The sequence below is a fragment of the Dipodomys spectabilis genome, unplaced genomic scaffold (assembly GCF_019054845.1).
Source record: "Dipodomys spectabilis isolate Male_0828 unplaced genomic scaffold, ASM1905484v1 ptg000815l, whole genome shotgun sequence".
Taxonomy (NCBI): Eukaryota; Metazoa; Chordata; class Mammalia; order Rodentia; family Heteromyidae; genus Dipodomys; species Dipodomys spectabilis.
This window is the reverse complement of record NW_024871492.1, coordinates 5369-145050: the sequence shown is the minus strand read 5'-3', so window position 1 is coordinate 145050 and position 139682 is coordinate 5369. Positions and strand designations below refer to the sequence as shown.

At 51.6% G+C, this 139682-nt stretch overlaps 6 protein-coding genes across 10 annotated transcripts; 3 read left to right on the top strand and 3 right to left on the bottom strand.

Moving 5' to 3' along the window:
- Window positions 1–14717: 14717 nt before the first annotated feature.
- On the top strand, window positions 14718–30229 carry Ldhb (lactate dehydrogenase B). 3 transcript variants are annotated; one of them, XM_042673381.1, is made up of 8 exons: window positions 14718–14723; window positions 20071–20205; window positions 22967–23084; window positions 23993–24166; window positions 25493–25666; window positions 27055–27172; window positions 28319–28442; window positions 29842–30229. In XM_042673381.1, the coding sequence occupies exons 2-8, from the start codon at window positions 20077–20079 to the stop codon at window positions 30007–30009; spliced, it is 1005 nt and encodes a 334-aa protein (XP_042529315.1). In that variant the 5' UTR covers window positions 14718–14723; window positions 20071–20076; the 3' UTR covers window positions 30010–30229. The 3 variants fall into 3 exon arrangements, with proteins under 3 accessions (XP_042529315.1, XP_042529312.1, XP_042529313.1); XM_042673378.1 differs by lacking the exon at window positions 14718–14723 and adding an exon at window positions 17724–17836; XM_042673379.1 differs by lacking the exon at window positions 14718–14723 and adding an exon at window positions 19056–19128.
- Window positions 30230–32764: 2535 nt separating this feature from the next.
- Gys2 (glycogen synthase 2) lies at window positions 32765–54509 on the top strand. The gene is made up of 16 exons (XM_042673385.1): window positions 32765–32885; window positions 36387–36568; window positions 40897–41088; window positions 41541–41720; window positions 42344–42488; window positions 42810–42927; window positions 43576–43696; window positions 44002–44108; window positions 44958–45017; window positions 45632–45710; window positions 46835–46948; window positions 49123–49249; window positions 50464–50559; window positions 52044–52207; window positions 53756–53836; window positions 54281–54509. The coding sequence occupies exons 1-16, from the start codon at window positions 32765–32767 to the stop codon at window positions 54479–54481; spliced, it is 2088 nt and encodes a 695-aa protein (XP_042529319.1). The 3' UTR covers window positions 54482–54509.
- A 12097-nt stretch (window positions 54510–66606) lies between these two features.
- Golt1b (golgi transport 1B) lies at window positions 66607–78851 on the bottom strand. The gene is made up of 5 exons (XM_042673386.1): window positions 78728–78851; window positions 74979–75070; window positions 72840–73018; window positions 71172–71253; window positions 66607–69055 (listed from the first exon to the last, which is right to left on the bottom strand). The coding sequence occupies exons 1-5, from the start codon at window positions 78750–78752 to the stop codon at window positions 69017–69019; spliced, it is 417 nt and encodes a 138-aa protein (XP_042529320.1). The 5' UTR covers window positions 78753–78851; the 3' UTR covers window positions 66607–69016.
- A 291-nt stretch (window positions 78852–79142) lies between these two features.
- On the top strand, window positions 79143–92954 carry Recql (RecQ like helicase). 3 transcript variants are annotated; one of them, XM_042673374.1, is made up of 15 exons: window positions 79143–79191; window positions 81631–81677; window positions 82117–82314; window positions 82942–83121; window positions 83436–83542; window positions 85313–85511; window positions 86186–86352; window positions 86590–86671; window positions 87423–87571; window positions 87656–87773; window positions 88167–88305; window positions 88583–88674; window positions 89496–89715; window positions 90837–90969; window positions 91893–92954. In XM_042673374.1, exons 2-15 carry the CDS (start codon window positions 81662–81664, stop codon window positions 92028–92030), a joined length of 1938 nt encoding a protein of 645 aa, XP_042529308.1. In that variant the 5' UTR covers window positions 79143–79191; window positions 81631–81661; the 3' UTR covers window positions 92031–92954. The 3 variants fall into 3 exon arrangements, with proteins under 3 accessions (XP_042529308.1, XP_042529310.1, XP_042529309.1); XM_042673375.1 differs by lacking the exon at window positions 79143–79191 and adding an exon at window positions 80418–80422; XM_042673376.1 differs by lacking the exon at window positions 82117–82314.
- Window positions 92955–93046: 92 nt separating this feature from the next.
- On the bottom strand, window positions 93047–110506 carry Pyroxd1 (pyridine nucleotide-disulphide oxidoreductase domain 1). The gene is made up of 12 exons (XM_042673377.1): window positions 110380–110506; window positions 108173–108253; window positions 104388–104507; window positions 103546–103674; window positions 102568–102641; window positions 99177–99337; window positions 98337–98437; window positions 96931–97069; window positions 95889–96001; window positions 94870–94992; window positions 94307–94444; window positions 93047–93500 (listed from the first exon to the last, which is right to left on the bottom strand). The coding sequence occupies exons 1-12, from the start codon at window positions 110464–110466 to the stop codon at window positions 93252–93254; spliced, it is 1515 nt and encodes a 504-aa protein (XP_042529311.1). The 5' UTR covers window positions 110467–110506; the 3' UTR covers window positions 93047–93251.
- An 18972-nt stretch (window positions 110507–129478) lies between these two features.
- LOC122102622 (islet amyloid polypeptide) lies at window positions 129479–133960 on the bottom strand. The gene is made up of 3 exons (XM_042673373.1): window positions 133881–133960; window positions 133467–133474; window positions 129479–129675 (listed from the first exon to the last, which is right to left on the bottom strand). Exons 1-3 carry the CDS (start codon window positions 133958–133960, stop codon window positions 129479–129481), a joined length of 285 nt encoding a protein of 94 aa, XP_042529307.1.
- Window positions 133961–139682: the final 5722 nt, after the last annotated feature.

Here is a 139682-nt window from a genome sequence, read left to right as displayed (position 1 = left end):
GCCCCAGGCCCCTCCGCGCAGGCTTCAGCCAGGCTTTTCCCCTGGTTGGAGGCTCGGTGTGGGCGATGTCTTCTCTTCTTCTTGTCTTTGTGGCGGGACTCTGCTGGGTGGATGGACTGACAGCGCGGCTGTGGTTCCGGGCTGTGTGTGCTCCGCACGTGGCCGCGCTGGCCTGGGCGCAGGCTTGCTGCAGAGCAGGGTGGGCCCGGAGCCCTGCCAGGCCCCTCGGGGCTGTCCTGGGGGAGGGAGGACCGCAAGGAAGGTGCTGGAACCTCTCCCAGGGAGGTGGGTCTTGTGGGCACACCCAGCCCTGATCCCCAGAAACAGGTCTGGCTTTGCTTTTGCATGTTGTGGCTCTTGTGCTGGTTGCTGTCGGTCGTGGGGCTTGAACTCAGGGCCTGGGCGCTGCCCCTGAGCTATTATTATTCATTATTATTATAATGGCTCAAGGCTGGTGCTCTACCACTTGAGCCACAGCGCCACTTCTGGCTTTTTCTGTGTACGTGGTGCTGAGGAATCGAACCCAGGACTTCATGCATGCTGGGCGGGCACTCTACCACGGAGCCACCTGCCCAGCCCAAGAGTAGAGTACTTTTTAGGGAGATCAAAGTACTTGTACTTGGGGCTCCAAAGAAAATAACCACCAGATGCTGTCATCCCAGATACTCAGGAGGCTGAGATCTGAGGACCGTGGTTCAAAGCCAGCCTGGGCAGGAAAGTCCCTGAGACTCTGATCTCCAATGAACCACCAGAAAACTGGAAGTGGAGCTGTGGTTCAAAGTGGTAGAGTGCTAGCTTTGAGCTGAAGAGCTCAGGGACAGCGTCCAGGCCCTGAGTTCAAGACCCAGGACTGACACAAAGAACAGCAACAAAAATAGGACACAAAATTAATTAACAAATTAAACTTGAGACACAGCATGAAATGACTTTAACCCGCATAACACGCTCTCATTACAACCCAGGAGTTAGGGCTTACTAATTACCCCCTCCCCAGCCTTGGTGGTCCTTCAGTATAAAATTTATGAATCTTATAAAGCGGCTGGAATAAGTTTGCATTCGTGGAGCCAACTAAGCATTTTTTTTTTTTTTTCCTGGCAGGAAAAAAGAAACGTGGAAGAAAATCAGCAAAGCAAACGGGTCCAAATGCAACAGCCCCTGACTGACCCACATTTATTCCAACGCAGGTAGACATAAAGCTCGTGGAAGTTGCCAGAGTATACCATGGACCAAAATGTCTTTTTTAAAAAGAAAAAAAACAAAACAAACACAAAATTCTACATCTTAGATATGGAATTAGCTATCTTGGATTAGATTAGCTATCCTGGAATTAGACTCCACTCTTAGATAATTATAGTAATTGTACTTTAAGTTCCAGCAACTTAGAAAAGCAGAAAACTTGAAACTAGTCTATAGAGATTTCAGTGATTTAATGAGAGTTATTTTCACCTACAGATATTGATTGAACTCCACAGGGAAATGAAGTCATTTATCCAGGCTTCCTGTCCCCGGCTGCCCTGTGCGGGCTGTTTATCTCTTGCTTTGCTCAAGTTCAGATCAAATGTCTCGTGTGAAAATAGGAGGAATACTTTCCAAGTGAATGAAAGCAGGCATCGGTGGCTCCCGCCTGTCATCCCAGCTGCTCGGGAGGCTGAGATCTGAGGATCGTGGTTCAAAGCCAGCCCTGGGCAGGGAAGTCCGTGAGACTCTCATCTCCCATAAACCACTCAGAAAACGGAAAGTGGCGCTGTGGCTCAAGTGGTAGAGCGCCAGCCTTGAGCTGAAGAGCTCAGGGACAGCGCCCAGGCCCTGGGTTCAAGACCCAGGACCAACACCAACCACAAAAAGTTCTTAAAAGTCCAAACTAATTAGGCTATTTCCAAAACGGTGTTCTGCTTTAAAACATGACTGCCAGCTAGACGTCCACACACAGCCAGACCCAAGGGGGACGCTGGGAGGGGGGATACAAAGGTCCAGGCCTGTGATCAGAGCAAAGAGCAGCGATCCGATGGACTCGGGAAACGGACGCAAGAGGCCTGATTCTTCCATGTGGTTCCTGTTCCTTTCTGTCTCCTGGGTGGGTTTCTCTGTCTCTGGGAGGGTGAGGGGGCACAGAAATGGGGGGGCAGAGGGGAAACCGAGGCAGCCGGGGTCCTCACGGGACACCAGGTGGAGAATGAACTCCACTACTCGTGGGTGGGGACGGGAGGGAAAAATGGGGGGAGAGGGAGGGAAGGGGGACATGGTCCACAGAGACATGCGCTCGTGACCTGACTGATGTCACTGTCACCTCTATCTGCCTTTACCATCACAATAAAAAGAATTAAAAATTAAAATGTGGTTTTCCGCATGGTTCTTGCTGGGCTACTTTGGAGAAGCTGGATTTCTTTCTTTTTCCCGTACACGCACACTTCAGATTTCATCCTCCCGTTGTCGATGGGTGACGTGTGGGAATGAAAGCAGCCCGTCCCCCAGGAAGGGCACTTCGGACGCCGATGCTCAACCGCCGTGACTCTAACGATGAAGGTTTGCCAAGGCCCAGCAAGGCGCTCAGCATGAGGAGAACCAGCCCCAGAAGCCGCTCAACGCCCATCTGAGCCAGACCCCCGCGCAAACAAACCGTAAATCACAACGGCTGGGAAAACAGGGTGGATTTCACAGGCCGCAGTTGTGGTGTTGATTTACTTGGCTCAGCCAGTACAAAGAAAAGAAATGAAGATATTCCAGAAATCGCAAAGATCATTGATGCATGTTGCTGATCTCAAACCAGCATGAGCAGCCTGACCTGTGTGTGTGTGTGTGTGTATGTGTGTGTGTGTGTGGTTCATTGGAGACAAAAATCTCACAGACTTCCCTGCCCAGGCTGGCTTCAAAGTGTGATCCTCAAATCTCAGCCTCCTAAGGGGCCGGGATGGCAGGCGTGAGCATCAGCACCCGGCCTGCATAGAGTCTTTGGCAAACTAGTAGATCTGAATCTCTTCTACGTCTATTCCATAAATTAAAGTTCTTTTTCCGTTGGCTCTGACAGACGTTCAAGTCTGCAGAAATGTAGCAGCATGTGCAGTGCCAAAGCTAAACGTAGAGTGGAAAGAATTTGCTAGAATATACACAGCTAGCCGCTCGCTCCGGCCACTTGTTACGGCTCAATCGGGATCCATTCCCGCAAGCTATCCTGTAGACACTCATTCGTCTCTTTCCTGGAGACAGATACCAGAGACTCAGTTTCTCATTCATTCAGTGCCTGCGGCTAGGGACTCACCCCTGAAGGGAAAGTTTCCAAAGTAGTTGCTCACTTAAAACCACCTGTACCCTGGAGGAGGAAGCGGCGTCTGTATTTCTGTTTTGTAGTGAAGAGAATGCAAGTTTGCACACGTTGGGTCCTGTGTTCGAATCCCGCAGCGTGGGGGAGAGCCAAATGGGGACTGAACTTGAGGGGTACTTGAAGCTGAGGCTGAAGACTTTACCGTATTCTCCACATACCCCCAAAACGGCAAAATGGGACCGGAAGTGGTGATGTGGTTCAAGCGTTAGAGCACCAGCCTGTGAGTGGGGTGGGGGAGGGGGGGAGAGAAAGGTAAGCAAGAATTCAAGGTCCTGAGTTCAAACCTTGGTACCGGCATGCACACGCACACACACACGCACACACACGCACACACACACACGAGCAAAGAGAAATTAGTGAACGCGAGTCCTGTGGGTGAGGCTGGTTATGGGGTACAGGTTCGCCTGGATCCAAAACTTATCCGAGATTTAAGCCACGCGCCCGTAGCTCCCGCCTGCCATCCCGGCTACTGGGGAGGCTGAGATCTGAGGATCGTGGTTTGCTCAGGCAGGACAGGCTTCAAGACCCTTATCACCAATGAATCACCAAAACGTCAGAAGTGGAGCTGTGGCTCAAGTGGTAGAGCGCCAGCCTTGAGCACAAAAGCTCAGGGACAGCGCCCAGGCCCCGAGTTCAAGCGCCATCACCATCCAGCAAAAATCAACAACCACCACTCACAGAACTTACAAAAATATACGACAGATATGATCGTCGCAACTGCAAGAAATGTATGCAATTGAGGGGCTTTGTGTGTGTGTGCACGTGTGTGTGTGTGTGTGTGTGTGTGTGTAGAAAATGGTTATAGGCAGCCAAGCACCGGTGGTTACCAGCTACTAAGGATGTGAGTTCAAAGCCAGCCTGGGCAGGAAAGTCCATGAGACTCTGATCTCCAATGGAACCACCAGAAAAGCTGGACATGGAGCTGTGGTCAAGTGGTAGAGCAGCAGCTTTGAGCAAAAGAGGTCAGGGATGGCATCCAGGCCCTGAGTTCAAACGCCAGGACTGGCACAAGAAAGGAAAGAAAAAAAAAGACAAAGAGAGAGAGAAAGAGAGGAAGGGAGAGAGGGAAAAGAGAGGAGAGGGGAGGGGAGGGAGGGAGGGAGGGAGGGGAGGGAAGGCTTGGGGGTTGAGTATTGGGGTGAAGTTGGCCAGGAAAAGGTGATCACAGACTAAGAGCAGGAATCAGAAAGTCCTTACAGGTGTCTGACTTTCAAAATCATCTGACCCTTTCCCAGTGTCTTGTAAACACACCAGTCCCTCTGCACCCCCCATTCCTGCCCTGCGGACTGCCCCGTCCGTCCTGCGGCCCATGAGCCTCCATGGAGACGGACAGACAGACGGACAGGAAGCCCAGCTCAGGCCCTACTTGGACGCTGGCCAGCCTCCCTCCCGCATCCTGAGCGTCGAGTCTCTGGAGCAGATGCGACCATCCTCCTGCAAGTGGATTTCCTGTTATTTTTAAAGAGATGTTCACAGGGAAATGCATTTTTTAAGATGTATTTAGAAAAAGCAGAACCAAACCAAAGCCAAACACAGCTGCTACGATTCGCCCATTGGGTTAACAGGTGGAACCTTCCAGCTGAGGTGTGGAAAATTCCATTTCTGCCACCAACATCCATTGCTCTTAGACCTACCTTCCCCATCAACCATTATTATTTGCTGATGACCCAAGCAACCCCCCAGGTCAGGCGCTGGTGGCTCCCGCCTGTCATCCCAGCTACTCGGGAGGCTGAGATCTGAGGATCGAGGTTCAAGGCCAGGCTGGGCAGGAAAGTCCGTGAGACTCTGATCTCCCATGAACCACCAGAAAACCAGACGTGGCGCTGTGGCTCAAGGGGTAGAGCACCAGCCTTGAGCTGAAGAGCTCAGGGACAGCGCCCAGGCCCAGAGTTCAAGCCCCACCACCGACCAAAATACATAAATAACTTCCCAAGAGTACAACAACCCTAGATATGAAGTCATGTGAAGGAAGGCCTTCACGTTATCTGCCCTGCTTCCCCACACCGGGCCAGCATAGCACTACTGAACCTTCACCAGCCAAAGAACTGCACTCAGAAGAAGCTATTTAAACGGCTGCGAAAGGCCGTTCCATTTACAGCCCTGAGGACCATGCAAAGTGCTTAGAACAGCCTGCCAAGAAACCATTTTCCTGGGTTATTGTAAACAGACTGGAAGTATTTGGGCCTTTAACAAGACTTAAAGCTTTGAAGTTGTGCGTGTGTGTGCGCGTGTGTGTGTGTGTGTGTGTGTGTTATACAAGAGCTGGAAAACTCTAAGTGAACGGAATCAGAGCGATTGGAGGAAGAACTTAAGCATTTCATGACATTAGATAATTCGAGGGGAGTCCTGTCCCCCTTTCTCCCCCCCCCTACGAAGCAGTGATTTTTTTTGGCACTATGGTAATCTCTGTTTCTTGGCTCTTTGCCACTAGAAAAGCTACTTTTTGAAATCCTGTTGCAATTAGCTGGCCGTGAGAAGAGACAGAAAGCCAGTGTCTCAAGAAAGAAAGGAGGAAGGAAAGAAGGAAGGAAAGAAAGAAAGAAAGAAGGAAGGAAGGAAGGAAAGAAGGAAGGAAAGAAAGAAAGAAAGAAAGAAAGAAAGAAAGAAAGAAAGAAAGAAAGAAAGAAAGAAAGAAAGAAAGAAAGAAAGAGAAACTGTTTCCATGCAGAGGTCTTGGTCCGGGCTATGTTCATATCATAAATAATATTTTTGTCTTGTCTCATTTTTTTTGCTTCCTGCTGGGCTTTTTCTCAGAGGAAATGAAAATGTAGGTCCTTGGCCAACTTTGTGTCCAGAATAAACAAAGTATTTTCAGGAAAACTGTGCGAAATCACGCAGAGCAAGTTTGTTTTGTCCCCTGTGAGGGTTAGTTACCTCTTCCACACATTATTCCTCCTCCTCCTCCTCCTCCTCCTCCTCCTCCTCCTCCTCCTCCTCCTCCTCCTCCTCCTCCTCCTCCTCCTCCTCCTCCTCCTCCTCCTCTTCTTCTTCTTCTTCTTCTCTCTCTTTGTTCTTCTGGATTGGAGAGTGAACTTGGGGCCTTGAACTTACTGAAAAAGCACTCTACCACTTAAGCCATGGTCTTTTGGGTTTTTTTGGTCCTGGGTCTTGAACTCAGGGCCTGGGCGCTGTCCCTCAGCTCTTCAGCTCAAGGTGAGCGCTCTACCACTTGAGCCACAGCTCCACTTCTGGCTTTTTCTGCTTAAGGGGTGCTGAGGAATCAAACCCAGGGCCTCCTGCATGCGAGGCAAGCACTCTACCACTGAGCCACCTTCCCGGCCTGGGACTTGGTCTTGAGATGATCTCACCTAGGGAAACTGAGGCACGGACATGCTGCCAGGAATTCCAGCTGAAGGCTTCCCTTAAAGGGAAAGGGACAAAAAGTCATTTTAGGGGCAATGAAGCCGGCTAGACTCGGGGGGAAAAAATGAGGGATGGTCAGCTTACAGCAAACACAGGAGCTATTCCTTCATCGACTTTCCTTGGGGTTCAGGAACCAGAGCCATTTAGGGGAACAGGAGACAGGATAACTTAGGGAAACTGAGGCCCGGGGAAGGCAAACTCCCAAGTAGGGTATGCAGACACGTTAGAAGCGCCATCTTGGCTTCAAAGGGAGGGAGCAGGGTGCATCCCGCACCCCGAGAATGAACACTTGTCAGACTTGCTGTCTGCCTTCCTGAGAAACACGCTTCCCCCAAAAAACGTAAGCCACCTCCTGTCCCCAAAAGCAGACAGCAGAGCCTTTCTAGTGTCGAGTTACGCAGCCGTCTCCTGGAAAGATGTTTTCTCGCCTGGACATTCAGAGAGTCACACCAGGTGTGCGAAGACAAAGCACCGATCTTCACCCAACTGAGTGTGTGTGTGTGTGTGTGTGTGTGTGAGACACTCTGTTAGCGTGTGCCCCTGGCCTTCTGTTCGTCTCCTTTTCCTGCATCCAGGGACACCCTCAACGCTCTTTTTTTCTTCCTTTTCCGTTCATCTCTCAGCTCGCTTCTCCCGCTCACTCAGCTGGACAGACCTCAAATGCGGATTGTTCCCGGGTGTTCACACCCGGCTTTCCAATGACGCTGGTGGCTTTACTGACTTGAACCACGGCTGGTGAACCCTTCCACGGTGGCCTCTGCTGGGAAGCATTAATTGAGCACCTACTTACCACGGGTCCCTGGGAGCGCTTGACTCAGAGCTGCAAATCTCAAGCCTAACAGGAGAGGCAGAAAGGCCTGTGGCTCAAATGTCTTCTCTCCATTCTGCAGGAAATGGCTTGCCTGGGTTGTCTTAGCGCCAAGAAAGAATAAAGCACTGAAGGCAATCATGCTGAACCCTACATCAAGCCTAGTGAATCTTCTATATGCCATACTGCTTGCTGTCTGTGACTATGCACGCAGGTTTTGAATATAATACAGTATTCTCTGGCCACGGTTGGACAGTCCCAGCTTCCAATCGACTATTGGCTGGATCATCTGTCACTCTTCACCGGACTGGGCTTTGTGAGGCAGCTTCCAATCGACCATTGGTTGGCTCCTCTGTCACTCTTCAGTGGGCGGGGCTCCGGGAGCTGTTCGAGTTAGTAAGCCTGGTGTATTAACTGTGTGTTGGGTGTATGTGATATTTTCACCTTCCTGGGCTTATCCGGATGAGAGTTGAGGAACATGTCTGCCTGTCTGTAGATGTATAAATAATACCCAATTGTGTGTAGCATGTAAGTGGTGTATGCATTCATGAAAATGTGTAACAAAAGTGTGTTATATAGGAATTTAGGGGGCAAACTCAAGTATGCTTCCAACAAGAGAATATTCATATTCTCCTCATAACCTAAAGGCACGGGGTTTGGTTGCATTTTTATAGAAAGGTTAAAGGCCACGTTGAAGATCCAGCCTTTTAGGCCTGATACTGGTGGCTCCCGCCTGTCATCCCAGCCACTCAGGAGGCTGAGATCGGAGGATCACCATTGGAAGCCAGCCCAGGCAGGAAAGTCCCTGAGACTCTGATCTCCAATGAACCACTCCCCCCAAAAAGCCAGAAGTGGCGCTGTGGCTCAAGTGGTAGAGCGCCAGCCTTGAGCAACAAAAGCTCAGGGACAGCGGCCCAGGCCTTGGGTTCAAGACCCGGGACTGGTACCAAAAAAAAAGAAAAGCATCTAGCCTTTCGTCCAGAGTCCCTCTGACCTCCTCTGATTGTGAGTCTGAATCATCATCAACTCTGCCATTTCCAGCTCATGTCTGTTACCGTCCAAGATGTTATTTTCATTTCCTGTTCCCCACTTCACACAGAGATGGTTCTAGAAATCTGCCTCCCAGCCAAGATCAACTTGTCTGGGGTTGACTTCTCACCAGACCCCAAGGCTGACGTGGAAATCAGCGACTCGTGCTGCGATTCTCAGATGCTCTGGCATAGGTGGTGAATCGAGATACGTGGAGATTCTTCTGGTAATTATCATGTGCATGTACCAGGCGCCCGTGGCTCCCGCCTGTCATCCCAGCGACTCAGGAGGCTGAGATCCTGAGGATCACAGTTCAAAGCCAGCCCGGGCAGGAAAATCCGTGAGACTCCTATCTCCAATGAACCACCAAAAATAAAAAACAAAAAACTTGTTTATGAATGGTTTACACTCTCTCTCTCTCTCTCTCTCTCTCTCTCTCTTTTATTTCTGGTGCAAGTTCTAGGGCTTGAACTCAGGGCCTGGGCGCTGTCCCTGAGTTCTTTTCACTCAAGGCTGGTGCTCTACCACTTGAGCCACAGCGCCACTCCTGGCTTTTCTGGTGGTTCACTGGAGATCAGAGTCTCACTCACTTTCCTGCCCAGGCTGGCTTTGAACTGTGATCCTCAGATCTCAGCCTCCTGAGGAGCTGGGATGACAGGCGGGAGCCTCTGTATGTGAACTCAGATTTGAACTCCAACCCGATGCTTTTGCTCACTGACTAGTGCTCTTCCAACTGGGGTCAAGCCTCCAAGTCTGTCTCCGTCTCCTTCTCTGTCAGTCTGTCTGTCTGTCTCTCTCCTTCCCTCTTCCTCTTCCCCTCCCCTCTGTCATTCACACTAGCATACAAAAATACCGACATATTTCTTACTTAAGAATGAAAACTCTAGCTGGGCGCCAGTGGCTCACGCCTGTAATCCAAGCCACTCGGGAGGCTGAGATCTGAGGATCGCGAATGGAAGCCAGGCCGGGGAAGGAAAATATGCGAAACTCTTCTTTCCAAAGAACCCAGCCAAAAAGCTGGTGTTGGAGGCGTGGCTCAAGTGGCAGAGCACCCGCCTGGAGTGAAAAACTTCAGAGAGAAGATGAGATCTTGAGTTCAAGTCCCTGTTCTTGGCACATGCGCGCACACACACACACACACACACACACACACACACAGGCAACACTCAAAGAGTCCGGGGAGGCTGTTTCTACGCCTGAGCATTCTAAAACCCTTTGCACAATTCCAGACACGTTGTTATTCGATCTGTAGGCCTCACGTCCACACTCCGCAGAAACCAGAGAAGTTTCTCATGACCCAGAGACTCACATATTGACCTCCAGATGGTGTGGACCGAGAAAACTGGAAAAAACTTCTATGAAGCCCTGTGGGGAGGGAAACAGTAAATGGAAACAAATAAAATCAGAGGTCAACAGGAAGGCCCGAGTGCACGGGACACAGTCCCAGCGCCCGCGCTGAGATCTTTCACATATGGAGTTTGTAAAATCATGAAGGCAAAAAAAAAGACCACAGAAGTGAATTCCAGACCCCGGAGTTATCCATCTCCTGTCTTTCTGCGCAATAGAACTTCATGAAGCCTCATTCCCATAATATTTTGGTGTGCCAATCCTGGGGCTTGAACTCAGGGCCTGGGCACTGTCCCTGAGCTCTTCAGCTCAAGGCTGGCGCTCTACCGCTTGGACCACAGCACCACTTCCAGTTTTCTGGTAGTTTATTGAAGATCAGAGTCTCACAGACTTTCCTGCCTGGGCTGGCTTTGAACCAAGATCCTCAGATCTCAGCCTCCTGAGTAGCTAGAGTGACAGGCGTGAGCCACCAGCTCTATGCTTGCTGAGAAGACTCCACTGGGTAGAACACTCCAGAATACTCCAAAAGACAACATTCCAGCTGACTTTATAGAAATTCTAGATTGTACTGGGAGCACGGGGGGGGGGGGGGGGGGGGGGAGGCCTGCAGCTCACGCCTGTCATCCTTGCTGAAATATGAGAATCACAGTTCAAAGCCAGCCTGGGCAGGAAAGTCTGTGAGACTCTGATCTCCAATGAACCACCAGAAAACCAGAAGTGGCACTGTGGCTCAAGTGGTAGAGCACCAGCCTTGAGATGAAGAGCTGAGGGACAGCGCCCAGGCCCTGAGTTCAAGCCCCATGAGAGACAAAAAATAATTTCTAAGATCTAGATTGTCTGGGTTCCCTATTAATGAATGAATGAAATGCAATGAATGATAGTTGCTCCTGGGGGAAGACTTGGGGAGGTACTTAGCCCCAGGCACCAGCACCTGAGAACCAGGCTGGGTTCCATCCTGGCCCCGAGAGCCACAAACTGTGTGTTTGGCTTCTGGAATCCAGGCCTTTCTGAGCAGTGAAGAGCCTGACATGTTAGCCGCGGGTCAGCAGCGTGCACTGCATTTCTAGCTCTTCATTCATTCTTCCAGGCAGTAGGACCTCATTCTGTCTCTCTCTGTCTCTCTCTCTGTCTCTCTGTCTCTGTCTGTGTCTGTCTATCTGTCTGTGTCTCTCGGCACAGGGCAACCACAGCTTGTCCTGAGAACCAGTGACAGGTTGCAGCCATCACCGCTCACCTTACCGCCCTGGATTCACCTGCAGAAAGCAACACGAAGCCAGGAAAGAAACGATCGCTGCTGTGGAAAAAATAGAGGATGGAACTGCGTGTGTGGGTCGCGCCTGCCATCTGGTGGTGGAGGTGCAGAACGGCAGGCATTCGGGTCGGAGAGATCAGCATCATAATAAATGTGGCCTGAGAAAAATACAGACAGACAGACAGACAGGATAGATAGATAAATAGATAGGATAGATAGATAGATAGATAGATAGATAGATAGATAGATAGATAGATAGATAGATAGATAGATAGATAGATAGATAGATAGATAGATAGATAGATAGATAGATAGATAGATAGATAGATAGATAGATAGATAGATAGATCGATAGATAGATAGATAGATCGATAGATAGATCGATAGATAGATAGATAGATAGATAGACACACAGACAGATAGAGAGAGAGAGAGATGATAGATAGAGAGACAGACAGACAGACAGACAGACAGATAGATGTCAAGAAAATCTTCAGGTGTTTGAGGATGATCATCAAGTGAGTTTTCATGACTAATTTTCACCCAGGCGAGCTGGAGCTTGGGCGTGGGAGCGTGTGTCCGCGTCTCCCTCTGAGGATTCCCAGTTTTCAAGTCCTAAGAGCGGATTTAACGAATCCTGGTCTCCACGTCCTCTCCCCGAGGGGCTTTGCCTCTTGAAAGTCTCCTTCCGGAACGACAAGGCGGAAGTCACGTTGTTTCCGGGAGGGTTGGCTTTCAAGGGGACGCTTGTGCCCCTGTTCCTCTCTGTGGCTTGTTAATGGGGCTGGCGTAGTTCTCCAAGGTGAACTTCAGGGTGAGATGTGGTGGTGTGGGAGGGGGGGGTCCCCCAGCCCTTGCACCCCATTTAAACCTTTCCCATTATACCCAATCCCTGGCCCATTGTTGTTGATCATAAATAAATGCATCTAGGCAGCAGTTAAATATTTAGAGTCAGGAGAATGTTTGCAAGCCATAATAATTCCCTGCGAACCAACTTCAAATAGGAGGCGGAGGGAAGAGATGGGAAGAGGAGACAGGAGACGGATTTGTTCAAAGTACATGGACACGCCTCACCCAACCATTGTGCATTGCAAATACAGATGTGTTCCAGAATTTAAAAAGAACCTTCTGAGCACTGGGGGCTCACGCCGGCCACCCCAGCTGAGACCAGGAGGCTGAGATCTGGGGATCACAGTTCAAAGCCAGCCCGGGCAGGAAAGTCTGTGAGACTCTGATCTCCCATGAACCACTCAGAAAGCCAGAAGTGGCGCTGTGGCTCAAGTGGTAGAGCACCAGCCTTGAGTGAAAGAGCTCAGGGACAGCGCCCAGGCCCTGAGTTCAAGACCCAAGACCAATAACACACACACACACACACACACACACACACACCAATTCAAGTTAGCTTTAGACAATCTGCATCTGTAATTGGTTTCTTATAGTCATGTTAACACTTATTACAGGCAATACTTCGCTCACACAATCTGCCAAATAAATATTACTCGAATGAATAAATGCTTCTTAAAGGGGGTCTTGCAATAAACTTCATTAAGCTAACAACACTTCAATGGTGTCACTAGGTTCCTATTTGTGCTAAGTGAAGAGAAGTAGGAAAGGCGATGTAAGAGAAAAGCATCCATTCATTTCTCAAACGAATGCTGCCTTTCGTTGGATGAAAACCGTCACATCTTCATTCGACAACTTTATATAGAAGAAATTTTCATCAATCTTTCTTTCTTTCTTTTGCCAGTCCTGGGACTTGAACTCAAGGCCTGGGCGCTGTCCCTGAGCTTCTTTCGCTCAAAGCTAGTGCTCTACCACTTGAGCCACAGCGCCACTTCCGGCTTTTTCTGTGTCTGTGGTGCTGAGGAATCGAACCCAGGGCTTCATGCATGCTAGGCGAGCGCTCTGCCACTGAGCCACCTGCCCAGCCCTCCTTCTCTTCTTTCTTTTGGTACAGGGAGAGACATCTCTACACCCTGTGTATCACAGACTAATCCTACACCACCACGCTACCCCAATGGTTGGTCCTTCTACCTGTGTTCTAGAATACACCTCTTCTACCAGAAGTCCATGAGCCACGCCTGTCATCCCAGCTACTCAGGAGGCTGTGGTCTGAGGATCACGGTTCAAAGCCAGCCTGGGAACATCTGTTGAGTCTCTTATCTCTAATTCACTACCAAACGGCTGGAAGTGGAGGTGTGGCTCAAGCGGCAGAGCTCCAACTTTGAACTAAAGGCCAAGCGAGATCATAAGGCTTTGTGTTCAAGTTCTAGCACTGTCACCTGCCCACAAAAGGAACAAAACAATACGATTTGATTAACAATATGCACCTGAGGACCGCAGTTCAAGGCCAGCCCGGGCAGGAAAGTCCGTGAGACTCTAATCTCCCATGAACCACCAGAAAACCAGAAGTGGTGCTGTGGCTCAAGTGGTAGAGCACCAGCCTTGAGTGAAAGAGCTCAGGGACAGCGCCCAGGCCCCGAGTTCAAGCCCTGGGACACTCTCTCTCTCTGTCTCTCTGTCTGTCTGTCTGTCTCTCTCTCTCTCTCTCTCTCACACACACACACACAAATTTATCTCCCTAAGGGTCAGAAAGGAATGCCTGCATTTAAAAATAAATCTTAAGCCAGGCACCAGGCTCTGAGTTCAAGACCCAGGAGCAGCAGTAATAATAATGGTAACAACAATAACAATAATAATAAATCTTAAATCGTGTTTTCCTATTTCGCAGCCTGCCCTGGCATTATAGCCGCTGTCCGTTATGTAACGGGTCAGCTGCACTAAACAAGCAGGGAGACATCTTTCCCAGCGTGTCCCTGCTGCACCCCAGGACGGGACAGTTAGGAGGGATTTGGGGTCCACGGTGATGAGCAGGCCCAGCACCCCGGCTCTGATGGCTAGAACTGTGCAGAAGAATGCAGAGGTAAAGAACAATTAAGGGGAGGGGAGGGGAGGAAAAAGGGAGAAAGTAAGCAGGAAAAGGGAAAGACAAGAAATAAGGGAAGGGAAGGAAAGGAAGGAAGGAAGGAAGGGGAGAGAGGGAAGGAAGGAAGGGGGAAAGAGAGAAGGAAAGAAGGAAGGAAGGAAGGAGGAGAGAGGGAAGGAAGGAAGGAAGGGAGAAAGGAAGGAAGGAAGGAAGGGGGAGAGAGGGAAGGAAGGAAGGGGGAAGGAAGGAAGGAAGGAAGGAAGGAGAGAGGGAAGGAAGGAAGGAAGGAAGGAAGGAAGGAAGGAAGGAAGGAAGGAAGGAAGGAAGGAAGGAAGGAAGGAAGGAAGGGTGTTCACGCCGTGTGCACTTCCATAGAATGTCCAGCAGGTGGCAGTGTGTACGAGTGTCACCAGAACCCCCAGCTCCACTTTACATATTAGCAATGCAAACTTGGGGATCCTTTCCCTATGCACCCCGCCCCCCCATCCCCTGTCCCCCAAACCTGAGCCTCTCAACTTCAGCTACAACGTGCGTGCAATTCCAGCTTTCCTTTTTAACTTGTTGTTGTGTTTTGGTCGGTCCTGGGACTTGAACTCAGGGCCTGGGCGCTGTCCCTGAGCTCTTTCACTCAAGGCTGGCGCTCTACCACTTGAGCCACAGCGCCACTTCTGGTTTTCTGGTGGTTCATGGGAGATCAGAGTCTCACGGACTTTCCTGCCCAGGCTGGCTTTGAACCGCGATCCTCAGATCTCAGCCTCCTGAGTGGCTGGGATGGCAGGCCTGAGCGCTGGGGCCCGGCTCCGTAGTTCAGCTTAGGACGCAGCAAGGTTAGAAAACCCCTGAACTGGGGTTCAGGAGAACGTGAAACGCTACCCCAGCTCTCGGACAGGCTTGCTTCACACAAGCCAGGGTCCATGAATAAATCATGTCTTTTCTCGCTTTCCACATCCTATACCATCAGAGGGGAAAAACAACCAAGCAAACCCCCGAAAGCCCAGCGCCTGCCGGCCCAGCTCTCCAGGGGGTGGAAAAAGTGAATTTTCGTTTCCTTTTTAGCACAGGAGAAAATAAACCCAAAGCACCTCTTGCGTCCATTTCCTGAGTCCGTGGGATCGCTGCTCTTTCCTCTGATCAGAGGCCTGGCCCTCGGGGCTGCTCCCTCCCAGCGTCCCCCTCGGGTCTGGCTCTGTGTGACGTCCAGCCCCCTGTCCCCCGTCCTGTCCCCATGGACTGTCCATCCAGCCTCTGCCCAGGGGAGCAAACCTGCGCCCTTCGTCTCTGAGCCTGGCTGACCTCACTCAGCACGATTTGTTCTAGGCCCCTTCTTTTTTGTTTGTTGGTCGTGGGACTTGAACTCAGGGCCTGGGCGCTGTCCCTCAGCTCTTCAGCTCCAGGCTGGCGCTCTACCCCTTGAGCCACAGCGCCACTTCTGGCTTTTTCTGCTTATGGGGTGCTGAGGAATCGAACCCAGGGCCTCATGCATGCAAGGCAAGCACTCTACCACTAAGCCACCTGCCCAGCCCCTCTAGATCCTTCTGAAGAAGTGAATTTTCACCTGCTTTTTATTTCTGTTTTTAATTGTTGTTATACTTTTCATTGATGCTTCAATAGATACACAACAGCTGTGGGCACAATTTAAAAGCTACCCCAAGATACTCGATGAAAAGCCACCCCATCTCCGCTGGCTCCGGACCCAGGCCGGAAGCAACTGCCTTCAGTAATGCCCAGGGGCCCTCCGTAAAAGCATCTAGACATGAAATCCCGTGTCGTAATATTTTAATACATGCTTTCAAGCCGGGCACCGTGGCTCCCGCCTGCCATCCCAGCTCCTCAGGAGGCTGAGATCTGAGGATCACAGTTCAAAGCCAGCCTGGACAGGAAAGTCCGTGAGACTCTGATCTCCCGTGAACCACCAGCAAACCAGAAATGGAGCTGTGGCTCAAGTGGTAGAGCACCAGCCCTGAGTGGAAGAGCTCAGGGACAGCGCCCAGGCCCTGAGTTCAAGTCCCAACACACACACACACACATACTCCGTGGTCCAGTGCTTGCTTAGCACTGTGAAAAATAAGCTACATAAACAAAACTAGGCCTTCGAATACTTAAATTTAGCTAAGGAAAGCGTTTGCGCGTTGCTTTCTCTTTTTAAGCAGCAGCAACAACAGAAAGGCAAGGCGCTGGCAGAAAGATGGCTTCCAGAACCTTCTCCCTGTGGCTGGCTCCGGAGATGCCAGCCGGGCCCTTGTGGGTCTCGAGAACCCTGTGTTCAGGTGCGTTCAGTGATGAGCCACGGCCAGTCACTCACGCCACCCCCCCCCCAGCCTGCCGGCCAACGCCCGCAGCAACCTTCTGTAGTCTCAGAGCCCAGTCCATTCCACCAGTGCATTGGCATTGCTCCAAACAAGGGAGGCCAACCAGCGGTGGGAACAGTGCTAGCGTGTGCGCAGGGCAGGTGTGGGGCCTGGGTGCAACCCCAGAACAGCACGGAGGGAGGGAGGGAGGGAGCGAGGGAGGGAGGAGGGAAGGAGGGAGGGAGGAAGAGAGGGAAGAAAGGGGGGAGGGAAGGAAGGAAGGAAGGAAGGAAGGAAGGAAGGAAGGAAGGAAGGAAGGAGCTATAAAGTAAATACAAGCTTAAGTGAATAACTAGGCAGTAAGCCTAGCTGGCCCTGGCTGGCTTTTTTCTCCTTTTTTTTTCTCTGTCTATCCTGGGTCTTGAACTCAGGGCCTGGGCGCTGTCCCTGAGCTCTTTCACGCCAGGCTGGTGCTCTACCCCTTGAGCCACACAGCGCCACTTCCGGGTTCCTGGCGGTTCATTGATGATGAGACTCTCATGGACTTTCCTGCCGGGGCTGGCCTCCAACCTCGATCCTCAGGATCTCAGCCTCCTGCGCAGCTGGGATGACAGGCGGGAGCCACGGGTGCCCCGGCCAGGCTGTCTGCTGTGAAACCAGGTGTTTCTTCTTGAGATCCAGATTGCCTTCTGCCGTCTGTCCTTGAGAAACGCAGTTTCTTTGTCACGCCAGGGCTTGCGTCTGGAGAAGTCTTCCAGCTCCTGGCTCTGCCAGGGTCCACGTCACCTTTTCTGTTTCCCTCTCTGCCATCCGGGGGTTCAGGGCACCCGGATGACGTGGGCCCAGGAGGAGAAATCTGGCTTTGCTCCCATCTTTCCTTCCCCTGCAGTGTGTGTGCAGGAGTGCAAGGGTTAAACCCAGCAGAGCCCGGGGGGGGGGGGGGGGCTGGGCTATTCCCCCCCCATGCACGCTACTGCTGCCTCAGTTTCCCCTCATCTCCGGCCTCAGCCCTGCAGGAGCTCAGTGTAGGGTGCAATCAAGACTCCACACTGCCCAGGGTTGGTTTGTGGGGTTCTGGTTGTTCAACGCCCCCCTATTCTGCAAAAATAGCAAGGATCGGAACTGTGTGTGTGTGTGTGTGTGTGCGCACACGCGAGTGCCCTTCCACCCAAGGAGACGCACAAGGGCAAAGCCATCAGATGCATGCACGCACCACGTGGGTCAGGAGAGCCCGAAGGTGACCTTCAAGGTGGGGGGGGCACATTCCTGAGCCGGGTCCTTGGCCGGGATTGAGCGGAGGTGCAGGGAGGGGTGTCCGGCTGGCTCTGGGCTTTCCAATCACAATGAAGCCAGCGCGGGGCCCGGGAGGGGTGGGGCCTGGCTGGCCGCGGGCCGAGCCTGCGCAGGAGAGAGAAGAGGAGGAGGAGGAGGAGGAGGAAGAGAAGCCGAAACCTTCTGCAGACTTGGCTTTCTTCTCCGCATCCCTGGTCCTGAGGGTTTTCTGGTGAGGCTCAAACCCCGGGGTTTGTGTGTGCGTGTGCATGCGTGTGTGCATGCGTGTGTATGTGTGTGTGTGTGTGCGTGTGTAAAAGCTGCTGCAGGACTCACAAGATTTCTGTCCTTGGGAGCATCTGACCAGGCCCCACCGAGACAGACCAACCTCCCCCGCTTTCCAGACAGAAACTTGTTGCACTTGGTGCTAAAATTGGGGTGCTCGATGCGTTTTATTGAGGGGTGCAGCCTGGGGGGGGTGAGGAGCTGGAAGAAGATTGGGGGGGAGGAGGAACTCCAGGTAGCCAAGAAGGAGACAGGATGACCTTGAAATACCCCCCCCCACCTTCCCCCACCTTCCTCCTGACCCTGGTGGCTGCATTATTATTATCATTGTTGTTGTTATTGTTAGCAGGTTTAACCAGTTCAGCCGTGAGCTCCCGTGAGGCGAACTGGATTGTTTACTTTGCTCGGAGAAGAAAGGACCTGACCGGTCCCCCTGGAGAGCTAGCTTCCCCCGGGAGGGCTAGGCCTGCGGTCTCTCCCCGGGGGATCTCTGCTTCCCCTGGGCTTGGGGGAAGGAGAAGGAAGAGGTTTGGGGGCGAGGAGAGCCGAGAGTTAGGCCTGCGTGGTGGTGGGGGGGAAGGAGCTAGGGAGGGCTCTTACTTAGTACCGGAATTTCAGTGGCCATTAACCAACAAACAGGCCAAACCCACCGGGGTGTAGGAAAGGTTCTCTGTTGTGTCCAGAGATTCTGCCTGGAGGTCATTTGTTCTGGAATTTACCACCCAGGGCGTCCTGGCTGCTGATTTCTAGCCCTAGGCCGGGTGGATTTTTTTTTCCTTTGTTTGTCCTTTCTGTTTTTATTTGTATGTATTGGCTTTGTTGCTGTTTGCTGCCAGGATTTCCTCTGCCCCTTAGCTTTTTGCCACTCAAGGCTGGTGCTCTACCCCTTCAGCCACAGCTCTACTTGAAACTTTTTTTTTTTTTTTTGCTGGTTCACCGGAGATAAAGAATCTCACGGACTTTTTCTTCCCCGGGCTGGCCTTGAACCGGGATCCTCACCTCTCAGCCTCCTGAGAGGCTAGGATGATGGGCGTGAGCCACCGGCCTCCACTTCTAACACAAACCCTTTCTTCTCCTTATGTATAGTTCCTATTCGGGAAAAAGTAAAAGAAATTGGGGGAAAAAATGACCACGAAGGGAAAAAAAAATTGTATTTTTCTTTCCAGAAAAATCTAGAAGCATCTCCACAGGGCTGGCGACCTCTAAAAACGGTAGTTCACTGACTGAAGCCAAAGTTGGGTGAGAACAGTTGCATCTGTATTTAGAGCCACTTTCTAGGTCTTTCTCTGGACGTAAACTGTCTTAAGCCCGTGGGAGGGGAAATCACGCTTTTGTTCAGCCATAAGCTGACTGAGAGTCTGGGTGCATGCGTGAAGGTCACCTCTAGGAAAGGGGAAATTTCTCCTTGTGTTTTTCCCTTCCCCCTTAAATTTTGAGCAAAAGCAGCTCAGGGACAGCGTCCAGGTCCTGAGTTCAAATCTCAGGACTGATTCAAAAAGAAAAGAAAAAGCTCACCCAGGGCGTGTGTGAGGCCTGAGTTCAAGCTCCAGACAGAAGGACAGACACACACAGACCCAGAGGCTGATTTCACTGAAGGTGACCCCCCGCCCCCCCCCCCCCCCCATGCACACGGAGGGAAAACAAACACTACCTCTCTGCTGGACCAGAGAGGTTCAGTCATTTGCTTCCAACAGCAGCAGCCATGTTGGTACCACCAGACCATTGATCAGCTCAGCTCGCTGATAGGTTTTAGGTGGGATTTAAAGCCAGAGATCCCCTTGGTCAAGTCTGCCCTAGGGCAGGAAATCTACGCAGAACCGCAGACCAGAACCGGCCAACAACTTTAAAGATGAGTTTGTGCACTCTTCCATAATCTTTATTGTATTTAAATTCTATTAGATTCTAGTTTCTTTTAATTCTTTCTTGCTCGAGGCTGGTGCTCGACTGCTCGTGCCTCAATTTGCACTTTGGGGATTTTTGCCAGCAAAGTCTCAGCCTCCTCGAAGCCGGCCTCCAACCACGATCCTCGGGTCTCGGCCTCCGCGTAGCTCCGGATGACAGGCCCCCTGACTCATCCCCAGTTCTTTTCCTTCCAAGTGGCAGCCACCACGCCTGCGGGTGACAGTGCTCCCCAGGGGCCCCGGTGGGTTTGGCTGTCAGACTCGATGTTCTGTCTTCCAGAGGAAAATGGCGACCCTGAAAGAGAAACTCATCGCCCCGGTGGCCGACGAGGAGCCGCCCGTGCCCAACAACAAGATCACCGTGGTGGGGGTCGGACAAGTGGGCATGGCCTGTGCCATCAGCATCCTGGGAAAGGTATGTGCTGTTTCATTCACCCTGGTCTTTTGGGCCGGTCCTGGGTCTTGAACTCAGGGCCTGGGCGCTGTCCCTGAGCTCTTTCACTCCAGGCTGGTGCTCTACCCACCGAGCCACAGCGCCACTTCCGGTTTTCTGGTGGTTCATGGGAGATAAGGGTCTCACGGACTTTCCTGCCCTGGGCTGGCCTTGAACCATGATCCTCAGATCTCAGCCTCCTGAGTAGCTGGGATGACAGGCGGGAGCCACGGCGCCCGGCTCGCTGGTCTTAGTTTGGTGTCATTTGAAGCTCACAGAATCTGAGATCACTTTGATGATGGCAAGAATGGCGGAAAACCGTGTAACTCATTCACCACCCGAGAAGGCGCTTCTAATTTGTTCTTACCTGCTTCTACTTTTTGCTTGCTTTCTGCTTCTTTTCCTTCCTTCCTCCCTTCTTTCCTTCCTTCCTTCCTGCTCTTCTTCCTTTTCCTCCCTCCCTTCCTCTTTCCTTCTTTCCTTCCTTCCCTTTCCTCCCTCCCTCCTTCCCTTCCTTTCCTTCCTTCCCTCCTTCCTTTTCTCCCTCCCTCTTTCCCTCCTTCCTTCCTTCTTTCTTTCCCTCCCTCCCTCCTTCCCCCCTTCTTTCCCTCCTTCCTTCCCTCCTTCTTTCCCTCCTTCCTTCCTCCCTCCTTCCTTCTTTCCCCCTCCCTTCCTTCCCTCTTTCCTTCCTTCCCTCCTTTCTTCTTTCTTTCCCTCCTGCCTTATTTTCTTCCTTTTGTGTTTATTTTATTCTCTGTCTGTCTGTCTGCCTGCCTGCCTGTCTGTCTGTCTGTCTGTCTCTGTCTGTCTCTGTCTGCCTGTGTCTGTCTCTGTCTGCCTGTGTCTGTCTGCCTGCCTGCCTGTCTGTCTGTCTGTCTCTGTCTGTCTGCCTATGTCTGTCTCTGTCTGTCTGCCTGTGTCTGTCTGTCTGCCTGTCTGTCTGTGTCTGTCTGTGTCTGTCTGTCTGTGTCTGTCTGGCTTTCTTCCTCTCTGTATATGGGAGCCATTTGAGAGTTCGTTGAACGTCTTCCCGCTCTCTCTCTGCTGAGTTGTCCGTGGTCTCTTTGTAGAACAGACCAGGCTGCGTGACACGCTCAACCCGCTCTCCATGGTGTGTAACAGCCTCCTCCCTTCTTAACACTCAGCTTCCCGGCCCACCCGCAGCTCCGCGGAGGCTGAGAAGGGAGGATCAACCTTCAAAGCCCGCCGCCCGGACAGACAGACCCCACACACTCTTAGTTTCTCCAAAGCCAGAGCCGTGGCCCAAGTGGTAGAGCACCAGCCTCGAGCAGCACCAAGCAAACACCAGAGCTCAGGGACGGCAGCGCCCAGGCCCTGAGTTCAAGTCCCAGGACTGACCCACAAAAGACAGAGAGAAACACAGAAAACAAAGAACAATGGAGACAGTTTGCTCCTGGACGGCCTTGAAAACACCCCGATGGCTCTGAGGGCTTGCTGCCATTCCAAGGGCTTTGGTGAGAACAGAAAAGCAATGTTCTTGCCTCGGTTTCCCCGCTGAGTGGGCTTCTGTCTTGCTTTGCTGGGAGACAGACGTGCAGGCCGGAGCCAGGGACGCCGGCCCTGTCTGCTCACCAGCACAGGGGCCTCTTTGTCCCCCAGTGGAGGCTGCTTGAATAATTTCCTAGGCAAGCAGATCAATTCCTTCTTTTGAGCCAGTCCTGGGATTTGAACTCAGGGCCCGGGCGCTGCCCCTGAGCTCTTTCACTCCAGGCTGGCGCTCTACCACGTGAGCCACGGCTCCACGTCTGGTTTTCTGGTGGTTCCTGGGAGATCAGAGTCTCACAGACTTTCCTGCCCAGGACTGGCCTTGAACCTCGATCCTCTAGATCTCAGCCTCCTGAGCAGCCGGGATGACAGGCGGGAGCCACCTGCTTTTGCCCTAAAACGATGCAGCTGGAAACAACTGTCTGTATACCTAATTTCCTTCAGGGAAACAGGCGTCCGCTAACTGCACGGTCTGCGGAGCTATAAAACCCAGACGCAGGTGTATGTCGCCCACGCTCTCTATTTGAGGATGCCGGAACTAAATACAGCCTGTGCGGTTGTGGTTACTCATTCAATATTGGGTCTCTCCCCCCCTTCCCCTTGTTAATCCAGTGTATGCTTTTCTTTTTCTGTCTCTGCCAACCGTCCGCCCACTGAACCCAGGGGACGGAAGCTCACGTCCTGTACCAGCCTCTTCTGCTTTAGCACCGAATGGGGTCGGGGACAGTTGGGCTTTGCACTGCAGCGACACGGTGTCCTGTTACTAAATTAAGATTGGTATTCCAGCTACCCAGCACACAATGCCAGGGTTATTGTTAAGTTCTCGAGGCTATATTTAGGACTTGGGGGGAAAAAGTAACCAGAGGAGGATTTCTGTGTGACCTTGTCAGGGCCTGGAAAAGAACTAAACTAGCTGTTAGCATCTCAAGCACAAGTCCCACACCAGTAGCTCCCGCCTGTCATCCCAGCTCCTCGGGGAGGCTGAGATCGGAGGATCACGGTGCAAAGCCAGACCCAGGGAAGTCGGTGAGACTCTGATGTGCAATAAACCACTCAGAAAATGGGAAGGGGCGCTGCGTGGCTCACGTGGTAGAGCGCCAGCCTGGAGTGACAGAGCTCAGGGACAGCGCCCCGGCCCTGAGTTCAAATCCCAGGACACACACACACAAAACCAACACGAGGAGTCTCTCTGGGTTGTGGTGAAGGCCCTGGCACTAACGCCCGCTTCCCTCGTCAGTCTCTGGCCGACGAGCTCGCCCTGGTGGACGTCCTTGAAGACAAGCTCAAAGGGGAGATGATGGACCTGCAGCATGGCAGTCTCTTTCTCCAGACGTCCAAAATCGTGGCTGACAAAGGTACATCCATGGCAACGCCCCAGGTCGGCTGCAAAGACTATAATGAGCCCGCCTGGCATCCCAGCCATTCGGGAGGCCGAGATCTGAGGATCGCGGTTCAAGGCCAGCCCGGGCGGGAAAGTCCGTGAGACTCTGATCTCCCATGAACCACCCGAAAACCAGAAGTGGCACTGTGGCTCAAGGGGTAGAGCACCAGCCTGGAGTGAAAGAGCTCAGGGACAGCGCCCAGGCCCTGAGTTCAAGTCCCACGACCGACCAAAACCATAAAAGCTCTTTCAGAGTACATGGGCTTTATGAGCATGCATCTGATAGCACGATGTAACTTCCATCTCTTGTTTCGTCTTTGAGGATCAAGCGCATGATTTTGCATCTACTGAGGCCAGGGCTCTACTAGCAGGAACTTAACTTTGTGCGTGTGCCCGTGCGTTTACTAGGTCAATGCCCAGCTCTTGCTTTTGCCCAGCATTTTGCTCCTGGTTGGGGGAATGGCCCTCTACCGCTCGAACCACGCCTCCAGTTCGGCATTTTGCTGGGTCATTGGAAATGAGGTCCACTTCTGGCTTTTGTTTTTGCTGGTTCATTCTGGGTTGGTCTGCCTGGGTGACTTCAAAGGTCGATCCTCACAAATCGGCCTCCGGAATGGCTGACAGGCATGAGCCACCAACCCCAGACTTGGGAGTCTCTGGGAGTGAGATTGATGGTTTGGATCACCTCAGTATCTCTACGGGATGAGGGAGGGAAAAACAATGGCTGTAAGAGCACCGACCTGGGAAAACGTGTGGAGAACTTTGTTCTAGAAGTTTCTAGACGTTTCTAGAAGTTTCTAGGGCTGGTCCTCCGTGGCGTAGGCTGACGAAAATGGGTGTTTAAGGTGCTGTTTTGTTTTTAAATTTCCTTTCTTTCTCCAGATTATTCCGTGACGGCCAACTCGAAGATCGTGGTGGTGACAGCGGGTGTTCGGCAGCAGGAGGGAGAGAGCCGGCTGAACCTGGTGCAGAGAAACGTCAACGTCTTCAAATTCATCATCCCTCAGATCGTCAAGTACAGCCCGGAATGTACCATCATCGTGGTCTCGAACCCAGGTACACCCCTCCAGCCCCGGACCCCGGTTCGAGTCCCGCCCGGACCTCTGAGGGAGTCTGGACCTGCAGAGATCATCATCAGGCACCTGTAGCTCACGCCTGTCATCCCAGCTACTCGGGAGGCTGAGATCTAGAGGATCACGGTTCAAAGCCAGCCCGGGCAGGAAGGTCCGTGACACTCTGATCTCTGATGAACCACCACAACAAAAAAGGCTGGAAGCGGAGCTGTGGCTCAAGGGGTAGAGCACCAGACTTGAGAAAACAAAACAAAAACCTCAGTGCCCGAGTCCTGAGTTCAAGCCTCAGGGCAGACAGCAATTAAAAAGAGAGAGAGAAATGTGACGGGTCTGAAGTATTTGAAGGTAGCTTCACTTGAAAGAAAAATATATACTATGTATTGATAATAGATTGGTTGTTTTTGTGTGCTGATCCTGGGTCTTGAACTCAGGGCTTGGGCGCTGAGCTCTTTCGCTCAAGGCTGGCGCTCTACCACCTGAGCCACGGCGCCACTTCTGGTTTTCTGGTAGTTCCTTGGAGATCAGAGTCTCACGGACTTTCCCGCCCCAGGCTGGCTTTGAACCACGATCCTCTAGATCTCAGCCTCCTGAGCAGCTGGGATGACAGGCGGGAGCTACTTAAAATACTCATGTCTGAATATGGAGAGTTGGGTTGAAGGCCTTGGGGGCGTGGCTCAGGCGGCAGAGCACCAGGCAAATGAGGGAAAACATCCAATCATGAGTTCGAATCCTGGTCTCGGACCAATTTAAAAAAAGAAGCTTGGGATTCCAGCAAAGACCTGGCAGTGTCTCAGTACTATTCTTGCTGTAAACGTAGGTTGTGATGTTGTACGTAAATAAACACACACAGGGTCAACAGGGAAGAAGAAGGCTTGTATCTCCGGCAGGTGTCCGCTGACAGATTCTGTCACTTTCTAGATTTAGCTTTGAAGTCTAGCTGTCCAGGAACCCACTTGTTAAGGAGGAGGAATTATCTGGTCCAACATAGTCTTAAAATATCTCAGCCACGGTCCACAGAGGACTGTGACTTTTGTTTTTTCCCCGTGGTGGGACTTGAACTCAGGGCCTGGGCGCTGTCCCTGAGCTCTTTCACTCAAGGCTGGCGCTCTACCACGTGAGCCACAGCGCCACGTCTGGTTTTCTGGTGGTTCATGGGAGATGAGAGTCTCACGGATTTTCCTGCCCTGCTGGCCTCCAACCGCGATCCTCCGACCTCAGCCTCCCGGGTCGCTGGGATGGCCGGCGGGAGCCGCCACGCCTGACTTCACCTGTGTTGTCTTTTTCTTCCTCTCCTCCTCGCCACATCTAGTGGACATTCTCACCTACGTGACCTGGAAGCTAAGCGGTCTGCCCAAGCACCGCGTCATCGGCAGCGGCTGTAATCTGGACTCAGCTCGGTTCCGTTACCTCATGGCTGAAAAGCTTGGCATCCACCCCAGCAGCTGCCACGGGTGGATCCTCGGGGAGCACGGGGACTCCAGCGGTGAGAACTCCCCCAAATCCCAACCACCACCAATGATGATGATGATGATGGTGATGGTGATGATGATGGTGATGATGATGATGGTGATGATGATGATGATGGTGATGATGGTGATGGTGATGATGATGATGATGATGATGATGATGGTGATGATGATGATGATGGTGATGATGATGATGATGGTGATGATGGTGATGATGATGATGGTGATGATGATGATGGTGATGGTGATGATGATGGTGATGGTGATGATGATGATGATGGTGATGATGGTGATGGTGATGATGATGATGGTGATGGTGATGATGATGGTGATGATGATGATGATGGTGATGATGATGATGGTGATGATGGTGATGATGGTGATGATGATGGTGATGATGGTGATGATGATGATGGTGATGGTGATGATGATGGTGATGATGATGATGATGATGGTGATGATGGTCATGATGATGGTGATGATGATGGTGATGATGATGACGATGGTGATGATGGTCGTGATGATGATGATGATGGTGGTGATGATGATGATGATGGTGATGATGATGATGGTGATGATGATGATGACGATGGTGATGATGATGATGACGATGGTGATGATGGTCATGATGATGATGATGATGGTGGTGATGATGATGATGGTGATGATGATGACGATGATGACTGGATGATTATAGTACAGTCATGTCACTCTCAAATGGTTTTGAATTAAAATTTAAATTTTCAGCCCGGTACTGGTAGCTCCCGCCTGTCATCCAAGCCACTCTGAAGGCTGAGATCTGAGGATCACAGTTCAAAGGCAGCCCGGGCAAAAAAGTCCATGAGACTCTTTTATCTGTAGTGAACCAGCAAATCAACTGGACGTGGAGCTGTGGTTCAAGTGGTGGAGCACCAGCCTGGAGCATAAAAGCTCAGGGACAGCGCCCGGGTCCTGAGTTCCAATCCCAGGGCCAAAACAAAACGAAAAAACTTCACAGACTCTGAGCTCTTTCCCTCAAGGCTGGCGCTCTACCGCTTGAGCCACAGCTCCACTTCTGGTTTTCTGGTGACCATTGGAGATAAGTCTCACGGATTTTCCTGCTGGGCTGGCCTTGAACTGCCATCCTCAGATCTCAGCCTCCTGAGTGGCTGGGATGACAGGCGGGAGCCACCAGGGCCTGGTTAAAACCCCTATTCTGACTTCACCTGTCATTGGAGCAGCTGAACCTGCAAAGGGTGGAGGTTCAAAGCCAGCCCGGGAGGACAAATGGAAGAGACGTTCAGCTCCAATCATGCAGCAAAATGCCAGACTGGAGGCCTGGCACAGGTGGTAGAGCGCCAACCGAGTAAGCAAGCTAAGTGAGAGGTGGAAGCATCTAGAATGCTGGTCCTTTCTCTGCCTGCAGTGGCGGTGTGGAGTGGGGTGAACGTGGCAGGCGTGTCGCTCCAGGAGCTGAACCCGGAAATGGGCTCGGACAACGACAGCGAGAACTGGAAGGAAGTGCACAAGATGGTGGTGGAGAGGTGAGCGGAAGGAAGTTTGGTTTGCACTCACTAATCTCCTCTTCCTCTTGTGTTTGCTTCTAGCTGCCTGCTCAGGCCAACTGGAGCTTGAACCCAGGTGCTGGGCGCTGTCCCTGAGCTGCTTTTGCTCAAGGCTGGCGCTCTACCACTTGAGCCACAGCTCCACGTCCGGTTTTCTGGTGGTTCATGGGAGATCAGAGTCTCACGGACTTTCCTGCCCTGGGCTGGCTTTGAACCGTGATCCTCAGATCTCAGCCTCCTGAGTAGCTGGGATGACAGGCGGGAGCCACGGGTGCCCGGATGAATTGTGTCTCCTGGCTTCCTTTACCTATTTGGAAATACAATTATGAATAAATCACCTTGGTTGGGAAAAGGTACTTTTCCCCCATGGTGACTTCACAAATGCTTATAGAGCGAGATACTAGGTCATGGTTGCTGGCTTAGCTCATGGCTGCCGCTTCATTCATTCTACTCCCGCGTCCAGTATCTGGCTCCTAAGACATTTAGGAACTAGGTCTTGATTTTACTTTATTATATTTATTTATTATTTTTTTGTCGAGCGTGGGGCCTGAACTCTGGGCCTGGGCGCTGTCCCTCAGCTCTTCAGCTCCAGGCTGGCGCTCTACCACTTGAACCAACAGTGCCACTTCTGGCTTTTTCTGCTTATGTGGTGCTGAGGACTTGAACCCAGGGCCTCATGCGTGCAAGGCAAGCACTTTACCACTGAGCCACCTTCCCAGCCGTGAGTCTCCATTTTAAAGAGAAGACAGAAGCAGGAAAGAGGAAATAATTTTTTCGCCGGGCACCGGTGGCTCCCGCCTGCCATCCCAGCTCCTCAGGAGGCTGAGATCCGAGGATCGAGATTCAAAGCCAGCCAGGGCAGGAAAGTCCATGAGACTCTTTATCACCAACGAACCACCAGAAAACCGGAAGTGGCGCTGTGGCTCAAGTGGTAGAGCGCCAGCCTGGAGCAAAAGAAGCTCAGGGACAGCGCCCAGGGCCCTGAGTTCAAGCCCCAGGACCGGCACTCAGACTATTCTAAAAGAAAAAAAAAAAATTAGGGTGACAGAGATAGAAAGGGGGGGTCCGACTCAGGGAGTGTGGTTTCAGAGCTGGGATCTGTGCTGTTTTGTCCATTTTCTCCAGCGCCTATGAAGTGATCAAACTGAAAGGCTACACGAACTGGGCCATCGGCCTGAGCGTGGCCGACCTCATTGAATCCATGCTGAAAAACCTCTCCAGGATCCACCCGGTGTCCACCATGGTAAAGGTGAGGCCCGAGCATGCGCCGTGATACTGTGTTCTACACCTAGATCTCAGGCTCTCTGAGCAGATTCCCCTGACCTGGCACTGAGGGGCGGGGCTTGGTCTCATTTGGTTTGGTGACTTTGTTAACAGAAAGCTACAAAGTACATGCACCGGGTAGGAGCAAAGCCATCAGATAATGTTTGGGGGCTTTTCTGGGGGTGTCATGATCATGGATTGACCTGGCTTTTAGGTGTATATATACTAAGATATTTTCAATCCAGAGAGCCTAAGCGTTCATTGAAAGACATTGTTCTTACATTGCTTGTGGTCATAAAAGTCTGAGCTTAAAAGGTTTTCATCAATCCAGAATCCAGACCACTGTCTGCGAGCTTGACTTAAAGGCCAGCCATTTATGAAAATGCACCTGCTTTTCAGAAGTATTAAACTGGCAGCCTTTGCTGTTCATAGCTATAAATGAACGGAATTCAGAATCTATAGTTTTCACTTATGGAATGCAGACTTTTATTCATGGTAACTATTACAACGTGTCTGGAAAATATGGAACAGGGGCGCGCATCTGATATGCTTTGAAAATTCTTCCTCTGAGTCTCATTCCCCGTCTTTTTACACCTTACAATCATTTGCATCACAATAGAAAAACGTGTAACCGTCTGATCGATTCAGATTAGGTTGGTATGTCATCCTTAAAACGTCATAAATGTAGTTCGATTCAAATGTTCTAGAGCAAACATACAAACAAGAAATGGTATTGAAGGAGGCTGAGATCTGAGGATCCTAATTCAAAGCCAGCCCCGGTAGGAAAAAGTCCACGAGACTCTGATCTCCAAGGAACCACCAGAAAACCAGAAGTGGAGCTGTGGTTCAAGTGGTAGAGCACTAGCCTTGAATGCAAAAGCTCGGGGACAGCGCCCAGGCCCTGAGTTCAAGTCCCAGGACCGACAATATAGACAGATTAAGTGTATGCAAGCAGACATCAATATCCAATCAAAACATTTTCAATGAAGTCCAATGGAGCACTTACTAGTTTCTTATAGGTACTTTGAGCAGAGATTTGGTGGGTTTCAAATCTCTCTCTCAACATGGAGTCCAGAGGCTAGATAGACCTTTCTCTTCAAACACACGAGTCATTCTTTTTGGTTGGTAGTGGTGGTCGTGGGATTTGAACTCAGGGCCTGGGGCGCTGTCCCTGAGCTCTTTCACTCAAGGCTGGCGCTCTACCCCTTGAGCCACGGCGCCACCTCCAGCTTTGTGGTGGTTCATGGGAGATCAGAGACTCACAGACTTTCCTGCCCCAGGCTGGCTTTGAACCGCGATCCTCAGATCTCAGCCGAGATGAAAGGCGTGCGCACCAGCGCCCGGCCCAGTCACCCTTCCTCACGGGTTTCCTCGTGTTTTTGCAGGGTATGTACGGCATCGAGAACGAAGTCTTCCTGAGTCTCCCGTGTATCCTCAATGCCCGGGGCCTGACCAGCGTGATCAACCAGAAGCTGAAGGACGAGGAGGTAGCGCAGCTGAAGAACAGCGCAGACACGCTGTGGGCCATCCAGAAAGATCTCAAAGACCTGTGACCCGCCGCGAGCCGCCCGCAGACACTCACAGACTCCGGGGCGCTGAGATCCTCAGCCTCCATCTTTAGCCTCGCCCCCCCCCCCCCCCCCCCCGTCCCCCGAATCGAGTCTGCCTCCTGCTCTCTCCCTGGGCCACGCTCACAAAGCCCACGTACGCGCGTGGGTCCGTGCTTGTATTAGGAGCTCGTGAACAAATAAAATCAGCCGTTCGGGTGTGTGACTTATGGCTGGGGTGTGTTCACCGGCGGTGTCGGAGATTCGCACAATGTCCACGCACGTGTGCTCTGGGAGCCGGGCCCAGTGGCTCCCGCCTGTCATCCCAGCTACTCAGGAGGCTGAGATCGGAGGATCGGGGTTCAAAGCCAGCCCAGGCAGGAAAAGTCTATGACATCTCCAAGGGACCACCAAAAAGCCGGGAGTGGCGCTGTGGTTCAAGTGGTAGAGCGCCAGCCTTGAGCAAAAGAAGCTCAGGGACAGCTCCCAGGCCCCGAGTTCAAGACCCAGAACTGGCAAGGAAAAAAAAGCCATTTGCACCAAAGATGTATATTCCCATTTGCAGATGGGGAAACTGAGGCAAAAGGTACCCTGAGGCTAGAACTTGGGCCTTCCTCCCGGCTTCTAAATTCCTGCTTTCAACCACCGTGTTCTTTTCCGGAATAAGTACATTATTGTCACGTGTGTGTGTGTGTGTGTGTGTGTGTGTGTGTGTGTGTGTGCGCGCGTGCCTGTACTGAGACTTGAACTCAGGGCCCCAAAGGGTTGCTTAGCTTTTTCCCCACAAGGCTGGCACTCTACCACAGCGCCACTTCTGGTTTTCTGGTAGTTCCTTGGAGATCAGAGTCTCACGGACTTTCTTGCCCAGGCTGGCTTTGAACCGTGATCCTCAGATCTCAGCCTCCTGAGTCGCTGGGATGACAGGCGGGAGCCACCAGTGCCAACCTCAATCAATCTTAACGGTCTGTGTTGGCAACGTGAGCCGGCTCTCGTGTGGCGCGTGGAGGGCTGGCAGAGCGAATCTCAAGCTTGTAGATCAGGAATGCTGTCCTCTCTGTCCCTCTGTCCTTGTGTCCTCGGCCACGTGACCAGCTGTGTGCTTCTCTGGGAATGTGTGTTTACAGAGCCTGCCAAGGTCAAGTCAAAACAGATAAAGCATTTCCTTAAAGAGACAGCCATCTGAACAATATGGTCTCCCCTTGCTGTACTTCATGACCAGCCAGATGCCTTGGTGCTCGAAATTCAAATGCATGGAGCCGGGCGCCGGTGGCTCCTGCCTGTCATCCCAGCGACTCTGGAGGCTGAGATCTGAGGATCGAGGTTCAAGGCCAGCCCGGGCAGGAAAGTCCCTGAGACTCTGATCTCCAATGAACCACCAGAAAACCAGAAGTGGCGCTGTGGCTCAAGTGGTAGAGCACCAGCCTTGAGCTGAAGAGCTGAGGGACAGCGCCCAGGCCCCGAGTTCAAGTCCCATGCCCGACAAAAAACAAAATTCAAATGCATGGTAGCTAGTTACGGCATTGGACTTATTATATTTATAGATAAAGATAAGAGTAAAAATGTTAAGGGACTGAAGCAAGCATACTAACTCGTGTGGATTCACATTTTTTAAGGTCTTTCTTCCTTTCCTACCTTCCTCTTTTTTTCCTTCTTCCTTCCATCCCTCCTTCCTTCCTTCTTTTCCTTTTTTTTGTGCTCATCCTAGAGCTTGAACTCAGGGCCTGGGCGCTGTCCCTCAGCTTTTATGCTCAAGGCTGGCGCTTTACCACTTGAGCCACAACAGCACCACTTCCAGTTTTCTGGTGGTTCATGGGAGATCAGAGTCTCACGGAAGCCTTGATCCTCAGATCTCAGCCTCCTGAGTAGCTGGGATTACAGGCGTGAGCCACTGGTGCCTGGCCTCATATAAATTTCTTTTTCTTCTTTCTTTTCTTTTTTCCTTTTCTTTTTTCCAATCCTGGGGCTGGAACTCAGGGTCTGGCGCTTTCTCTTAGCTGGCACGCCACGACTTGAGCCACACACAGTTCTACATCTGGCTTTTTGCTGGTTGATTGGAAATAAGAATCTCATAGACTTTCCTGCCTGGGCTGGTTTTGAACCGTGATCTTCAGGGCTCAGCTTTCTGAGTGGCTGGGATTACAGGCGTGAGCGACTAGTACCTAACTCATACATTTTCAATTTCGGGGGGGGGGGGGGGAGAGGCGGGGGAAAGCAAAGACCTAAATGGGAGACCGTACACCTACCGTCAGGGGAAGATAGAAACCGCCCCCCCCCCCCCAGCCTGTAGAATCGATCTAAAATCCTTGGCGAACTTCCTGGGGTGAATCGAGCGCCCCGTGGCCGTGGGAATGTTGAAATAAGTCCACAGCGTGATCCGGTAGGTGTTTGTTCAAAAGGACAAGGGTATCACGTTCTGACTAGTTCCAGGACGGGCTGTGAATCGCCGGATCTCACTTCGGGACTCTCCCCGGGAGGGATTGGTTGTGATGGATGATAAGTAGACAGCATTTTCTCTACTTCTCCACCCCAGAGAGACACCCACAGAAGGCTGTGAAGTCTTCCTTCCGGGGGGAGATTTTTTGGGGGGAGGAGGGGGAAGTTGAGGGGGGCAGGAGGGGAAGCACATGAGTTTTTATTGTGCTGTTCAGTCCTCCAGAGAAGAGACTAAAGGCAGGCACAGAGCGGCCCGCACTCTCTTGTGTCTGAGTTGGGACAGACAGCGGCGGTTGGAAAGAGCATTCTCAGAAGGGACTACAGGAAGATGCACCGTGGCCGGTCCCTCTCTGTGACATCCCTGGGGGGGCTTCCTCAGTGGGAGCTACCCCAGCTGCCCGTGGAGGAGTTACTGCTGTTTGAAGTCTCCTGGGAAGTAACGAATAAAGGTAGGTGCGGGTGTCAGGCCGCAGCCCTGGGCAGATTCGGAGTCCACAGGCGACTGATTTCCCGCCGGTGGGTGAGGGTAGGGTTCAAACAGCTTACAGGGGTGTAAGTTGGCTGCTGGGGCTGACCTGTGTGTTATGGAGAAGAAAGTAATCCCGGCTACTCAGGAGGCTGAGATCTGAGGATGGTGGTTCAAAGCCAGCCTTGGGCAGGAAAGTCCATGAGACTCTGATCTCCCATGAACCCCCAGAAAACCACAAGTGGTGCTGTGGCTCAAGTGGTAGAGCACCAGCCTTGAATGAAAGAGCTCAGGGACAGCGCCCAGGCCTGGAGTTCAAGACCCAAGACCAGCTTTTTAGGAGCAAATTAAAATAGTAACTCATCTCAGGGAATATGAATTTAAGGTTTAAAAACATTGAAATCTCTCTGATGAAAATATAGAATAAAAATGACACTTTTATGTGTGTCATCATTTTTCTCAGCCGGAAGAACATCATTAAGCACTTTATTTACTTATTTTGGTCGGTCATGGGGCTTGAACTCAGGGCCTGGGCGCTGTCCCTGAGCTCTTCAGCTCAAGGCTGGTGCTCTACCACTTGAGCCACAGTGCCACTTCTGGTTTTCTGGTTGTTCATTGGAGATAAGAGTCTCATGGACTTTCCTGCCCAGGCTGGCTTTGAGCCGGGATCCTTAGATCTCAGCCTTCTGAATAGCTGGGATGACAGGCGGGAGCCACTGGTGCCAGGCTTAAGCATGTTATTGTGGGAGATCTCGGCCAATTAGGAGGTGTACCAGCCATGTACCAGCCGTTGGTGGTTGCTTGAAATATGTGGGCATGCGTCTACATTTTAATTAATTTTGTAATGTTTCTCTGCTTTGCAAATCAGCTTGTGAATGTGATGCCTGTTATTTTATTTATCTAGTTTTGCTGGTTCTGTGGCTTGAACTCAGGGCCTGGGCGCTGTCCCTGAGCTTCTTTGTGCTCAAGGCTAGCGCTTTACCACTTGAGCCACAGAGCCACTTTTTCTGAGTAGTTTATCAGAGATAGGAGTCTCACAGATGTTCCTGTCCAGGTTAGCATAGATCCTTAGATCTCAGCCTCCTGAGTAGCTGGGATTACAGGAGTGAGCTACAGGAGCCCAGCTATATATGTGTGTGTGTATATATATGTATATATACCTATATATGTGTATGTGTATATATATACATGTATACACACACATGCACACACATATATACATATACTAGAATATATCCTATTATATATATCCTGTATATATTTAGGATCTATTCCTACATATGTATTATGTATATATAATATAGATAATATATGTAATTATATGTACACAATATATAGATATATGTACCATACTTATATGTGTATATATAAATGTAACTCTATGTGCATGGGATATATTCTTACATAATATATATGTTATAAAACATATTAATGATACATAATAATAGTATAATAGTATATATTTCTACATATAGATTAGGTACATAATGTATGTAATATATGTCATGTAATACAACAATGTGGGCATATTATTACATTGCATATGTAATATATATTGATAATGCGTAATAATATAACCATTCTACATAGTCCTACATATATATTATATATGTATAATATAATATAATATATATTACATATATGTAATAAATTATGGAATGTATATAATTATATATTGTGCAACACATGGAAAAATATGTGTACATAATATCAAATATATTGTGTATTCATAATATATAAATAATATATATTATATGCAATATATATCAGCTACCTTATAGATATATACCTAATATATATCCCTAACATATGTGTGTGTTTCCTATTGTGTATGTAGGGATAGTGACATGCAACTCTATGCATGTAATCTATAATACATGTAAGGTATATGTAACATATATAGTGTATAAAATGAGAGAGAGGAGAGGGTGATAGAGAGATGGAAGGAAATGGAAGGAGTTGGAGGGAGAGAAAGATACAGAGAGAGAGAATCCTTCTCTTGGTTCATTGTCCATGCTGTACTGCTTAGCGAACGTGAGTTACTGTCCGTAAGTGGACACTGCGGCTTTGAACGCTTGTTGCTCTGGGGGCCTGCTTGCCTGTCTTTTCTTGCTTATGAAAGGCCGTAGACGTCAGCCTCGTGTTGTATCAGGAAAACGTGACTCAGTAAATACAAAGTCCGTGTTTGAAAGCGGAGGTGAAGTGGGAATTCCGGGGCCCACCCTGCGGGAAAACAGGAACTCACTCCTAATATTGACTGAGCGTTTCTCACGCACGTGAGACTAGACTTGCATTAGTGGTTATCTTTGTCCATGTGTTTATTTCTCTGTGCTGGGACTTGAACTCAGGGCCATGTGCACTCACTTGGCTTTTTCTTCTCAGGGGGAGGGCATTCCCTGAGAACCACAGCTCTACCTCTGGCTTTTGCTGGTTGTTGTTGTTGTCGGTGGTGGGTCTTGAACTCAGGGCCTGGGCACTGTCCCTGAGCTCTTTCACTCCAGGCTGGTGCTCTACCACTTGAGCCACAGCGTCACTTCTGGTTTTCTGGTGGTTCATTGGAGATGAGTGTCTCACAGACTTTCCTGCCCGGGCTGGCCTTGAACTGTGATCCTCAGATCTCAGCCTCCAGAGTAGCTGGGATGACAGGTGTGAGCCACTGGGCACTGGACTAGAATTGCATTTATATATAGATTTAAAATACAGGTGTTGGTGGACTTTTCTGGTTTATACACCAAATCTGAAGGTGGGAATGGTGCCATACTGTGCCAAGAGAGAAGTTTGGTGAGCCTTCCTGGCACTAGTGTTTCCTATACCCAGTTAAAGCACAGTTAAAGAGTTAAATAAACTGGGCTGGGCAGGTGGCTCAGTGGTAGAGCGCTCACCTAGCATGCATGAGGCCCTGGGTTCGATTCCTCAGCGCCACATACACAGAAAAAGTCGGAAGTGGCGCTGTGGCTCAAGTGGTAGAGCGCTAGCCTTGAGCAACAAAAGTTCAGGGACAGTGCCCAGGCCCTGAGTTCAAGGCCCACAACTGACAAAAAACAAATCATTTACAAGAAGTTAGTAAGCCGGGCGCCGGTGGCTCCCGCCTGTCATCCCAGCGACTCAGGAGGCTGAGTCTGAGGCTCACGGTTCAAAGCCAGCCTGGGCAGGAAAGTCCGTAAGACTCTTCTCTCCAATGAACCACCAGCAAGCCAGAAGTGGCGCTGTGGCTCAAGTGGTAGAGCGCCAGCCTTGAGGGAAAGAGCTCAGGGACAGTGCCCAGGCCCTGAGTTCAAATTCTAGTACTACCAAACCCACAAAAACCCCCAAACCCTAAATATCTCAGAGGGGAAATTAAAAAGAACAACCCCCAAACCATAGGTATAAAGACATCTATCGTAGCATTATGACGGCCAGAGCTGGATGGATAAGAATGTTCCTGGGGGGGGGGGAGGGGATTTAATAAGCCACAGGATCCCTGACTCTCCCCTCCTGGTTGCAGTGGGTGGCATCTACACGGTGATCCAGACCAAGGCCAAGACCACGGCGGATGAGTGGGGAGAGAATTACTTCCTGATCGGCCCGTACTTTGAGCACAACATGAAGACCCAGGTCGAGGCCTGTGAACCCCTCAACGAGGCGGTCCGGGGAGCCGTGGAGACCATGAACAAGCATGGCTGCCAGGTACCGGGTTCAAGGATCCCCCCCCATACCCACCTGGGGAGAGCTGGGGAGAGCTGTCCAGGAGGAGTTAGACAGTAGCTGGGCGTGGTGGCTCCCGCCTGTAATCCCAGCTGACTCCGGAGATGGACACGAGAGACTTCATAGCTCCGTACCCACTGGGGCAAAAGAAAAGCAGTTGGTGAGACCCCATGGCTCTGATGAGACTAGAAAGCCCCCCCAAAACGACAGGCCGGGTATGATGATACACACCTACCACCCCGGCTCCTTGGGGGAAAGGGACACAAGGAGGATCGCAGTCCAGGGCCAATCTAGGCCTGAAAGACCTGCTCTGCTTGGGCTTCTCTGCTCCCACACCTTGAGCCACAGGGTCACTGGAGATCCAGGCTGGCTTTGAACTGTGATCCTCAGAGCTCAGCCTCCTGACCAACCCTTGAGAAACCATTGGCAAAGGAGGACTGGCTGACTTGGGGCGGGGGAGCTTAGTCTGCCACAGGGAGATCTCCATGGCTTTTAGGGTCGGGCGGGGTAGGATAGCCTGGTGGCAGGCAGTGTGGGGACAGAAAGGGCCTAGGCTGCTGAGATAGCCCCTTGAAAGTGAGGCTGCAGGCCCACGGCCAGGCCCTGCTGTGAGGCCTCACTTCCGGGAAGCCCGACCCTCTGGGAAAGGATTCACCCAGGACGTCAGCGCCCGCTGGATCCAATCACCGCTCAGAGCTGTGCGCACACTAGCTGGTGTGTGTCTGTGTGTGTGTGACTCTCCCAGCTGGGTGTGTGTGTGACTCTCCCAGCTGGGGGTGTGTGAATCTCCTAGCTGGGGGTGTGTGAATCTCCCAGCTGGGTGTGTGTGTAGGTGTGTGGGTGTGGGTCTGTGTGTGTAGGTGTGTGTGTGAATCTCCCAGCTGGGTGTGTGTGTGAATCTCCCAGCTGGGTGTGTATGTGTGTGTAAATCTCCTAGCTGAGTGTGTGTGAATCTCCCAGCTGGGTGTGTGTGAATCTCCCAGCTGGGTGTGTGTGTAGGCGTGTGGGTGTGAATCTCGTAGCTGTGTGTGTGTGAATCTCCCAGCTGGGTGTGTGTGTAGGCGTGTGGGTGTGAATCTCGTAGCTGTGTGTGTGCGAATCTCCCAGCTGGGTGTGTCTTTGTGACTCTCTCAGCTGTGTGTGCATCTCATAGGTGTGTGTGTGGGTATGTGTGACTCCTAGCTGTGTGGGTGTGTGACTCCTGTGTGTGTAGGTGTGTGTGTGTGTGTGAGTCTCCCAGCTGGGTGTGTGTGTGTGAACCTCCCAGCTGGGTGTGTGTGTGTGAACCTCCCAGCTGGGGGTGTGTAGGTGTGTGTGAATGTGCACAGGTGTGTATAGGGGTGTGTAGGTGTGTGTGTGTGTGTGAATCTCCCAGCTGGGTGTGTGTGTGTGAATCACCCAGCTGGGTGTGTGTGTGTGTGAATCGCCCAGCTGGGTGTGTGTGTGTGAACCTCCCAGCTGGGTGTGTGTGTGTGAACCTCCCAGCTGGGTGTGTGTGTGTGAATCTCCCAGCTGGGGGTGTGTAGGTGTGTGTGAATGTGCACAGGTGTGTATAGGGGTGTGTAGGTGTGTGTGTGTGTGTGTGTGTGAATCGCCCAGCTGGGTGTGTGTGTGTGTGAGAATCGCCCAGCTGGGTGTGTGTGTGTAGGTGTGTGTGTGTGTGCAGGTGTGTATAGGGGTGTGTATGTGTGTGTGTGTGAATCTCCCAGCTGGGTGTGTGTGTGTGTGAATCTCCCAGCTGGGTGTGTGTGTAGGTGTGTGTGTGTGTGCAGGTGTGTATAGGGGTGTGTAGGTGTGTGTGTGTGTGTGTGAATCGCCCAGCTGGGTGTGTGTGTGTGTGAATCTCCCAGCTGGGTGTGTGTGTAGGGTGTGTGTGTGTGTGCAGGTGTGTATAGGGGTGTGTAGGTGTGTGTGTGTGTGAATCTCCCAGCTGGGTGTGTGTAGGTGTGTGTGTGTGTGCAGGTGTGTATAGGGGTGTGTAGGCGTGTGTGTGTGTGTGAATCGCCCAGCTGGGTGTGTGTGTATAGGTGTGTGTGTGCAGGTGTGTACAGGGGTGTGTAGGTGTGTGCAGCTGTGTGTGTGTGTGTGTGTGTGAATCTCCCGGCCCACCAGACTCTTCCTGGGTAGCGGGTTCCTGTGCGTCCGCCCTGCTGGCTCAGTCGGTGCTTGTATTTTATTATTATTGTTGTTGTTGTTGACCTGAGCTCGGTGTCAGCGGAGGTGGGGGAGGGGTGGGAGGGGGGATGTGGGGGAGGGTGGGGGGTGGGAGGGAGGGGGGATGTGGGGGAGGGTGGGGGGTGGGAGGGAGGGGGGATGTGGGGGAGGTGAGGGGTGGGAGGGGGTGTGGGGGAGGGTGGGGGGTGGGAGGGAGGGGGGATGTGGGGGAGGGTGGGGGGTGGGAGGGAGGGGGGATGTGGGGGAGGGTGGGGGGTGGGAGGGAGGGGGGATGTGGGGGAGGTGAGGGGTGGGAGGGGGGATGTGGGGGAGGGTGGGGGGTGGGAGGGAGGGGGGATGTGGGGGAGGGTGGGGGGTGGGAGGGAGGGGGATGTGGGGGAGGGTGGGGGGTGGGAGGGAGGGGGGATGTGGGGGAGGGTGGGGGGTGGGTGGGAGGGTGATGTGGGGGAGGTGAGGGGTGGGAGGGGGTGTGGGGGAGGGTGGGGGGTGGGTGGGAGGGTGATGTGGGGGAGGTGAGGGGTGGGAGGGGGGATGTGGGGGAGGGTGGGGGTGGAGGGAGGGGGGATGTGGGGGAGGGTGGGGGTGGAGGGAGGGGGGATGTGGGGGAGGTGGGGGAGGGGGGGAGGGGGGATGTGGGGGAGGGTGGGGGTGGAGGGAGGGGGGAGGTGGGGGTGGAGGGAGGGGGGATGTGGGGGAGGTGGGGGAGGGAGGGAGGGGGGATGTGGGGGAGGGTGGGGGTGGAGGGAGGGGGGATGTGGGGGAGGGTGGGGGTGGAGGGAGGGGGGGTGTGGGGGAGGTGGGGGAGGGGGGGAGGGGGGATGTGGGGGAGGGTGGGGGTGGGAGGGAGGGGGGACGTGGGGGAGGGTGGGGGTGGAGGGAGGGGGGAGGGTGGGGGAGGGGGGGAGGGGGATGTGGGGGAGGGTGGGGGTGGAGGGAGGGGGATGTGGGGGGAGGGTGGGGTAGGGGGGTAGGGGGGATGTGGGGGAGGTGGGGGTGGAGGGAGGGGGATGTGGGGGAGGGTGGGGGTGGAGGGAGGGGGGATGTGGGGGAGGTGGGGGAGGGGGGTAGGGGGGATGTGGGGGAGGTGGGGGTGGAGGGAGGGGGGATGTGGGGGAGGGTGGGAGGGAGGGGGGATGTGGGGGAGGGTGGGAGGGAGGGGGATGTGGGGGAGGGGGGGAGGGGGGGAGGGGGGATGTGGGGGAGGGTGGGGGTGGGAGGGAGGGGGGACGTGGGGGAGGGTGGGGGTGGAGGGAGGGGGGACGTGGGGGAGGGTGGGGGTGGAGGGAGGGGGGATGTGGGGGAGGTGGGGGTGGAGGGAGGGGGGATGTGGGGGAGGTGGGGGTGGAGGGAGGGGGGATGTGGGGGAGGGTGGGGGTGGAGGGAGGGGGGATGTGGGGGAGGGTGGGGGTGGGAGGGAGGGGGGATGTGGGGGAGGGTGGGGTGGGAGGGGGATGTGGGGGAGGGTGGGGGTGGGGGGAGGGGGATGTGGGGGAGGGGGGGAGGGGGGGAGGGGGGATGTGGGGGAGGGTGGGGGTGGAGGGAGGGGGGATGTGGGGGAGGGTGGGGTGGGAGGGGGATGTGGGGGAGGGTGGGGGTGGGGGGAGGGGGATGTGGGGGAGGGGGGGAGGGGGGGAGGGGGGATGTGGGGGAGGGTGGGTGTGGAGGGAGGGGGGATGTGGGGGAGGGTGGGGGTGGGAGGGAGGGGGGATGTGGGGGAGGGTGGGAGGGAGGGGGGATGTGGGGGAGGGTGGGAGGGAGGGGGATGTGGGGGAGGGGGGGGTGGGAGGGAGGGGGGACGTGGGGGAGGGTGGGGGTGGAGGGAGGGGGGATGTGGGGGAGGTGGGGGTGGAGGAGGGGGGATGTGGGGGAGGTGGGGGTGGAGGGAGGGGGGATGTGGGGGAGGGTGGGGGTGGAGGGAGGGGGGATGTGGGGGAGGGTGGGGGTGGGAGGGAGGGGGGATGTGGGGGAGGGTGGGGTGGGAGGGGGATGTGGGGGAGGGTGGGGGTGGGGGGAGGGGGATGTGGGGGAGGGGGGGAGGGGGGGAGGGGGGACGTGGGGGAGGGTGGGGGTGGAGGGAGGTGGGAGCCGGGGGAGCTGGAGCGGCTTCGGCCCCCTCACCCCCGCGCGGCCCGCAGGTGCGCTTCGGCCGCTGGCTGGTGGAGGGCAGCCCGTGCGTGGTGCTCTTCGACCTGGGCTCGTCCGCCTGGAACCTGGACCGCTGGCGCGGCGACCTGTGGGAGGCGTGCGGCGTGGGGCTCCCGCAGCACGACGCCGAGGCGGGCGACGTGCTCATCTTCGGCTCGCTCACCGCCTGGTTCCTGCAGGAGGTCGGCTGCGCGCGCACAGGGGGCGGGGCGGGGGCGGGGCCGGGGGCGGGGCCGGGGGCGGGGCCGGGGCGGGGGCGGGGCCGGGGCGGGGCGGGGGCGGGGCCGGGGCGGGCGACGTGCTCATCTTCGGCTCGCTCACCGCCTGGTTCCTGCAGGAGGTCGGCTGCGCGCGCACAGGGGGCGGGGCGGGGGCGGGGCCGGGGCGGGGCGGGGGCGGGGCCGGGGCGGGCGACGTGCTCATCTTCGGCTCGCTCACCGCCTGGTTCCTGCAGGAGGTCGGCTGCGCGCAGGGGGGCGGGGCCGAGGCGGGGGAGCGGAGGCGGGGCCTGGGGCGGGGCCGGAGAGCCGGGGGCGTGGCCGTGGCGGAGGGGAGCAGACAGCAGCCCCTTCCACTTCCTCCCTCCTTCCCTCCCTTCATCCTCTCCTCTCTCCACCCGCCCCCCCCCCCGCAGGTGACGGAGCGCGCGGCCCGCCCCGTCGTGGCGCACTTCCACGAGTGGCAGGCGGGCGCGGGGCTGGTGCTCTGCCGCGCGCGGCGGCTGCGGCTGGGCTCGGTGTTCACCACGCACGCCACGCTGCTGGGCCGGCACCTGTGCGCCGCCAGCGCCGACTTCTACAACCGCCTGCGCCAGGTGCGGCTGGGGCCGGGGCCCGGGAGGGGCGGGGCCCGGGAGGGGCGGGGCCCGGGAGGGGCGGGGCCCGGGAGGGGCGGGGCCCGGGCGGGGCGGGGCCTGGGCGGGGCGGGGCCTGGGCAGGGCTGGGCTCTGGATGGGGCTGGCCGGGGCGGGGCTGGGGCCTGGATGGGGATGACCGGGGGCGGGGCCTGTGTGGGGCGGGGCTTGTGAGGGGCGGGGCCTGGGGGAGGGTGGGCGGAGGGGGGCCAGGGCCTGTGAGGGGCGGGGCCTTGGCGGGGGGCGGGGCTGGGGCCTGGATGGGGCTGGCCGGGGGCGGGGCCTGGAAGGGGCGGGGCCTGGATGGGGTTGGTCGGGGCGGGGCCTGGGAGGGGCGGGGCTTGGATTGGGCTGGGCGGGGCCTGTGAGGGGCGGGGCTTGGGCGGGGCCAGGGACGCGCTGGCGTTTGCTGTCCTGGGTGAAGGGCCGGCCACCAGGGTTCAGCTGGGCTCTGGAACCTTCTGAGGGCCGGTGCGGGGAGGGGGGATGGGGGGGGGTGGGGAGGGGTTGTCCCCGGGCGGAGCCTGGCGGGGCCCAGGGCCCGGGAATGACGCACGCACGCACGCGCGCGCGTGTTCCCGCAGTTCGACGTGGACAAGGAGGCCGGGGAGAGGCAGATCTACCACCGGTACTGCATCGAGCGGGCCTCCGTCCACTGCGCCCACGTCTTCACCACCGTGTCCGACATCACCGCCACCGAGGCCGAGCACATCCTGAAGCGGAAGCCGGGTACGGCTCGCCCCTCGTTTTGTGCCGCCCGTCTCTGCGATCTGCGTGACCATCCAACATCCACTGTCACTTTCCTTGTGTGTCTGTGGTGGGACTTGAACTCGGGGCCTGGGCGCCGTCCCTGAGCTCCTTCACTCCAGGCTGGTGCTCTACCATCTGAGCCACGGCGCCACGTCCGGTTTGCTGGTGGTTCATGGGAGATCACAGTCTCACGGACTTTCCTGCCCGGCTGGCTTTGAACCCTGATCCCCAGATCTCACCCCCTCCCCCCCCCCACACACACACAGGAGAATGTTCCTGGTTTGGCTCTGCTCTTTACAGACGTAGTGACGCCCAATGGCTTGAGTGTGAAGAGGTTTTCAGCCGTGCACGAGTTTCAAAACCTACACGCCATGTACAAGGCCCGGATCCAAGACTTCGTGCGAGGTCATTTCTATGGGTAGGTTCTCCTCTACTTAAAAACATAATCACGAGGGCTGGGCAGGTGGCTCAGTGGTAGAGCACCCGCCTTGCATGCACGAGGCCCTGGGTTCGATGCCTCAGCACCCCATAAGCAGAAAAAGCCAGAAGTGGTGCTGTGGCTCAAGTGGTAGAGCGCCTGCCTTGAGCTGAAGAGCTCGGGGACAGCGCCCAGGCCCAGAGTTCAAGCCCCACGACCGACCAAAAAAACAAAAGGTCATGAAGAAAAAGAAAGTATAACCAGGCACCAGTAGCTCCCACCTGTCATCCCAGCTGCTCAGGAGGCTGAGATCTGAGGATCACAGTTCAAAGCCAGCCCGGGCAGGAAAGTCCGTGAGACTCTGATCTCCAATGAACCACCAACAAGCCAGAAGTGGTGCTGTGATTCAAGGGGTAGAGCACCAGCCATGAATGAAAGAGCTCAGGGACAGCGCCCAGGCCCTGAGTTCAAGACCCAGGACGGACCCACATCTAGAAAACAAGAATCATCAGGTGATAGTTTTCCAGATCTTTCAAGAAAGGAAGGAACACCAGGACTTGCTAGGATCCCTGCTCACGTTGAACTGTCCCGGGAAATGCACCGGGTTTGGTTCCTTGCATTGGAAATGATCGCCCTGCTTGGTTTCAGTCATCTGGACTTCGATCTCGAGAAGACTTTATTCCTCTTCATTGCCGGGCGGTACGAGTTCTCCAACAAAGGGGCCGACATCTTGCTAGAATCTTTATCCAGGCTCAATTTTCTCCTCAAGGTAAGAAAAACTCCAGGCACCCACGCTTACACCTGTCATCCCAGCTACCCTGGAGGCTGAGACCTGAGGATCGTGGTTGGAGCCAGCATGGGCAGGAAAGTCTGTGAGACTCTGATCTCCAATGATCCACCAAAAGAAAGCCAGAAGTGGTGCTGTGGCTCAGGTGGTAGAGCACCAGCCTTGAGCTGAAGAGCTCAGGAACAGCGCCCAAGCCCTGAGTTCAAGCCCCACAACCAACAAATAAAAGTCCTGGGGTGACGCGTGCATTTATCTTCGTCTCTGTTGAGTTTCTGGTCTCTCTTCAGCTGCATAAAAGCAACGTCACAGTCGTGGTGTTCTTCATCATGCCCGCCAAGACCAACAACTTCAACGTGGAGACACTAAGAGGACAAGCCGTGAGGAAGCAGCTATGGTAATCTCAACACATCTAGAACATTCTACTGGGAGAAATGCAAAGGGAAAGGGGCTGGGCAGGTGGCTCAGTGGTAGAGCGCTCACCTTGCATGCCTGAGGCCCTGGGTTTGAGTGCTCAGTACCACATTCACAGAAAAAGCCAGGAGTGGTGCTGTGGATCAGGTGGTAGAGCGCCAGCCTTGAGCAAAAAGCAGCTCAGGAACAGCGCCCAGGCTCTGAGTTCAAGCCCCAGGACTGGCAAACACAAATGCAAAGGGGTTTTCTGGTTGGCTTGTTTTCTTGCAGGGCGGGGGATTGAACTCAGGGCCTTGGCTCGCGCTGCGTTCTCAACACGAGGCTGTTCGTCTTGAAGTTGCACCATCTGTGATCTCTCTCCTTGACCGTTGTTGTTTGTCTCAGGATTGTTTCTACCATAAATCCTTTGAACTCAGGGCCTGGGCGCCGTCCCTGAGCTCTTTCACTCAAGGCTGGCGCTCTACCACTTGAGCCACAGCTCTACTTCCGGTTTTCTGGTGGTTCATGGGAGATCAGAGTCTCACGGACTTTCCTGCCCAGGCTGGCTTTGAACCACGATCCTCAGATCTCAGCCTCCTGAGTAGCTGGGATGACAGGCAGGAGCCACCAGCGCCTGGCATCTTTCCATCTTTTTTGTGTGTGTGTTTTTTTTTTAAACTCTTGGTGGGAATTGAACTCAGGACCTTCGCCCTGCCCACCTCCCATTCTGTCGCTCTTTAATGTGTTCTTCGGGTAGGGTCTCTCCCCAGAACTCCGGGGTGGCCGGGACTACAGGCGTATGCAACCGGGCGCAGCCCTAGGATTTTTTATGATTGTTGTAAATTTGCCACAGGGACACGGCGCACACCATGAAGGAGAAGTTTGGAAAGAAGCTGTACGACGCGCTGCTGAGGTGAGTGCTCGGGGCATGCCGGGCTTGGTCCTCCGCTCCCTCTGGGGCGGGTTCAAGGTCAGCGGCCGCCGGCTCACCACCGGTGCATGCATGAATCTGCAGCCAGGGGAGATGCTGGAGGCCAAATGCATGGTTATTGGCAGTGCTGTGCTGCTCGGGCAGCGTGCATTCAATCTACATCCACATCGTCACCAGTACCTTAAATAATATCGCCTTACTTTCAACAGTTATTATCATTACTATTGTTATGATTCGGCTGGTCCTGGGGCTTGAACTCAGGGCCTGGGCGCTGTCCCTGAGCTTCTTTGGCTCAAGGCCGGCACTCTACCACTTGAGCCACAGCGCCACTTTTTGGCTCTTTCTGTGATTCACTGGAGACGGGAATCTTAGGGACTTGGCTGCCGGGGTTGGCCTTGAACCCGCGATCGTCAGGTCTCAGCCTCCTGAGTGTCTGGGATGACAGGCGTGAACCCCCCCACCCCCCACAGTGTAGTAATGATTTTACATTCTAGCACGGTTTATCTTTGAAGATGTGAACTCTAGAACACATGTGCAGCACCAGGCAAGCATGGCCTTAGTACCAGCCGCTCGGGGGCGTTTTTGTTTAATTGTAGAGGAGAGATTCCTGATATGGAGACCATTTTGGATCGAGATGACCTGACCATCATGAAAAGGGCCATCTTTTCAACTCAGGTGAGAGACAGACACAGAGAGACAGACAGACAGACAGACAGACAGAGACAGACAGACAGAGACAGAGACAGAGACATAAACCAAAGCACTTTTAGGTTGGAGAGAAAACAATAAGATCTCACAGAGTCACCCCAGCAGCTTGGTTCTTTCTGGAAAGGGAAGTTTTTCTGGGCTGCTTTTATTTATTTATTACTTATTTATTTTGCCAGTCCTGGGCCTTGAACTCTGGGCCTGGGCGCTGTCCCTCAGCTCTTTAGCTCAAGGCTGGTGAGCTACCACTTGAGCCACAGCGCCACTTCTGGCTTTTTCTGTGTGTGTGGGGCTGAGGACTCGAACCCAGGGCCTCATGCCTGCGAGGCGAGCGCTCTACCACGGAGCCACCTGCCCAGCCCCCATCGGGCTGCGTTTAACTGTGTCTTCACACCTGTCTTTGCGTCTCTCGACAGAGTGTGTGTTGAGCTCATATATCTTGTTGGAAAACAACAATAACAAAACCGTGTACATTGTAATCAAGCAAATCTTCTAGATTGTTCCAAAGACATAGAATGTGTATGAAATGGGTGTGGGCCTAAATAATAATGATAAATATTACTATAATCTATATATTATTATTTTATCTATCAAACAATATACATTTATATTATACATCTTTATATGTTATTATACACTGTATTATATATGTTTATAATGATATAATTATATATAATGTATTTTGTGCGTTTATAATTATATATATAATCATATATTGTAATTGCATAATTCTATGGTAATGATTCTTCTGCGGCTGGTGCTGGACTTGAACTCGGGCCTCGCGCTCTTGCTCAGCCGTTTTGCTTAGTAGCTGGCGTTTGCCCTGGGGGAGGAAAGGCCCGCGGGAGGCTCTGCGCCTGCGCCCTGCACTCCCCGCGCCTGCGTCCTGCGCTCAGTGCTTGGGCCTTGTGCTTCCCCGCGCCTGCGCACTGCACTCCCCGCGCCTGCGCCCTGCACACCACGTGCCTGCGCCGTGCGCTCCGCCTGCGCCCTGCACTCCCCGCGCCTGCGCATTGTGCTCCCCTGCGCCTGCGCCGTGCGCTCCCCGCGCCTGCGCCGTGGCCCCAGCCCCTCCTGCCCCCCCCCCCCCCCAGCGCCAGTCCCTGCCGCCGGTGACCACGCACAACATGATGGACGACGCCTCGGACCCCATCCTCAGCACCATCCGCAGGCTCGGCCTCTTCAACCACCGCGCCGACCGCGTGAAGGTGAGCGCGGCCCCCGCCAGCACGCGCCGTGCGACCGTGCCACGCAGTGCGACCGCGCACCTGCAAGCAGTGTGCACGCGCGCCGTGCAACGTGCCGTGCACACGCAGTGCAACCACACACACGCACCCTGCAGCAGTGTGCACACGCACCGTGCAACCGTGCAACGCAGTGTGCAACCGCACACACGCACCGTGCAACCATGGGCACACGCACCGTGCAACCGCACACGCACAGGGCAACCGTGTGCACACGCACCGTGCAACCGTGCAACGCAGTGTGCAACCACACACACGCACCCTGCAGCAGTGTGCACACGCACCGTGCAACCGTGCAACGCAGTGTGCAACCGCACACACGCACCGTGCAACCATGGGCACACGCACCGTGCAAACCGCACACGCACAGGGCAACCATGTGCACACGCACCATGCAATCGCACACGCACCGTGAAACTGCACACGCACCATGCAACTGTGCACAAGCACCGTGCAACGCATCGTGCAACCGCACACGCACAGGGCAACCGTGTGCACACGCAGTGCAACCGCACACCTGCACCGTGCTACCACGCACACGCGCAGTGCACACAGCGAATGCACGCACAGCACAACCCCATGTGCACACTAGCGCCGCTCACGCCGCAGCTGCCCGGCCTGAGTCCCGGGCACGCACAGGAGACGTGGCGCGTCCATTCGCACGCCTGGAAGCGGGGCTCCCCGCACGCCTTGCACGTCCTGCTCACACTGGCCACGGCCCTTTCCCAGCCCTGCGCGGGCTCGAGCGGCACTGACTGCGAATCCATTGCGGAAGCCTCGGGGCCTGGCCTGGGTTACAACGCCTTCCACCCGTGTCCGTCTGTCTGCCAGCCAACCGTCCGTCCATCCATCTATCTGCTGGTCATTGTTCGCCTCACTCTCTCCCCATTCCATCGTATTTGTTCGCCTTCTCCTCCAGCTTGTTTGTCTCCCGTTCAATCATCTCTGTTCTGTGTGTCATCTACCGTCTGCCATCTGTCCACACAGCCTAAAACGAATCTACCTGTCAGTCTGTCTGTCAGTCTGTGTGTCAATCTGTCTGTCTGCCCATCTGTTTATCTATCTACCTGTCTGTGGATCTACCTGCCTGACTGTCTGTCTGTGTGGATCTATCTACCTGTCTGTCTATCTAGCTATCTATCTGTCTATCTGTCTGTCTGTCTGCCTGCCTGCTTGCCTCCCTATCTACCTGTCAATCTATCTGTCTGTCTGTCTGTCTGTGTGCCAATCTGTCTATCTGTCTGTTTGTCTGCCCATCTGTTTTTCTATCTACCTGTCTGTGGATCTATCTGCCTGTCTGTCTGTCTACTATCTGTCTGTCTGTCTGTCTGCCTCCCTGTCCATCTGTCTATCTACCTGTCTGTTGATCTATCTATCTACCTCCCTATCTGTCTATCTATCTATTATCTATCTATCTACCTACCTACCTGTCTGAGGATCTATCTATCTACCTCTCTCTCTCTGTGTGTGTTGATCTACCTGTCTGTCTGTCTATCTATCTATCTATCTATATCTGTCTGCCTGTCCATCTGTCTGTCTATCCGTCTACCTATTTATCTATCTACTTGTCTATCTATCCATCTATCTCTGTCTGTCTACCTGTCTATCTATTGATCAATCGATCGATCTAATCTATCGTTATTTATCTCCCTATTCTACCAGTATATTTTTTATATCTACCCATTCCATCTAATCTAATTACCTCTCTGTCTACTCTATCTATGGATCATCTATCTATCATCTATCCACACCTGCCTGGAACGAATCTACCTAGTCTATCCATCCATCCATGGTCTACCTGTCCATCTGTCTGTCCTTCCATCTGTCTGTCCATGTACCTACTTCCCTGCGTCCGTGTTAGTTTGAAGCCAGGGCCTTACTCTTTCTGCTTTAGCTTTGTCGGGCCCTGCCACTCGAGCCTCGGCTTCCCTGCCTGCTTTTTGCTGAGAGTTGTTCGCCCGGGGTCGGCTTTGAACCGGGGAACTCAGATCTCCAAGGGAGGGGCGGGGGAGGGGAGGGTTTGTCCCTCTGTCTGTCCCTCCCTCTTCCCACACTGCTGTGGGATGTCAGGCAGCAAATCCTGGGGGGGGGGCGCGTTCCCGCCCTCCCAGCCCCCCCTCACCGGGCCATTCCTCTAGGTGATTCTGCACCCCGAGTTCCTGTCTTCCACCAGCCCCTTGCTGCCCATGGACTACGAGGAGTTTGTGCGGGGCTGCCATCTGGGGGTGTTCCCCTCCTACTACGAGCCCTGGGGGTACACTCCCGGTACGTGCCTGCCTGGAACGTTCTAGACCTGTGTGTGCTCCTGGGCGCAGGAGCATCAAGCGAAGGTGGCCGGGGCTTTGATTTGTTAGTTTGATTTCTCTTGCTCCCTCCCTCCCTCCCTCCCTTCCTCCCTCTCTCCCTCCCTCCCTCCCTCCCCTCTTCCTTCCTTCCTTCTCTCCTTCCCTCCTCTCTTCCCTCCCTTCCCCCTTCCTTCCTTCCTTCCTTCCTTCCTTCCTTCCTTCCTTCCTTCCTTCCTTCCTTCCTTCTTTCCTTCCTTCCTTCCTTCCTTCCCTCCTCTCTTCCCTCCCTCCCTCCCTCCCTCCCTCCCCCTCCCTTCCTTTCTTCCTTCCTTCCTTCCCTCCTTCCTTCCTTCCTCCCTCCCCCTTCCTTCCCTCCTTCCTTCCTTCCTTCCTTCCTTCCTTCCTTCCTTCCTTCCTCCCTCCCTCCTTTCCTTCCTTCCTTCCTTCCTTTCTTCCTTCCTTCCTTCCTTCCTTCCTTCCCTCTCCCTCCTCCCTCTCTTCCTTCCTTCTGTCTCTTCATCTATCTATTCATCTATCTACTCACCTACTTCTCTGTCTATCTGTCTGTCTGTCTGTCTGTCAGTACTAAGCTTTGAGCTCAGGGCCTCGCGCACGCGCGCTCGGTGTGTTATCGCTAGAGCCATGCCTCGTTGTGCGGTCATTTCTCCCATGAGAGATCTCGTGTGCTCTCGCCTGGACTGACCCAGACTGTGAACCTCCTCTTCCGGCGTCTCTCCCGGTGAGGGTGACAGGCTGGTGGCCTCCAGGCCGGCTTGACACTGGCGGAGATGGGGGTGGGGAGGGATGTCTCTCCAACGTTCGTTTTCTGTAGGCTGGCCTTGAACCAGGATCCTCCTCATCTTGGCCTCCTGAGTGGCTCGATGACAGGCATGCGCTACTGTGCCTGGCTGAAAGCATTCTAGGTAAAAATTAACACAATAGCCGGGTGCCGTGGCTCCCGCCTGTCATCCCAGCGACTCAGGAGGCTGAGATCTGAGGATCCCAGTTCAAAGCCAGCCTGGGCAGGAAAGTCCGTGAGACTCTGATCTCCAAGGAACCACCAGAAAACCGGACGTGGCGCTGTGGCTCAAGTGGTAGAGCGCCCGCCTTGAGCACGAATGCTTGGGGGGGCGTCTGGGGCTGCACGGGGGTTTGGGGTGCTGCTCTGACGCTGAGCCTCTCTGTTTGCTGCAGCCGAGTGCACGGTGATGGGCATTCCCAGCGTGACCACCAACCTCTCCGGCTTCGGCTGCTTCATTCAGGAGCACGTGGCCGACCCGGCTGCCTACGGTGAGATCTGTCACCCGTCAGTGTTGTCGGGGACACCGGGCCTCACACCACACGGAAGCCTGCCACCCAGAGCCTGTCCCCAGAGCTCAGCGGAGGCGTGCAGCCCAGCAGACCCAACCGAGCCCTGCGCCGGGGGCTCCTGCCTGCCATCCCAGCTGCTCAGGAGGCTGAGTGCTGAGGATCGCAGTCGGAGGCCAGCCCGGGCAGGAAAGTCTGTGAGACTCTGATCTCCAACGCACCAGCAAAAAGCCGGACGTGGCGCTGTGGCTCAAGCGGTCTTGAGTGGAAAAACAAATCTCAGGGAGAGTGCTAGAAAACACAATGGTACTCAGGGCCTACCAGGAGAATCTGGTTAGTGAACATCCCATGGAGGGGGGTCTGTCTGTCTGTCTGTCCGTCTCTCCATGCTGATCCTCAGGCTTGGACTCCAGGTCCCGGGAGAGCTGACCCCCAGCTTCTGGGCTCAGGCCTGGCTGGCGCTCTGCCCCTTGAGCCACAGCTCCACTCCAGATTTCGCTGGTTCCTGGTAAAGAAAGCGTCCCGGGGGCTTTTCCCCCGCCTCAGGCTGGCTTTGAACCACCTCGTCCCGTCCCAGCCTCCGGCCTGAGAAGCTGAGACTGCAGGCGTGCGCTGCAGTACCCGGCCAGGCTGAGCGTTGCCCGAGATGATGCGGTCTGCGGCCAGGGACCAGCTCTCGGCTGGCTTTGCTGGGGGGGAGGAGGGGAGAGGAGGGGGGAGGGAGGGTGATGGGTTTCAACAAGGCGAGAGCAGCAGTGGGGGGAGCCGGTGGGGACCGACCGCGGAGACGCAGCGCGGGATGCTGCATGCGGGTGTGTGCGGGTGTGCGCAGGTGCGTGCGGCTGTGTGCAGGTGTGTGCGGGTGTGCACAGGTGCGTGCAGGTGGGTGCGGCTGTGTGCAGGTGTGTGCAGATGCACGCGGGTGCGTGAAGGTGCGTGCGGGTGCGTGCGGGTGTGTGCAGCTGTGTGCAGGTGCGTGCGGGTATGTGCAGCAATGTGCGGGTATGTGCAGCTATGTGCAGGTGTGTGCAAGTGCACGCAGGTGCGTGCAGCTGTGTGCAGGTGTGTGTGAGGCTGTGTGCAGGTGTGTGCAAGTGCACGCAGGTGCGTTCAGCTGTGTGCAGGTGCACACGGGTGTGTGCAGGTGTGCGCAGGTGTGTGCAGGTGCGTGCAGGTGCATGCAGGTGTGCACAGGTGTATGCAGCTGTGTGCAGGTGTGTGCAGGTGTGTGTGAGGCTGTGTGCAGGTGTGTGCAGGGTGCAGGTGCATGCAGGTGCGTGCAGGTGCGTGCAGGTGTGCACAGGTGTATGCAGCTGTGTGCAGCTGTGTGCAGGTGTGTGTGAGGCTGTGTGCAGGTGCGTGCAGGTGTGCACAGGTGTATGCAGCTGTGTGCAGGTGTGCACAGGTGTGTGCGCAGGTGTGCACAGGTGTGCGCAGGTGCGGCCTGACGGCCTCCGCCCCTCCAGGCATCTACATCGTGGACCGGCGCTTCCGCTCCCCGGACGAGTCCTGCAACCAGCTCACCCAGTTTCTCTACGGGTTCTGCAAACAGTCCAAGCGGCAGCGCATCATGCAGAGAAACCGCACGGAGAGGCTGAGCGACCTGCTGCACTGGAGACACCTGGGCAGGGTGAGCCGGCCCGGGGCAGGACAGACAGACACAGACACACAGACACACAGACACAGACACACAGACATATACACATATATGCACATATATACACACAGACACACAGACACATATATACATATATATGTATATGTTTATATATAATTATATATATATATACACATACAGGTATAAATTACATATGTGTATTCATATATAAATCTGGGTGTATATACACATATATGTTTAAAATATATGTGTATCTTTATATATGTATACAAATATACATGTGAATTTCCATATATATATATATATACATATATATGTATAAAAAGATGTGTGTATTTATGTATAATAATATATATGTAGCCGGGCGACGATGGCTCCCGCCTGTCATCCCAGCTACTCAGGAGGCTGAGATCTGAGGATTGAGGTTCAAAGCCAGCCCGGGCGGGAAAGTCCATGAGACTCTGATCTCCAGTGAACCACTAGAAAACTGGAAGTGGTGCTGTGGGTCAAGTGGTAGAGCACCAGCCTTGAGCTGAAGAGCACAAGGACAGCGCCCAGGCCCAGAGTTCAAGACCCATGACTGACAAAAAAAATGTACATATACATACACGTATAAATATATATGTGTATTTATATATAAATATATGTATATATACATATATGTATAGAATATGTGTACATTTATATGTATAAATATATATGATATGTATATATATATATATATATATATATATATATATATATATATATATATATATATATCTCACTGGGCTCAAGCGCGGCTTCTGTTCCTTCATCTGTCAAGTTGAAAATCTCAGTGGTATCTTCAGATGCTGTCCTTCCTTCCTTCCTTCCTTCCTCCCTTTCCGGGGTCTTGAACTCAGGGCCTGGGCGCTGTCCCTGAGCTCTTTCGCTCAAGACTGGCGCTCTACCACTTGGGCCACAGTTCCATGTCTGATTTTCTGGTGGTTCATTGGAGATCAGAGTCTCATGGAGACTGTCCTGGGCTGGCTGTGAACCGTGATCCTCAGATCTCAGCCTCCTGAGTAGCTGGGATGACAGGCAGGAGCCACGGGTGCCTGGCTATCAGGAGTAAAACTCTTGCTTGTTTTATCCTAAAATGTGACATGGATTCCACTCGCGCCCGTGAGTTTTATTTGTATGCCTCAGTTCAAAACAAATTTTTTTATTGATGTATCTTAACCGGGCGCTGGTGGCTCCTGTCTGTCATCCCAGCTACTCAGGAGGCTGAGATCTGAGGATTGTGGTTGGAGGCCAGCCGGGGCAGGAAAGTCCCTGAGACTCTCATCTCTAAGGAACCACCAGAAAACCGGAAGTGGTGCTGTGGCCCAAGTGGTAGAGCACCAGCCTTGAGCTGAAGAACTCAGGGACAGCACCCAGGCCCTGAGTTCAAGCCCCATGACTGACCCTCCTCCCCCAAAAAATAGATGTATTTCTTTGAGACTGGGGAGAGTAAATCCTCACATACGGAAGGAAGGAACTCAGCTATGGAAATACCCGGATGGCCTTTTAACCCCTGGCTTTCCTTTCTCTCCACAGTATTACCAGCACGCACGGTACCTGGCCTTAAGCAGGGCATTTCCTGAGCAGTTCCAAATGGAACCCACGTCACCGCCAGCGGTAACCGTCCACTGCGTTCTCCGTGTGCTTGCAAAAGGAGATTTCTCATTGGGGGCAAGTTCCAGTCAGGCCTTGCAACCCAGAAGCAGCAAAAGGCGTTCAGACCATTGTGCATTGTCGAAGAAGCAAAAGGCACTAGAGAAAGCAGACAGCCTTTGGTTCAGCCAGCCCCCGGCTGTGGTGCTCTGCCACTTGAGCCACAGCTCCATTTCGACTTATGTTTCTGGAGGTTCCTTGGAGATTAAAAAAAAAAAAAAAAAGTCAGCCTCCAAGTGCGATCCTCTGATCTCAGCCTCCTGAGCCGCCGGGATGACAGGCCGCAGCCACCACGCCCAGTTACTTTTCTTTTCAAACCCAGTGTGCATACCTTGCTGTGTGTGTGTGTGTGTGTGTGTGTGTGTGTTGAATCATTGCAACATAGTGTGTTGTTTTTGTCTTGGACAGATGGAAGGATTTAAATTCCCCAGACCTCCCTCGGTACCACCTTCCCCATCCGCTTCCCAGGCCTCGAGCCCGGTCAGCAGTGAGGCCGAAGAGGAAGACGAGGAGGATGAGAGGTACAACGAGGAGGAGGAAGCAGAGAGAGACCGCGTCAATATTAGGTCACCGTTCCCGCCCAGCAATGGGCCTCGAAGGAAGAAATAATAATGCGATGCACAACAGTAGCTCCCGCCTGCCATCCCAGCTACTCGAGAGGCTGAGATCGGAGGATCCCCGTCCAAAGCCAGCCTGAGCAAGAAAGTCTGCGAGACTCTCTCTCTCCAGTGAACCAGCCAAAAAAGCTAAAAAGCAGCGCTGTGGCTCACACGGTAGAGCGCCAGCCTTGAGCGTAAAAGCCCAGGGACAGCGCCCCAGGCCCTGAGTTCAAGCCCCAGGACCGGCAGCCAAAATAAAGAGATCACTAAAAAGAAGGAAAAGGACACGTCGTTCCTTCTTCTCGTAAATTACTGCACTGGGATTTATTCTCTGTCTAAAAAAAAAAAAAAATGGAGGACGTTTGTTGAATGGCCATTTTGTGATTGAAAATAAGCTTCAGTTTATTATCTGTAACTCTGGTCTGTCCAGGGCGTTTTGGCATCAGGAAGAGAGATTACGAGCAAGATTGGAGGTTGTTGTAAAATGGTGATTTTAAGCAGAATGAACTTTTCCTGTGGCTACTTATTTTTTCCGTCATGATTAATATACCAGGTGTCGGTGGCTCACGCCTGTAATCCCTGCTACCCAGGAGGCCGAGATCGGAGGATCTTAGTTTGAAATCAGCTGGGGTGGGAATGTCTGTGTGGCTCTCATCTCCAATGAACCACCGACACAAACCAAAAGCGGAGCCGTGGCTCAAGCAGTAGAGCACCAGCCTTGAGCAAGAAAAGCTCAAGAATAGCACCGAGGCCCTGAGTTCAAACCCAAGATCTGGCACTAAACAAACAACCAAACAAGAAAAGAACATACAATGTCTGTTTCCTTTGTATGCTAAATGCATGAAAGAGGGTCACCAGTAACTTACATGTATGCTTCGTTTTAGTCCATTGTGGGGCTTGAACTCAGGGCCTGGGCGCTGTCCCTGAGCTCTTTCACTCAAGGCTGGCGCTCTACCACTTGAGCCACGGCTCCATTTCTGGTTCTCTGGTGGTACATTGGAGACCAAAGTCTCACTGACTTCGCTGCCTGGGCTGGCTTCGAACTGGGATCCTCAGATCTCAGCCTTCTGAGTCGCTGGGATTACAGGCGTGCGCCACCAGTGCAGTACCCAGCTCCCTGGTACTTGTAGACCCGAGATTCTAACTGAACTCGAAAGGGCCCTCGGAATTACCTGGGGAGCCCCGGTTGCAACCCCAGTAAACCTTTCTAGGTCTACAGCCTCAGTCTTCCTGTCTGCTCTCCTATGGATCCCTGCTTTGAAGGCAGAGACCCATGGTGGAGAAACTTCTGGAATGAACAAGTCCTTAACAAACAGCAGGACAGACATTACTGTCATCCAGGAGATTTTTATCCTCCCCATCTTTCCCCCATTCTTAGAAACCCCCTCAAGTAGCCAAGAGACACCGGAAGTTGATTGAGCTATGTATTTATTCATGTATGATGGATTATTTTTCCGTGTGTGCAGACCCGAGGCTCGGAGTCAGGGCTTGCTTTGTTCGAGGCTGGTGCTCTTCCACTTGAATCGCGCCTCCATCTCCAGCTTTTTGGTGGCTCATTGGAGACAAGAGTCTCGCAGGTCCTCCTGCCCAGGCTGGCCTTGAACTGTGATCCTCCGGATCTCAGCCTCCTGAGTAGCTAGGATTAACAGGCGGGAGCCACCACTGGCAGCCACCCCAAGTGATGGAAACAGACCCCCAAACAGTCCTAGAATGCCAGGCCAGGGCCAAGACCCCTGTGTTTCTCTTGGTTCTACAAGAATAAAAGTAGTCGAGTGCTCTCCGAGCTGACTGTAAATGGCGTACAAAGCGCGGGGAAATGACGGGCGTGTTTTCTGTTCTTATCGGGAATAGAACTACGATTTAAACATAGGCGGGTATAATTTCACCAGGTTGACAAGCTGTCTTCCAGAAACCTCCTTTGAGTAACACGTTCTTCCCCATCTGCAAAAAAAAAAAAAAGAGAAAATGTTGGGTTTTTTTCCCCCCTACATTGAAAACACACATCTTAGCAAAACCCCAGCTACTCAGGAGGCTGAGGTCTGAGGATCGTGGTTTGAGGCCAACCCGGGCAGGAAAGTCCCTGAGACTCTGATCTCCAAGGAACCACCAGAAAACCAGAAGTGGCGCTGTGGCTCAAGTGGTAGAGCGCCAGCCTTGAGCTGAAGAGCTCAGGGACAGCACCCAGGCCCTGAGTTCAAGCTCCAGGACCGGCAAACGCAATCAGGAAAGCATCTCAGTGTAAAATGTCCTCAAGTGACAATTTAGACTATGATAAGAACCTTCTAGAAAATACTGAGGTGTTTGGGAGTCAAAATTGTACAGAAGGTCAGTGATCCTCACATCCTATGGGAACTCAAAAAACTTCCATTGATTGATCAATCGATTGATCGATTGCTTGATTTCCAGTCGTGGGACTTGAACTCAGGGTCTTGGGACTCTCCCTGGGTCTCTTTGCACTTGAGGCTCTACCACTTCCGTGACAGCGCCACTTCCAGCTTTTTCTGAGAAGTTAGAGATACAAGTTTCACAGACTTTCCTGCCCAGGCTGACTTCGAACTGCGATCCTCTGATCTCAGCCTCCCGAGTCGCTGGGATGACAGGCGGGAGCCTCTGGCACCCAGTTACTCCCATCAGTAGAGATGAACAAAAATTGTATTTCCTTTTTCTGAGACGTGCTACTTAGAACGCCTCCACAATTAGAATATGATTAAAAGTAATATTTGCATAATTGTATTAGCTAATTAATTTAAAATCACTGAATGATATAATTAAACTATATTTCTTAATAATAATCCTCGTCCAAACTAACTTCTACCACGCACGGTAGTGCACGCCTGTAATCCCAAACCTCTGGAGGCCTAGGAAAGAGAATCCTGAGTTTGAGCTGAGGCCAGCCTGGGGTATAGAATGGGACCTTGTCACGCAAAACAAAACAACACAACACAACACAAAAACCACCCGAATTTAGCTTTTCTTCCTCCATTCTGGCTGGCTCAACACCTTTTTGCAATAATAAAATTGAAAACTACGATGTCAGCCCATCACCATGAAAGCTGTGTGTGTGTGTGTGTGTGTGTGTGTGTGTGTGTGTACATGGGGCTTGAACTCAGAACTTTAATCTTTTGCTTAGCTTCTTTTGCTCGAGACAAACGCTCTACCGCTGGAGCCACAGCTCCACTAAGTCATTTGGAGATCAGAGTCTCACGGACTTTCCTGCCTGGGCTGGCCTTGAACCACGATCCTCCAAATCTCAGCCTCCCGAGTAGCTGGGATGACAGGCGGGAGCCACCGGTGCCTGGCTGTGTTTTAATCTCTTGAAAACTCACTTGAATGAGGAAAACCTCAGGCCTCACACAATACACATCTCGGTGAATTTGGGGAAAGAGAGGATGAGTTCAGCACCCCCCCCACCCCATCACCTCAGTTCTCTGTGGTTCAGGGGTGAGACTCCCTTACCGGTAGCTTCTTGAAGCTTCTTCAACAAAGCCAGGAGCAGGGCTTTGGCCTCCGGACCAAGTGGCTGAGGACCGGAGCTTCTCCTTTCTGCAGAAAACAAAAACGGATCCAGATTCTACTTGCACTGAACTATTCATGGGAAGAAATCCTATTCTAGCCAGGGGCCGGTGGCTCCCGCCTGTCATCCCAGCAACTCAGGAGGCTGAGATCGGAGGATCGCGGTTCAAGGCCAGCCTGGGCAGGAAAGTCCAGGAGGCTCTCCCATATCTACTCGTGAAGTGGATTATCTGTTTATTTGCTGTTTAACCCTTTAGAGCTCCTTGTATCTCCTGGTCACTGTTGACTGAGTTCCTGGTGGAGGTGTTCTCTCTGAGGTCTGTCTTTTGTTCTGCTGAAATTTTTTTTGTTTAATGTGGAGGCATTTTCATGCAAAAAAAATAAAAGAGAAAAGCAAGTGTGCTCTCGATTCGTAGTGTTCCCATCATTAACGCTTTATCAAAATGAACTGAGCTGTTACTTTCTGGGGGCAGGCGGGAGAGTGTCAGTCCTGGGTCTTGAACTCAGGGCCTGGGCGCTGTCCCTCAGCTCTTCAGCTCAAGGCTGGTGCTCTACCACTTGAGCCACAGCGCCACTTCTGGTTTTCTGGTGGTTCATTGGAGATAGTCTCATGGACTTTCCTGCCCAGGCTGGCTTTGAACCACGATCCTCAGATCTCAGCCTCCTGAGCAGCTGGGATGCCAGGCGTGAGCCACCGGCGCCTGGTGTGCATTGGTACTTTTCAATCCAATGCCACAGAGAGCGTGCACTCGCTCCCTCTCTCCCTCTTTCTCTTACACACACACACACACACACACACACACACACACACACATGGCCACATGACCCCTCTGACCTCCTTGCTGAGCTCTTTCTGGTCATGCAATAGAAGCACGCATCTCAGGATGCAATAGAAGCATGCACCTCGGGATGCAATAGAAGCATGCATCTCAGGATGCAACAGAAGCATGCATCTCAGGATGCAATAGAAGCATGCACCTCGGGATGCAATAGAAGCATGCGTCTCAGGATGCAACAGAAGCATGCATCTCAAGCGTGCATCTCAAGCCACGACGGAAGATGACCCAGGCAAAGGTGGGTGGGGACGGGGAGGAGGACGGCAGGGCGACCGTGATGGAGACGCTGCGCGGGCGCAGTGTCGGTTCTAGGTCTCTGGAGAGTGGGTTCCAGGCCCTGCAGTGGCTGCGCATGCGCAGTCTGCCTCGTTCTCGGCCCCTCAGCGCTGGGCTCCAGGCCTTGCCGTGGCTGCGCATGCGCAGTCTGCTTGGTTCTCGGCCCCTCAGAGCTGGGCTCCAGGCCCAGCCGTGGCTGCGCATGCGCAGTTCAGGGTTCCCGGCCCCCCGAGCGCGGGGCTCCAGGCCGGGCCGTGGCTGCGCATGCTCAGTTCAGGGCTCCAGGCCCGGCCGTGGCTGCGCACGCGCAGTTCAGGGCTCCAGGCCTGGCCGTGGCTGCGCACGCGCAGTTCAGGGTTCCCGGCCCCCCCAGCGCCGGACTCCGTGGCTGCGCATTCAGGGCTCCAGGCCCGGCCGTGGCTGCGCACGCGCAGTTCAGGGTTCCCGGCCCCGCCAGCGCTGGGCTCCAGGCCGGGCCGTGGCTGCGCACGCGCAGTTCAGGGCTCCAGGCCCGGCCGTGGCTGCGCACGCGCAGTTCAGGGCTCCAGGCCCGGCCGTGGCTGCGCACGCGCAGTTCAGGGCTCCAGGCCCGGCCGTGGCTGCGCACGCGCAGTTCAGGGCTCCAGGCCGGGCCGTGGCTGCGCACGCGCAGTTCAGGGCTCCAGGCCCGGCGTGGCTGCGCACGCGCAGCTCCGGGCGCCGGCTGGGCCGCTCACCTGGAGGCGGCTGCTCGGGGACCCCCTTCCTCCGGCTGTGGTCCGAGATGAAGCGGCGTCCCTCTGCCAAGCGAGACGCGGCGCAGCGCCAAGGGCAAAGGTCAGCACCGAAGGTCAAGGCCAGGCCGGGGTCACGCGGGGCTGCCAGGGTCCTGGCGCCCGCGGGGGGGGGGGGGGCCCGGGTGCAGAGTCCAACATGGACTCAGGTCAAGGCCAAAGGTCACGGTCAAAGGTCAGGGTCACAGTCAAGGTCATGATCGAAGGTCACGGTCACGCGGGCTGCAAGGGTCATAGCAACCACCCGGGGAGCCAAGGCCAAAGGTCACGGTCAAGGTCACGGTCAAGGTCGCACGCGGCTGCAAGGGTGCAAAGTCTAATATGGGCCAAGGCCAAAGGTCACAGTCAAGGTCATACTGGGCTGCAAGGATCCTCGCACGCACCCGGGGCCAGGTGCAAAGGTCAAGGTCACGGTCAGGGTCTCGCGGGGCTGCAAGGGTCCTGGCACCCACGGGGGGGGGGGTGCAAAGTCTTAACAGGGGCCCAGGTCAGGGTCCAGGTGAAGATCTGCAGCAGCAGGCGCTCCTCCAGGGCGGCCCGAGAGCCCGGATGGAGCCGCTTCCGGAAGGGACCGCAGGGCCTGCTCCTCCCCCTCCTCCCCCCCACCCCCTCCCCCTCCCCTCCTCCCCCTCCTCCTCCCCCTCCTCCCCTCCTCCCCTCCTCCCCCTCCCCTTACTCCTCCTCTTCCTCCTCCTCTTCCTCCTCTTCCTCTTATCTGCTCGTGGATTCACCCATCCGGGAGCAGGAGGGGACAGTGTGCGTGTGCGTGTGTGTGATTGTTCTAGAAACAGGAAGAAGAAACAGTGGCACTTACGGGCGCCCTTCAGGTAGAGCATGGCCTGGGCCGTCCAGTTCCTGGTCTCCCGAAGTCTCTGTCAGCCAGAGCAAGAGGAGAGGAGTCAGCGGCACAGGGCAGCCTGAGCTTCATCACGAGCAGAGGAGGAGGAGGAGGAGGAGGAGGAGGACAGACAGACGTTGGATGAAGAGGAGGACAGACAGACGTCAGATGAAGAAGAACAGGACAGATGTCAGATGAAGAACAGGACAGGTGTCAGATGAAGAAGAGGACAGGTGTCGGATGGCGATGCAGACAGATGTCGGATGAGCAGGACAGACGTTGGATGGCGACGCCGACAGGTGTGGGATGGATGGCCGGGGGACCGGCGCTGGCTGCTGGGCGTGTCGGGGCGTCGTGTTCACCTTCGCAGCCGGGCTGGCGTCCCCCAGGGCGGAGCTGAGCAGCATCAGGGCCACCATGGCTGCCGCCAGGCTCCGGGGTCCCTGTGCAAAGTCACCGGGGCGAGCGTCAGGCCCCATCTCCGGCCTCCCGGCTGCACTGCGCCCGCCCACCCCCACAGCTGCCCACATCGCGCCACGCCTGAGGATCCGAAGCCACTCTCCAAATCAGCTCTGCAGCCATCCACTGAACAGATCTAGATTCTCTTTCTGACCAAGCACTTCGTTGCTTACTTTATCTTCCCTCCATCCAAGCAAACCATTCTATTATTATTATTGTTATTGTTATTGTTAGGGAAACCGTGCTAGGGTCCCTCCATTCAATACCCTCAGAAGCAGCTGAAGGATCCCAAGCAATTCTTTTTTGAAAGGAATAAAAGGCTGCGCTCACCGCCATGGCCGCCTCCTCCTCCTCGCAATCCTGGCCGTCACCCCCAGCCTTGGTGGGCTGCTGAACTTGGGCCTTATGAAGCCTCAGTGTCAGGGGGTGGAGCTCCAGCCGTCCCCAGGGAGGACCTGTCAATCTTCCAGAGTGACAGGCTCTGATGACTCCTACCTCCCCCCCCCCAGAGACTCAGTGATCCGGAAGCCCTGGGCTGTGACGGATGGATGAGTATCGCTTGCTGACGGCCTGCCCGGCCTTTCCCACTTCCTGCCTGGAACATCACCACCATCATTATTCAAGGACAACGATCAATAGTCCAAGACCGTCCAAAGTGCATGAATAATTCTCCATCCCAGCCTGGTGGAGGCTGGAGGATCCATCACAAGGCGGGGGACTGGCTGAAAAGGTTAGGGGAGGTGTTACCCGTTGTTCCCTCGTTTCGCAAACATCTCTGCACTGATCGCACACGTGTTTTATCGCATGCTCTGTTCAAGAAACACAGCGAGGGATTCAGACAACCAGGGCTGTGCTTAGAAATGCTCAACGGGGAAAAAGAAGAGGTCCAAAAGACACAGCACACGTTTTCTTTACGATGCTATTAAACACTGATCGCGATTGTGTGTTATGCAGTTCCTGATCCTTACAATCCGAAGCCTGGGAATAACTAACTTTGTGTCCGACATCCAGCCTCTGAGTTAGTAGTTTTATTACTATTTCATTCAATACTAATTCATTTTTTTTTTCTTTTTGTTGGTTGTGGGGCTTGAACTCAGGGCCTGGGCGCTGTCCCTGAGCTTCTTTGACTCAAGTTGAGTGCTCTACCACGTAGAGCCACAGTACCACTTCTGGTTTCCTGGTGGTTCATTGGAGATCAGAGTCTCCCAGACTTTCTTGCCCAGGCTGGCTTTGAACCATGATCCTCAGATCTCAGCCTCCTGAGTAGCTGGGATGCCAGGCCTGAGCACCAGCGCCCAGCCAGCCAGTGTTTACTTAAATTAACGAATGAAAGTATTTAAACTTAGTAGTAGCTTATTTAAACGAAACTAATTTGGGTTAAATCGTTTCAATTAAATAAACCTGGCATGGGCCACGTTCAGGGAGAGTCAAAGTCAGAGGGATGCTTCAAGAACGGGTCTCACGTAGGAGTTTAGTCTTTCAGGTTTCTTCTTGGCTGGAAAAAAAACCCCAAAAAGGCCAAACGTAGAAAGAGCTAGAAGCTCTTTGAAGATGAGGAGTCAGGCTCTGGGAACCCACAGGAGACAGAGTTCTGAATAAGAATGGACAAGAAAAGGGTTAGTATCTATAACATAAGCCCCCAAAATGATGACTTACAGCCAGCTGGTGAGAAACGAAGGGCTGGATGTGGATGTGAGGTAGAAATGAGCACCGTTACTCATGGGATCGACCCCAAATGAAGGAAAGGAAGGGGGGCCGTGAAGGGGCACACTGGTCTAGATGCATTGTATTGACACACCTCCTTTGCACAAGTAAAGATAATAAAGCTTATTCAACACACACAGGTATATATATATATATATATATACTGGTCTATATACACATACTTATATATACATTTATTATATATATTTATAGATAAAGGTGTATATATACACACACAAATACAGCCCATCATCCACAATTACTGGCGTATATATGTATGCATATGTATATATGTATGTATATGTATATCTGTATGTATATGTGTATATATATATATATACACACTGATATAAATATATACTGGCAACACATATATGTATATACATATACATATATATGTATATAAACATATATACACATACATATATACATATATATGTTACACATATGTATATATAACATATATGTGTGTGTGTATATATATATATATATATATTACCAGTACCTGTGGATGAATGGGGGATATTTGTATGAGAAAAATAATCTCAAGAATCTCTCTTCGGTGACTGGATTTGATGTGTGGCGAGGAAGCACTAACGGTTAGAACGTGGGTTCTCCAGAGTCGAACGTGACAGTTGGGGCGCTGGCAGTAAATGAAAATGGAATATGGAACGTAGTTTATAGTGCCAGGGGCACGCCTTACATCCCAGCGACTCAGGAGGCTGAGATCTGAGGATCGCAGTTCAAGGCCAGCCTGGGCAGGCAAGTCCCTGAGACTCTGATCTCCCATGAACCACTGAGAAAAAGCTGGACGTGGCACTGTGGCTCAAGTGCTAGCCTTGAGCCAAAGCAGCTCAGGGACAGCGCCCAGGCCCTGAGTTCAAGCCCCAGGATCAGCACATAAAAAATCTAAAATAAAAGGACTCATGTTGAAAACGCAGTAACGTGGGAGACTCAAGGTCTAGATCATCTAAGTGAAGTACTTTAGCCTCTTTTCCAAAACCTCGTATTGATTTCAGCGAGAGGCACAGGAAGATGAGTCAGCCATATTACACGGTTTGCGTTTTCAGCCATAGAGCAAAGCTAACGAGCGTGGTTCATCACCGTCTCGCCGCTGAATTCACAAGATGTTTTAGGTCAAAGCTGCCATTTATTTCCCGCTCTCATTCACACAGATGGGGCGAAGGGCTGGTGACATGTCATCAATATTGTACTCTGACCAAAAATAACCTTCCAGAATGTTCATTCTAAAACGATTCCTTTCATTCCCAAGGCCATTGGCCCCCAACAGTTTTTTTTTTGGGGGGAGTGGGGTAGGGTTGGGGAGTATCAGTTGCAGGACTTGAACTCAGGGCCTGGGCGCTGTCCCTGAGCTCTTCTACTCAAGGCTGGTGCTCTACCACTTGAGCCACAGCACCACTTCTGGCTTTTGGCTGGTTCATTGGAGGTTAAGACTCTCATGGACAATTTGATGCCCAAATTGTGAGCCTGCAGATCTCAGCTTCCTGGTGAGTGGCCAGGATTTACAGGTGTGAGCCATCAGCTTGTCCAGAACTTTCTACATTGACCTCTGACTTTTCAATTTTGTAACCAGTGCTCATGATCACAGTTTTTGCTGCTTGAAGCTTAGAAAGCCGGTCACTGACTTCTCCATACAAAAATGGCTGTGAGGGCTGGGCAGGTGGCTCAGTGGTAGAGCGCTTGCCTTGCATGCCTGAGGCCCTGGGTTCCATTCCTCAGCACCACATAAGCAAAAAGAAAAAAGCCGGAAGTGGCGCTGTGGCTCCAGTGGTAGAGCGCTAGCCTTGAGCTGAAGAGCTGAGGGACAGCACCCAGGCCCAGAGTTCAGGTCCCATGACTGGACCCCCCAAAAAAACAAAAACAAAAAACAAAAATGGCTGTGGGCCGGGCACTGGTGGCTCATGCCTGTCATTCCAGCTGCTCAGGAGGCTGAGATCTGAGGATCACAGTTCAAAGCCAGCCTGGGCAGGAAAGTCTGTGAGACTCTGATCTCCAATGAACCACTGGAAAACCGGAAGTGGCGCTGTGGCTCAGGTGGTAGAGCACCAGCCTTGAGCTAAAAAGCTGAGGGACAGCGCCCAGGCCCTGAGTTCAAGACCTATGACTGACAAAGAAAGAAAGAAAGAAAGAGAGAGAAAGAAAGAAAATCCATAGGCAATACTAAGTATACAAAAAAAAACAACCCCCAAAAATGTATCCCCCAAACTATCTGTTGAACACATACAAACAGAATTGCCAAAGTAACCCAATCTCGAGATTTCCAAAGTTGATCTTTTTTTTTTCTGTCCAAAAATATCTCCTGAAAACACAAATCAATCACACAGTCGAAGTCTTAACGTTTTTTTTGTTTTGTTTTTTAAAATTCATTTAATTTTTGGCAGTAATGGAGTTCAAGGTGAAGAGCAATGTCTTAGGCCGTGACTTCAAGACTTTTACAAGCTCAGTTTTTGGATGAGGTCTTAGAATATATATATGTTATATAAATGTAAATATTCTATATAAATATATACATATAATTTATATACATATACATTTATGTGTAATATTTAATTTATGTAATAATATATGTATATATTTATACATATATTTATAATTTATATAATATATATTATATATATGTATAATATATATAATATATATATATTTTTCCCAGCAGTTAGTCTGGACCAACTGGGAATCCTGTGACCCTTTACTCTTCCTGTATCTGGGACTACAGGTGTCTAATTCTATGCCTGGCTAATTCATGGAGATGTGTGCGTGCGTGGGATCTCATCCACGTTCTGCCTGGAATCAGGGTCCTCGCTAACCTCAACATCTGCAGGTGGAATTAAAGGCCTGCGCCACCATCCCCAACTCTATGAAAAAGCTGTTGATGGGGAACAAAAGAAAATGCGAATGATTCTACCACTATTTGCGGCCCAATGCCCGAGGAGCGATTAGAAATCAGGCTGAGAATGACAAGGAAAGCAGTCTTAACAGCTTCACGAATGGACCCCCCACACCCCCTTTATTCCCACGTGTCTTCGGCATGAAGCACTATCTCTCAGGAAACAGTCGGAAAATGTTCAACCAAATACTGAGATCGTAGTCGGGTGTTTTCCCCCCCAATAATAGAATTGGCTAGAAAAAGGAACCTTTGAAAAATGCTTTTAAGCTGGGTGTCGATGGCTCATACTGATGACAATCCTAGCGACGGAGGAGGCTGGAGATCTGAGGATTGTGGTTCGAAGGAGAGCTGTAGATCAAGTGATAGAGCACTAGTGGTTCAGAGACAGCGCCCGGGCCTTGAGTTCAAGGATCAGCACCAAACAAAGCAAAACAAAAAGTATATACATGTGTGTTTTCAAATTTATGAGCACTTCAGCTTCTCAGAAACCTTTTTTGTCTAGAGGACTGCATTCAGTCTGGGAATGGGTTGAGCATGGTAGTGTATGTCTATAATCCCAGGGGCCTGAATTCAAGGCCTCTTTCACTCAAGGCTGGTGCTCTACCACTTGAGCCACGGCACCACTTCTGGTTTTTCTGGTGGCTCACTGGAGATAAGTCTCATGGATTTTCCTGCCTGGGCTGGCTTCGAACCACAGTCGTCAGATCTCAGCCTCCCGAGTAGCTGGGATGATTGGCACTGGGTTCATATGGCTAATTTTGAAAGCAAAAAAAACCCGCGCTAAATGTTTAGGCTGTTACAATGAAGATACCCTTGGACTCGTGGTTCATAGAAAAGTACCCTTTTATTGAGAGGTAAGACAAAATGTATTTACAATATTCAATTGTTATTATTTATCATCTGACTGTGAGACTTGTTTTTTTTTGTAAAGCAGCAGTATTTCAGGAATAACAATTGATAAGGGCAAAAAAAAAAAAAGAAAGAAAGAAACAAACTCTTCAGGCTAAAGTAGCGTTAGACCTTTTCTTCCATCTTGAAAGAATCCAAATATATGTTTGTTTGTTTTTTGCCACAAACTCAAATGGGGTCGATTTGGGAAGGGACAATCCTGACAGGAAGGGGAAATGGGTTTTTAAAAAATAAAAAGAGTCTCACTAAGATTCTGAGTTAAGAAACACACGGGGAGGGAGGGCGTGGCTCACGTGGTAGAGCGCCAGCCAGTGGAGCAAAAAAAAAAAAACGTCAGGTACTGAGTTCGAATCCTGGTCTCTCAACAACAGCAATAGTAAACAGGGATAGCTGTGTGGCCCAACGCACATGGAATTCGCCATGCACCTGCCCCTTTGTGGGTCTTCATAAGGACTAGAAACGATCAGATCTTTTTAAGTCCAGCCATGTTTTTCTGCGGTAAGACGGTAGGAGAGGAGGCTTGTACAGTGTAGTGGAGCCCGATGCTATGGCTTTTCCATCGCCAACAGATGTTGCTCTGGAAACACGGGCCACGCACATCTGTCGAAGTCAGTGCTCAAACGCGATTGAATTTGACACTCTCCAAGTAACGCAATGACCTTTTGAAGACCGTCCGACACAGCCTTCCATCTGTATTCCATTTCAATTGAGGTAGGAGTCTCCATTTATTCCATCTTTTTTTTTCCTCACCAATTCCATCATGAAATCAAATCGCAAGAACCAACCACACCAGGAAAATCCACGAGAATGAACCTTTACAATGCACACCAATGCTTCACGGGTAAGATGCAGAAATGCATCCAATGCAACTACCAGTAACAAACGCTACGCTAACGTTGTGCAGACCTGTTGGCAAATAAACATCACAGCCTTCCACTGGGATGTTATTTTTCTCCTGCAGTCAAAACTTTGCGAGGGTTAAATAAAAAAATAAATAGTGCCATCGTTAGGGGTAAAGCAATTAGTGAAAATGTGGCTGTTAAAATGTACTCTGAAATCTGCCACTAAATCTACCACTGTCCAATTAAGCAAATCCTTATTATCGTCCATCAATGATGGAGGAAGAAATTAAATGAAACTCTAAGTTTTTTTTTTTTTTCTTCTGAGTATGATGTTTTGAAGAAACCATAGCCACTTTTAACTTCAACATGAGAATTTGGTATTTTCTTCACTAACTCGTGTGGACAGTGAGCTATTTGTACAGGAAAATGCTGATCATGAGGGAAAAACTCAAGATTACACAGACAGACCTCTGAAAACAGTTGTTAAGTTCTAGAACATGGTACCAATCTTAACCATCCACGTTATTTTAATTTAGGCATTTAATTTGATAAGGGCAGCAATTAATTTGGGCAACTGATTGAATTACGATTGCTGGGCTATTGTTGGATTTTGGAAGCAACAGATTAAAGAAGAAAAACAAAAGACGAGAAATGACAGCAAGACGTGGAAAACCATTTGCTTTCCACATCACTTAGCATCTTCAGTCAAACAAGGGTGTAACAGACAATAGCATGTTCTAGAATGCTTTTGGCTTCGGTGGGATGATGATACATACAAATAATATGGTTATAACTGAGATAGCTCTAATTCAGGAACAAAATCCCCACCCCTCCCCAAAACCTACTAACCAATGACTCTAAGGTGTTCCAGCAAAGATTGGATTTTTTTTTTTTTTTTGCTGGTTTGAGAACATTAATATACAGAACCACAGTTTTTATTTTAACCTGGTTTCTGAGAGGAAAAAAAAAGGGATTTTGATAGCAAAAGTAGGTTTTCCTTGAAAATGATGCCACCAACGCTCTCCCTTGGTTAAGAGACTCAGCGCACAGGGAAACGTTTTTTTTTTTCCCCAACACATCGGACATTAAAAGAAAAAAGACCAAAACAACAACAACAAAAACCTTCCTATGATGCTCTTGAATCTTAAAAACAACAACAGCAAAACCCAAATAATAGTACGAAAAGAACATCAAAAGTAACAGGAGCCATCAATTGTTGATGGATGGTTGTGTTTCGCAGCTTGTGGAAAGTTCTAGAAAGTCGTAACAGACTTCACTCCGCCCTGCCCCAGCTGAAGTTCTTAAGATCACTTGATTAGAAGGTGGCTCCTCCTTGGTGCTTGGTAGTTTCGAAACTTCCAGACAGCACGTGACAAGCTATTTCCTGTCATCAACTTTGTGCTGAAGATTCTTCAAAGGGCTGTTGTGTTTTTGTTGTTTGTTTTTATAAATAACACAATATTTTAAACGAGTCTTCTTGGGTGTGTTTACACCATATTGTTGCTTTCTCCCATTTTATCTACAAACTGCAAGAAGAAAAGCAGCATTAGAGACCCCCTAGAGATTGCAGGCTCACACGATTCAACTCCATAAAAAGGTTGCTTTAAGAAAAAAAATCCAGCTTTACAAGAAGGTTCGTGGAAAGTTTGGATGACTGACAACGGTTAAATTAGGTACTACTTACTGCCATCTTCCCAACGTACATGTCTACAAAACATTTTGTTCTAAAAAAGTTGTCTTTGCATGACACGGTATACGGATGAATTTAAGAGTGCAACATGACAAAAAAAAACAAAAACAAAAAACCCAAAAACCAATGCAACACAATAAATAAAATGGACACTGATTATAATGAAGTCAACATCGTTAGCTTAACAAAAAAATAAATAAAACAAAATTGAAATGTCAGCCACTCATGCATTAATGAGCCCAGTAAGATATTTCAACTGACCATCAAGTGCTGTCTCTTCTTGGCCTATGCTGTCTTTGAACAAACAGATTTCACTCCGTTAAAGTTCAACAGTTAACAGCAGCTACTGACTAAGGAAGATCATTTTTAAATGCATATTCGGACTTTACACTAAATGGCATGGCATTAAAATACATTTACATGTTGCAAACATACATTTGTACTAGATTAGATATTCACTTGCACACACATTCAGGGGATTGACTTGTTACTCTTTCTGCCCCTTCCCTACCACAAAAAGAGAAATTTCATTTTTCTTAGCAGTCTGAGTGCCATGATATAATTATAGTAGCGATATTAAACACACTGGGTTACAAGACCCACAGTTACAATCTTGTATGTGTGTGTGTGTGTGTGTGTGTGTGTGTGTGCGCGTGCCAGTCTTGGGACTTGAACTCAGGGCCTGAGCTCTTTCACTTAAGGCTGGCGCTCTACCACTTGAGCCACAGCACCATTCCCACTTTTCTGGTGGTTCATTGGAAATGAGAGTCTCATGGACTTTCCTTCCCAGGCTGGCTTCAAACTGCGATCCTCAGATCTCAGCCTCCTGAGAAGCTGGGATGACAGGCGGGAGCCACCAGCGCCCAAACCTGAATTTGTTTTGTTTTTTTGGTTCAAGGCTGTCTTTTGATCACTTGAGCCACAGCTCCACTTCCAGCTTTTTGGTGGTTCACTGGAGATCGGAGTCTCATGGACTTTCCTGCCTGGGCTGGCTCTGAATCTTAATCCTCAGATCTCAGCCTCCCGAGTAGCTGGGATGACAGGAATGAGCCACCAGCGCTCTGTTCAAAAATTTCTTTTCTTTTTTCCCTTTCAGTCTTTTTTACTCAGGCACTGATTATAATGAAGTAATGATATCAAGATACATTGTTTTAAGCAAGATTCTTCTAATGTCGATGACTACAGATTTCAACAAACCCCAAAGTCTTTGTGAACATCAACAAACATTACTACTATGGGCGTCTGGAGATGAATGCAAGTAAATTCAGGATGTAACCCAATGAGCCTAGCCCAGTTTAGTTCATTTTCTTTCTTTTTTTTTTTCATGGTACTACAGTGCAAACTCAGGGACTCATGCTTGCTAGGCAGGAGCTCAACCACTAGAGACACGCTTCCAGTCCTCTTTTGCTCTGGTTATTATTCTTTTGGTAGACTGTGGGACTTGAACTCAGGGCCTGAGTGCTGTCCCTGAACTCTTTCACTCAAGGCTGGTGCTCTACCACTTGAGCCACAGCTCCACTTCTGGTTTTCTGGTGGTTTAGTGGAGATCAGAGTCTCATGGGCTTTCCTGCCCTGGCTGGCTTTGAACTGTGATCCTCAGATCTCAGCCTCCTGAGTAGCTGGGCTGACAGGTACCTCTTATTTTTAATACTGTAGCCTCTACCCTTAGAGGCAGCTACTGCTGGCGATTTGAGTCAACATTAAAAAATAGACAAGAGTAGTAAAAAAGGGATACAATGAGGGACTATTTCAGGTTTGATAAGCAGAAGCAGTGATTCTTGTCTGCTAGTCACCGTCACTTTGAGCCCAGAGATGCAATCTTTTATATCAGAATGGAAACGTTCTGGAATCTACCATCTGTTGATGGCTCCAATTTCTACAAGTGAAAAAGCGTGGCGCTGTTTTTCTTTTTGGGTGGTTTAAAATCGACGGCTGAAGATGTGGTTACTTACTGATCTAATTCCAGGCAGATTTAAGAGAGACCCAAGAACTGGTACTCTTCTAATAAAGCCAATCACCACTGGAAAGAAACCCCTGGGAGATGGGAAAGAAAACATGGAAAAAGTTATTAACACTCGGCAAGGCTTCAAAGCAAGTTGAAGAGAAAGATCTGTTGGATGTCGGTGGCTCCTGCCTATAATCCTAGCTACTCAGGAGGCTGAGATCCGAGGATCACAGTTCAGAGCCAGCCTGGGCAGGAAAGTCCTTGACATGCTTATCTGCAATAAACCACCAAAAAAGTTGGCATGGAGCCGTGGCTCAAGTGGTAGAGCACCAGCCTTCAGGGAAAAAGCTAAGGTACAGCGCCCAGGCCCTGAGTTCAAGCCCTGGTACTTCTGAGTATCTTGAGTTTCAAAAATAAATAAGATAAAAATAAAGCCAATGCATAGGAGATGAACTTTTCCTGGGTCTTAAAACTAAGTACACAGAGTGAAAATATTTGAATGGTACAATTAAGAATATGAATCTGTGGAAAGGCAAAATCAATGGATCAAAATAAAGTCAAATAAAGAAAGCAACATTTTTTTAAAAAAAGAAACAGGTCTCTTATGATTTTCTAGTAGTATTAAATTCAAAAGGATTTTTTTCCCCTTCTTCTCAAGGCTGGCATTCTACCACTTGAGCCACAGCTCTTCTTCTGGCTTTTTGGTGGCTAATTAATTGGTGATAAGAATCTCATGGATTTTCCTGCCCAGGCTGGTTTTACATCTGGATCCTTAGATCTCGGCCTCCGGAGCAGCTAGGATTACAGGCATGGCGCACTGGGGCCTGGCTTGAGATTTGAGATTCTTGAGAGCCGATTTAGCATTTAATTCTTTCTCTTCTGTATCTCAGGGAAAATTCAGAGTCATGGGTAGAGGAGAAGAGGGATATGCACCTCTTGAATAAACAATGCAGACCAACTATACTTGCAAGTATTTTCTCTTTTCCATGCTATTTACTTACTAACTAGCTCTTTCCAAACGTGAACTCCACAAAATTGGCTAGTGTGTGCAATACTGACTTTTCCACTGTGTGTAGACACTAATGACACTGCGATGGACAGTCTGTAATGGTAAAGTGCCAGATATTTACACTGAAATCTACCTTTCCCTATCAATGCATGAATTTAGTCATTTATTACCCGTCTACCTATCTTATTCATCCAGCTATCAGTCTATCTACTCCATCTACCATCTAACGACCTGTCTACTTATTCTGTCATTCCACTCTCTCCCTCCAGTTATTAGAAACACCAAAATCAGTGTATTAAAAATGCCAACAAAATGCACTTTACTGCACTGAAAATACAAGGGCAGTTTATACCCTTCCTAAAGCAGTCTATATCAAATAGTCTATATCTATATTCTGCAAACATTTTTATAATTGACGGATCTCCAATTATAAGAAGAGAAGGGAGAGAATGAGCGCAGGGATTACACTGTCCCAAAAGAAATGTCCTCATTACCTGACTTAGGAAACAGTAACCCCTCTGTACATCACCTTTACAATAACAAGAACAGACATAAAAGAAGACTCAACCCAAACAGAAGAGCACCGGAATACGGTGAACACGGGCACCTGTGCAGGAGTTGCCTGACAGGCTCGCTTCCTACCGGGAAAGAAAGTGGCCACCTCACCTGAATAAAAGAAAGAATCCATAGATTTCGAAGATCATTCCTATCAAAGGCCAGCCGACCAGGACCACAAGCACACCGCCCAGGAAAAAGCCCGTGGCTTTCATTTTATGTTTCTGGAAGAAGAATCTGAACGTTCTCTCTAAACCAATGACAAAAGCCAAACCAGCCACAAATAAAACCTGGGAAAGAGAGAAAACAACAACACAGGAAAAGAGTAGTCTATACATACTGCATAAATATGAGAGGGCACAGCCATGAATGTACGTAAAGGGAGTGAATCTGTTGGAATTTTATCCATCCATCCATCCACCAACCAACTCATCCATCCATCAACTCCCCCATCCATCCATCCATCCATCTGTCCATCCATCCATCTGTCCATCCATCCATCCATCCATCCACCCATCCACCCACCAACTCATCCACCCACCAACTCATCCACCCACCAACTCATCCATCCACCAACTCATCCACCCACCAACTCATCCATCCATCAACTCCCCCATCCATCCATCCATCCATCCATCCATCCGTCCATGCATGCATGCATGCATGCATGCATCTATCCACCCACCCATCTATCCATCCATGCACCAATCCCTCCATCTACCCAGCTATTCACTCACCCAACATCCATCCACCCATCCATCCATTCTTGTGCCAGTGTTGGGGCTTGAACTCAAGAGTCTCACATACTCTCGCTTGGCATTTTTGCCCAAGGTTAGTGCTCTACCACTTGAGCCACAACTCCACTTCTGGCTTTTTGGTGTCTGACTGGAGCTCAGAGTTCCCTGGACTTTCCCGCCTGGGCGGGCTTCCAACTGTGATCTGCAGATCTCAGCCTGCTGAGTAACTGGGATTACAGGTGTGAGCCGCCGGTGCCTGGCTGGCTCCCATGTGTTTGCCATGAGCCTTGGGAGTGTCTGTGGACAGGGGAGAGGCAGTCCAGCTAGGAGGACAGTGGAAGGAAGAATGCAAAGCCTGGAAGATGATGGTTTCATGAGTCCCACGAGCCTGGTGGCTGGAGAAATAACAACACACCCAGCGATTTCCAAACACTCCTATTTTCTCCACGACCTCCTGTCTGTGTGCAAGTCCTGGCGACTAATGAAAATCTCTGTGTGTCTGTTGGGCACCCACAGCGCACGCCTGTCATCCCAGCTACTCAGGAGGCTGAGATCCGAGGATTGCAGTTGGAAGCCAGCCTGGGCAGAAAAGTTTGTGGGAAGGCCACAGAGGCTGGGTGGCCCTGAGTTAGAATCCCAGTACTGACATGAGCACGCGCGCACGTGCACACACACGTGCGCACACACACACACGTGCGCACACACACACACGTGCGCACACACACACACACACACACACATGTGCACAAACACACCCTGTTTATTTTATCCAGTTCAATCCAATCTGACATCTCAGAAGTTTACAGTCAGAGAATTCTGGAACTTACCAGAATACTTAATTTTTAATAAAACTTGTTTTAATTACAGCCATTTTACTTTTCCTTTCTCTTCCTGTACTAGCTGCAGGAATGACAATACTATTCACAGGGTGAAAACCACAATACTGCTTTTTTTGATCGGGCAAGCACTATCAATCAGGTCATTCATTTGGGAAGTCCTACTTAGAGTCTGCTTCCCTTGAACACATTACAAATACCTGACATAGTTAAGGAATTAAAGCTTAAGTGTTTATCTTCTATCTAAGCTGCTGACAGGTTTGGCTCCTCACTGAGAGAGAGCGAGAGAGAGAAACGATGTCAAAGTAATTATGCGTGAGTCACAGTGAGTCATTTCTCCCAAATTGGACAGAGGGTAAAATGTGGAGGTAAAACTTAATCTTATGAGCCAGGGACCAGTGGCTTACTCCTGTCATCGTAGCTATCCAGGAGTCTGAGATCTGAGGACCGGGGTTTGAAACCAGCCTGGGCAGGAAAAGTCCTTGAGACTCTTATCTTCAATAAAGCACCAAAAAGCCAAAAAGGGAGCTGTGGATCAAGTGGAAGAGTGCCAGCCTTGTGGAGAAAAGTTTAGGGATGGTGTCCAAGCCCCAAGTACCAAAAATCAACTAAACACACATCTCACCCCCAAAACTTCCTTATAAATTGAGATGAAATAAATACATCGAGACACTCACATTTCCGATGGCCAATAGGGCTTTGTCAAAGAAGAGAATCATCCCAAAGAACAGGAAGAAAACTCCAAACCCGGTGAGGCCCATGCCAATTTCTGCAATGTTAAGTTCTGTGGTTAGGGAAGCAGAAAAAGATGAGCTTCGTGCTCATCCCTGTAAGCTCAGAAAAGTTTTCCTCTGGCAGACACAAGGAACCAGATCTCCCAAATTGCAGGTGAACTCCAACAGGACACTGATTAAGATCTGTGATAGCCAGGCGCTGGTGGCTCACACCTGTCATCCCAGCTACGCAGGAGGCTGAGATCTGAGGACCGAGGTTCGAGGCCAGCCTGCGCAGGAAAGTCTTTGAGACTCTTATCTCCAATGAACCACCACAAAGACAGAAAGTGGAGCTGTTTTTCAAGTCAAAAAGCTAACAGGCGGCCGAGTTCAAACCCTAGGAATAACGGTAGTCACAACAAATGAAATAAATAAATAGAAATCAACTAGACACCAATGCAATAAGTACCAAGGTAGAATGTTTTTCACCACGACAAAATGCAGTAGCAACTTAAGACACGTGGAAAACACCTCCACCCGGCTCACGCTCTGGAATGAATCTTGGCTTTTCTTCTTGTTTCTTTTATACAGGGGGATGGTGCCATTACAGAATTCCCTTACACAATGCTCTGGCCTTGGGCAGGGCCTGGCCACGCCCCCAGCAGCGCCTAGCCACGCCCCCACCTCTTGCAAGTCAGCAGAATGAAGGCTGGTTCCTCACGAATTGCTTCGCAGTTCCATCTACAGCGGAGTGACACCAGACCTTCTTTGCTTATGCTACTCTAGTCAAAGTGTCTCACTTTCTTTAGTTCTGGTCCTGGGGCTGGAACTCAGGGCCTGGGTGCTTCCCAAAGCTCATGCTCTACCGCTTGCGCCACACCCCCACTGCTGGCTCTTTGGTGGTTCGTTGGAGATCAGAGTCTCCCGGACTTTCCCTGCCCCGGCTGGCTTTGAATCACGATCCTCCAGACCTCAGCCTCCTGTGTCGCTGGGATGACAGGCGGGAGCCATGGTGCTTGGCTTTGCTCTTGGACTTTGGAAGGATGTGAATCAACACACTCATCCTTGTAAGTCTTCAATTCCAGAGAATCTTTGTGCACAGGCTAAATCCTATTTTTCAACCTCACACTGCCCTCAGATTCCCCCAAGATCTCAGGCTTAATCACGTGTCTTCTTGGATGCTAGTGGGGTACAGTGAAAAGCACAGACCATTATTTTTTTTTTAAATCAGTCCTGTGGCTTGAACTCTGGGCCTGGGCGCTGTCCCTCAGCTCTTCAGCTCAAGGGGAGCACTCTACCACTTGAGCCACAGCGCCACTTCCGGATTTTCTGGTGGCTTATTGGAGATAAGAGTCTTACAGACTTTTTTGCCCTGGCTGGGTTTGAACCTTGATCCTCAGATCTCAGCCTCCTGAGTAGATAGGATGACAGGCATGAGCCACCGGCGCCTAGCAGCACAGACATTTTTAACAGCAGAAGTAGGAGCAAGCCTGATTTCTGCCACTTTTCTTATGATGATGTATTGAGTTTCTTTTGCAGCTCAATTTATCGGGTTTGCAAGGCTCATAAAATAATTAAGCAGACTGATTTATATGGAAGCACATGGCAAAAAGCATGAGTATGCTTCCATTCAATTGCCAGAAATGATAGATCAGAAAATAAGTAAATAAATAAATGCGTGCATGCCACTCACGCCTGCCATCCCAGCTACTCAGGAGGCTGAGATCTGAGCATCATGGTTTGATGCCATCCCAGTGAGACTTTTATCTCCAATGAACTGGCAAAAAGCCCAAAGTGGAGCTCTGACTCAAGTGGTAGTGCACCAGCCTTGAACAACAACAACAAAAAAAACCTCAGGGACAGCGCCCAGGCCCTGAGTTCAGGCCACAGGACCCACACAGACTCACAAAACAAGAAAAGACAAGTAATCCTTAAGATCACCACAAAGGAGTAGAAAAATGGCAATGTCCTATTGAAAGAAAAGGAAACACTGTAATGCTAACTTAGAAATGAAAGGCCCAGCCGGGTGCCAGAGGCCCACACCTGTCATCCTAACTACTCAGGAGGCTGAGATGGGAGGATCGTGGTTTGAAGCCAGCCAGGGCAGAAAAGTCCCCATGAGACTCTTACCTTCAACGAACCACTCCGAAACCCGAAGTGGTGCTGTAGCTCAAGTGGTAGAGCGCCAGCCCTGAGCACGAAGAGGTTCAGGGCCAGCACCCCAGACCCTGAGTTCAAGCTCCACAACCAACCAAAAGAAAGAAGGAAAGAAATGGAACAAGGCGCAGAGAATCCTGGACGGAGGGATGCGGACACAATAACAGCTATAGCCAAGCCCAAAATTCACTTCTTGTAGAAGAAGTTGGGGTGACACTGACCGAGACGCGCTGTCCGCCTCATCTGACTGGTGGAACTGGAACCCTTTGAGGAAGAGCAAGAAAGAAGAACAAGACAGGAAGGGGGAAAAGGAAAGGGAAGAGAGGTAGGTAGCTAAATTGATGGAAGAAGAAGGGAGAAAGATGAAGAGGTAGATAAATACAGAGATGGATGAAGAGATAGACAGATAAGAGATGGATGGATGGATGGATGCACAGACAGACAGCTAGCTATCCGGGATGGATGGGAAGGGGCCTCAGCCTTGCAGGGCAGGAAGAACCGTTTGGCTGGTGACATGGCTGGCCACGTGCGCTGCTGTTGGACGGGCCTGGCCATCAGCCCAGCCGCATCCACAATTCTGCAGGACGCGGCCACCAGGCCATACATATCCTCTTGGTTCTTGGCTGGGGGAGGGGGACAAAGAAAAGTGGGGGGGAGAGAGAGAGAGACCCCGCCCCCTCCCTTCATCCATCCATTTCCTCCTCAACGTCGCAACCCCTGTTGAAAACGTGGATTAAAAAGCCACACAAAGTCAACCACCACCAACCACCCCCCAAACCCCACAAAAATCCAGGGGGGCTGGGGGTGGTGGGTGGGTGTGCTTGATTGTCAAAAGGGAAAAGCCACTGCGCCCCAACCCTGGGGGGGAGGCACTGATCATTTATTCACTCACCACATTGGAGCAACCTCCTACCACCCCCCCATTGCCCGCCCCTCCACTGACCCCCCCAGCCCCCCACTGCCCCCTCCTCCCAGACCCCCAACGACCCCCATTGCCCGCCCCTCCACTGCCCCCCCAGCCCCCACTGCCCCACCCCCAGCCCCCCACTGACCCCCATTGCCCCGCCCCCAGCCCCCCCACTGCTCCCCATTGCCCTGCCCCTCCAGTGTCTCCCACTGACCCCACCAACCCCCTCACTGCCTTACCCCCCAGCCCCCCCCACTGCCCCCCATTCTCCTGCCCCCAGCCCCCCACTGCCCCACCCCAGCCCCCCACTGACCCCCATTGCCCCGCCCCCAGCCCCCCACTGCCCTAACCCGCAGCCCCCCACTGCCCCCAGCCCCCCCCATTGACCCCATTGCCCCTCCCCCCAGCCCCCCCACTGCCCACCCCCAGCCCCCCCAATGAACCCCGGCTCGCAGCGCACGTGACATCTGTCATGTGCCCCCTCGACCATCCGGCTGGGTTCAGGGGACCCACGGCGGGGGGGGGGGCTCCGGGCCCGGGCGGATCCCGGGGTCCCCGCGGCGGGAGCCCCCCTGCCCCCGCACCCCGGCTCGGCCCCCCCGGCCCCGGCCCCCCTTCCCCCCCCCCCCCCGGCCCGGGCGGCGCTCACTCTGGGTGTCCGTCAGGGAGATCATGATTGCGGCGGCGACGCCCCGAAGCCGAGGGCGAGGAGAAGCGGGGCGCCGGGCGCGGGGGGCGGAGGAAGCCGGGAGCCCCGCGAGCGCCGGCCGCCACGTCTTCCGGAAACACGCAGCCGGCCGCACCCCGCCTACAAGGCCCGGCGCCACTGGCCGCGCGCGCTCCCGCGCCCGGCCAATCCGCCGCGGCCTTGCTGCAGGCCGCGCCGCCGGCCCCGCCCCCCGCACGGCGCGCGGCGGCGATTGGTCCGCCCGGCCGACCCGGAAGCGCCGCGGCGCCGGGCCGGTGGCGCCAAGATTCGTGGAGGCGGCGGACGTCGCGGGGCGCGGGGCGCGGGGCGCGGGGCGCGGGGCGCGGGGCGCGGGGCGCGGGGCGCGGGGCCCACGCGGGGCTCGGCGCGAGGTCACAGCGCTCGGGGCCTAAGTTGGGGTTCAGGTGAGGGCACTGCATTCGGGGTTCGGGGTTCAGGTGAGGGCACTGCATTCGGGGTTCGGGGTTCAGGTGAGGGCACTGCATTCGGGGTTCGGGGTTCAGGTGAGGGCACTGCATTCGGGGTTCGGGGTTCAGGTGAGGGCACTGCATTCGGGGTTCAGGTGAGGGCACTGCATTCGGGGTTCAGGTGAGGGCACTGCATTCGGGGTTCAGTAGGGGTTCAGGTGAGGTCACTGCATTCGGGGTTCAGTAGGGGTTCAGGTGAGGGCACTGCATTCGGGGTTCAGTAGGGGTTCAGGTGAGGTCACTGCATTCAGGGTTTGGGGTTCAGGTGAGGTCACTGCATTCGGGGTTCAGTAGGGGTTCAGGTGAGGTCACTGCATTCGGGGTTCAGTAGGGTTCAGGTGAGGTCACTGCATTCGGGGTTTAGTAGGGGTTCAGGTGAGGGCACTGCATTCGGGGTTTAGTAGGGGTTCAGGTGAGGGCACTGCATTCGGGGTTCAGGTGAGGTCACTGCATTCGGGGTTTGGGGTTCAGGTGAGGGCACTGCATTCGGGGTTCATGTGAGGGCACTGCATTCGGGGTTTAGTAGGGGTTCAGGTGAGGGCACTGCATTTGGGGTTCAGTAGGGTTCAGGTGAGGGCACTGCATTTGGGGTTCAGTAGGGTTCAGGTGAGGGCACTGCATTCGGGGTTCAGTAGGGTTCAGGTGAGGGCACTGCATTCGGGGTTCAGTAGGGGTTCAGGTGAGGTCACTGCATTCGGGGTTTGGGGTTCAGGTGAGGGCACTGCATTCGGGGTTTAGTAGGGGTTCAGGTGAGGGCACTGCATTCGGGGTTCAGTAGGGGTTCAGGTGAGGGCACTGCATTCGGGGTTTAGTAGGGGTTCAGGTGAGGGCACTGCATTCGGGGTTTAGTAGGGGTTCAGGTGAGGTCACTGCATTCGGGGTTTGGGGTTCAGGTGAGGTCACTGCATTCGGGGTTCAGTAGGGGTTCAGGTGAGGTCACTGCATTCGGGGTTCAGTAGGGTTCAGGTGAGGTCACTGCATTCGGGGTTTGGGGTTCAGGTGAGGGCACTGCATTCGGGGTTCAGGTGAGGGCACTGCATTCGGGGTTTAGTAGGGGTTCAGGTGAGGGCACTGCATTCGGGGTTCAGTAGGGTTCAGGTGAGGGCACTGCATTCGGGGTTCAGTAGGGGTTCAGGTGAGGTCACTGCATTCGGGGTTTGGGGTTCAGGTGAGGGCACTGCATTCGGGGTTTAGTAGGGGTTCAGGTGAGGGCACTGCATTCGGGTTCAGTAGGGGTTCAGGTGAGGGCACTGCATTCGGGGTTTAGTAGGGGTTCAGGTGAGGGCACTGCATTCGGGGTTCAGGTGAGGGCACTGCATTCGGGGTTTAGTAGGGGTTCAGGTGAGGTCACTGCATTCGGGGTTTGGGGTTCAGGTGAGGTCACTGCATTCGGGGTTCAGTAGGGGTTCAGGTGAGGTCACTGCATTCGGGGTTCAGTAGGGTTCAGGTGAGGTCACTGCATTCGGGGTTTGGGGTTCAGGTGAGGGCACTGCGTTCGGGGTTCATGTGAGGGCACTGCATTCGGGGTTTAGTAGGGGTTCAGGTGAGGGCACTGCATTCGGGGTTCAGTAGGGGTTCAGGTGAGGTCACTGCATTCGGGGTTTAGTAGGGGTTCAGGTGAGGGCACTGCATTCGGGGTTTAGTAGGGGTTCAGGTGAGGGCACTGCATTCGGGGTTTAGTAGGGTTTCGGGGTTCAGGTGAGGGCACTGCATTCAGGGTTTAGTAGGGGTTCGGGGTGCGGGGCGTGGTCTCGAGGCAGAGGTCAGGGCCCGGAGCGCTGACCCCGGTTCTCCTGACCGCCGCCCCCAGCCCCCCAACGGCTGCTGCCCCTCAGGACTGTGCCGTGCTGCTGTAGAGTGTGGCAGAGCCGCCGTCTGCAGCCTCAGCCGATGCATTCTACACCCGGAAAGCTCCCACCGCTCAGCTGGGGGTTTTGGGGGAAGAGCCACATAACCAAAACAGTCGAGTCCACAAACGGAAGGGCAGGCTCCCGGTGTCACCCTGTAATCCCGGCTACGCAGGGGGCTGAGATCTGACCTTCAGGGCTGGAAGCCAGCTAGGGCAGGAAAGGCCCTGAGCCTATCACCAAGAAACCACCCCCAGAAAGCCCCAAGTGGAGCTGTGGCTCAGATGGTAGAGGGCCTGCCTGGAGCCCAAGAGCTTCCTGAGGGGCTGGGATGACAGGCGTGAGCCACAGCACCCGGCTCAACGTTTTTGTTGTTAATTCTTCCCGAGGTTCTGGGGACTCAAAGAAGCACTTTATAATACTCTGTACTTCTAGTTCCTGTTCTCCCCCAGCTGCATTCCTGACTGAAATAGTATTGTTGCGTTTTGTTGTTGTTGTTAATTATGGTTTTTTTGTCTCCATTTCATAGAAGGAAATTTGATCTCCAGTTCCATTTTAGAATGGCGTCGCTTTCAGGTTAGTGGATGTAATTCCTCTTCATAGTTTCTTTCTGTTCCCTTTCAAGTTGCGTGCTTTTGATTTTTTTTAAAAGAGATTTGGGTTACAGATTCTGATTCTAGAAATGGCAGCTTTTTCCACCATGGTGAAAGGTACACAACACTTGGCGTTTGACTAAGGTTAGGTGCTGGTGGCTCCCGCCTGTCACCCCAGCTACTCAGGAGGCTGAGATCCGAGGACTGCAGTTCCAAGCCAGCCTGGGCAGGAAAATCCATGAAGACCCTTTATCTCCAATGAACCAGCGAAAAACCGGAAGTGGAGCCGTGGCTCAAGTGGTCAAGCTCCAGGCTTTGAGCACACTAATTCAGGGACAGCGCCTAGGCCCTTGAGTTCAAGCCCTAGGAGACGCACACAGTGGACTAACTCCCTGTGGTCAACTGCTTTCTCTGCCTCGCAGCGCTCACCGAAGAACTGGAATCTGTCACCAGCGAGCTCCATGCAATTGAGCTGCAAATCCAAGAACTGAGCCAGAGGCAGGAAGAACTTCTTCAGAAAAAGTCCGTCCTGACCAAGAGGATAAAGCAGTGTTGCCAGGACTCTGGCGCCGGGACAAGTACTGAGGGGGACTCTTCCCCTGCCGCTTGGAATAAAGAAGGTTTCCTCTTTCTTTCCTTTTTTTTGGGGCTGGGGAGCAGCCCTGGACTTGAACTCAGGGCTGGGCGCTGTCCCTGAGCTCTTTCACTCAAGGCTGGTGCTCTACCACTTGAGCCACAGCGCCACCTCTGGTTCTCTGGTGATTCATTGGAGATCAGAGTCTCATGGACTTTCCTGCCCGGGCTGGCTTTGAACCACAGTCCTTTGATCTCAGCCTCCTGAGTAGCTAGGATGACAGGTGTGAGCCACTGGCAGCTTCCTTTATTTTTAATTTTTGATGCCAATACTGGGACTTGAACTCGGGGTCTCAAAGCTGGTGCTCTATCACTTGAGCCACGACTCTGCTTCTAGGTTTTTAGTGGTTCATTGGAGATAAGAGTCTCATACGCTTTTCTCCCTGGGCTGGCTTGCAATGGTGATCCTCGGATCTCAGCCTCCTGAGCAGCTGGGATGACAGGCGGGGCCCCCAGAGCTCAGCCTGCAATGCCATTTCAATTCACTTCACTTTGCTGGCATAGCTGGGTGACAGTCATTTCAGCCTTCTGATGATCAACGGTTATAAATCTGACCCCGATTGGCCTCGCAGTCACTCCTGGATTATCACCCTCATCTTTCTCTCCCTTTCCAGATTTCCCTTGGTCGAGTAAAGTTAAAGATGTTCTGAAAAACGTCTTTAAACTGCCGAAGTTCCGACCCCTTCAACTTGAAACAATTAACGTGACCATGGCCGGGAAGGAAATATTTCTTCTTATGCCAACGGGAGGAGGAAAGAGTTTGTGCTACCAGTTACCTGCGTTGTGTTCAGAGGGTGTGTGCCAAGAACTTCCCACTGAAATCATTTCTCTAAACAGATAAATATACATTGTGCCTGTGCCGGGACTTGAACTCAGGACCTGGGCGCTGTCCCTGAGCTTTTTGCTCAAGGCGAGGCGCTCTACCTCTTGAGCCACAGTGCCACTTCTGGTTTTCTGGTGGTTCATTGGAGATGAGAGTCTCATGGACTTTCCTACCCAGGCTGGCCTTGAACCTTGATCCTCAGATCTCAGCCTCCTGAGTAGCTGGGATGACAGGCGTGAGCCACCGGTGCCTGGCTTTAAATTCGATTTTGATTTTCTCTTTTAGGTTTTACACTGGTGATTTGCCCGTTGATCTCTCTGATGGAGGACCAGTTAATGGTTTTAAAACAATTGGGAGTGTCGGCCGCCATGTTAAACGCTTCTAGTTCCAAGGTATATGTGAGCGGATTATTGTTCTCTTAGTTTAAACTCTGCACTGAAATACAGCTACGGTTGAGGAGCCTTTAAAATCCTAAACTGTTCTATCTGTGCATTACAGACTGTCTCACGAGCTAAGAGTGGTTTTATGGGTTCTGTGGGGTTGGTTGGTTTGTTTCTTTTGGTTCCAGGACTGGGGCTTGAACTCAGGGCCTGGGCGCTACCCCTGAGCGTGGTTGCTCTAAGTTAGCACTCTGCCACTCGAGCCACAGCGCACTGTTTTATCTGTCCAGGGAAATAATGCTTGTAAGGTCAGCAGTGAACTCAGTGGAGGAGAAGCTGGCAGGCAGGTTGGGCTCACATCACCTCAAGGTACTGAACTTGAAGCTTCTAGAACACTGAGGAGAGTCAGGAGCTTCGTGAGCAGGTTCACGCTTACCAAAGACAGGGCTGGAAGACAATCAGAAGCTTAGATCTCACTCAGTGAACAAGTTCAGCGACATTCCAGCTCCATGGGCAGGAAAAGCCGGAGGTAGGAGGCTCCAGAAAAACTGGCCTGGTTTCTTCAACAAGTAATTGTTTGCACAGGGAAACAGAAAACGAGATCAAAGAAGCCGGGCGCTTGGTGGCCCCCGCCTGTCATCCCAGCTGCTCAGGAGGCCGAGAATTGAGGATCGAGGTTCAAAGCCAGCCCAGGCAGGAAAGTCCATGAGACTCTGATCTCTAACGGACCACCAGACAACCAGAAATGGAGCTGTGGCTCCAGTAGTAGAGCACCAGCCTTGAGCACAAAAGCTCTGGGACAGTGTTCAGGGTGTGAGTTCAAGCCCCAGGGCTAGTACCAAAAACAAACAAAAGAACCATACATACAAGAAGGATCAAAGGGCCTATGGATCCATCAAGCCCAAATATAATCCAAGGCCTAAGTATTATCTGCACTGTAACCTTTTGGGCTGGAGTTTGAAGTCAACCTGGGGCTTAATCTGTTGTTTGGGAGGCTGGTACTTAACCACCTGAAACAGGGCTCCAGTCCAGCATTTTGCTGGTTAAGTGCAGATAAAGGCACTTCTCAGGCTGGCTTCTAACCACAGTTTCTAGGTCTCAGCTAGAATTCCAGGCCTTCCTTTCCTTTTTCCTCTCTTTCTCTCCCTTTCCTCTCTTCTCCTCTATTAGGGGTTGAACTCAGGGCCTACGTCTTGTCCTGTAGCTTTGTTGCTCAAGGCTGGCGCTCTACCACTTGAGCCACAGCTCCACTTCTGGCTCTTTTGGTGGTTCATTGGAGATAGGAGTCTCATAGGACTTTCTTGCCCAGGCTGGCTTTGAACTGCGATCCTCAGCTCTCAGCCACCCGAGTAGCTGGCATAATGGGCGTGAGCCACTGGTACCCGGCTCTGCTCAGTTTGGAAGTTGGGCCAGCCTGAACCACGGTTCCCATTTCTCCTTCCTGCCATGGCTGGGCTAGTCGGTGCGTGACACAGCTTCTCCTGTTGAGATGGGGTCTTGTCTTTAACCTGGGTTGATCTCGTGTCTGTCTTCCTGATTGTAGCCTCTGGAGTGACTGGGATTACAGATGGGAGCTACAGAGCCAGCAAAACAAGTGGCTGTAGCTCAGTATACACAGGCCGCGCGGAAGCGGAGTACAAGGGTGTAATTCCAGCCTCCATGAGCCTCGCATCTGTTTCTAGGCGGGCCTGGGGCTGCTGCTGTCCACTTTGGGCTTGGGAACCGCCCTCCCCTCAGCCAGCCTACGTCGGCTCCAGCCCTCCGTTCTGCCCCGTTTCCCAGGAGCACGTCAAGTGGGTGCACGCCGAGATGGTGAACAAGAACTCCGAGCTGAAGCTGATTTACGTGACGCCGGAGAAGATCGCCAAGAGCAAGATGTTCATGTCCCGCCTGGAGAAGGCCTACGAGGCCAAGAGGTTGGCGCGGATCGCCGTGGACGAGGTTCACTGCTGCAGCCAGTGGGGACACGACTTCAGACCCGGTGCGTACACGCGGCCGCGCACCCCATCATGCCCAGCCTCCCGCAACGCTGGCTGCAGAAACACCCACGAGACTTCCCATCTCCCAGCCAGCCGGCCAGATGCTTGACTGGAGGCATGGCTCAAGCGGTAGAACACCAGTGGAGAGCCAGAAAGCTGAGTGAGTTCCAGGCCCTGAGTTCGAATCCTACCACTGGAAATCGCCGTGTGTTTGCCTTCCTTATGGATCTCCTCACCAATCTTTCGTCTTGTTTCTGGTGGTACCAGGGATCGAACTCAGGGCCTGGAGCTCATCATGAAATGCTCTACTACTTGACTCATGCCCCGGGCTGTTGAGCTTTTAGGATGTTTGCGAGATAGAGGCTGGTGCTTTTGTCCACGTTGGTCTTGGATCGTAATCCTCCTAACTTCCACTTGCCAGGAAGCTGGGATTATAGCTGTGCACTACCATGCCTGGCTCCCAAGAACAGGTGTGCGGGCGGTGTCTCCTGGCTTTGTGTTTCCCGGGCTGGCTTCTGCGATCCTTCCGTCTCAGCCTCCTGTAGCGAAGCCTGTGTGTTCTAGAAGAGTAACGAGGGATTACAAGTTGATCCTTGTAGCTACGGCTGGCCGAGTCCTGGACGAGCCGCAGCCTTCCAGCTCGACTGACCGAGCCTGCATTGTTTGCCTCTTGCAGATTACAAGGCTCTGGGGATCTTGAAGCGCCAGTTCCCCAACACGTCGCTGCTGGGGCTCACCGCCACCGCCACGCAGCACGTCTTGAAGGACGTGCAGAAAATTCTCTGCGTCCAAAACTGTATGACGTTCACCGCTTCGTTCAACCGGCCGAATCTGTATTACGAGGTACGGGACTTTTACGATGGTGATTTTTGAGGGTTGGCGTTCACCCGCCTGAATCACAGCTCCACTCCAGGCTTTTTGGGTGGCTCATTGGAGATAAAGAGTCTCCTGGACTTCCTTGTCCAGGCTGGATTTGAACCTGTGATCCTCACCTCTCGGCTTCCTGAGTGGCTGAGATTACAGGCGTGAGCTACTAGTGTCCGGCTAAGCCCCTCAGACTGTGGTGGTTTGTTTTTCTAGGTTCGTCAGAAACCCTCGAACGCAGAGGATTTCATTGAGGACATTGTAAAGCTCATTAATGGCAGATACAAAGGACAATCAGGTAACGTTAAAAAATAAACCAGCCTTGGGGACTGAGAGAGAACTTTCCAGAAAGAATAACACTCTGGTGGTTACACTGATGGGATGATTTAAGCCCTGGAAGTAGTAAGTTGGGGTAGGTGAACGTGTTTCATTGTGACACAGTTGATTTGGGGATCTTACAAATCCAAAGTGCCGTTTTTCTCAAGTCAGAACCAGGCGTTTAGGAATTGTCTCATGGCTTTTGCTTTGCTTTAAATGTCTTCCTCTCTCCTCCCTTCCCTCCCTTCCTTTTTTTTGCTTCTTTCCTTTAGTTTTTGTTTGTCCTGGGGTTTGAACTCAGGTCTCTGACCTTTTACTAATTCATTGAAGACAAGGGTCTCTTGGATTTGTCTGCCCAGGCTGGCTTTGAACCACGATCCTCTCCTGAGGATCGTGGTTCAAGACCAGCCCAGGCAGGAAAGTCCATGAGACTCTTATCTCCATCGAACCCCCAGGAAACCGGACATGGTGCCGTGGCTCAAGTGGTAGAGCTCCTACCACTTGAAGAGCTCAGGGGCAGTGCCCAGGCCCTGAGTTCAAGCCCCACGACCGACCAAAAATAAAAAGTATTACCCAAGTCAAGATATGCATAGGGTCTTAGAATTTTCCAGAATGTTTTTTCCACCCCTCCCCTCCCGGGCCTGGTCTTACCAAACATGTCGCGTGGCAGATTGAGTCACCTCCCAGGACTGTGGCATGCAGTAGCTCACGCGGGGTCCTGTGTCCCGTAGGAATCGTGTACTGTTTCTCCCAGAAGGACTCTGAGCAGGTCACCGGCAGCCTGCAGAGGCTGGGCGTTCGTGCGGGCGCCTACCACGCCAACATGGAGGCAGAGGACAAGACCAAGGTCCACATGAGATGGGCGGCCAATGACCTGCAGGTGAGCCGCCTCCCCGCCTCCCCTGGCCCGGGGAAAGGCTGTGACCCGGCCCCCGCGGCGGCTGACGCGTGCAAACATCCTCAGGTCGTGGTGGCCACGGTGGCGTTCGGGATGGGCATCGACAAGCCCGACGTGAGGTTCGTGATCCACCACTCGATGAGCAAATCCATGGAGAATTACTACCAAGAGAGCGGACGGGCAGGTACGCACGGAGACCCCCATCTGCTGGGCTGCGTGGTGGTGGGTCCTGAACTCAGGGCCTTGACGCTGCTCCTGAGCTTTTTGACTCAAGGCTGGTGCTCTACCATTTGAGCCACAGCGCCACTGCTGGCTTTTTGCTGCGTCCTTGGGGATAAGCCTCACAGACTTTTCCTGCCCAGGCTGGTTTTGAACCGTGATCCTCTAGATCTCAGCCTCCTGAGTAGCTGGGATGACAGGCGGGAGCCATGGATACCCCAGGTTTGGGTGTTGGTTTTAACACCATCTCTTGGAAGTTTCCAGATGTAATGGGAATCTCTGTGGGCATCCGAATTGTATTTCCCTGTTAGTTTATTGATGTAATTAGGCAATCTCAAGCTCTTCCCGCTCGCCCCAGGCCGGGATGACCAGAGAGCGGACTGCATCCTGTACTATGGGTTTGGGGACATCTTCAGAGTCAGCTCCATGGTGGTCATGGAGAACGTCGGGCAGCAGAAGCTGTACGAGATGGTGTCTTACTGCCACAACATAAGCACGTAAGCCGCTCGCCTTCCTCTGAGCTGCCTTGTTTTTTTTTTCCGTGCTAGTACTGAGATTTGAACTCAGGACCTTGCACTTTGACTGGGCTATTTTTTGGCCCCAGGCTGGTGCTCTACCACTTTGAGCCACAGCTTCTAGCTTTTTGGTGGTTCCTTGGAGATAAGAACCTCATGGGTGTTTCTGCCCGGGCTGGCCTCGAACCCGGATCCTCAAGCTCCCGGCCTCGGTTCTTGGGACTCACGCGGGCGTTGGTGTCTTGTCACGTGCCGGCAGGTGTCGCCGCGTGTGCATCGCTCAGCACTTTGATGAGGTGTGGAACTCGGATGCCTGTGACAAGATGTGTGACAACTGCTGTAAAGACACGGGTAAGTGCGCCACCTTGTGGGCCCTTCCTGGCATTTCTGCCCGGCCGGGACTGCAGGGGGTGGGCGGGAGACCAAGCGGATCACACCAGTGGAACACAGGGTCTCTGCTTGCCTTTCCCAGACTCAGAAACAGTCCAGACTTTTAGATGAAAGGCGGCCACGTCGCATGGACACACGCATGATTCCCAGCGTGGCCCGGCCCGTGCACAATGTGGAGCTAATAAGGAAAAGCCAGCAGTTCTCCGATTGGAAATACTGTGATGTACTATTAAGACCAGGCGCTGGTGGCTCCCGCCTGTCAGCCCAGCTACTCAGGAGGCTGAGATCGGAGGATCGTGGTTCAAAGCCAGCCCGGGCAGGAAAGTCCTTGGGACCCTGACTTCTAATAAACCGCTCAGAAAACTGGAAGTGGCGCTGTGGTTCAAGTGGTAGAGCACCAGCCTTGAGGGTAAAAGCTAAGGGACTTGAGGCCCCGAGTTCAAGCCCCGGTACTGGCATGTACACACACACACACATGTTTAGGATGCCTCACACTGGTGGTGGATTTTATTCTATTTTTTTGTCGGTTGTGGGACTTGAACTCAGGGCCTGGGCGCTGTCCCTCAGCTCTTCAGCTCAAGGCTGGTGCTCTACCACTTGAGCCATGGCGCCGCTTCTGGTTTTCTGAGTGGTTCATGGGAGATCAGAGTCTCATGGACTTTTCCACCAGGATCCTCAGATCTCAGCCTCCTGAGCAGCTGGGATGGCAGGCGGGAGCCATGGGCACCGGGCTGAGGGTGGGTCTTACACCAGAGTGCTCACACCCAGCCTGTGCCCTGCAGCAGTGGAGGAGAAGAACATCGCGGAACACTGCAGGGAGCTGGTGCAGATCTTGCGGCAGGCAGAGGGGCTGGGGGAGAAGCTCACGCCCCTGAAGCTCTTGGACTCCTGGCTGGGCAAAGGCCCCGCGAAGCTGAGGGTGGCCGGCGTGCTGGCTCCCGCGCTGCCCCGGGAGGAGCTGGAGAAAATCATCGCGCACCTGCTCCTGCAGCAGTACCTCAGGTAAGTACCGTGCACAGCACTTCCCGCTTCCGGATGCCCCTACGACTGCTTCCTGCCGGGCGCCGTGGCTCCCGCCTGCCATCCCAGCTCCTCAGGAGGCTGAGGGCTGAGGATCGCAGTTCACAGCCAGCCTCAAGAAAGTCCCGGAGACTCTGATGGCTAAGGAACCACCAAAAGGCTGGATGTAGAGCTGTGGCTCACGTGGTAGAGCGCCAGCCTTGAGCAAAAAAAAAAAATAAGCTCAGAGACAGCGCCCAGTCCCTGAGTTCAAGCCCCAGGACTGGCACACGCACACACACGCACCACACACCTGTTTTGTAATGAAGTGCAGCAGAATCTGCTCTCGTAGCTATTTTTAAAAACAATAGGAAACAATTTAAGAAACTCCACCTTTAATTAACCGCCACACATCCCCAAAAGTACACAACTCTCCCCTAGATTGTTTCACTATAAAATACCCCAAAAAAATCAATGTGTAAAATCTTTTCATAGTAAACCTTATCAATAGAACCTTCTTAGCCCAAACCCCTGCAGGTTTATTGCTTAATTTAGAACTCTGATGCTTTTATTGCCATGTGTTATAATAAAAGACTCATTTGCAGGGGGCTGGGAAGGTGGCTCAGTGGTAGAGCGCTTGCCTTGCATGCCTGAGGCCCTGGGTTCAATTCCTCAGCACCACATAAGAAAAAAGCCGGAAGTGGCGCTGTGGCTCAAGTGGTAGAGCGCCAGCCTTGAGCTGAAGAGCTGAGGGACAGCGCCCAGGCCAGAGTTCAGGCCCCAGCACCGGACCCCCAAGAAAATGTGTGTGTGTGTTGTGGTACTGTTACTGAGTCTTGAACTCAGGGCTTCTGCTTTGATTGACTTTTGTGCTCAAGGCTGGTGCTCCACTACTTGAGCCACAGTGCCACTTTGGCCTTTTTGGTGGTTCCTTGGAGATCAGAGTCTCACAGACTTTCCTGCCCGGGCTGGCCTTGAACCGCAGTCCTCAGATCTCAGCCTCCTGAGTAGCTGGGATGACAGGCGGGAGCACCAGCGCCCGGCTAGGCCTAGGCGCGGATTCTCCTTTGTGAACGGGTTGGTTGCGTTCTGTTTCTGTGACCCGTGGTTTTCTGCCTGTGAAGGGAGGATTACAGCTTCACGGCGTACGCCACCATCTCGTATTTGAAGGTGGGACCGAAAGCCAATCTTCTGAGCAGCAAGACGCACGTCATCGCCATGCAAGTGAAGAAGGCCGCCGCCGCCGGCAGCCTCAGGGTAACGGGGAACCTTGAGCTCCATTTGCACGCGCGCGTGTCCACACAGCACCGGTGTCGGTGCCCCTGCCCGAGAGTCAGAACCCGAGACACAGGCCAGGGGATTTTCTTCCTATGTGGATGCTCAGTTTGCAAGTACGGATTTTGACTAGACTAAGGGAGACCAAGCGTGGCCCGCCTGGTAGATGGGAGCATTCCCTTTATTTCAAAGGTGTTTATGCTGCAGCTGTGGGGCTTGAACTCAGGGCCCTTGTGCTCAGGGCTGGCGCTCCAGCACTTCTGAGCCACAGCTCCACACCTGGTTTTCTGGTGGTTCTATGGAGAGCAGAGTCTCACGGATTTTCCTGCCCGGGCTGGCTTTGAACCGTGATCCTCAGATCTCAGCCTCCTGAGGAGCTGGGATGACAGGCGTGAGCCACGGTGCCCAGCAGAGAGCCCACTGCAAACCCCACTCTCAGATGGTCCTAGGGGAAGAGCACAAAAGGCGCAATGCCTTTGCACCTCGAAATCATACAAAAAATCTTGTTTATCGAGACGGACGCCAGGAAATGGAAACGAAGTTTTTTTATTTATTGCTGTTTTTTGTTTTCCTTTAGTCTTGTATGTGGGTTTCTCTGTCTCTGGGAGGGCGAGGGGGGCACAGGAATGGGGGGACAGAGGGGAAACCAAGGCAGCCGGGGTCCTCACTGGACACAGGTGGAGAATGAACTCCACCACGCGTGGGTGGGGACGGGAGCTTTGGTCTGTGTGTGTGCTGGGCACCACCAGTGGATTTTGGGGTTCCTGGCAGTCTCGTTCTGGCATAGAACTCCACACCCCCATTCCCAGCAGAGCTCAAGAGCGCGCGGACAGACAGGGTGTTCTGAGCTTGATGAGGAGCCGGGCTTGGAAGCGGTCCCTGCTCATCCTGGGATTTTCTTGTAGGCGGAGTCATCCAACACTTCTCGGTCGGATCGAGCTGGTGAAATGGGGGAAAGGGACGCTTCGGGAAACTTCCAGAAGTCGGCACGCACGCCGCAGCACTCTGGGGCCAAGAAGAGGAAGGTGGAGGTTGATGGCTGAGGCGCGGGCTGGCCGTCCTGGCAGGAGCCTGCGCGCGGGGCGGGCGTCGGTCCCGCGTCTGCACACGGCCCTCTCTCAAGGCCTCTCTGCAGACGTGGGGACCCAGAGCCCCTGGGACGCCGAACACGGCGAAGGACGTCATTTTCCAGAATGAAACAAGGGAAAAGAAATCCCGGCTCGATGACATAGTTGAGAACGGCTTTCTAGAACCGTGGGGGGCTCTGCAGACTTCCACCCACCTGACTGCGTTTACTTCAGCTGTAACTTGCGGTGCCCTTCCTTCCGTGTGTGACTGCTGCTCCTGCTCTCGAACCCACAGCCTCCCGATCTCCTCCCGTTTTCGCTTGGCCCACGGCTGGTGAGCCATGCCCCCGTTCTAGCTTTTCGGTGGTCTTCAGAGGTGAGAACCTCAAGGATTCGAATGTTCCTCCCTGTGGTTTCAAACTATCAGTGTCCTGAGTTGCTGGAATTGCAGGCTTGAGCACTGGTACCTAGCTGTGTCTTTTTTTTGGTGCCTGTGGTGGGATTTGAACTCAGAGCCTAGTGTGCTGTTGCCTGAGCTTTTCTGCTCAAGGGCTAGTGCTCTACCACTGGAGCCACAGTGCCAACTTGGACTTCTTGCTGGTTTACTGAAGAGTCCTACTGACTTTTCTGGGAGGCTGGCTTTGAACTGCGATCCTTAGATCTCAGCTTCCTGGGTAGCTGGGATTACAGGCGTGAACCACGCAGCTAACTTTGAACAGCAATATGACTCTGATGTAGGCTCATCATTCCCAGTGAGTGACATCTATTTAGCTGAATAATGTAGATGCCAGGCGATAAAAAACAGCTGTAATTCAAATACAAAGAAGGCGTTATTACCAATCTTAACAAGCAAGGCGCTCCCACCATTTTATTTAAATAAAACTCAGAGCTTTCAAAATCCCAGCTTGGTTTTGCGGCTTTCCGGGGCGTGCTGAGCGCTTGGTGGCGAAGCTGAATTCACCTGAGCAAACGGGGTGAGTTTAAAACACAGACACCGGGTGACTGGGGATTTCCTCACGTAGGTGGCCCGTGTTTTCCGATCAGAACGCAGCATCTTTCTATAAATTATGTACGCGGATCTTATCGTAAGCAGTTGCCTTTCTCTTCATGTTTTCCAGCAAAACCATGGTCGCTTCTGCATTTAGGACTCCAGAGTGACTCATTTCCTGTGGTTCTTCGAGAAACTCCCATGCTATGCTAGTCAAAATAATCTTCTATGTCAACGTTGGGGTCCAGGAGGTCTTCTCCGTAGCGGGACAGGTCCATTTGGTTTAGGATTAGGTTTTCGAATGTCTCCTCCAAGTCCGTTTCCCCGATGAGCACGGCGCCCACCATGCGCCCGTCCTGCAGCACGACCTTCACGTACTCCAGCCCCTGCGTGCACCGCAGCATTAACTCGTGGTCTGCGCCCAGGCCCTGCGCGTTGTACTTTCCCAACAATACGACCTGGAGGGGGGGGGGAGGAGAGGATTGTGATGTCACAGTCCTGTGTGGTCACGTGACCAGCCAGCAGAACGCAACATGGCGGCGAGAGGAGGAAGATCGCGTCTGGAGAACGAGTGTCCGTTCTGCAGACGGCTTGCCTCGCGGTCCACGTGAATCCTGAAGTATCAGTGCCTGCGTGCTCAGGATGGCTAGTTCCACCGGGACACGTGCCAGGAGAATGCGAAAGCTAAGGGAGCAGCAGGGAAATGTAGAGAAGGGACTGAATTACCTCCATGACTGGACAGTCAAGGTTTAGTGAGGGACTTAGATCTTTCATTTCCCCGAGACGTGCAATTCTGCCTCGTAGTGACACATGGAGGAACGAAGCCTCCACTGGAACTCCTCACCAGGGAACGAGTCCCGAGAGATGCTTCTCCCCTCTGATACAGTGCCAGCGAGACGATGACACATAGCAATTTCAACCAGCATTAGGAGGTACTGAGTTGCAAGCACTGAGAACATTAACCCTTCTCTGTATCAGTGCTGGGGCTTGAACTCAGGGCCTGGGTGCTGCCCAGGGTGCCAGCCTTTTACTGGTTCATGAGACATGAGTCCCTCTGGTTGGTCTGCCCGGACTGGGTTCAAATTGTGATCCTAGGCTCTCAGCCTCCTGCGTAGCCAGGATGACAGGCGTGAGCCAGCAGCGGCTGGCTGGGCATTCACTTTGAATGAAGTGATGAGGGACGTGGTATTGGGGGGCAGGGATTATGGGATCCATCACGGTGGACTGGTGAGCAGAAAGGCCGCTGATTTGTTCACTACCTTACCTTATAGTTGAAGAATTTTGTTACGTGTGCAAAGAGCTCAAAGCTGAAATCCATGTCGATTGGGTCTCCCAGAAGGTCCGCAGCCATGCACTTGGCCGCGTACCAGCCCATTTGCCTGGCCTGGGTCCACAGCCTCATCTGAGCAAACACAGGATTAGTATCATCATCACCATCATCATCATCATCATCATCATTATTGAACTCAGGGCCTGGGCGCTGTCCCTGAGCTGCTTTTGCTTAAGGCCAGGGCTCTACCGCTTGAACCACAGCTCCACTTCGGGTTTTCACTGGAGATGAGGGTCTCTGGGACATTTCCTGCTCGGGCTGGTTTCCAACCCTGACCCTCCAGATCTCAGCCTCCTGAGTAGCGAGGATGACAGGCGGTAGTATATAGAGAAATTTCTGTAATAGAAACCATCTACTTCTATAGGACTTGCCCGAAAATGTCAGAGAGCAGCCCCGTGATAGCTTTCTGCTTGAAGCAGAAAAGCCGAGAAACTGGGAAGGGGTCCTGCGGAGGGGAATGCCTGTGACTGCTGTCCCGTGGGCCTGCGTGGGCTCACCTGCTGCCACACGGGGCTGGGCTTCCAGGACGCTGAGCAGATGTCGCCGGCGGCGTAGACGTCAGGAAGGGACGTGCGCATGTGCTCATCCACTCGCAGGCCGCCGTCTTCTCCTAGGTCAAACTGGACAGAGTTCCTCCTGAGTTTGCCAGTCGCGTGGGTGGCGCCCGCCTGTCGTCCCAGCCCCTCAGGAGGCTGAGATCTGAGGATCGTGGTTCAAAGCCAGCCCAGGCAGGAAAGTCCCTGAGACTCTTATCACCAATGAACCAGCAAAAAGCCAGGAGTGGAGGTGTGGCTCAAGTGGTAGAGCATCAGCTTTGAGTGAAAAAAACTCCAAGGGATAGCACCCAGGCCCTGAGTTCAAGTCCCAGGACTGGCAAAAAAAAGTTATGCTAATCTTTAATGACAATGACAAATAGCATCAACATAAACCCAAATTCTGTGCATTTCCAGGAATCAACTCCTATTAGAACACACAACATTGAAAAATACTCAATAATGATCAGCCACGCACTGGTGGTTTGTGGCTCAGCTATGAATGAGCTACTCAGGAGGCTGAGAGAGAGACGATCAAGGTTCAGAGCCAGGCTGAACAGACAGCTTGAGACGCCATCTCCAAAATAATAAGCAAAACACGGGTGTGGAGGTGTGGTTCAAGGGACAGAGCATGAGGTCCTGAGCTCAATCTCCGGTGGGGGCAGAAACACTGAAAACATAACTGTGATCTCATGAGTCATTACAAGGACATTCCATTCATTCATTCATTCATTCATTCATTCATATCAGTCTGGGGCTTGAACTCAGGGCCTGGGCGCTGTCCCTGAGCTTTATTACCCAAGGCTGGCGCTCTACCATTTGAGCCACAGCGCCACTTCGGGCTTTTTCTGTGTAGGTGGTGCTGAGGAATGGAACCCAGGGCTTTGTGCGTGCTAGGTGAGTGCTCTACCCCTGAGCCACCTGCCCAGCCTGTTTGAGGATTTGAAGCCGCGAAGCCCACCGTGGGCCGGCCCACGGCTCACCTCGTTCCCGTGGAGGAAGGGCTGCGTGTTCGGAATGACGCCGGTCGCACTGATGATGAAGTCACAGCCGTAGAGCTTCTCATTGGTCAGCTCCACATACACCGGCCACAGGTCTGTGGAGGGAAAGGAGAAACCTCACGTTGTTCTCAGAGGACGTCCTGAATGTCCACAGTGTTACGTGGACACCGAGGAAGAGCTCAGGAACAGAGAAAGAGGAGAGGCGGGCAGATGACGTCAGAATTCCTCTTAATCATGTAGAAGAGCTGAGATCTGAGGATCCCGGTTCAAAGCCAGCCTGGGCAGGAAAGTCCGTGAGACTCTCATCTCCCAGGAACCACCAGAAAATCAGCACTGGTGCTGTGGCTCAAGTGGTAGAACCAGCCTTGAGCAAAAGAGCTTTGGGACAGCACTCCGGCCCTGAGTTCAAGCCCTAGGATCGATCAATCAATCAATCAATCAATCAATAATGTGGAAGATGCTTTGGGCAGGAGAAGTTTAATGTAATCGGCATTATTTCATTTTGGGTAGAACGCCATCATTCTAAACATTCTCCTGGTTTGGACACCCAAATTTTAACACAGCAAAATGAAACTGCTAATCCTTTGCCACATTCTATGTGTGTGCACACGCGTGTGCGTGTGTGCGGGTGCGTGTGTGTGCTGGCTACTGGGGCTTGAAGTCGGGGCTGGGTGCTTGTCCTTTAGCTTTTACCATTCAACGCTGCTGCCATTTTACCACCCGAGCCTCAGCTCTAACTGCAGGGTTTTTGTTGTCGTTGTTCAGTGGAGATAAAAGTCTCACCGATGTTTCTGCCCAGGCTGTCTCTGAACCTGGAATCCCCAGCTCGAGGCCTCTAGAGCAGCAGGGATTACAGGCGTGATGGCTGGTCTCTAGAGCAGTGGGGATTACAGGCGTGACGGCTGGTCTCTAGAGCAGCGGGGATTACAGGCGTGACGGCTGGCCTCTAGGGCAGCGGGGATTACAGGCGTGACGGCTGGTCTCGTCCACAAGCTGCTGTCTCCTTTCCCTCTGTCATTCTCACCTTGCTCTGCCGTGGGGGACGTCGGCCCGTGAAGATCTCTGGGGAAACTCAGGGACTTTCTCCCCAGACCTCGAAACTCCTCCTGCAGGTAGATTGCCTTCACTTCGCACAGCGGCTCAATGTGAACGTGCCGGGAACACTAGCAGGCCGAGAGAAAGCAAACAGGAAGCGGCCACACACTGGCTACCCCAGGACCTCCGGAAAGAAGACCCCGAGAGAGCACCCGCGTCCACCCAGAGCACGAGAAGAGTGGGGCGCTCCTGACCGACCCCCACGGGGCCTTCAGCTCCAGGGAACGGAGGGCGTGTGCAGATCCTCCCTCCCTGCGCAAACACCAGAGCCACGGCCAGCTTTCCCAAAACACGCCACGGTGGGGACCCACGGGGAGCCCCCAGCCACCTGCCCCGCGCACCCCCCGCCCTCCCCCCAGCCTGCGGAAAGCCACGCTCCTCACTGCCTCCACGCTTTTACCCCGCCTGCCATCCCAGCGACTTGGGAGGCTGAGACCTGAGGATCACGGTTCAAGGCCAGCCCTCGCAGGAAAGTCCGTGAGAGTCTGATCTCCCATGAACCACCAGAAAACCCGAAGTGGCGCTGCGGCTCGAGTGATAAGAGCACTAGCCTTGAGCCGAACAGCTCAGGGACAGCGCCCAGGCCCTGAGTTCCGGCCCCAGGACTGGCACAAAAATACAAACGAATAAGGAAAGAAAGAAGAAAAAAAAAGAAAGAAAAATCACAGTAAAAAAGCAACACGTCTAGCGTAATCCTTTACTGTGGTAGGTGTCCTCCAGTAACTGTTAAGGAAATTAAAATGTCTAAACAAAGGAGTTATGTGTTTGTCAAGTATGTCATGATGTCGTAAGCATCTTACACACGTGTGTTCCTCGTGATGGAATGTGCCCCACTGCGTGTCCTGCTGTTACGTACGTCATGATGATGTGGCGTACGTAATATGGCACGTTATGGTATTTGCACATCACGGTGCTCGCCACAATGACAGCAATGTGCGATCGTGTCATACATGTCATCTTACTGCGCATGTCATAATGACATTGTGTGTGCTGTAACGGTGTGGCGTGTGTCATGCTGGCGCGTGCTATCTGCCGCGTGTGCTGTGGCCTTGATGAAGTTGAGCAGGAACGAGCCGTGGCTTCGCCGTGGGCTGGCGTGGACGCTCAGTCCTGAGTTGGGGAAACTGAGACACGCAGCCCCTTGGCTGTCCGTGGTGAGCCCCGTGGGTCACCTGGAGGACGGGTTTTGTCGCATGGCTTTGGTGTTGTTTGTTCGTGTGTCTTAGGTGAAGAGCTATGGCTCTCTACAGAGTGTGCGCTGAGGCCTGGGCTGGGGGCCCTTCTCTGCGCGTGGGATGAGTGGTTTGGGAAATGGTGTTCTCAAGAGACACTCACCTCCCTCGTTCCTTTGAGAGACAGACCTTCGTGCCAATCCGGTCCTAGGGCGCTGCCCAGCTCACCGGCGCTCGCTCTGCTGCGGGCTGCCTTCTGCCTGCCTGAAGACATGAGCTTCAGTGACATAAATACGTGACCAGAGGATTCGTTGGTGTGTGTGTGTGTGTGTGTGTGTGTGTGTGTGTGTGTGTGCGTGTGTGTGTGTGTGCGTGTGTGCGCGCACACACAGATTCACGTGCTCAATCTCAGGGCTTTATGTTCTTGGCTCGCCTTTCTTGCTCCAGGCTGACAACCTACCACTTTAGCCACACCACCTCCCCCTAGCTGTCCACGCTTAGTGCCCAAAGTTACAACTCATTTGGAATTTTTTTTTTTGTTGTTGGTCGTGGGGCCTGAACTCTGGGCCTGGGCGCTGTCCCTCAGCTCTTCAGCTCAAGGCTCATGCTCTACCACTTGAGCCACAGCGCCACTTCCAGCTTTTTCTGCTTATGGGGTGCTGAGGAATCGAACCCAGGACCTCATGCATGCAAGGCAAGCGCTCTACCACTGAGCCACCTGCCCAGCCCCTCATTTGGAATTTTCTAAGGCAAAAGGCTATTCATTGTTTTAAAAATAGGTGAGGCTTGGGCTCAACAGGCTTTCTGGAGCAACTAAAGCATCGGTGTGCAACAATATTTGAGGCTGGTTTACTGCATTTATTGTAGCTTTCCCATTTTAACTGTGAGCGTGGACAAGAAAGGGAAAAGCTCAGCATCCTCCTCCTCATCTCCTGAGATGTCTTTTCCGTGTATGGCTGAGGCAGGCGTTTCCTGTGGCAATGCGTGAGCATGCCCTCCTTACCTTCCGTTGTGTATCTAGTTCTTTTCTGCACCAGTTGCGCCTCGGCCTTTCCAGAATTGAGCTTGGAAGTCAAGAATTCTGCGGCCCCAGCATCGAAGAACGTATTGCCGATGGCTTTGTCTTTAATGGCCCAGATGACCTCACAGCCTTCCACTTCGTACCTGAAAGGAATGGTCCAGTTCCCATGAGTCATTTCCAAAGGCCAGGGAGAAGTCTCTGGATCTTCGAATAACCACAACGCCCACTCCACTTGAGCCAAAGTGAAGAGCATCTCCTAAGGCAAATTAGGAATGACAGATACAGGGAGGAGGGACTAGATCTCCCTCCCCAATCTCCCTCTCTTTCCCTCTCTCCCTCACCCTTCTCTCTCTCCTTCTCTCTCCATGATACCAAAACTTAAGCATAGGGCCGGACATTTCTTTACTCACTTGGCGCTTTACCATGTGAATCACACCTCTACACTTGCATTTTGCTGATACCATTTTGGAGATGGATTCTCCTAGACTTTCTTTTTCTATCTCCCTCTTTCCCTCCCTCCCTCTCTTTATCCTTCCTTCCTTCCTTCCTTCCCCTCCCTCGTCTTGCTTTCCTTGTGGGTTTCTTTCATGCGGGTTCTAGGCCTTGAACTCTGGGCCTGGGGGCTCTTGCTTAGCTTTTGCCCACTACGCTGAAGTTCTACTACTTGAGCCACACTTCCACCGTCAGCTTTTTGGTGGTGTGTGGGCGACAAAGAGTTTCCTGAGATTTCTGCCCGGGCTGGCTTTGAGCCCCGATCCTTAGATCTCAGCCTCCTGCATGGCTAGGATGACAGGCGTGAGCCACGGGTACCTGGCTGGTGACATTGTCATTGATTTACACATACTGACATCACACTAGGTACTAGGACAGTAACGGCTATGTTTACAAGCTAAAAATCTTCACTAATTCAAGTTTCCTTATTTTTTTTCCTTTCAGAAGTTCCCAAGCTATCAAGACAAAGAAAGATTGAGTTTACTGGGAGATCAAGATTCTTAAAGGGAAAAAACTAATCCTATTAACAGAAGGTGCTCTGCGTTCCTGCTCAGAGCTCACCACAGGCCCTGGCCGCGCGCCTGACCTGTCAGGTTGTACTCAGCACCCCACTCCCTCCCTTCCAGCAAGGTGACCGCACATTTTATCACGTGACTCTGCGTGCCGCCTGAGTCTACCTTTTGGGTAGAATGATGGTATCGTTGGGGAAAATCTTACCCAAGAGAATAGAGGGTCAGCCTACCTAAAATAGGAATTTTCAAAGCTTGTAGCAACAATAAAAGCACTGCATGCGAATGGATTAGTGTTTCAATGGCACAATTAAAGTGCTGTTTTACTATTAATGGCACAACGCTATTAACAGTATTTTTAGTGGTGCCGAGCATTGCCGACTTTATTTTATAGGCTGAATGCAGTGGGTTATACGCCTTTCCCAAGAAGAATCCATAAACGGACAAGAAAGGGGAAGAGGCTTCTGACAGATGCCAGTGGTGTCTGCCTGTAATCTTAGCTACTTAGCAATGTGGGATCAGGAGGGCAGGTAGTTCAAAGCCAGCCTGAGCAGAAAAATCCACAAGAGTCCATCTCCTGAGGAACCAACAAAAAGCAGGTTCGAGTGGTACAGTACCAGTTGAGCGAGCAGGTCAGGCAAGCGTACGCACACACGCACGCACACGCGCACACACACACACACACACACTGAAGCAACAAAGGGAAAGTCAAGACTGAATGAAAATAAGATCTGAAGAAAATAGTGGCCAAATCTGATTAGGTCAAACTGCAAGTACTGTCTGCAGAATGTCTTATTGTCAATGGGTTACTGCGTGTTTATCCAACATAGAATCGGGGTGCACTGGGCTAACATAAACAATGGTGGATGGAGGGATGCATAAAGCAAGTGCTTTCAACCTACCTATATAGTTTTATAAACAATATATACAATTGTATATAACTACAGAAAGCTACGACTATACTTCTACACAAGTAACTATATAAAATTATAGCAGCTATATGTACAATTGTAACTGTAATAACCTATATATAACTATATGAACTATATAGCTAAATGTATAAATACTTTAGGGACTGTAGTTTGTATGTGCGCTATTATGTATTTTATGCTACGTTATATAATTAACATGCTATATCATGATGATGGGCTACTGTAATGTAATACACTGCATGTTCTGTAGTTCACTGTTTTGGCGGTCGTGGGCCTTGGGCTCGGGGCAGGGCGCGGCCCCTCAGCTTCGGCTCAAGGCGGGCGCCACCGCTGTCTAAAACCCGGAGTTAACGACGCATTTCGTTTAGACTGGAGAACTTTCGACGGGCGTCAGGAACATCGGGGCTGCGGCTTCTCCGTAGCCGGGCCGCCCGCGCCCCTGCCTCCATTCCCGTGGCCGGGCCCCGGGCTCGGGGCCCCGCTGCAGGCTCCGGGAGGCCCCGGGCCCCGCTGCAGGCTCCGGGAGGCCCCGGGCCCCGCTGCAGGCTCCAGGAGGCCCTGCAGACGGTTCTGAGGGGGAACGAGCCCTCCTCCTTGGAAGCATCTCCCGCGCTCGCTCGCACTGGGTCTGTGACCTGCTGCGCAGCCCTGCGGTCTAGACTGAAGTTAACCCCGCCCGCGCCCCGGGAAATGGGCGCCCTGGGCTGTGAATCCGGGGCGGCCCCCCCCCCCCCCCCCCCCCCCCCGCCACCGGCTCCGACCGACCCCGCCTTGGCCCAGCCCGCGGGGACGCGCCGGCCCCGGCCGGCGCCAGGGCTGAGCCACGGAGCCACTGGCCCTCGCGTGGGCCGGCCTGTCCTCGGGGCGGCCCGCCCCGCCCGGTGCTCGGCGCGCAGCCTCGTCCCCGCCCCGGTGCTCGCACGCAGCCTCGTCCCCGCCCCGGTGCTCGCACGCAGCCTCGTCCCGCCCCGGTGCTCGCACGCAGCCTCGTCCCGCCCCGGTGCTCGGCGCTCAGCCTCGTCCCCGCCCGGTGCTCGCACACAGCCTCGTCCCGCCCGGTGCTCGCACACAGCCTCGTCCCGCCCGGTGCTCGCACGCAGCCTCGTCCCGCCCCGGTGCTCGCACGCAGCCTCGTCCCGCCCGGTGCTCGCACGCAGCCTCGTCCCGCCCGGTGCTCGCACGCAGCCTCGTCCCGCCCGGTGCTCGCACGCAGCCTCGTCCCGCCCCGGTGCTAGGCGCGCAGCCTCGTCCCGCCCCGGTGCTAGGCGCGCAGCCTCGTCCCGCCCCGGTGCTAGGCGCGCAGCCTCGTCCCGCCCCGGTGCTAGGCGCGCAGCCTCGTCCCGCCCGGTGCTCGCACGCAGCCTCGTCCCGACCCGGTGCTCGTCCCCGCCCTGGGGCCGGAGCTGCGGTGGCCGCCCACAGAGCGCGGAGCGCACTCACACCAACTCCAGGGCGATCCCGCCGTTGCCGACCACCACGATCCTCTTGGCCTTCGCGAGCCGCTTCTGGAACTCCTGCATGGGGAGAAGGGGGGGGGTCGGGAGCGGGGCGCTGCTCCGCGGGGGGGGGGGGTCTGGAGAGGGGCGCTGCTCCGCGGGGGGGGGGGGGGTCGGGAGCGGGGCGCTGCTCCGCGGGGGGGGGGGGGTCTGGAGAGGGGCGCTGCTCCGCGGGGGGGGGGGGGGGTCGGGAGCGGGGCGCTGCTCCGCGGGGGGGGGGGGGGGTCTGGAGCGGGGCGCTGCTCCGCGGGGGGGGGGGGGTCGGGAGCGGGGCGCTGCTCCGCGGGGGGGGGGGGTCGGGAGCGGGGCGCTGCTCCGGGGGGGGGGGTCTGGAGCGGGGCGCTGCTCGGGGGGGGGGGTCTGGAGCGGGGCGCTGCTCGGGGGGGGGGGTCTGGAGCGGGGCGCTGCTCGGGGGGGGGGTCTGGAGCGGGGCGCTGCTGGGGGGGGGGGGTCTGGAGCAGGGCGCTGCTGGGGGGGGGTCGGGAGCAGGGCGCTGCTGGGGGGGGGGGGTCGGGAGCAGGGCGCTGCTGGGGGGGGGGGGTCGGGAGCAGGGCGCTGCTGGGGGGGGGGGGTCGGGAGCAGGGCGCTGCTGGGGGGGGGGGTCTGGAGCGGGGCGCTGCTCGGGGGGGGGGTCGGGAGCGGGGCGCTGCTCGGGGGGGGGGGGTCGGGAGCGGGGCGCTGCTGGGGGGGGGGGGTCGGGAGCGGGGCGCTGCTCCGCGGGGGGGGGGTCTGATGCCGCCGCTTCGGCTTCGCGGTGCTGCTTTTGCAGAGGGGCCAGCGTTCGCTACGGTCGGCTCTGGCTCCCTCGGTTCTTCCCCTCCCGCCCGTCCCCGGCCACGAAGAGGTGGGAGGAGCCGGAAGACCCCAGTGCGGCCGTAGACCGTCTTCCAGGCCCCTCCGTAGTCCCGGCCGCGGGCGTTACCTGGGCGCTGTCTGTGTCCCGGATCCCCAGCACGTAGGGGCTCCCCTCGCCGATCAGCCTGGGCCTGGCTCCCGCGCACAGGCAGAGCTTTCTGTACGCGTGCCGGCCGCCATCTTCCGTGACGACGCTCTGCAAGGCGCGGGGAGGGAATAGGGCTCAAGGGCACAACGCGGCTGCCGACTGAGACCGCCAGGGGGCAGAGCAAGCCCTCCCCCATCCCGGGGCCCTGTGGGCGGCGCCCGAGCGCGCTGCCGGGGCTTGAGACGGAGCTCTCGGAGCCCGGCCGCGACCGGAGCCCGGCCGCCATCGGAGCCCGGCCGCCATCGGAGCCCGGCCGCCATCGGAGCCCGGCCGCCATCGGAGCCCGGCCGCCATCGGAGCCCGGCCGCCATCGGAGCCCGGCCGCGATGGGAGCCCGGCCGCCATCGGAGCCCGGCCGCGATCGGAGCCCGGCCGCGATCGGAGCCCGGCCGCCATCGGAGCCCGGCCGCCATCGGAGCCCGGCCGCGACGGGAGCCCGGCCGCCATCGGAGCCCGGCCGCCATCGGAGGCCGCGACGGGAGCCCGGCCGTGATGGGAGCCCGGCCGCGATGGGAGCCGGCCGCGATGGGAGCCCGGCCGCCATGGGAGCCCGGCCGCGATGGGAGCCCGGCCGCCATCGGAGCCCGGCCGCGATGGGAGCCCGGCCGCCATCGGCGCGCGCCTCCCTCTGGGTGCGGGGAGGGGGAGTGGGGAGGGGGTGAGTGAGTGAATGAATGAGTGAGCGAGCGAGTGAGTGGGTGAATGAATGAATGAGTGGGTGAATGAATGAATGAGCGCGCGCGCGCGATCAAGCGGCTCACCCGCTCCGGGCCCTTCAGCTGCCTCGCGGCCGACGCCACCACCGTGATGTTGGGGAAGCGCTCCTCCAGCGCGGCGCCCGGCTGCTCCTCCACGTCGAACTCTTCCAGGAGCCTGGAGACCTGGGCGGCGAGACCCGAGGGCTGTGGGCGCCGACTCGAGGCGCCCGGGACGGCGAGGGCGGCCCGGAAGCGCCTCCCGCCCGCGCGGCCGCGGAGTGAGGCCTCGGGGCGCAGGCAGCGGAGGGGACCCGGCCCCCATCCTCACGCCCCCCACGGTGTGCCCGGTGCCCTGCCTGGTGTCAGGGGACCCCCCCCAGCTCCCAGAGCCTAGCCTCTGGGAATGACGCCTTCGAAACCAAAGCTGGGCGGACGTGAACTGGCAATTCATCCGCTTGAAAGCAACGAGGCTCAGACGGGCGCAGGGGAGAGGCGCAGGGGAGAGGCGCAGGGGAGAGGCGCAGGGCCAGGCGCAGGGGAGAGGCGCAGGGCCAGGCGCAGGGGAGAGGCGCAGGGCCAGGCGCAGGGGAGAGGCGCAGGGCCAGGCGCAGGGGAGAGGCGCAGGGCCAGGCGCAGGGGAGAGGCGCAGGGCCAGGCGCAGGAGAGAGGCGCAGGGGTCGCGCAGGGCCAGGCGCAGGGGTCGCGCGGGAGAGGCGCAGGGGAGAGGCGCAGGGGTCGCGCGGGAGGCGCAGGGCCAGGCGCAGGGCCAGGCGCAGGGCCAGGCGCAGGGGTCGCGCGGCGCCTTGAGTCTCCTGTGCTGCGGGGTGGGGAGGACACGTCCCTGCCCGTGTCTTCCCCTCTCCCCGTCCCTCCCTCCCGTCGCCGCCGCGGTCCACAGCTCAGTTCCCCGCGCCCGGCGTCTCTCCACGGCTTCGCTCTTTCTCCAGTTCTGGGCCTCACCTCCCAGAGACGTCGGTAGGAACGCACCGCAGACAAACAATACAGAACCATCAGCCAGAGAGAAAACAAGCCAAAGCAAGGCGCTGGTTTCCGTGTCTTTGAGCCCATTTCGGTGTGCGCACTATTTTACACACGCATGAACAGGTGCTCGGGTGTCTCACCTTCGTGATTTTCTCCTAAGACAATTCTCTCCTGGTCTCACGGTTTAAGTGGGTATCTAGAATCCTGTGTAATTTGCCAAAACCCCGTGCATTTTAGACCTAACTTGCACGTGCCGGTGTGAGTCTCTGATCTTGGCTGACCTCACCTAACATGATTTGTTCTAGTTCCATCCATTTCCCTGCAAGTGGCATCAGCGGGCCCTTTCTGACGGCTGGCGCATGGCATCTTGGCCTTTCAGTGTCTGACTGAATGGAAGATAACAGCCAGCATTCTGCCTGGCAGGAATTCCAGACGTTTCTTCTCCTTGTGGCTTTGGTTGAAGTCCCTGCCAAGTGGGCCTCACATGGTACGGAGCAGATGGTGTGGCCGCATGCATAGAAAACCCTACCGACTCCACCGAAATGCTATACAGAGACCTCATTAAACTGCAGGCCACGGCGACGGACAAACATAGTGTTTCTTTACACAAACAAACTAAAAGAGAAACTTAAAAATGCAATCCCGCCCAGGCACTGGCGGCTCACGCCTGACATTGTAGCTCCTCAGGAGGCTGAGAGCTGAGGATTGCAGTTTGAAGCCAGCCCAGGCAAGAAAGTCCGTGAGACTGCTATCTCCACTCAATTACCAAAAGAGCCAGAAGTGGGGCTGTGGCTCACGTGGTAGAGTAGTACTAGACTTAAGCAAAGAGACAGCACCCAGGGCTTGAGTTCAAGCCCAAGAACCAGTACATGTATGCACACACACACACACACACACACACACACACAGAGCAATCCTATGTACAATTAACTCCCAAACAACAACAACAAAGCTTAGTGATCAGATTGACGAAGGAGTAAATGATATGCACGCTGATGTTCATGGATTAGAATACTGCCAAGCTAGCCATACTGCTTAAACCAATGTCGATTTAACTGCTAAAGCAATTCCAGTGACACTTTTGTCACAGAAAGAGAAAAAAAAAATCCTAAAATTCATAGGGAACCACAAAAGACTCAAACTAGCCAGTCATCTTGAGTCAAAAGAATAAAACCACCACGTGCATCACACAAATGAGGAAAGCACAGCAATCCACAAAGAAGGTCTGACATGAAAACTGTAGATCAGCCAACGGCACAGAGCCCAGAACCAGAGCGTTTATGGGCTGTTGATTCTCAACAAATGCGCCCACCTGGACAACTGTACACAGAAGAACGAGGTGACACCCTCATTTCACACGACAAAAAAACCCACTCACGTGGATTACAGCCTCCACTCACGTGGATTACAGCCTCCAGGTAGAGCTAGCGCTTGGAACTCTAGTATAGAAGAAATCACGGGGAAAATGCGCCATGGCATTGGTCTCCGCGAAGATCGTTGGAGGCCGTATGACCTTGGAGGAGAGATGCGTACGTGGAATTACAGCAAACTAAAATGCTACTGCAGAGGGGTGGAAGGTCCAGGGTGAAGGGACAGCACACACAGGGGCGAAGACGTGACCCCCCACTGGACGAGGTGTGAACACCCAAAACTCGCCTGAAACCCAGTCAACCCAATGGGAAGAAAACAAATGGTCTACTTAAAACCAACGGGCGAAGGACCCGAGTCAACCTATCTCCAAAGAAGGTGGCCAAGAGGTGGACAAGACTCTGAGAATCGCTGATCATCAAGAAAATGAAAAAATCCACAGGAAATGAGATCTCAGCGAACCCCTTCTGGCCGTTCAGTTCTGGCAACCCCACCAGTGGGTAGATACTGAGGAGAAATGAAACGAGCGCCGTGTAGACGTTCTTCTGTTCCGGGAGGCGTTATTTTCCACAGGTCTGGACTCAACCTCAGTGTCCTCTAGTGGACGGCAAGACTGCACACATAAACCAGACTATGACTCTGCCTTTGAAGAGGAGGAAGTCCTGTCCTGTGAGTGGTAAGTGAGATGGGTCGGGCACGGATGGCAGGGAGCAGGTGGGGAGACAGACAATAGGTCAGGTGGACAGATGGCACACCATCTCATTTCTGTGTGGGATGGAAAACCCTCAAGCACAGGAACAAGAGACCAAGGCGCAGAGACATTGGGCAGATGCCGGTGTCAGGACACCAGCGTTCGCGCGGGCGGCAGGGGCGGATGAAGAGACACCTGCTGTACGTCACAGTGACTGTCGCCAATAACAGCACACGGTGTGTCAAGAAACTGCTGAAGAACAAGTCTAAATGTGCAGTCAGAGTCCTTGGCATGAGCGTGAGGTATAACTTGCTTTAGGTGTCCACATTTACACACATATTAAAACACAACTTCTCTCTCTCTCTCTCGAGTCTGTCTCTCTCAAATATATACACATACATTTGTGTCTATGTAAATATACAATTATAGACTATACACAATGTTACATAAAATATGTTATATGTAGTATATATATTTTATATACATATATGCATATATATAACATATCCAAATTATATATGTTTATATACGTTATACATATCTACTATATATTATGTACAATATATTTTATATAATACCTATCTATAATACATATAGTATATGGTATATTGTATAATACATGCCATATAATATATAACATGTTGTATGTATATATAACATATAATTCTATAACTATATATAATTCTGACTTGTTGGCTACAATAGAAACACAAATATTCTAAATATTCTTCAAGTTTATGCTTGTAAGAATAATATATTCATATTCAAATGAATACTCAAGCAGTGTAGTGACAACAAAATCTCATACCTGCTTGAAATTCGTAACTGCTTTAATGACAGGAGAAGCTGTGATCAGGAGAATCTCCTCTGATGGAAAGTTAACGGCCAGCTTTAAAAAAAGAAAAGAACAAGAGAGAGAAAAGAGGCGGTAAATAACACTAGGTTTTGCTCCAAGAATGAGGTTGGGGGATGGGGTGGGGACCATTCAATTTTAATAATGTTATTACTGCAGAAAATTGAAAAGTCCACTTTCTTCACTGGTCAGCATTATTCTGGTCTTGTTTCTATTACAGGGCAGTAGTGAGTAATGGTAAAGGTATGCACTGGGTGTGCCTGTCCTGGGGCTTGAACTCAGGGCCTGGGCGCTGTCCCTGAGCTCTTTTGCTCAAGGCTGGTGCTCTACCACTTGAGCCACAGCTCCACTTCTGCTTTTCTGGTGGTTCATTGGAGGTAAGAGTCTCATGGACTTTCCTGCTCAGGCTGGCTTTGAACAGGGATTCTCAGATCTCAGCCTCTTGAGTAGCTGGGATAACAGGAGGGAGCCACTGGCGTCTGCCTCAATAATGCTGAACTCCTACATTGAAGAAATAAATGAACAGTATGTTTAAACCTTTAACCAAGGCCTTCTGAACAAGAAAGCATTGTACAAAAAAGCATTCTTTCTTTCAACTATTCTATACGTGGATTTCGATTTATCACACAGGTGATGGCAAGCTGCCTTCAGAAGGTCTTTTCTTCTGTACCTGGTTCATTTTTCCGTATTCTTTGATACTTGGGGAAAAGACATCACTTCTTTAAGCCGCTCCCTACCAACTCAGCAGGCATTTTCAAACAGTTCACCTGCTGGTAAAGCGGTTAAGTTACATTTTCTGTGATACTAAATCCACCGCAGGGCATAAACATGCAGCTGACATTTGATTACTTGCTGCCAAGTACAACCCTGGCATGATACACGCCTGCTTCAAGAAAAAACACTTAGCAGGGTGCTGGTGCCTCATACTCAGGAGGGTGAGATCTGAGGACAGGGGTTCAAAGCCAGCTCGGGCAGGAAAGTCCATGAGGCTCTTATCTCCGACGAACCATCAAAAAGCCAGAGGTGGAGCTGTGGTTCAAGGGGTAGAGCACCAGCCTTGAGCACAAGAGCTCAGGGACAGCGCCCAGGCCCTGGGTTCAAGCTCCCAGGACTGGTACGTGCACACACACGCGCACACACACACGCACACACGCACGCACGCACACGCACGCGCACACACGCACACCACTAGATGCACTGCAAGTTCACAGCCCGGGACCTGCACACTGGCTGGCTCCTTGTGAATTAGTGGGGGTGTGAGCAGGCCTTATTGCTCATCTGGAAAGTAAGTTCAGCCAACTGAGGCAATCTACCAAGTGGGGCGGAGGTTTCTCTGCCCCAATTAAAAAGCAAACAAACACGCAAAACTTTGGCATCTTGGACGCAGCCTGCTTTGCTCTCTTCCTCCCGATCCTCAAACACGGGGACGTGGAACCTTCCAGGCCCCGCCAGGCCAAGGCCAACCTGACCCAGGCAGGACCCAGCTCAGGGCCGCCTGCGCCAAGCCGGGCCGGAGGCTCAGGGACGGGGCGTGGCCATCGCAGGGACGGGGCGTGGCCATCCCAAGGACGGGGCGTGGCCATCCCAAGGATGGGGCGTGGCCATCGCAGGGACAGGGCGTGGCCATCCCAAGGACGGGGCGTGGCCATCGCAGGGACAGGGCGTGGCCATCGCAGGGACGGGGCGTGGCCATCCCAAGGATGGGGCGTGGCCATCCCAGGGATGGGGCGTGGCCATCCCAGGGAGGGGGCACAGCCATCTCAGGGATGGGGCGTGGTCATCTCAGGCAGGGGGCGTGGCCATCCCAGCGATGGGGCGTGGCCATCCCAAGGATGGGGCGTGGCCATCGCAGGGACAGGGCGTGGCCATCCCAGGAACGGGGCACGGTCATTGCAGGGAGGGGGCGTGGCCATCGCAGAAAGGGGGCGTGACCACCCCAGGGACGGGGCGTGGCCATCTCGGGAGAGGGCGTGGCCATCCCAGGGACGGGGCGCAGTCATCGCAGGGAGGGGGCGTGAGCACCTCAGGGAGGGGCGTGGTCATCCCAGGGAGGGGCGTGGCCAGCGCCGGAAGTGCCGGGGGGGCGGCGCGGAGACTTCCGGCGCCCGGACGCCCGAGGGCAGCCGCGCGCGGAGTCGACCCCCGCCCGCCGCCCGCCGTACCTGCTCCGCGCACGTGACGCCCGCGATGCCGCCGCCCACCACCACCAGCCTCGCCGGCGCCGCCGCGGGCAGCTGCGCGGCCTCCATGGCGGCTGCGGGTCCCCGGAGCGCGCGAACGCGGGGCGGAAGCGGCGGCTGTGTCGCTCCCCCGGGCGGCGGCGGCGGCGGCGGCGCGTCACTTCCGGCCACGCCCCCTGCCTTCGCCTGGGCGCGACGGGCGCCCGCAGGGGTCACACTTAGCCGAACCGCGCATGCGCTCTGCATCCGCGGGCTTCCCGCCCAGGCTGGCTTCGAACCGGGAACCTGACAGCAGCCGCGATCGAGAGAAGACAATCCCCTGCGCCCCCTCCAAGAAAAACAAGCCGCAGAAAGGAAGGAAAAGAAGACAGGAAAGAGACGATGGACGGGAGCAGCGTGGCCGCCCCGAGCCTGCCAGGGCTTCCCACTCCTGCTGCTGTACAGGAGGAGATCGAAGCTTCTGGAAGCCTCTTCGTGGCCACAGGCCCCGCCTGTGGGATCAGCTTCCCCAGCGGTCAAGGTGGCGCAGCGCCCTCCGAGCCTTTTCTCCAGTAGGTTCTGCAGCTGGTCGTCCTCTGCCAGGATCAGCGTTGAGGGCGGGCCTCAGGCCCCCGCGAGCCCCGGGAGTCGCGCGGGCAGCCTCGCTGCTCACACGGGGACGGAGGAGACGGAAGCTCACGATTCCTGAGTGTAAACCCCCCGAGGTGGCCCGGCCCGCGCTGCCCAGGACGCCGAGGCCCCGGGAGGGAAGGCCAAGGCCAGCCTGGGTTGGAGATGCACGGGGACTCTGTCTTTCATCTCCAGTGCACCACCCAAAAGTCACAAGTGGGCCCGTGGCTCAAGGGGTGGAGCACCAGCCTTGAGTGAAAGAGCTCAGGAACGGCGCCCAGGCCCTGAGATGAAGCCCCAGGACTGGCATTAAAAAAAAAAAGGCAGTGCTAACTGCCATGCGAGAACTTTCGCCGGTGGCAGTGGCTGCAGGTGCCACAGGAGGCCTCTGGCTCTGAGGGCAGGGGCAAAGGTGAAGCCACAAAACCTAGCAGGAGAGAAGAGAGGGAGGCGGGCGGCCCAGGAGCTGCTCCCAGATTGCGGGAGTGCGTGCAGGGAAGGGGCTGCAGGATCCAGAGAGGATGATAGTTGAAGTTTCTTCTTTTTTAAAAGAAATGTGGTCTGAGACTGGGGTTTCCCAACTTGGTATTTGATACTTGTGGCTCATTGGTGCTCTACCATTTGAGTCCTACTGCCAACCCTGTAAGGGTTGGTTCTTTCATATATGTATATATAAATATAATAAATAACAAATACATAATATACATAGTCTATAATAAATAATAAATGTATAATAAATATGAGTGTACTTGTATAATAGACATAATTACAATTATATACTATATATAACATGTATTTATTTTACATTATGTACAAATATATATATGTAAACGTACATATTTGTATATTATATTTATATGTATATTATATAAACGTACATATAACATATAATATAATATATAATATACATAATATGAATAAATGTTATAACATTTATATAAATATGTATAACTATGTTATAATATATTTATATATGTTTGTGTATGTTTATATATACACATAAAGATATAAAATATACACTATACTATATATAAATATATGCTATATATTTTTATATATTTAAATCTGTACCTGGTCATTCTTTTTTTCCCCTTCCCCCCTAGAAATTCTTTTTGTTGTTGTTGTTTGCTTGTTTTTGGTAGTCATGGGGCCTGGCCGCTGTCCCTGAGCTCTTCTGTTCAAGGCTAGCGCTCTACCACTTTGAGCCAAAGCTCCACTTTTGGTTTTCTGGAGGTTCCTTGGAGATAAAGAGTCTCATGGACTTTCCTGCCCGGGCTGGTTTTGAACCCTGATCCTCTAGATCTCAGCCTTCTGAGTAGCTGGGATGACAGTTAGGGGATGAGCCATTGGTGCTGGCTTGTACCTGGCCATTTTCAACTGGTAAATGTACCCTCTTCAGTATTATGCCAAGATAGGAAAGATGACCGACCAGTCCTAGACGAACGGTGGAGAGAAGAGAAAGCCGTGGTATTGGTGAGTGACTTTGGATAGATCGTGTTTCCCCTTCGCAGAGCAAGTTTTGTTTTTCTTCCTTGAATCCATTCCATTCAGGCTTTGGTGCCAACAATCACAAAGACGGACTTGTTTTGTAAGTCCTTCTACATTGCTGGATGGGAGAGAGGGGACGCATTGTGTCCAATCTCTTTGAACTACCAGAGAGATGAATGTCCTCCTCCTCCTCCTCCTCTCCTCCTCCTCCCTTCCTCCTCCTCCTCCTCTCCCTCCTCCTCCTCCTCTCCCTCCTCCTCCTCCTCCTCTTCCTCTTCTTCCTCCTCTTTCTCCTCCTCCTCCCCAACTCCTCATCCTCCTCCTCCTCCTTCCTTCCTCTTCCTCCTCCTCCTCCTCTTTCTCCTCCTCCTCCTCCCCTCCTCCTCTCCTCCTCCTCCTTCTCTTCCCCCTCCTCCCCCTCCTCCCCCTCCTCCTCCTCCTTCCTCCTCCTCCCTCCTCCTCCTCCTCCTCCTCCCCCTCCTCCTCCTCCTCCCTCCTCCTCCCTCCTCCCCCTCCTCCTCCTCCTCCCTCCTCTTCCCTCCTCCCCCTCCTCCTCCTCCTCCCTCTTCTTCCCTCCTCCTCCTCCTCTTCCCCCTCCTCCCCCTCCTCCCCTCCTCCTCTCCTCCTCCTCCTTCTCTTCCCCCTCCTCCCCCTCCTCCTCCTCCCTCCTCCTCCCTCCTCCTCCTCCTCCTCCTCCCCCTCCTCCTCCTCCTCCCTCCTCCTCCCTCCTCCCCCTCCTCCTCCTCCCTCCTCCTCCTCCTTCTCTTCCCCCTCCTCCCCCTCCTCCCCTCCTCCTCTCCTCCTCCTCCTTCTCTTCCCCCTCCTCCCCCTCCTCCTCCTCCTTCCTCCTCCTCCCTCCTCCTCCTCCTCCTGGTCTTGGCCTCACCGCACCCGAACCACATCCCAGTCATTTTGTGTTGTTCATTTTTCCAGCTAGGTTCTTGGGCTTTTCCCTACCTCCTATCTCCACCTCCTGAGGAGCTGGGATTGCAAGTCTTCCCCACAACACCTTTCTTGCATTTGAGATAGGGTCTTGCTAACTAGATTTTTTTTTTCTTTTGCCCCTGCTGGCCTGGGATTGCCATCGATCCTCTACCTCCACCTCAGTGTTACAGAGATGACAGAAATCCACCCCCAAATCCACCGAGCGAACCTGGCTTCGAATGGTCCAGGTCATTCGGACGTTTGGCATGGAAGACCTCTCCTGTCCTTACGCAACAGTCAGCAGCTACGCAACAGGACAGCCACGGATGATAAGGAAATGAGCCAGCCTGTCTGTGTTCCTGTGTCAACCTTATTTATGGAAGCTCCACGTTGAATTTTTGGTGAGACCTTCACACCATTTACAAATCCAGCCATCCATATGGCCATCCACAGAGATACACGGGAAGCTGTACGGAATACTATGCAGCCTGGATAAAGAGACCCTTCATCCAGTTCCTCCCAGTGGAAACCCCCGGAGAACCTTACCGCACACAAAATGTCACACGCAAAGTCCAAACACCCCCACGGACACTCACGGGCGCCTCACCATCTCCCTTGCCACAAAGTTTCTTCCAGTTGCTTCCACGTCCATCTCCTCCAGGCCCATGAGCCTAGACCTCTTCTTGTCCATTTTCCCCTCAGGCATGATCATTTGGGAAATTCATCTAGGTTCACGCCGGTCTCCATCGTTGGGGTGACTTTCTCCGACGTCACTCGGCGGGGAGAGGAGCATGAATGAGACAGTCCACCCTCTTCTAGCTGCTAAGTAGAGGGGCCAGGCTACAGCCTGCATCTTCCATTGATAGCTGGGGTAGGAGGTGAGGGAGAGGAATAAAGTGTTTTCCCCTGACAGCATTGCCTAGGGGCCAGAAGGAGCGGGTCATCATCATCATCATCATCACCACCACCACCATCATCATCATCATCATCCTCATCATCATCATCATCATTTGTCAGTCCTAGGGCTTGAACTCTGGGCTTGGGCATTGTCCCTGAGCTCTTCAGCTCAAGGCTAGCGCTCTACTGCTTGAGCTCTACTTCCTGTTTTCTGGGTGGTTCATTGGAGATAAGGGTCTTACAACCTTTCCTGCCTGGGGCTGGCTTTGAATTGTGATCCTCAGATCTCAGCCTCCTGAGTAGCTGGGATGACAGGTGGGAGCCACCGGTGCCTGGCTGAGCCTCATTATTGCTCGGCTGGGTGGATTAGTTAATTCTCCATGACATCTCTACAGATCTTGTAATGGTGGCTGAGACCAAGAAGGGAGATTCATTCTGGCTGGCAAATGTGTGTGTGTGTGTGTGTGTGAATTGTGGGGCTTGAACTCAGGCCCTGGATACTACTAGTGCTCTACCACTTTGAGCCACAGCTCCACTTCTGGTTTTCTGGTGGTTCATTGGAGATCAGAGTCTCACAGACTTTCCTGTCCAGACTGGCTTTGAACCATGATCCTCAGATCTCATCCTCCTGAGCAGCTGGGATGACAGGCGTGAGCCATCTCGGAAGGCCTTGGTCCAGAAAGAAGATGTAGGCCCTTCCTTCTACCTCTGTTGGCAATGGCACAACCATGGTTGTGGTTTGGCTGGGGGAAAGAGCTTATTACCGAAAACTTCCCTGTCTGGCTAGACTGCCCTTTCCCTGCTCCTTTGGTTAGAGAGAACAAAGGTACTTTTTGTTATTCTTTGTGCCCATTGGTGTTTCTGGTTCACTGGCTTCTCAAACGCAAAGTCTCAGATGAGAAAAAAATGAAGAAAATCAGGAAATTAGCTACCGTGCTAATGGTACTTCTAGGACCCCAGCTTGTTTGATTCCTCTATGTTTCCTCTATTTTTCAGAATCTCTATTTTTCTGCTGAGGGAATAACACCTCAGGTTGTTAGTAGCACCTACAGAACATATACAAATGCTTGCCTACTTATCTTCCAGCCAGAACCTGCTGAGTTCTATAGAATCTCTTTGTGCTATTGAATATTATTCCTATTTTCCCCAGTCACTTAAAATATGAAGACTCAGCTTACAGGCCACGGAAAAATATACAGGGAATAAATTAGGCCATACTACAAACTGGCCGCTTCAGATACCAGCATTAGTCTATTATCAGGGGCCAGCAAATGTTCTTTGTGAAAGAGATAGATACCTAAATACTTTAGGCTGTATAAACTAGAATGCTGCAGTTCTAACTATTTAACTCAGAATTTATGAAAGTAGCCATAGATTAAAAAAAAAAATTAACCAGGCGCTTGTGGCTCACACCTGTATTCCTAGCGACACTGGAGGCTGTGGTTCGAAGGTTCTGAGGATCCTGTTTCGAAGCCAGCCCAGGTAGAAAAGTCTGTGAGAGGACTGGGCAGGTGGCTCAGTGGTAGAGTGCTCGCCTAGCATGCACGAAGCCCTAGGTTCGATTCCTCAGCACCACAGACATAGAAAAGGCTGGAAGTGGCGCTGTGGCTCAAGTGGTAGAGCGCCAGCCTTGAGCAAAAGAAGCTCAGGGACAGAGCCCAGGCCCTGAGTTCAGGCCCCAGGACTGGAAAAATTAATTATAGGTTAGTTGACGCCATGTTACAGGAACATTTAAACTACACGACCAAGTGACAGGTAAGATTTGACTCACAAGACAATCATTGTTTACTGGCCTCCTTTTACTCCCCATCCAATGACTGGCCACTGTTTATGTTATCCACCCAAGGGCTAGTCCTTCCTCATCCAATGACAGGCCCTTGTTTGCTCTCCATCCAGTGATTGGTCCTTGTTAATGCCCTTCACATTCCATCCAGTGATTGGTCCTTGTTAATGCCCTTCACATTCCATCCAGTGATTGGTCCTTGTTAATGCCCTTCATCCAATGGTTGGCTCTTGTTTACAATTCCATCCAGTGATTGGTCCTTGTTAATGCCCTTCACCCAATGGTTGGCTCTTGTTTACACATTCCATCCAGTGATTGGCCCTTGTTAATGCCCTTCATCCAATGGTTAGCTCTTGTTTATAATTCCATCCAGTGATTGGTCCTTGCTAATGCCCTTCATCCAATGGTTAGCTCTTGTTTACAATTCCATCCAGTGATTGGTCCTTGTTAATGCCCTTCACCCAATGGTTGGCTCTTGTTTACACATTCCATCCAGTGATTGGCCCTTGTTAATGCCCTTCATCCAATGGTTAGCTCTTGTTTACTCTGTCCAGTGATTGGCCCTTGCTTTGCCATTCATCCAATGGTTGGCTCTTGTTTATTCTATCTGTCCTTGTTTATGCCATTCATTCAATGGCTGGCCCTTATTTACTCTATCCATCCATTAGTTGGTCCTGGTTTATGTGATCCACCAGCAGATTGCAAATGAGTGCCTGGCCTCACATGGGGTTCATAGGCCTGCAAGCCAAGAGACATGGGACACGTTGTTGGGAGCAGAGCAAGAGTCAGCAGGAAGTGATTTCCCGAAAGGCTCGTGTTTCACGGTCACCCTGGCCCTGATGACTTTGGACAAATATTTACCCAAACAGAAGTGTTGCTTCTGATTTCCAGAAAGAGAGGAGCTGGTGGAAACAGACCAACTCAATCCCCAATCACCTGGGTTCTAAAAGATAGTTTCCCCCAGCTGCTAAAATAAATACATTCGTTGTGCAGTTAAACATTATTCTGAATGGGCAGCAAGTTAGACTCTCGGTCGGGAGGAAATCATCTGGTGTATAAACTGCCCAGGATGCTAAAGAAAAACGATCTAATGGTAAGGGGCTCTTGAAGGGGTTGAAAAGTTTTCTAGATTTCCTCTCCCACTTTGGAAACCCTGGTCTAAGGAAAGTCTCAAGGCGTCCCCCAAAGTGTTCAGATATGTGTAGATCTCTTTCTGGAAAGTTCCCTGCCCTTTGTCTCAACCATACCCTCTTATTTGGAGCCTTAATAATGGCCAGTGGCTCACACCTATAAACCTAGCTACTCAGGAGTCTGAGATCTGAGGATCATGGTTTGAAGCTCACCCTGACAGCCAGAGTAGGGAAGTCTGTGAGACTCTAAAACTCTAATTAAACATTAAAAAAGCCAGAAGTGGAGATAGGGCTCAAATGGTAGAGAGCTAGCCTCAAGCAAAGAAAGAAAAGAAGGAAGGAAGGAAGGAAGGAAGGAAGGAAGGAAGGAAGGAAGGAAGGAAGGAAGGAAGGAAGGCGGGCTCAGAAACAGGCCCCAGGCCCCGAGTTCAAGCCCTAGGACCAGCACTAAAACTAAAACCAAACAAAAACAATGGCTTCTTTAAAAATGTATTTGAAAAAAAAAATGTATTTGAGTCATTTTTCTGCTTCTCCTTCAGGCTTTCCTATTCAATGAAAGGACACAGCACACGGATCACGATTCCAGGATTGTGCATAAAAGTTTGTTTTCAGGTCATTTCTCTGATTCGTCTTTCTCCCCAGGTAAAATGTCTTGTTTGGGGAAAGAAAACTAAACCCCCCAAAAAACTCCTCAAACGCCCCCCAGGGCTTTTCAACTTACTGTTCTTCCATGCTTGGTTGGCTCTGTTTCTAGATACTTCCACAGCGGATCCTGGTTATTCTTCTGAAGAAACCTCCCCCGAAGCAACCCCCCAGCACCCCAGGAAAACAGGCAGCCTCTTCCTTCCTGACTTCTGTTTGGATGGTTCTTCTAGAAGGTTCTTTCTGTTTTCTCAGACTGAGTCCTAAACTATGGAGGATCTAGGCGGAGAGAAGAGGGGCATCGGGCATGGCGTAGGAGCCATTTTTGAATAGAGGCGACATGGTTGTGTTCCGTGGACGAAAGCTGGGCCTGGGCTCTCCTGTGGCTTTCCCACAGGTTTTGGAGGAGCGGAGAGACAGTTGATAAATGCCACCGAGGGACAAGGGAGTCTTGTCTTCTATGTTGCCTTCGTTTTCTTTTCTCTCTGTCTCGTGGGTGGGTTTCTTTGGGTGAGGGGGACACAGAAATGGGGGGACAGAGGGGGAAACCAAGGCAGCCGGGGTCCTCACCGGACACCAGGTGGAGAATGAACTCTACCACTGGTGGGTGGGGACGGGAGGGAAAATTGGGGGAGAGAGGGAGGGACGGGGGGACAGGGTCCCCAGAGAAATGCGCTCGTGACCCGACTGATGTCACTGTCACGTCTCTGCAGGTGACCTTTGTCATCACAATAAAAGGATGGTTCAAGAAAAGGGCCGAAAAGTAACAGTAAATTCCATTGTCATTGTATATTATTATTATGACTATTATTCCCTTTGAGTAGTTGGATAAAGGAGTTTTAATTCAACACGTCAAATTATGAATGCCGCACATCTGGAGCAATGTGACCCCTTCTGGCCCCGCCCCTTGCCCAGTATATGAATAATATAACCTGTTTCCGTGTTCACATGCATCCGTTGAATATCACGGCTGTATTCACCGACCATGCGTCCCCTTCCTCCATTTCCCTGCCCCTCTCCTCCTCTTGGTCTTCCTCCCCGACAAAACATGGTTCTGTTTCTCTTGGGTTCATTGTGTTAAACCGTCAGCTAGCTGTTCAAAGGACTTACGCGCTTGGAAGCCATTCTTGTGTAAACTATATTAAGAACCAAGAGCTAGTTTAGAAAAATGATAACAAGGGCCGGGCACCGCTGGCTCCCGCCTGTCATCCCAGCTACTCAGCAGGCTGAGATCTGAGGCCCCTGGTTCAAAGCCAGCCCAGGCAGAAAAGTCTGTGAGACTCTGATCTCTCATTAACTAGCAAGAAAAATAAAAACTGGAAGTGGCGCTGTGGCTCAAGTGGTAGAGCGCCAGCCTTGAGTATAAGAGCTCAGGGATGGCGCCCAGGCCCTGAGTTCGAGTCCCTGGTCTGGCCCATTCACAGAAAAACCAAAACCAAGCCCTGAGCTTAATGCAGGAGTTGGGTTGTTAATCGTGGGTGTGAGATCAAGCAGCCCTTCTAAGCCTCCCTCTCCTCCTGACATATTTTCCCTTTAAGATAACAATCTAAGTATCATTTTCATTCCATCCTGAATTCCTGCTGGCTATAATGACCTCATTGCTGGCAAATTCTTTCAACAGTGCCACACAGAATCACCGGCAGAACTTGCTTGTTTTCAGATCTATTTCTGGTTCACAAAGGTCAGTAGCATCCTAGGAAAACAATACATATATTATATATATATATATATATATATATATATATATATATATATACACTACATTTCGACATAGTATATAATAAAATACATATAACATGTATAACAGCTAGCTCTCTATATAATTAATTTCCTTTTCAAGCTCAGTATCTGACTTTTTCAGCCCTTGTGTGGAGTTCCACCACCTGATCCACATCTTCAATCCCAGCAAAAGAACATTTCGGACCTTATCACTTCGGAGTTTCATCTGGGTTCTTGGAGTGTTACTTTTTTCTTAGCTAGCTACCCTGAAGACTAAACCCTTCTTATTCAATGCCTACACATCTTAGTTTTTGTTTTTTGCTTTTTTTTTTTAAAAACTAAGAGCAATGTGATGCTTTGCTGTAGAAAAAAGACATGAAAGGCTTCTTAATCACAGAGGAAAAGATAATAATAATAATAAAATATACAGGAGTCAGCCAAGTGAAGTTACAGTTGGAGCCAAGGCCACCAAAGAGTTAAATGTTTTTTGTTTTTTTTTTAAACAAAACAAAGCAGAAGGGAGGAGTCTAAAGATACAAGTGGCTAATCTTGGAACCTATTTCCAAGATTATAACCTGCTCGCATGCTGTCTTCAGAGCCAAAAAATCTTGAGCAAAGGATTAAAACTTACACTGCACAAAGCCCCTTTTATTTACAACCCTGCTTCTTTAAAGACCAAGAAAAGGCCAACCTGAGGCCTCAGGACTTTAGAACTCCTGGAAACTCAGCCAGTAAACTTTCTTTCTTTTCCTTTCCTTTTTTTTTTTTTTTGAAGACTCAATGATCTTCCAGAAAAGACTCAAGAGTTCCTGGAGATGGTGGTGAATGCCAAGGTAAAAAGTTCTTCATTGAATTGGGGCCTGGGTGGGTGGGCTAGAAATCCAGTCTGGTTTTTTCCTGGAAGAAATATGGAAGAGAGATTTAAGGCAGGAATTCTGGATTGAAGATTCCTCAGGGGTTCTGATTCGCTTGTCTGGCCTTCCTTGATCTCCGTGGGAAGGGTAGCCGCTGTAGGACGGGTTTTGTCCCATGGCCTTGATGTTGTTTGTTGGTCTGGCTTACGTAGAGAGCTATAGCTCTGGAGTATGAGCTTTGGCTGGGTTGTGTGCTGTGGTGTGGAGCATTAGAGGTGAGTTTCAATGATTCTGGATGAGGCAATTTCTTCCTCTTTCCGTCGTGTATCTGTTTTATTCCAGGTTAACCGTTCAGATCCCAACAAGCCACCTATATGGGATCCCTCCCCCCCATCCTCTCCTAGAAGTTCTAGAAGCTTCACTGGCTGTTTGGTAGATGCATGCATGGCCTTCTGTGACCCTCAGCCTTTAAAACTGGGAACGTGAGCTTCTTTGAACCACAAATGCCCATTTGGGAGGTGGTTTTGGAGAACATATATCCAGACGCCCTGACCTCTGATGACAAGGGGGCCGGGGATGCAACTCCTGGTCCTCACCCCTAGCTGAGCAGGGGGGAGGCCCTGGGTTATGCCAGCAACAGCAGTAGCAGCCCCGAGCATGCATTTCCCTGTGTAATGCACACAGGTCAGTGTGGACCAGGCTTGGGCAGCGTTCACTGATGGATGGACGCTGGACCCCCTCTGGGTCAGCGGGTCCCCACCACACCCGGTCCATCTCTCCTTCGGGAACAAGCCCTGTTTCGGTAGGACCGATTTCTGCAACGGTACGGTCTCTCCTCCCGCCCCCCTGGCTGTTGGCAAGCATTTCCACTTCGGTTAACGTATTCACACTTCTTAATATAATTACTAAAACGGCTCTGAAGATAACCAACAACCCTTCCATGTTATTAGTATTTCGTGAATATTTACCAACAGAATTCGTGACTATAACCATGGATATAATTATGAACGCCAACAGCTAATAATAACCAATAACTAATACTATGAATAGAATTGATTAATAGTTATGAACACAGTCACCAATATAACAATTGCTAGAACTAATAACCTGTATACATTATAAATGTAATTTATTAATACTTACGGATATAATCCACTAGCATGATTCTGATATAACTATTAGGATAACTAACAATCTTTATACATTATTAATGTAACTTATAAATATCTATTAATATAATTTAAGAATATCTAATATTTAATATAATTTGATAATATTTATAATATAACAACCCAAACACCTATTAATATAATTAATCTTTATGACTATAACCTATTAATATTTATTAACATAACCAGCAATATAATTAATATGCTTTCTATATTATTAACACAGCTTATTAGTATGTATTAATGTAATTTAGTAATATCTATCCATGTAATTTTATTATATGGGAGAACGAGGGTATTGGCTTATTTCAAATTACATTTCCTTGGCTAGTAGTGAGGGTAGCCTCTTTCTTTTCCCCCTCCCATTTCCTGGTCTTCATGTCAATAAACACTATTTTATTTGACCGGATGCACAGAGTCTATGATCTGACGCATATAGGCATCTTTCATTTTGGAAAAAAAACAAGCAATAGTTTTCTCATCTAGATGCATTCCTCCCCCTTACAATCCATGTAGTTTACCCCTATATTGTTTCTATTTCGTAGTGGTAAGTTTAGAATTACAAACCCTTCCTGCTGATGAGGGTGATGTTGTTGTTGTTGATGATGGTGTTGGTGATGGTGATGATGATGATGATGGTGATGATGATGATGGTGATGTTGATGATGGTGATGATGATGGTGATGATGATGATGGTGATGATGATGATGATGATGATGATAGTGATGATGATGATGGTGATGGTGATGTTGATGATGGTGATGATGATGATGGTGATGATGATGGTGATGATGATGATGATGATGATGATAGTGATGATGATGGTGATGATGATGATGGTGATGATGATGGTGATGATGATGATGATGGTGATGATGGTGATGATGATGATGATGATGGTGTTGGTGATGATGATGATGGTGATGATGGTGATGATGATAGTGATGATGATGATGGTGATGATGGTGATGATGATGATGATGATGGTGTTGGTGATGATGATGATGATGGTGATGATGATGATGGTGATGATGATGGTGATGATGATGATGATGATGATGATAGTGATGATGATGGTGATGATGATGATGGTGATGATGATGATGATGGTGATGATGGTGATGATGATGATGATGATGTTGATGATGATGATGATGGTGATGATGATGATGATGGTGATGATGGTGATGATGATGATGATGATGGTGTTGGTGATGATGATGATGATGGTGATGATGATGATGGTGATGATGGTGATGATGATGATGATGATGATGGTGATGATGATGATGATGATGATGGTGTTGGTGATGACGATGATGATAGTGATGATGATGATGGTGATGATGGTGATGATGATGATGATGTTGATGATGGTGATGATGATGATGATGATGATGATAATGGTGATGATGATGATGATGGTGTTGTTGATGATGATGATGATGGTGATTACAGATGTGTGTAAGATGGGGGCTGTGTAGGAGGAGAAACCAGTGGGAAGGAGAAGGGGGAAGGAAGAATGGGATATAGAAGAGCAAAGATGGAAGGATCTCTCTCTATCCACAATCTCTATCTATCCACCTGCCTATCATCTATCTATGATATATGCACGTACCTATCACTGATAGATTCATCTATTATGAATTAACCATTATATACATCTTCTATCTGTTCATCTATTATCTTTCATTTATCTATCTTCTATCTATCCATCCATCCATCCATCCATCCGTCTACCTACCTACCTATCATCATCATCATCATCATCATGTACCTTTCTATTGCTAGCATGATAGCAGATAGTGGAAGAAAGGGGAAGGGAGGAGGGCAGGCGGGAAGGGGAGGGAAGGGGCGGGAAGGGGGCCTGGTGCTTTCCCAAAATAAAGTCTGGCTGATGTCAGATAGACTTCAGAGGTCTTGACAGGTGGAGGAGAAACAGCTCTTTTCTTCTTTTCTTTATTTTCTTCTTTTCTTTTTAAAAAGAAATCTCCATCTGGATTGTTTAGAAGTTTCCTCCACCACTGAATTTTTTAAATTCAACATTTCATACAATTATCCTCTTTGGACCAGGAATAATTCATCCCCAAATGAAGGAAATAGGTTCACTCAGAGATTTGGGCTTTGATTCCGGTTCACAAGTCTTAGTGAACACTTAGTTTCTTCTTCTTTGTGGCTCTGGCAAACTTAAGGGTTCGAGAACATCTTGGGAATGGCCAGGGAGAGCACTGTGCCTTCTAGAACACAGGTGACCATTCCAGAAAGACAGAGTCTCACGGAATTCGTTCCCAGGGCCAAGTCATTCTTTGATAATGGCAGGTGGAGGAGGAAAGTCCCACAGTGGGTTTTCTGGGCATGGGAAGGGTTGAGGTGTGCCTTTCTTTGGTAATGGGAGACATGACTTATAAATAAATAAAACACACCAACATGAATCAGATACATCAAGTAGATTGGTCAGGGCAAACAAACACCTGGTGGTAGCCAACAGTTACATTTCCTGAAAGGTTGGTTTTACAAGAGCTTTTGGTTCTTGTGTTGTTTTGAATGGATGATGAAGAACTGAAAATAGCTCGCCTTCAAACTAGAAATGCCCCTGTGTTCTTGAGAACATTTTGTGCATTCTAAATATTTACCTATCTTGGTTTGGCACACACGTTCTAGACCAGCTGTGAACTTGAGCGAGAGGTGAGTAAGAACAGGTTTTAGACCAATGCCCATTGTTACACACGAGGTTTGGGGGTGAGGGAAATGTCTCCCCAGAGAGTGTCCATCAGCTTCAGACTTTTATTAAAGAATTAAAAGGCAGGAAAGTAGCATCAGTAGCTCCTGCCTGTCATCCCAGCTACTCAGGAGGCTGAGCTCTGAGGATCCTGGTTCAAAGCCAGCCCAGGCAGGAAAGTCTATGAGACTCTCTAATCTCCAATGAACCACCAGAAATTTTTTTTAAAGAAAAGCTGAAAGGGGTGCTGTGGCTCAAGTGGTAGAGCGCTGGCCTTGAGCACAAAAGCTCAGGGACAAGAGCTCAGTCCCTGAGTTCAAGCCCCAGGATTGACTCTCTCTCTCTCTCTCTCTCTCTCTCTCTCTCTCTCTCACACACACACACACACACACAGAGGCAGAAAAGTGTGTAAGGTAGAGTTAAGTTGATTTGAAAGTGAAGGGTAGAGAAATTCTCCATTGGAAGGTCCTTGTGTGTCCAGTGGAATTCTCTTGGCGGACTCCCTTAGCTCAAAGCTGGAAATGGAGCTGTGGCTCAAGTGGTAGAGCACCAACCCTGAGCCACAAAAGAGCTCAGGGACAGCGCCCAGGCCCTGAGTTTAAGCTCCAGGACTGGCAACAAAAGAAAAAACTTTTATTTTTTTATTTTTAAAGAGAAGAAATTCTACAGGCAGAGGCTGGTTTGGGGTTCCCGGTGCCAGGTGAACAGAAAGAGCCATGTGCAGTCATCGTGGTTGGCCTGGCTGGTGTTTGCTTAGATCTAGACTGGTTGGATTACCCACTCAATGAGGCCCCCATTAGCCAAGGTTAAAAGTGAACCCTACACAGCTAATAATAATAATAACAATAATAATAATAATGCCACAGGAAGAAATGGCGTGGAACCTGTCAGGAGATTAATTCTCGCCTCCAAAGATTCCACAGGTAACAGGTCAGTGTCCTTCCACCCCCAAAGAACTCCAAAAATGGTTATAAAGAAGGGAATTGCCTATCCCTCTTGGCTAGGACCCACGCACCCCAGGGTGGCATCTTTCCCTGTGAGTTGAACGCAGGGAAGAGATAAGAGAGGCTTTGTTCAGCCTTGGAGGAGGGATGGGGGGGAGGAGGGATGGGGGGGCGGAGGGATGGGGGGGCGGAGGGATGGGGGGGGCGGAGGGATGGGGGGGCGGAGGGAGGCGAAGTAAAGGCAACAATGTCCTAAAGACATTCCTACACCCCCGAAACCTGGGGGGAGACGAGGAAACTGAGCATGGGGCTCTAGTTCTGTCTTTGTGAAGTCACTCTGAGCCAGGCAACCATGGCGCACGCCTGTCATCCCGGCTACTCAGGAGACTGAGATGTGAGGATCGCAGTTCAAAGCCAGCCCGGGCAGAAAAATGCGTGTCTCTTATCTCCAATAAACCAGAATTACTATTATTATTAATAATATTAACAAGGCAAGGCTGGGCAGGTGGCTCAGTGGTAGAGTGCTTGCCTAGCATGCATGAGGCCCTGGGTTCGATTCCTCAGGATCATATACACAGAAAAAGAAATAAAATTAATAATCAAAAGAAAAAGCCAGACGTGGCGCTGTGGCTCAAGTGGTAGAGAAGCTAGTCTTGAGTGAAAAAGCTCAGGGACAGCGCCCAGGCCCTAAGTTCAAGTCCCAGGACCAGCACACACACACACACACACACACAGAGTCTCAGAGCCCACGAGATTTCATTTACCCTCAGGACTGGCCAAACAAAACAAATGAGATAAGCACTCCAGAGACCAGGTTGTAGCTACGTTCAATTATTTCCTTCTAAATCGCATTTGTTCTGGGTGACTGCACTTGCAAATCATTCCTATTGTCACTCTTGCTTGGGGCACTAAGTTGTATCAGGTCAAGAGGAAAAGTTATTTTAAAAATAACACAAATAGGGCTGGGCAGGTGGCTCAGTGGTAGAGCGCTCGCCTAGCATGCATGAGGCCCTGGGTTCGATTCCTCAGTACCACATACACAGAAATAAGCCGGAAGTGGCGCTATGGCTCAAGTGGTAGAGTGCCAGCCTTGAGCAAAAAGGATTAGGGATAGTGCCCAGAGTTGAAGCCCCAGGATTGGCACAAAAGAAAATGAAACAAAATACAACTCCTTCAGGGAATATATATATATATTCACCTTGAGTGAAAGAGCTCAGGGACAGTGCCCAGGCCCAAGTTCAAGCCCCACAACGGACCAAAAACAAAACAAAACATGTGCATCAACTATGGGCATCAACTATGGGCCATGCCGGGTGCCGGTGGCTCACGCCTGTCATCCTAGCTACTCAGGAGGCTGAGATCTGAGGATCGCGGTTCAAAGCCAACCTGGGCAGGAGAGACCGTGAGACTCCTATCTCCAATAAACCACCAGAAAACCGGAAGTGGCGCTGTGGCTCAAGTGGTAGAGCGCTCGCCTTGAGCTGAAGAGCTGAGGGACAGCGCCCAGGCCCAGAGTTCAAGTCCCACAACCGCCAAGAAACAAAACAAAACTATGGACCATGTCTTCTTTCCCCTGAACTCACCTGTACCAGACACCTCTAGTGGCAGGTTCTTGGTATTCATTTTATTAGACTGTAAGTTAGCTGTTCAAGGAACTTACACCATTGGATTTCTCCCTGCCCTATTCCATACTTCAGTTAATGTGTTTGTTTATATATAGATATATATATATCCATATATATGGATATATAGATATATATGTATATGTATAACTGTATATACACATATACATATATATATAATGTACATACCTATACTTGTATATGCTGATATATTTATGATTTATATCTAACTTGTACATATAGAGCAAAACATATGCCTCTCTCTCTCTCTCTCTCTCTCTCTCTCTCTCTCTCTCTCTCTCTCTCTCTCTCGGTCTGAGGCCTGGGACTTGAACTCAGTAGCTGATACTTTTGCTCATTGGCTGGCGCTCTACCAACCGAGCCACACCTCTGACCCTCTTTCTGTATTGTCTGCTACTTCCTGCTAAGGATTTAGACTCCGTTTCTTTACCCGATCAGAACGTTTTGTCTGGAAGGACAAACGGATTATCCCCACTCGGAAGCTGGTGTATATTTCAGAACCTGTCTCTTGTGTGGTTCTGTCAAGAATGGTGTAATTCTAGATGCCAACGCTTAATGTCTTTATATCTTTTTTTTCGTGGGTGGAGGAAAAGTATCGAATGATCCAAGTGTTATTTAGGCTGTGGGGAGATGAGGATGGCGAGTCTACTTTTCTTTTTGTTTATCGTTGAGGATTTCCTCCTGTTATTTTCGTACCCATGCATGTGATCCGCCCTTAGCTTTTTCCTTCTTTCCTCTCTTTTCATTTCTTTAAATCCTTCCAGGTTGGGACCACAGGGGCCCACTGTAATCCACACTACCTCGTGATGTGTCTTGTTAAAATAGCACTGGGTAGACACCCGGGCTTATTACGAACCAGGTCAGGTAGGCATTAACTGTCCCCACTTGAAAAGGGGGGGTGGTGAGGATTTTTTTTTGGTCACTTGTGGGGCTTGAACTCAGGGCCTGGCCACTGTCCTTGAACTGGGCACTGTCCTTTTGCTCTAGGCTGGCGCTCTACTACTTGAGCCACAGCTCCACTTCCAGTTTTCTGGTGGTTCATGGGAGATCAGAGTCTCATGGATTTTCCTGCCCGGGCTGGCTTTGAACCCCGATCCTCAGATCTCAGCCTCCTGAGTAGCTGGGATGACAGGCGTGAGCCACGGGGTGGTGCCTGGCTGGTATTTACATTTTTTTAACGTCTCTAAAAAAGTTTAATAATAATTGACACACTCAATTGCAAATATCAACCTGAGGAGATAATGCTGATTTGCTTCCGGTGTTTCATTTTCTTAAGCCAATTGAATGATGAATGTCACAGTAAAAGGCTGTGATTATTATTAATGGTTGCATCTGCTATCTGATCTTTCCCTAAGGGTGTCTTACTTAGAATGACACACTATGCAGTTAGCTTTACGGTCTGGTCTTCGCTGCAGTTTGTTATAAGAAAATGTCCTTGTTTGACTCCTGTTAACTAGATGCTCCCTTGTGCAATGCACTTGCATGCTTAATACTCATTAAAATTCTGCTCACAAATTTTGGTGCCAGGAGCCGGTGGCTCCCACCTGTCATCCCAGAGACTCAGGAGGCTGAGACCTGAGGATCGCCGTGCGAGGCCAGCCAGGCAGGAAAGTCCGTGAGATGCTGATCTCCCATGAACCACCCGAAAACCAAAAGTGGCGCTGTGGCTCAAGTGGTAGAGCACCAGCCTTGAGCCAAAGCAGCTCAGGGACAGCGCCCAGGCCCTGAGTTCAAGCCCCAGGACTGACAAAAAAATTAAAATTAAACAAAAAACCAAAAAGAAGCATCTGCCCCTGTGACTTGATTTCCACGGATTAAAATGCCGCCTTTGTGTTCATGCGCCTCATGGATTTTGATGTTGCTGTGGTGGTGGTAGCTGCTGCTGTTAGGAATGCATTAGCACAATACATTGCTGATGGATTTCGTGCCATGGGCTCTCTCTGGAAAGAAAGAAATGAGACTAGAAAGTTCTGTTTGGGACACCCAACCGTCCGTCCTTCTTGTAAACCGGTCTCGTGCCCAAGATTTCCAACTGAATAAAGTGCAATGAATCTACCACCTGGCAAGCTATTTCAAATTTCCCACCATCGTCCACACAAGGTGCATTGCACGCCCCGCGTCTCATGAGACCGAAATATGACGCATGCCGGAACAAGCAGTTAATATTAATCACTGTACAGAGTAAAGGAAAAGTTGAGTATTGTATGGGTGTATTGGTTTCAGAAGTTCATATACAGGGTTTGGAAGTATTAGAGACGCTTTTGTTTTTCACTTAGCCATGCATTTTATTTCCAGTCCCCCAATGTAGCCTTTACATGAACAAACATTTTTGTTTGTTTGTTTGTTTTGGAGGGCCAGTCCTAACATTTGAACTCAGGGCCTGGGTGCTGTTCCTGAGCTGTTCTGCTCAAGGCTGGTGCTCTACCATTTGAGCCACAGCTCCACTTCTGGGTGTTTTTAGTGGTTGATTGGAGATAAGGGTCTCACACACTTTTCTGCCCAGGCTGGCTTTGAACCACGATCCTCAGATCTCAGTGGCCGGGGTGACAGGTGCGCGTGGTTACAGGGGCAGATGGTGCGGCGGCGGCTCGGCCCAGGCCCCGGCCCCGGGCCCACCCCTCTTCCCGTAGGTGTTGGAGCCCACGTTGGTGGCGGGCGGCAGGGCCCCCAGGGTGTGGCTGGAATGGAGCAGGAAGCTGGCCAGGCGGTGCGTGGCGCAGGTGGCCGTGTTGCAGACACGCTTGTCCAGCCGCGCGTCTGCCCGCTGGCCGGCACCCCTGCAAGGGGGGGAGAGGCTGAGAGGCAGGGCTGCAAATCCACCCATGCCACACACGCCACACACGATCACACACGATCATGCACGATCACACGCATCACACACGATCACACACATCATACACGATCACACACCACCCGGGGGACCCATGACGTCTCCGATGGGTGCAACGTGGTGCACACATTCAGCCAGGGCTGAACGGTACACACCACGCCACATATAGACACGCACATGGAAGGAGCGTGTATATCTACACACACACACACACATAGATACAAACACCTGTATATATACACACACACATAGATACACACACCTATATATATACACACACATAGATACACACACCTGTATATATATACACACTCATAGATACACACACCTGTATATATACACACACACATAGATACAAACACCTGTATATATACACACACACATAGATACACACACCTGTATATATACACACACATAGATACACACACCTGTATATACACACACACATAGATACACACACCTGTATATATACACACACATAGATACACACACCTGTATATACACACACACATAGATACACACACCTGTATATACACACACACATAGATACACACACCTGTATATATACACACACATAGATACACACACCTGTATATACACACACACATAGATACACACACCTGTATATATATATATATATATACACATAGATACACACAGCTGTATATATACACACACAGATACACACCTGTATATATATACACACACATAGATACCTGTATATATACACACATATATACACACCTGTATATATATATATACACACACACACACACATAGATACACACCTGTATATATACACACACATAGATACACACCTGTATATATATACACACACACACATATACATATGTATATACACACATTCAAATATACATAAATACACAATATACATATGGTATATATAAATTATGTTATATATTATATAAGTATATAAACATATATACATATAAAACATAAAGATATGAGCATATATTATATATATATATATATATATATACACACACACATAAACCTGGTGAAAAAATCAGGTAGTGAAGTCAATGTATACATGTATATCTATGTAGATGGATATCTATGTAGATGGATATCTATGTAGATGGATATCTATGTAGATGGATATCTATGTAGATGGATATCTATGTGTGTGTATAGCTCATAACCACACTATGCACTATACACCACTCAGGCAACGTGTTATGTATTTTATGTTTGTACCATAGTGCACATACACTATACATAACATATATGCTATGCACCACATATTACACATGCAGAAACACACCACCCACATGCACACACATGTGCATGTGTGCATATGCGCACACATATAGAATATATGTATACATACATGTATACAATGCATGCATGTAGTTATGTATTTGTGCACACATACATGTGTATATAAGGACACTTATACATGCTCATACACACAAACACATATGTAATATATACACATATGCACAAGTACACACCGATGTACCAGCACACATATACACACACCTATATATGCATTCGCATATACATGGACACACACATAAACACATGCACACAGTGCATACACACATGCACACATAGGTGTGCATATACACACATGAACATGCATACACGCACACACGTATATGCATTTGCATGCACACATGTATGCACAAACACATATACACATGTGTAATATACACACACACAAGTACATAGATTACAAGCACATGTGCACAGTACATATACAGGCATGCACATATATGTATATGCGTGCACCATACACACATGTATGTGCATGTGTATGTACATGTATATATGTGAACACATACAGACATGTTTATGCACACACACATATGCATGTGTTGATCTGTACATGCACACACATACATGTGTACACACATCATATACATGCATAGATATATAGGTATGTTATAATATATGCATATAACATCATATCATTAACTTATACCATATATAAATACAATGAGAGTATGATATCTAATATAGATGAGTATGATATAGAAATAGATGTAACTATTTGAATTGAATTGGAAATTTCCTTATGCGTATATAAATATATGTAGCTATTTCAGTTTAGTATGCACATATATTTATAGATAGAAAGATATGTATATATAATTTATATTTATATGTAATTTATATATAGATTTACATGTAACTATATTTACATATCTGCACCTATCTATGCACGTATATGTCCATGCTGGTACTAGGCTTGAACTGAACGCTGGCTCTGGTCTTTTTCCCTCCAAACTGGCTCTCTACTACTCAAGCCTTTTTCCCGTGTCGTTGGAGAGAAGAGTCTCTGAGATTTGCCTGCCCGGGCTGGCTTTCCTCGTGATCCATCCCTCTCAGTCCACAAAGCAGCTTGGATAATCAGGCGATATCATCTTTCCTGTCTTAGGGCAGTTTGTTGTTACGAGGGACTGGGTTTTTGATGCAGTCTTTAGCGCTTCCTATGGTTTTTATGGTCGATCCCATAATCTGACTGGAATCTCCCCTTCAAAACAATAAAATAAAAAGGACCAAACGTACTGATTCCAGGAAACACTCTTTTTTTTAAAGCAATTTTGTTTTGAAGAAAGGCTCCTAGCGTATCTGGTAAGAATTCAAGGTAAGAGATGGTGAACCTAGCGTGAACATAATTTCATAATCGATAATGATACACATTGTTCAGTTTTGGAGTGACATGCATCCGATAATAAACACAGATCCACAAAGACAGACTAATAAAGGAGCTTAGCAGACAGCCACAATGAAGCATTCAGGGATTGACACCGGGTAATATTGCCAATTTTCCTGGCATTCTTTCATTGTTCTGCCTAGGAGAAAATTCATGTCAGTTTCAAAGTTATTTTTTAATCTATGAAAAAAAAAATACCACAATTGAGCATCACAGCCTGTTCCGAGAAGAACATTCTGTAGTGTTTTTTTTTTAAGTCTTGAAACGACAAAGAAAAGGTTGTGTTAATTCCTGCTATTGGTTACACATAGTGATCATGTGTGCGTGTGCGTGTGTGTGTGTGTGTGTGTGTGTGTGTGTGTGTGTGTGTGTGTGTGCCAGTCCTGGGTCTTGAACTCAGGGCCTGGGCGCTGTCCCTCAGCTCTTTCACTCCAGGCTGGTGCTCTACCACTTGAGCCACTTGAGCCACAGCTCCACTTCTGGTTTTCTGAGTGGTTCATGGGAGATAAAAGAGTCTCACAGACTTTCCTGCCCGGGCTGGCTTTGAACCGTGATCCTCAGATCTCAGCCTCCTGAATACCAGTTTTATAAGCATGAGCCACTGGCACCTCTGGCTGATTCTTCTTTTTAAATTTTAATTTTATTGTTATTCTCAGGGTGATGCGCAGAGGGGTTAGTGTTACATAAGTCAAGTAATGAGGACATTTCTTTTTGGGATAATTTCTCCCTTTCCCTTTATTAGTTCTTCTTAACTTCAACTTCTCCTGAACCTTCATGTGGCTCCAATTTCTATGTATTTCCAATTCTTGGGCATGAGCATGTAGATGGCCAAGGGCTTTCACAGAAGCTGGAATATAGGTATTTTGGCAGTCAAATCCCTCTTGATTTACAAAGGAATGCTTCACTGAAATGTCTGGGGTGAGATCAGGTTCTCTGGTAGAAGATGTTATTTGGTCGACAATTATACACACCATCTCTCTGTCTCTCTTTGTCTATCAGAAGTTTCATGGAAGAGAGTCACGAGTTGTGGAAAACTCTCTATTCTTTAAAGAATGCAGAATTCAAGCAATGCCAGGCTACTGCATAAAGCTGATTCAGTTAGAAACGCAATGGTACCTGGTGCTTTGTTATTTAGCCGTGTTTATATTTTAAAGCCCAAATTGGGGTGGGGGGGGGGCGGGGGGGAGAATCAGGTGCTGGTGGCTCCCGCCTGTCATCCAGCTACTCAGGAGGCTGAGATGTGAGGATCACGGTTCAAAGCCAGCCTGAGCACGAAAGCCTGTGAGACTCTTGTCTCCAATGAACCACCAGAAGACTGGAAGTGGAGCTGTGGCTCAAGTGGTAGAGCACCAGCCTTGAGCTGAAGAGCTGAGGGACAGCGCCCAGGCCCTGAGTTCAAGACCCAGGACTGGCAAATAAAAGAGACAGGGGTTCTAAGTTTTCGCCTACCTTCCATCGGGCGTGGCTCTCAGTTGATTGAGTGTAACAGACAACACCAGGAGGACAACCGGCAGCTTCAGGGCAGGCATTGCTGGACAAACCTGCTGAAAAGTACAAATCAGGCATGGAAATCAAGGCCTCTCCTCCACGGACGCAATTTCCATTAGATCCTGACTGAGCGGCACTCCCAACGTCTCGGGCAGAAAGAACCCTCGGCAGCGTTAGAGAGCGTCTTCACGGAATACCTGCCAACGAGCCGCCACTATTGTGTTTTTGAAATGTTCACATTCCCAATTTTCCCCTGGAAACAACCTGAAACGTTACTATCAGAAGATCTTATTATCCTCTCGTTTGGAAGGGATGTCTGGACCAAGATGGACGGTACTCAGAAATGGACGTCCCTTGACACCCTTCATTCCTACTTAACAATAACACAAATCACATGCATATACTGTGCATCATACATTCATGCACATTTTACATACATCATACTCCATCCATGCCTATTCATACACAGATCACACATCTTCTACACGATACATCATAATGCACATAATACATATATTACTCCTGTACAGTGCACGGTATACATGTAGATATAACATATACTGTGTATGTTGTACACAGACCATGTCATGTATATTATAGTATATAACGTGTGCGTTATATTATGCATATATCATACATTTTATACATATCTTATGTATTTACACACATGCATAGTATATGTATATTCATATATATTAATATTCACATATTATATTCATTTACATGTTATGCACATACACGACACATATATTATACAGGTGCATTTTATGTTATGCAATATTATACATGCATAATACACTGTATACTATATTATGTATACTATGTAGCACACATATGACCTCCTTTGAAATAAGTCATATATTTAAGGCTGTTTCCCCTTCCTAAAGAATATTGTCTATGTAACATACCGTATACGTTATATGATTGTATATAATTGTATGCAATGCCGTATCATATAATATATGGCATATTGTGCATATATGTTACCCCTTTCTTTGCAGCCTATTTCAGAGCAAGTCTCCTTTTCTCGTACTAAACAATCCTCTCCCCCACACTGAGAATTCTTTACCTGTGAACGTTTCAGTCGGCAAAATCAGAAAAAGCAACAGAGCAACAAAGCCTCTGAGAGCAAAAACGTCTCCTGAGCAAAAGCCCCAGGTACCTCGTAACTGCTGGCTCTTATACCGTCGCCCCCGGCTCAGCTCTGACGTCAGGCCGAGTGCAGAGCTGCTGTCATTAATTCCGGCCAGATGGAGGCTGGGGGGCAGGAAGACACGGGTAAATATTAACACAGCCATTTTACCCCGGCTTGTCATCGTAAAGATGCAGGAGAGCAGGCTCAGCCCAGCTGGTAATGAGCAAAACCCGTGAGCCTTGGAAAGCGACAAGTAATCATGAGGACTCGATTACGAGAGTTAAAAGATGGAGCTGCTGACGTCTACCACGGATGGAGCGTGTGTGCAGACTCCAGGCAGGACCAAGCGAGGGATGAACAAGTAAATCCAAACCACCCACTGGCCTTCAGGAACGTCTTGGAACTGGAGGTGAAGGTGTATCGAAAAGGCACTAACCCAAAAGACAGAGCAAAGGCCGCTTACGAGGAAGGGGAGAGGAGAAGCATCAAACCCATCATCCACTTGGCCTACGTACTGTAGCTCCCGCCTGTAATCCCTGCTACTCAGGAGGCTGAGATCTGAGGATCTCAGTTGGAAGCCAGCCTGGGTTAGAAAAGTCTTGAAACTCAAGTGTGTGTGTGTGTGTGTGTGTGTGTGTCCATCCTGGGTCTTGAACTCAGGGCCTGGGCGCTGTCCCTCACTCTTCAGCTCAAGGCTGGTGCTCTACCACTTGAGCCACAGCGCTCCTTCCGGCTTTTTGATGGTTCACAGGAAATGAGAGTCTCATGGACTTTCCTGCCCAGGCTGGCCTTGAACTGCGATCCTCCAGATCTCAGCCTCCCGAGTAGCCGGGATGACAGGCAGGAGCCACTACCCCTACCTGCAAGCAATTTTTGCCTTTTTTTCTTTTTAAACCAAATTTGAAGGTGCTTAACAGTTCACAAAAATCAGATGATATTCCGGCGCCGAAAATAGAAATAGCCAGTTCTGCTTATTGGTGCTTGAGTTTACACAGCTGTGCCCGGGGGGACCGAGGGAGGCTGCGATTCTCATCCGTCTATTCCGGGATGTGCAGTTCTTCGTGTATTTATTTCTTTATCTTCCCCCCTGCCGCCTAGCCGGTGATCACCTCCTGATTGTGCATTTTCCTGACACACATCCGTGGTCTCAGGCTAGTGTGGTATAATTAGAACTCTGGCTTTCACAGGCTTCCTGAGCTAATGCAAGAAAAGGGGGCTGGGGTCCCCTAGATCAATGTTTTTGTCATCCTAGCTACTCAGGAGGCTGAGATCTGGAGGATCGTGGTTCGAAGCCAGCCTCCTGGACAGGAAAGTCCGTGAGACTCTTCTCTGTAATAAACGACCAAAAAGCTGGAAAGTGGCGCCGTGGCTCAAGTGGTAGAGCACCAGCCTTGAGCACAAAAGCTCAGGTACTGAGTTCAAGCCCAAGATCTGAATTTTTCTTAGGAAAGAAAAGAAAAAAAAGAAAACAATAATGTCTTATAGTTCATTTCTACATTATTTCAACAAACTCGTTTCTGAGGGACCACTGCTTGACATCAGAGGGTATCAGAGACATGATAGCAAATAAAGCAAATTCCTGCCTCCAGACGACTTAGTTGTTGGAATAAAACAAAGTATAAACAAGTAAGTAAATACACAACTAATATCTGTGTGTGTGTGGAGAACTCAATATGGTTTCTTTTGCTATTTTTTTGGCCAGTCCTGGGACTTGAACTCAGGGCCTGGGCGCTGTCCCTGAGCTGCTTTTGCTCAAGGCTAGCGCTCTACCACTTGAGCCACGGCGCCACTTCCAGCTTTTTCTGGGTGTGTGGTGCTGAGGACTCGAACCCAGGGCTTCATGCATGCTAGGCGAGCGCTCTACCAGTAGGCCAGGTTGCCAGCCTGCCCCTCACTGGTTTTTCTGTCCCTTGAAGTGTTTTTGGCCTCCATGGGAATTGACTGAACTTCTTCTACTAACTTCTCAATAAACACAGTCCCTTGGGTAATCGTATTTTTAACTTCTTCTGAGTTCTTGCTTTTGGACCGTCCATGGCCAGCATTGTGTTGGCCTTCTGGACATAACTACCCAGACTTCCTTCTTTGGGGGTGTGTTATTTACTGCCTTGCTTTCTAGTTTTTTTTTTCTTATTTCTTTTTGAAGTTCTTTTCCTTTCTCGTTTCCTTTTAGTTCCTCACCGCCTCGCCTCCAACAAAAGCATTTTCTGTTTGTTTTTTTGGGTCTCAGGATTTGTTATGGAGCCTTCCTCAAACTGCCTTGTGCTATGTACGGATTCATTTCTATAATATCACATAGCGCCGTTTTATAACTCCCCTGAACAACGATCAAAAGGATCTAACGTGGGCCACTGAATCAAGCTTGAACCTGCCCCAAACCTTGATCAAATCCGTATCCCGTCTACGTCTGGAATCTTAATTTCCTTAGGTCTCTTTTCGTTTCTGTGATATTGGAGCTTGAACTGAGGGTCTGGGTGCTGTCTCTTAGTTTTTTTTTCTCTCCATTGGTGCTTTACCACTTGAGCCACAGTTCCATTTCCAGCTTTTTGGTGGTTCCTTGGGCTGGCTTTGAACCTTTGAACCATGATCCTCAACTCTCAGCCTCCTGAGTAACTGTGAGCTAATGGTGCGGGGCTCATTGTCCAAGTTTTTGATGGTTTGTTGGAGATACGAGTCTCGTGGATTTTTCTGCGCTGGGCTGGCTTTGATACAGGAAATGAAAAAAATACATCTCGTTTGAAAACCTTGGCAATGGGACTTTATGGTATAACAGAAGAGGCTCCCATTCTTCTTTTTGGCAAATGGCAACCATAAATTCATCAGAAAGTTCTAGAAGCAAGGCATTTGGGACAACTTGTTGCCTGTTCCGTGTAGGTGGCCCAGGGTTGTGAATAAACTTCAAACGTCGGCCATGCTTTTCCATGAATTCAGTGACGTTGACTGATGCTTTAGATCTCTAGTCCACCATGAGGCTCTTCAGCAACTTCAACAGTACTATGTCTGGTGCTGTGGCTCACGCCTGTCATCCCAGCTACTCAGGAGGCTGAGATCTGAGCATCGTGATTCAAAGCCAGCCTGGGCAGGAAAGTCTGTGAGACTCTGATCTCCAATGAACTACCAGAAAGCCAAAGTGGAGCTGTGGCTCAAGTGACAAAGCACTTGCCTGGAGTGAAAGAGCTCAGGGACAGCGTCCAGGCCCAGAGTTCAAACTTCCTAGCCAAAAGTAAATAAGAAAACAACCCTCACCCCCCAAAGAAATAGCAGTAGGTACTAAGTATAAAACAATGTTTCTAGGGGACAGAGAACACAGGCAATTAGCCAGAGGATGAAGTTCTTGGCACAGTCCAAAATCCAGACAGCCACCAGCATTTCAGGACATAGGTTCAAAGTCCAAGGATTCCAACGCATCAGGTCCCTGGTAGCTTTCCTAACAAGTCAAATAAACAGAAGAGCCCTCGTCGGGGGCTAGTAGCTCACTCCTGTAATGCCAGTGACTCGGGAGGAACGCACTTTGAGGCCAGCCAGGAAAGAAAAGTCCGGGAGACGCCATCTCCAAAATAACCAGCAAAAGGCAAGGCTGGGGGGTGATTTAGGTGGTAGAGCGCCCAGAGCATGAACCAATGGGGGGCCTGGAACATGGATAGTTAAAGTCACGGTTTCAGTCTCACACACACACGCACACACACACACACACACACACACACACACACACACTCGAAGGCTAAGCCAGGCAATGGTAGCTCAATGTCTGTCATCCTAGCCACTCAGGAGGCTGAAATCTGAGGATTGTGGTTCGAAGCCAGGCTGGGTAGAAAATTCCAGAGATTTCTGAATGTGGACAGCTCATCTGGCTTTAATTTTCTCCATGTGATTCTCTCTTTTCCTTCCTTCCTTCCTTCCTTCCTTCCTTCCTTCCTTCCTTCCTTCCTTCCTTCCTTCCATCCTTCCTTCCCTTCTAAGCCATTGGGTGTTTGGAATCATGAATAGACTATGAAATAAAACAAATTCAGAATAAAAATGGAAGGAAAGCGACTGCCCACCTGCAAGTCCTTGTGAGGGACAATTTCCAACCCGATCCCCCCCCCTCTTGTGGTCCGCTCATTAGGTGATCATTTAACACTGGTGTTCCTTCCGTCCTTGCCCGACCGTTGATCTGTGTGTCTGTGAATCATCAGGTTCAACATTGCCTAATGACCCAGACCGGCCAGGTGTTCGGCTGGAGAGCTGGGCACTCAGCTCAGGAAGGCGAGTGTGTGTGCCACTGTCACCCGATTAGACGCGGCCCTGATCCTTCATTTGGTATTCACCCAGACTCCAAACTGCTGTTTCTACCCAACAAAAGCCATTAGTTCATTTCCCCACCCCTGGGGCAGAAATCGGAATTGACAGTCCAGTTACGGTTTAAACAGAAGCATTTCAGCCAGGGGGTGGCTGTGTTGTGTTGCGGTGGTTGGTTTTCATTTTTATCTTTGTGCCGGCCCTGGGGCTTGAACTCAGGGCCTGGGCGCTGTCTCTGAGCTCTTTCACTCCAGGCTGGCGCTCTACCCCGTGAGCCACGGCGCCACTTCTGGTTTTCGGGTGGTTCATGGGAGATCAGAGTCTCGGGGACTTTCCTGCCTGGGCTGGCCTCG

What these genes read in the sequence shown, in the direction of transcription:
- Ldhb (XM_042673381.1), top strand. Translation starts at nt 20,077, where the DNA reads ATGGCGACCCTGAAAGAGAAACTCATCGCCCCGGTGGCCGACGAGGAG. An exon ending in CATCGTGGTCTCGAACCCAG is followed by an intron (nt 24,167 to 25,492) that starts GTACACCCCTCC and finishes CGCCACATCTAG; the next exon opens with TGGACATTCTCACCTACGTG. An exon ending in GGAGCACGGGGACTCCAGCG is followed by an intron (nt 25,667 to 27,054) that starts GTGAGAACTCCC and finishes CTCTGCCTGCAG; the next exon opens with TGGCGGTGTGGAGTGGGGTG.
- Gys2 (XM_042673385.1), top strand. Translation starts at nt 32,765, where the DNA reads ATGCACCGTGGCCGGTCCCTCTCTGTGACATCCCTGGGGGGGCTTCCT. An exon ending in CATCCTGAAGCGGAAGCCGG is followed by an intron (nt 42,489 to 42,809) that starts GTACGGCTCGCC and finishes TGCTCTTTACAG; the next exon opens with ACGTAGTGACGCCCAATGGC. An exon ending in GTGCGAGGTCATTTCTATGG is followed by an intron (nt 42,928 to 43,575) that starts GTAGGTTCTCCT and finishes GCTTGGTTTCAG; the next exon opens with TCATCTGGACTTCGATCTCG.
- Golt1b (XM_042673386.1), bottom strand. Translation starts at nt 78,752, where the DNA reads ATGATCTCCCTGACGGACACCCAGA. An exon ending in CTCCCTGACGGACACCCAGA is followed by an intron (nt 75,071 to 78,727) that starts GTGAGCGCCGCC and finishes TTAACATTGCAG; the next exon opens with AAATTGGCATGGGCCTCACC. An exon ending in CCCTATTGGCCATCGGAAAT is followed by an intron (nt 73,019 to 74,978) that starts GTGAGTGTCTCG and finishes TCTCTTTCCCAG; the next exon opens with GTTTTATTTGTGGCTGGTTT.
- Recql (XM_042673374.1), top strand. An exon ending in TGCCGCTTGGAATAAAGAAG is followed by an intron (nt 82,315 to 82,941) that starts GTTTCCTCTTTC and finishes CTCCCTTTCCAG; the next exon opens with ATTTCCCTTGGTCGAGTAAA. An exon ending in ACCTGCGTTGTGTTCAGAGG is followed by an intron (nt 83,122 to 83,435) that starts GTGTGTGCCAAG and finishes TTTCTCTTTTAG; the next exon opens with GTTTTACACTGGTGATTTGC.
- Pyroxd1 (XM_042673377.1), bottom strand. Translation starts at nt 110,466, where the DNA reads ATGGAGGCCGCGCAGCTGCCCGCGGCGGCGCCGGCGAGGCTGGTGGTG. An exon ending in AGCTGAAGGGCCCGGAGCGG is followed by an intron (nt 103,675 to 104,387) that starts GTGAGCCGCTTG and finishes CGCGCCTTGCAG; the next exon opens with AGCGTCGTCACGGAAGATGG. An exon ending in CTCTCAAAGGAACGAGGGAG is followed by an intron (nt 97,070 to 98,336) that starts GTGAGTGTCTCT and finishes TCGGCCTGCTAG; the next exon opens with TGTTCCCGGCACGTTCACAT.
- LOC122102622 (XM_042673373.1), bottom strand. Translation starts at nt 133,960, where the DNA reads ATGCCTGCCCTGAAGCTGCCGGTTGTCCTCCTGGTGTTGTCTGTTACA.